This window comes from Oenanthe melanoleuca, chromosome 5 (assembly GCF_029582105.1).
Source record: "Oenanthe melanoleuca isolate GR-GAL-2019-014 chromosome 5, OMel1.0, whole genome shotgun sequence".
In the NCBI taxonomy this organism is placed as follows: domain Eukaryota; kingdom Metazoa; phylum Chordata; class Aves; order Passeriformes; family Muscicapidae; genus Oenanthe; species Oenanthe melanoleuca.
Genome location: NC_079339.1, coordinates 22,649,802 through 22,758,138, shown reverse-complemented (window position 1 = coordinate 22,758,138; position 108,337 = coordinate 22,649,802). Strand labels below are relative to the sequence as shown.

Below are 108,337 nucleotides of genomic sequence, written 5' to 3'. Positions count from 1 at the left end.
ATTGACTTTAGCTCTTGGGAAAAATACATTGCTCCTAATAAATGTCTAAATTTGATAGAAAGAGATCACTAACTGTTAAATTGCTTGGCAAGTTGAGCTGGAAAGTATTTGGGTAGAGCCAAATCTGTGATCCCAGGTCTAGAGACCAATATTGTAGATTGCACTTGTGGATTAGGGACAATGGTTTTGAATAACACAATCAGTAGAAGGGATGTGGAGGAGGTGATATTAACTCTATTAACTATACTATATTAATGGGCTGTGGTGAGTGTATAATGGCTAGTTTGGGTTTCCTAGGATTAGTCAGAAATAGTCTTCAGAGGTTTGGAAGAGAGCTGTAAAAATGCAGGTTCTGGGATAGTGGATCTCATTTTAGAGATTTAAGAAGCTTATTCTGTTGAAGTGTTACTTGAAAAGTTTTGAAGATTTGAACTTTAATCCTATATGAAAAGGCATTGGTGAGAGCTGAAAACAGACATTTGATAACTAAGTAGTTGAACAATTTATCTGGGAATCATTTGTTCTCTCTCATTCTCTCTTTTAATGTCTTTGAATCTCATGGATGATTTTAGTAGAATGTGTGTCTTTTCTTGAAGAACATGTGTGGTACTGATGCAAGAAATAGGAGCAAGTGTGTGATCATTGGATCACAAAGCAAAGATGGTAGTCATGATGTATTAGAGTGCAGCAAGACAGTATAGCAGAATATGCACTTTAGATGGAAAGAAAGCAAGGATTGCCACTGGCTTGCAGATGGAGCTGAGACCTCATGTTGTGGCTCAGGAAACAAAGATATTACAGACTACTGTGGAGGAATCCCATTCAAATTCCCTGTGCCATATTCTCCTTGGGGGAAGGTTTTTAATATACCCTTACCCAAGTTAGCATGTTACTGGTAACATTTTTGTCACAACTACTATGTAAAACACAATGTGTCACAGTACCAGGAATATAAATCTGTGAAATCCATCCTTGTCTCAAGGCATTACCAGCTCCTTTTCTGCCAGCCAAATGCATTTTCAAGCATCATGTTGCATCATCTTATGCAGCAGTTGTATTACTCCTTCATGTGTCTTGTGGAGAATGGCTGAATGAAAACTGGTTCGATGAGCCGCATGTATTTCATAAAGGGGACACTAAAAAGCCACTAATGAAGTTGTGGGAAGTGGACTCTTGAGTCCTCATAATTTCCTGAATGCTGTGATTAGCATCCCACAGAGCATTGCAGAACAGTTCATTAATCATAGTCAGTGATAAAGAAGGCTCTGGAATGTCAGTTGTATTGTGCACCTTCCTGTGGTTGCAAGATCTTGTGAACAGGGGCTGAAAACAAGTGTGCTGTGATGGTCTGCTCTTAGCAGCAGTATGGCAGTACTTTCTGGAATAAAGAATAAATGGAATAAAACTTCTTCTAGTGTAGCAATACTATTAGAGTAGATTCTTAGTTATTTTCCTAAAAATATTTTATGATGTTTGCATTATTCTGCTACTAAACCATTTCTATTTTAAATGAACATACATATTAAAAATGCTTGCACTAATTTTGTCCCACTGGTTCAATTCAAACAATTAATCTAGTTGTTTTTGGTTTGCTGATCTGCATGTTTTCTTATTATTTTATAACATTTTATCCTAGTGTTCCATATATTCCTGAAAACTAATTTACATATACTTGGAATCTCTGTTTTTCAATTCATGGTTGTTGCTGTTAACTAATATGTATATCTTAAAATGTGTTCTTATGGAAAGTGATCTGTATGATGAATCAGAGTTACTAAGCCCCACTGGGTGGGAAAAATTAATGTGGATATTTTTGGAAGTTATTTTGCAAAAACTGAAAATGGATCATCCATTCTACATCAGTGCTACACAGTTTATTTGAAATGGTATATTTCTGAAAAGTATTACTATTCTAAAGCAAACACTTGAAGTTAAAAGTCAGTAAATCAGAAATATTCCACTGATCCCTAGATTTTTCAGCTAGCAGCTTATATTTAGTTTTGCCCCTTTAGTCCAATAGCAGTATTCCAGAGAGTGTTGTTAGGATGTGTCCAGTGAAAAATAATCTCTGAGTTTGGGAGAATTTTACAGCAACATATATTAGAGTGGGCTAATGTTTTGGTGTCTCACTAGAGCAGGGAGCATAGCTTGAAGCAAGGTCAAGAAAAAGGAAAACCTGAGCTCTGTTCAGCAAATTAGTGGAATGTAGTTCATGCATTCTGAAGACTTCAGAGAATATCTTGATAACATCAGTGTTCTACCTCTTATTCAGCTTTTCTTCCACATGCCTTTTTGGAGCATTGATCTTTCAGTCTTGAACTCTGTAAATCCCTTCAATTTGGGAGAATTTGAGGGTTTTTCAATTTGTCTTCTGTCAAAGGATTGCTTACCACCTGTTTTAATTCCTTTGCATCAACTTTTGAATAATTTAGTAACTGTTACAGTTGTAAACGTGTCCTCTAGAGATGAAGTGGATGGCAGAGAGAATGGGGTCTTTTCCTACAGCATGCCAAATATAATGAGAACTTTTTGTGTGCTTTCCTAAATAATCTATGGATGTTCTCCAGATCTCTGTGCAGTGAGACTCAAATCTCTTCTGCAAAGAAGCATGAGAAAAATTAACTGGTAGCTTGATACAGAAGATAATCAGAACTTTAATGCAATTCTGTACTCCTGTGCATGTATGTAGTTGCTCACTAAGTCATGGCCAACCACTTCTGTTGCTATTTTGTATTTCAACAGTATTTTAATCTGTGCCATTTCTTTAGAGATGTTAGGAGCATGTATCCATATGCACACAGAAAATAATAAAAAAAAAATAAATTAATTTATGCTCTTTTTAGCAGTCAGTATGAAGTGCTTTTTTCTGTTTTCTGTTTTGTTCACATCTACAGTATTTTTTCCTCATACTCTGCTTAAGAATGTAACTTTTTTTGGTCTAATTCCTGGCCTGTTATGATGAGTAATCAAGTGTTTCTTTCATCTAGTAAGATTGTTGTGTTTATGAACTGTTTATCTTTCTTCAGCTGCTAAATTTCTCAATTCTGTTTCTCAGAGTGTTCAGTGTTCTTCAAGGCAAGAAGAATTTTACCTTTTTTTTTTCCTCTGTACCTCTGGCCCAGTGCATGCAGTCAAATTGTTGAGAGGGTTCTAGATTTTTTTGCCATGTAAGCATGTTTTTTATCTTTCTCCACCTGTCATTTAATTAGATAAGATTAAAGAATGAAATATAAAAATGCATTTTTCCTAAGCAAACAGGGAAGACAAATTATTTCATAACAAGCTAGCAACCAGATAATTAATAAAATCTTGTGGTTTTTTTTTTTTTTTTTTTTAATGCCAAGTATATTAATTTGGGGATGATTTGGATGAACTGGTTAAAAGGTGTTTGAAGTAACATAATGTTTTTCTTTATTTATTGTCAGAATTGATTCCTATTCCCCTGTATTCTTGTTAATAAGTCTCCTCAAACATTTAAAAATAATGATCCTCATTTCTGGAAATGTCAGAACTGTACATTAAGAATGTTTTGGCAGTGAGTGATTATAATGATATGTCCAATTTCATGCCTTTTTATTGGTATCTCAACAATTCAGTATGTTTGATCTGTATTTTTTTAGTTAAGCAGAGAAAATCTGAGAGAATGGGGCAGGAGAGAAGAGTCAGCTCAACACTTAAAATTTCCCAAGCCAACAAACAATCAAACTAACAAAAGAGAAAAAAAGGAAAACAAAAAAATAAAAACCTTAGCCAAACTGTTCCAAAAGTCTGTATTGCGTGTGAGAAACCTTTCTCAACACCACTGCAAAATGATGGCCCACATTGCTCCCTGTAAATGTGACTTTCTCATGGGTTATACCTAAATCTAGTTGACTATGCTTCTGCACTAGGATCAGATCCTGTTAATTGTGTATGTAGAACTGACTTCCTCATGTAACTGTTGCTTATGTTGGTTCAATATCAGTAGAGGTGGTGTATTTAATGAATCTTATTTTACAAGAATTCCAAAGATGGTCTTTGAGTTGAGTTAGATCTCTAAGTTTCACTCCTGTTAAACACAACCATGAAAAAAGTTATTTGATATGTGTTCAAGTATGGTATGTTGAAGAAGAGCCAATGCAGAGATGACCTGATCAATAAACTATAATTAAATTGCCTGGTTTTGGCAAGGCTTTTCAACAATTGCTTTTAGAAAAATGAAATTTTGGGGAGAAAAGAGAGTTTTTTTTTTGTGAATTTGTAACCCCATAATGGAATAGAAAAAAACCAAAATATATGGTTATTTTTCATAATGGTAACAGTGTAATGCAAGGTTTCATCTTACCCTGCTCAAGGGCCTGTGCTGGGTCATGGGTACTTCATCATAAGAATAAATTGTCTAGGAAATTGAGTCTCTTGAGCTTTTCTGGATAGAACCTACATAGGAAACTTCAGCATTATATTTACGACCAAATAATCTTGGCATAATGTTTTCATTTTAACTTTTTTTTGTCTGTGTGTGCTTCTCTAATAAAGATAGGGAGAGAAGGAATTAGAAGTGAGTACATATTGCTATTTGGGAAGAGGTCTTCCTGTGTTCAGGTAATGAATGAAAAATTCAGAATGTTACTAAATGAACCTGTGCATGTAGCATTCCATGAAGATATGAGCATATGATGTGTGTTTCTCAGTACAGTATGTGTAGCATTGGATCCATTGAAAGCAAATCAAAATTGTGTGTTTTTTTTTAAAGTACCAGTATTGAATTTTTTATCACCTAATGCTATCTTAGATTTTCATCTGCCATCATTGCTGTAAAAAACAAGGTATACTACTAGTATATTTAAAATACATATTTCATTGCATGCGTGTTTTTAAAAAGCTTAATTTAACTTCTTGTGTATGATTGAAATGAATAATGATCTCTAGGTTCAACTTTGGATCTAAATTATTTATTTATCTCTGGAACCAGCTGGGTAAATCACAGTGAGATAAACACAGTGTATGAAATTTATCTTCCATCAATTGCATCGAGAGTTTTTCTTAGGGAAGTCTTAAGAAATCAATTAAGAAATATTTAGACCATTTATAAGTGATAAAAGTAGGTAGTGGTTGTTTTTATATGTCATTAGGAAACCTTCTTGTAATGTTATATATTTCTGTAAAATAATGAGTAAATGTTTACAACCATAAATTGTATGCCCATCACTCCATTGTTTTTCAAAAGAAAACAAAAATATTTTGCTACATGTCTGGTATTTGAAAATAAATTTCTGAAAATTAGCTAATTTAGCTAATGAACACACCTTGAGCTAGTACAGTAGTAGGATGTTGTGATATTTTTAATAAGTGTTTGTTTACTCTTGACTGTCTTTCCCTCAATATTGCTGTCTTTAATATTGATTTGAAATGTATTTAGTAAGTAGATAGCAAAATTAATCCTGCTGTCATATTCTGGTAGCTATTGTTTGTTTTTTTTTCATCTGCTTAAGAAAGCTTACATCAGTTTTAACCTCCCGGTATAAGGAAATTGATCTCCATCACCACTATGCTTTGGAAAAGTGATGTTTATATTGTGAAATAGAATGTCTTGCCACCAGACCTGTAAATATTTTAAATTGCTAAAGAATTATTCTAACCATAGCAAAAGACTTACCATTCACTTGTGTTGAGCAAATACTTTGGTATTGAGAGGCAAGATAACAATGACAGAAGTAATTAGTGGTGCTGCTCTAGGTGAAAATAAAAAGCACAGCATTCTTGTTTAACCCTGGTGTTATAGTTTATTGAAGGAATTTATCTTTGTTTTGTTCTAAAGTTAAAAAGGAGAAATGTTATTGCAGAATTATTACAGAACTTGTGAAAGAAATTCAACATGAACGTTCCTTCTGCCATACAAGCTATTTGACTTCATAAAGGAAAAGGCTAAGATTTTACTCCAAATAAATGTAGTGGCAGCTTCCAACAGTCTTGAAGTTGTTTGTAGGGAGTTATTCAACACCTGAAAAGGTGGCTGAACAGACCATAAAACTGTTTTTCAGAGGAACCAGTTATCATAACATTTTCAGCCTCAGGTGTTGTTATTGTTATTGCTCAGCATCTCAAAAAATGGACACCAATGTGTTCATATTAGTGTTATATTTCAAATTGGCACCTTTATGAAAAGTCTGAAAACAGCAGATATATGTGGTACAAGATTATTTAGGTTTATATCAAATTTAAATTAACTGTGAGTAGAGGAGACAGAATTAGAATTACATCTGAGATACTGTAATGATATTTTGATTCTTATGTCTTTGTGAACAAGCCAATTTTTAGAGGTTGAGAAAAAGAAGATTGTAAAATACAGGTTTTATTGCATGCAGATTTTAAATATGTAAAATACAGATTGATTTTTGCAGATTTAAAATTTGTAATTGTTTGCAATTGTAAAATGCAGTCAGAATTTTTGTGTCTGTTTGATTCAGTGTCTGTGAAAGCATATGTATATACAGCAGACCAAAGCTGCTGGAGAGCTGTATATCTGAAAAGTTCAATTGAGCATAAGGATTCTGTTCTGAAGAGAGAACTCCAGTGCTTATGTTGGTAGTATTGTGTGGCGATGGATGGAATATAGGGAGAAAATCAGTTACCACTTTGTCAGTGTTATTTGTCCAATTTTCAGTTCATGCTTCCCCGTATACTGCACTTCTGGGATATCTGAATAGCTTAGAATTTCAAACATACAGTATTCCCTGAACCTTGAAAACAAGTTTTAATATTATCTAAATGTACTTTTTTTTCCCCCCTCTAACTGACTTGAAATGTAATGCTTTATGATTATGTATATTTTAAATGAAGCCTCTGGGTTTTGATGTTTTCACAATCTCATTCTTTTCCTCTATATAATATGGTTAGAAAATGGGTCAGGCACTCTGGTGCTGAGAATGCAGCGCTGGTATTCCATGGGCTTTTCCCCTCCAACAAGTTTATTTAGTAAATAGTTAATTTTTTTTGACATCAGTTGCAGAAAGGCATGTAAATTAAAAAAGGAAAAAGGAATAGTTTTCCTCCAAGTTGATGATTGGATATCATTCTGAAAAGAGTAGAAATAATGCAGACCAGTTTTCAGGAAATGAAAACGTGTGAAATCACATAGGCAGTGTGGGGTTCTGTGTTGTTTCTGAGAATTCTCCTGTTAATTGATGGCAGCTGACACTTTGGATGGGTATGGATGCTCCTGTGAATGCTGGTTGCAGGATCAAGGTCTAAGTTGGGGTGCAAAGCAGGAACAGTAAGTCCTTTGAATACAGAAGGATTTAATTATACCAGCAGCAGCATGTGACACCCTGTGAGCACTTTTATTTATTACACTGTTCTGAAAAGTGCAGTCTGCCTCGGTTTTGAGTAGTTCATATACAGATGAAATGGTGAGGTTCCTAAATTAAAACACGAACACAAGCTGTTCATATGCACAGATTTCATTAGGATATTAAAATCACATACAATTACAAAATTTCTTTGATCTTGTTTTCCTAATAGACTGCTTTTTGGAGCCTTTTACTGTATTTGTCCTAATAATGCTCTGTTAGTTTGTAGAAGAACATAGTCATTACTGCATTTCTGAAACTTATTATTGGGATTTTTAAATCAATTTGTTATGAGGGATGTTCTGATTAGAACAAAGTTACAGACAGAATGTAATAGGTTTGTTTCCTCTAAACTCTAATACTGATTATTTTATAAACTACAGGTGAAAAGTTGTGTTTCGTGTTTACCATCCAAGCATCTTTCATAACATTTCTTCTGTAGAAATACTTGTGTTATCTCATCTTTCTCTGTTTTCCCATAACTGGTCACACATTGTGACTTCTTTCTACGGTTTACTGCTGCTTTTCATAAAAAGAAGAGTGTGAGAGGAAGTATTCTTAAAAGTGGAATTTATTTTCTCTATTATATATTTAATCTGTATTAACATTGACATGGTAAGGCTTAGTTTTGAAAAAGTTTTCCTTAAATTCTCCAGCAGTATGGGTTTGTTGTGTATCTGCACAATTCAACTCTTGCTGCCTACTTCCAAATGCATACACGTGCACTATACTGTTCCAGCTAACTCCCAAATAACTGCTTTTGAAATTCTTTCTCACTAACTCTGATGCTTCAGAAGTTCAAGTTTATTATATTAGGTATCTTGAAGACTCTTAAGAATAGTATCAAAGCTCTCTCGGAATGTGCTGAGTTCTGTGGCACTGTTTGTTTGCTATATTTTGTTGCAATTTTTTTCACTTTTTTCCTTCTCTTACTGAATAGGTTTTCAGCAATGACCATGCCTACATAAGATCCAGTCAGAAAAAGTCAGTTTTAAAATTAATGTGATCTGAACTTTCTTCTGTAAAGGCTCCCTGTGCTACTCAAATGTCAGTAGCAGTTATCTGTAGAAGTGGAAGCAAGCATCTATGACCCTTCTTACTTTCTGAGCTTCCAGGACTTGGGTTGTTCTAAGACAGATGCAGTATAATATCCCTGGATGGATTATTGTAGAAAGGATATATAAATCTGCTTTCTTTAACACATCAAATTCTTTAAACTCAAACATTTTAATTACAGTGAATTTCACAATCTAGTAATGCCTTCTGAGAATCCTAATATTCGATATCAACCAGGTTTCCCTAATACCATGCTAATTTAGTTTATAAAACTTAGTCACCTTCTGAGGCATGACATCCCTCACAAAAACAATGTTCTTTATTTCCCAGTATCTGGTATTAATTGATGTTCCTGTTGTTTCTGATGAGTATTGTAGTTTCCTAGCTGCAAGAATTCTTCTGTCATCTTCTTTGTGAATAAACATTTCGATGTAGGCATCAATTTAAGTTCCGTCTAGTAACTGTTAATGCATTTATTTCATTTAACTTTCCTGCTGTGGTCCTGTATTTAATGAGCTGTAATAATCAGTTCAAACATCATTTGCACTTATGGAATCTGTGTCAGTCTCAGTTCCATTTTGCTTTAAAATTATTTGATATAGCTTTTATGCATGTAAGAATTGGCTTCTCAAAACCTCTGTAGGCTGTCAATTTAGTATCTACCAATTAAACTTCATCACCACCTCTCTGCTTGGTTTATGTGTGTCATAGGCAGCAAAATTTGGTCACTGACATTTTATAAAGCAGCTTAAATTGTATTCCAGAGACTTCTCTTCTGCTGCTTCTGGTGTTGTTACTGGAGGTGATTGTGGACTTGAAGTCACTAGCTCCTTCCCAACATTTTCTAAAAGGCCATCTAGTTTTCTTGTAAAATGCTATTGTTATACTCAGCGGTCATTTCGCCACAGAGCATTCACTAGTGTTAAACAGCTTATTAACTTATACATGTGATACTTTATACCTTGCTGTATAACCTGCCTTTTATCCTTTAGAATCCTTGTTAGTCTCTGCATTAGAGGGATGTTATTATCATCTACTTACGGGACCATTTATTTTTCTTAATTTTCTTGAGGCTCCCTTAACTTGAGAATCCAGAGTGCTGAAAGTATTAAAAAAATATGTTTGGTGTACTTCTGTGTAGATGTGGCGCTTTGTGACATGGTTTACTGGTGGACTTGGCAATGCTGGCTTAATGGTTGGACTACATCATCCTAGATATCTTTTCCAACTTAAAAACTTTTATGATTGTATGAGTCTACTTTTCTGTCTAGAATATTTTGATTTTAGCAAAACCAACTTCAAAAACCAGTGTTTCACTTCTTAAGTTCCTCACCTACCTCAATGCAAATAATCGTGTATAGTGCAGCATGATGGGTTAGCTCCTGCCCTCTACTCTTCTGCTGCCATTTGTTATAATCTTCATTTGCAAATTTCAAGTTGGGTAGCAGACTAATTTTCCTGTTTCATTGTTGCTTTTTGATTTTGTGAGTAACTTAAGGGCTAGAGATGTTAATCTTTTATGCCCCCCTTCCTTGTGGAACTGAACTCTAAATGCCATCCAGACTCTCCTTTAAATTACTAGGAGATTCTGTTCTAAGACTCAATTTGCTAAAGCAAAGTTGTTTGCTTTCAAAAGAATGCAAAGATTTATAAACCAAAAGCCTAGTGTCTGTGTTTGGGCCTTAGCCAGACTCTTGAGTAAAAAAAGAGTTTGTGGAGCGTGTGTGACTGGCAGCAGGTAGCTCAGAACCATGGAGAGTTCTTTTGAATTCCAGTATGGGGAATAATGGGCATCCTTGATTTTTTTCTTGTTATTGTTGCTAAAATTAGCCTGAGCTATTTAGAAATGAAAGAAGCTGAAGGGCTAGAAAAAGCCTACACTGAAAGTAGGAACAAGAATATAATACCTGTTATAAAAGAGAAGGTGGAAAAAGCCTCACTTGCAAGTTAAGGAATTGTGAGATACTACTAGAGAACAGCTAAACATAGGAGCTGCTGGCTATGATAGTCACATGTTTATTATAATGTGTTCACCACAAAGGAAAATACTGCTTTTCTCACAAATAATGAGTTTATACACAATTATTCTATGAAGTAAATGGCTGTGTGGCTATGTAGGTTTGCTTAGGAAGCAGTAAGAATAATACGAATTTAGGTTTTTCCTACAAGAGCTTGACTTCCACATTGATTCAAATGGTGATTTAAAATCCTGCTTTTGTTACTTATTATCAGTTTGAAATACTTGAATGGGATTTCACTAGAATTACCTTTGAGAACATATGCAAATTTAGCTTTTATGTCTTTTGTTACTGTAAACTATTAATATTTCTTTAATAATTACATTCTTTATATAAAATCTTTATAAAATCTTATTTTTAGAATGATTAGGTTATAAAATAAAGTATTCCTTGGTAAAAAACATCAAGCTTGCTTTAGTTGCTGTAGAAAAAGTTAGGTATATGTGGGCACACAGGCACAAAAATCCCATCTTATATATAAAAGACAATAGCTGATTCATTAGATCTGATAGTTGCTAACACTCGCCATGGTTTGACAGCAAATTTATGAGTTAGTGATAGTGGCTATAAATAAAAATGGGTATTATGATTAACAGTGTAAACTAAAGTGTTAAGTTTAAAAGGACATAAAAGGAGCTAAGCAAGAAGCTAATACTTTCAAAGGTGTTTTAAAGTCAGTAAGTTTTAAACTCACCTGTCATTTTTCCTTAATAATGTGTCACACCAATTTTAGGAGGAAAAGGCATTGGCAGCATTATGTGAAGTTTTGACTTGCAACTTCACAGCTCTGTTTTATTCATAGCCTTACTATTGTAAAAAGTGCTTTGAGTTGTTAATTTCCTTCACTTTTAAATAAATGAAGAGATCTTAGATCAGTGGTACACTTGAGCCATCACATGCAGAAAGCAATCAGCTTTTCGTGGCATGGAGCTCTACAAAACTGTAAACCAGTGTAAATTAGACAGCATGAACTTATATGCTAATGCAAGAAATTGCTTCCCATACTTGAGTTAGCTCATTAGGTGCCTTTTTTGGTGCTTTTTATTGTGTAAAGTTCTGTAGCCGAAGTAAAACAAATCTGGAGTGCCAAGGGAAATTTTTACAGGCTAGGAATCACATATTTTGGCACAGTGGAAGTGAAATGAAAGCAGATACTTCTTTATGTGGCAATATTACTATTTGCAATCCCCAGTAAAATTTGTCTGATAAAAGTACTGCATAAAACATGGTTCAATTTGAACTAGAAAACGGTGGTACAAAGCAAGTCTGATTATTTAGTTAATGATCCCATTTGACATTGTTTTCCTTATGTGCCCACTCAAAATTGCATTCCGTCACTTCTGTCAAATCACCTAGTCTCCAAGCCTGCCATATATAAGAAGAAAGTCTTTTAGCTCAGCTCTGTGACTTTTTTTTTTTTTTCCTCCTTAGCATCTGAATACCATATAGCCTTCACTATGCTTTGATTTTGCAAAACCTCCTGGTTGCAAATATCACTTCAGTTTTCTTATGGCTGCCAAGTGTCATGCATTTTTGCATAACTATTACAAACTCAGCAGCTCTCTCATCTGCCTGTTTTTCATCTTGATTTATAAACATCCAGCTGAGTTGTGAACAGAATGATGTTAAGTTTCCTGGTTATTAGATTTTTGCATGTTGCTTTGATGCCAGCCAAAAGAGAAAAGATCTTACCTCTGATCTTGCTTCTGATGTTTGCAGCCATTAAGGAATGACAGGGGGAAGCAAGTGGAAAAGGAAAGAAAGTTTAGTGGAGTGCTTCAGCAGAAACAAGAATGTAAAAGTCAAATATTACCTTAAGGTTATCCATTGTTTTTTTGTTTGTTTTTTTTTTTTTTTTTTCCTCCTTCTCTGTTCCTTTCCCAAGGTATCCAGATTATTCTACTGATAGGGAGCTGCATTTTCCCCAAGAAAAGGCTGCTGTAGTTTGATTCCTGATGAGGACTGAAACAGGAGGCAAACGTTCTGTTAAGAAAGGAATGCACCATTTCTGTTTGGTAACTCTCGAATGACTAATAGGGCAGAAAGCCCTATTTTGTTCAGCTTCTTGATTTAACTACTGTTTATTTTTGAGGGCATTTTTGGTGCCTCATTTAAATGGGGAGTGAGCAATTGGGAATCTGTTACTTAATGAAATCATCTGTTTCAGTGTCAGTGGCTGTTTCCTTTATCTGTTTTGCACTTAGATGTTTAGGAGCTACTTTCTCCTACCTCAGAGCCAAATTTATCCAGGCGGAACTCCTAATGCCCAGATTTTGTTATGTATTTATTTGTGAGTGTAAGAAACAATTCATGTCACATTTTTTTTTTTAAATAACACGTAAGTTGTATCCTTCTAACTTCCATACTCTGTTCTTTTATTTCATTGCTTCCAAGCATTCCCTTCCTGTTTTGTTTTTTTTAAAGTTTTTTAGAATGAGGCTTCTGCAAGGATTATCAGTAGGTTATTAATTTACTACTGTGGAGGAAGATCATGCTTGATGTTAGAGATTTGAATTTTTATTATTCATCAACTGTGGTTATATTAGAATAGGCTTGTATGGAGTCAATACAGTAAGTAAACAAGAAAAAATAAACCTATACTATCATGTGATTGTCCTGTTCATTTTCTGAGGTAATTTTTGTCTTACAAAGGCGTTTCAGTAGTTCAGATTAAATGAAGGTAACTTCTCACTTCACTGTGTTTCTGGTTAATGTATTATCTTAGTAGTTAAAAAGAGCTGTAAAAGTGAAGACTTCTTTATCCATTGCTTATTAAAATGAGTCCAAATATATAATTTCCTTGGAGGAGTGCATTGTTTCAGCAATTCACTCTTTTATCTTTCTAAAAGAAGCATCACTAATAAGTTTTTATCTGTTTGACAGAAAATCATATATATATTTGACTAGTATGCTGCTCTTTTTTTCAAGGTACAATTCTCTCTTTTGTTCAAAATAGAACCAGTTAAAAAAAAAAAAAGAAATTAATGGATCTTTTTTAAAGCTTTCAAATGTAATATGTTACAAGAATTATGAGTGCATAGTTATTACTGTATCTAATATGAAGGACTGCTTTTTGTTTTCAAACTTTATTTGTTACTTTTGATGTACTGTTGATTCTTTTGTTTAGTTTAGAAAAGTAATTACTTCTGATTAGATTTTTAACTCCTTATGAACTCTTTCAAGGTTGGTGTTCTATGTATAGCTTTAGCTTTAAAGTCCCCAAGTGCTGTGGATATGGACTTCTCTGAGCCACTGCTGTTGTGATAACTGAACATTTAGGTGCTCAAAAAGCATCATTTTGGGGAATACTTGGTCTCTGATACTAAAAGTACCTAACTTGGTGTTTTGTTTGCTTTTTATCTTTGACCAGAAGCTATGTAGTTGAAGTAGGACTAGTACTTAGCTTTGTTGTGTTTTTTGCTATTGTGTGTGTGCTTTGGGTTTTTTTTTCTTCCAGTAGAAATTTAGTAACTACAGGGCCATAGGACCCTGAGTTGGCCATAATTTTTATGTGGCTCACCTTAGGCATTCTCTGTGTAATTAGCTCCTCAAAGGAAACCAAATGGTTTTTTAATTGAAAAAGTGCCAAGTTTTATTAGAATGACAGTTAGGATAATTAACACTTTAAGTATTGCAAACTCAGTGAATAGGGAAGAAAGAAGTAAGGGGAAAACATTTTTACAAGATTTTCTCTGCCCACATTGTCATTGTGAGTGTACTGTTGCTTCTACTTGCTCACAGTGAATTCAGTGCCTTTAAGCATTGAACTGCATGAAGAAAGCTTATGTTTCTTTGGAAGATACCAGGAATTTCTTTGAAATTTTGGAAGTTGTATTCTTTTGCTATGGAATACTTTTAAGGAGCTGTTTGACTTATTTGTGTTTTGTTTTCTCCAAATCTCCAGATCTGTGATTTCTCCAGTGATTTTTCTAATGACTTTTACAATTTTGGTTAAAAGAAAATTCTTTCCAAGGTTTCCTTAACGTATTCATATTTTTTATAAATGATAAAAATACATACATGATAAAAGATGTGAAAGAATATATGAATACTCTTCTACTAATTTTATTAAATTTAAGGTTAAATATTCTATCTTGGATTTTATTTTTAATTTTTTTATATTTCAAAGGTTTGCCTGGTATTTTGAACAGGGAGTCATGGTTAGAGATGGGGAAACAATTATTTGACAAAACTGCTAAATGGCTGAACTGCTTTAATTGATTATGCAGATTTATGTCTTTCATTCAACACGTATAACATCTTTCAGCTGCAAATTTGATGGTATCTGTAAATATTAATAAATCAACTTCAAACATAATTTTGAAGTTGGCAAATATTAACAAGGGAAATTGGGTCCTGGTGAGACTGACTTGTAAAATTTACTCATTAAATCAATACAGAGCCTGAAATATTCTTTGATTTAATTCTTTAGTTGCTAGTTCACATTGTATCTAATCTAGATCTAATGAAAGATGGTAGTTAATAATACTCTGATTGAGTGATTGATCTTCGTGGATAATCCGTGATTAGCTAAATAACAAGTAGAAAATGTGATATTTTAAAAGAAAACATCAGATTCCTTCTCACTGTCATGATAAAGAGTAAATCAAGAGGAAGTTGTTCCTACAGAATGTGAAATTAAAGGGAATTTTTTTTTTTATTTTTTTCTTTCAATCAGTTACTGATTTCACTGACTGCTGGAATAGTGGGATTACAGGTTAACCTCCAACCTCCATGATGCAGTTGTGTTTACTTCCTGCTGTCACAGAGAGGGTAAGCTGTTCTTCATATGTATTACAGAGTTAGGATTTTTTAAAATGTACCCCTGTTTATGTGACCCATAAAATGCATTGTACATTTGCATGTTATGCCTTTTATAATAATTTTTTACACACCAAAAGATGTAAAAGTTCTTTTATTTCATGGAATCACATCATAGCTGGCTTTGGAAAGTTTCTTTGGGGATCTTCTAGTCCAACACTATTGATCAAAGTAGGGTTGGTTGGATTGCATTGCTTGGGTCTTTGCCCAGCCTCCAGGGATGGAGATCCACTGACACTTTTTGCTGCATTTTCACCAGTGTGACTGTGTGATGTACTAAATACAAGGAATTTAATCCAGTGTAACATATTGTATAAAGTAAGCTATCATGGGAACTTTTAATAATGAACTGTTTTTTTTGATAATGAAGAATAAATAACTAGCAATTGTCCTGCAGTTTTATTTTTCTGTATATATTGAATGAAAGTTTTCTGCTTTCTACTATTTCAAAAATTTTGCATCAAACATTTGCATTTATTATAACCACTTTTTTTTTTTTTTTTTTCCTGAGGAATCATTTTCATTAACATCTGATTGATTGATTGATGTGAAACTTCCTAAATATGTGGGTTTTGGTTTTGTGTTTTTTTGTTTTTGTTGGTTTAGGCTTAATTTTTGTTTTGTATTTGCTTTTGTCTTAATGGTGGATATTTAGACTTGTGGAGGATAAAAATCCAGAAATCACCTGAGTAATTTGTACCATTTTGAACAGCAAGGAGATAATATAAAGGAACATAATAAAATATAAGTAATATTAGAAATTCTTTTGGGTTGAAAGAACTAAGACCTTGTTCAGTGCTTCAAAGATTATTATTCTTGATAAGAGCTCAGGTATTTGTGGTAGTTAGGGATTGCTGATTGAGGAGGAGGAAGCTTATAGGAAATAATTGCATACATTCCTTAAGTACTTTCCTACATGATTGAACTTAGACTTGTGGGGGAAATTGCACTTATTATTCTCTCAGCTTCAGTTTTTCCTGCTACACACCACCTTATGGACTTGAAAAAAGCAGTAGCCACCTTGGTTTGGTGATTTCTGTCATCTTCACTGATTGTCAGTCATTTTGGGGAATTTATTGATGCTACTTTGGTTGCAAATGCAGCAACTCGAGCTTTTGACCATCTCTCAATTTGTATTCTACCTGTGCTCATCCTGTTGATTTATTTTGGTTGCATCAGTAAATACCGACTTCCTAAAACAAAAATGAATTTGGCACAAGATTACTAATTGGTCATTTTGAGTATTTGTCTATTTATTTCACTGCCTTCTGTTTTGAAGATTTTTTAATTTCAAATTTTTGCAAAGTTTTTTTCAGGTATAAAATGCTATGCAGTTAAATTGAAAATAGTTTCTGTGCTGCTCAGCTGAGCATTTATATCAAATACACGCTGTAAGCTTCAAAATAATACCAGAATCTTCCCCTACATTCCCTGCTTTGAATGTTTTTTTTTTTTTTTTTTTTTGTATTACAATGTGTATTCTGCTAAAGCTTCCAAATGAATCTTCAGATGACTCTTCTCAAGTTGATCTTGCTTTAATACTTGCAGTTTTAATTCCTCAAGTCCTAGCAATTTACCTTCTTCATAATCTCTGTAAGTCTGAAAAATCATCAGCCTTCTTCACTCAGTGACAGAACCTCTTCAGTGAAATTTCAGGAGGGATAAATCACATTGTGTCTTTCTCCAAAGCTTGTTCTGGCTGGTTAAGGTTTTGTTTTCTGACCAAATATGTGGGCCTGTAGCTTTCACACAGTTAAGGAAGTCCCTCAATATCATCTCTTCCTTCTCAAATGTTTAATTTGAGAATAATCTGCAGATTGTATCAGATGCATGGACTGTATTTATTTGTGTGCAATTATGAAGGACTGTATGAAGAGAATATCACCCAAATTGCTCAGTGTAGTTATAAAATTAGAGTTTTACAGAAAGAAACAGTAGTAAAGGAGTTGTGAATGTACGAGTAAACAGCGAGCAAGTCTAATGATTGTGCCTACTTATGGCCTCTGATACATGTGAATAGAAGTTAAGAAAAAAGAAATAAATTTCTACAATAATTAAGTATATATGTGGAATACTGTGAACTTCATGTTCTTATTCCAGAAAAAAAGGGGAACTAGATAGTTTTTATGGGGGAAAAAAAATATAACTAAAACAGTGAGCTTGACTAGGAAACTAAATGAACTTCATTTTGGATACTTTTAGAACACAAACATTAATACATGCTCTGTGAATGGGTTTCTGTTCTCTGGTAGAAGAAAACAATAGATATAATTTGTATGTTAATAAAGGTAATTAAAAAGTTATAGATGAATGAAATGCTTTCCAAATTTTTTCCAATCACGATTCTAAAAATGTTTGCAACTAAATGGGAAAAGGTCTCCTGGGACTGATATATGTGAATGGCAGAATTAGAAATAATTACCAGTCCTGGCTTGATCAGAGTAGTGTGCAAAGCATGGGGACAAATTCCAAAGAAATGATGGTTAACGAAGTAGAAGTGGATAAAAATGGGAAACTAGATAAATTTCAACCTCAACATAGGTTTGTTATCAAAGATTTTTTGATCCATATTATTCTGGGTTTACTTACTAACTGTTTCAATTAAGTCAATTTTCCAATGAAACACAGTTGGGGAGATAATGTGTGTATATCCCCTTCAGCATTTCTTGGCACATGGAAAGTTCTATATTGAGTGAGAGAAATTGTGGATGAAAAATAGGATAATTTGTTGGAAAAGGAAGTTGCTGAAGGGATGAAGTGACAGGGACTTGTGCTGCAAGGAAGAGTATCAGCCTGGAGGAGAGACCCCATTAGTGCAGTGGATTACATGTGTTATTCATCTTGGCTGTTTTCAGTAGTGACAATGTCACAAAAATATAATAGTTTATAATGAAATATAGGTCATAAAACAGAGGAGGGTTCCTGTGGTGTCAGCAAAACGTACAGGAATTTTTTACTTGGGACACTGCAGTGGTCGAATGGGACAAATGTAATAAATAGTTAAAAGGATGAAAAATAAGAATTTCTGTATATAAAATAGGAACTTATAAATTTGAAGAGAGATAGTTGCAAAAAGGCTTGAGTGTATTATGTCCTTGTAAAATACTTGTGGACTGCCAGAGCAATGTGGCCATGAAAGGAGAATTCCTGTTTTGGGATACATCACTGTAGGCAGGTCCAAGAGAGAAAAGCAAGTATTCTATAACACAGCAATGCCTTGTGTTACATGCAGAATTCTGATCCAATTAATGTGTAAGTCTTCATAACGAATGCATTGCATACACCGTGAATAATATTTGTAAGGTTTGCTTATTTTTATCAAACACTACAGAAGGATTTACTTGTTACTTTTGTCCTTTGATCCTTAGTTTTATTTTAATATCCTAAAAGGATTATTTCCTTAGGCTCTAATCCTTTGTCAGAGGCTGTGCCATCACATTGTACTTAAATAGGAACTGGAATCAGAAAGTTGGTTTTAATTTTCATTTTTATGAGAGCACAACAGGCTAACATTATTTAGAGTAGAATGCCTTCCTAAGAAGATAATTTTTGTTAGTAAAATCTTAAAAATACAAAATCTTAAAAATACTAATTTAAATTTACTTTTTAGTGAAACTAACAGTGTTGTGAGATTTCAGTCTAAGTTGTATATCTGGTGTAACATGCTTTTTGAGTGTTTCACATTTAGTGGTAAGTAATTGTGATAACTCTTGGAGTGGAATGAATTTCATGTTTCGTACATTGTACAATTTCAGGTGATGTACATGCCTTAAATATAGTGCTGTATATGTTAGATATATTGATGTGTGTGCTTTACTTCATGAGTATTTTTTTCTTTTTCAACTTACACAAGGTACACTTTGTTTGACTGAATCTAGGCCAGTAGGTAGTTGAGCCAAAAGTAGACTTGCTTAGTTTGCTTTGAATTTAATCTAAAATAACTTGAAACTGTACATTGCCAAGAAAAATCATAATGCTATTCTGGGGCTGTAATTCTGTAGGAAGCAAAAATACACAAGGAGAAAATATACACTGCGTCATTGAATTTACTGTTGAAAGCATGTTTGATATACTGCATTAAAAAGAACCTTATTTAAGTCATAGAAGATGTCCTTCAATTTGAAATTATGTAGTATTGGGCTATTAAATTTTCTAATTCTTAAGTACCTTTTAAAGCTTTCAAATAACTTGAAGGTTTTATGGGAGTAAGATGAAGAAAGGTAGTACTTCTTTTTGGTTTTGATTAATCATTTTTCCTATAGCATAATAACTTTGACATGGATGCACATTATTTCTCATTAAGATATTGGTGCTGTACTTCAGTCTCTTTTTTTACTTATCATTTTAATCAAGTCTCTTTAGTATTTAATTTAGTCATCTTCACTTAGTCATTCAGTGCATTCCATTGCATTGAAGCAATATTATTTTTTAACCAAATTTTTCCTGTTAATTTGGCAATGAAACATTTTCACATTCTTAGTCAGCTGTGGCTTACATGTGTAGTATGCACAATTTGATTTCCTAATTAAGGCTTGAAGTAGACCCTTATTTTTAGGTAAATATTCTATCTCCTTTTCATGGACTCTAAATTAAAGTTTGTGACAATAACTGCATTTTCTGTGCTATGAACTTACAATAAATAAATTTTAACTTGAGTTCCTTTCTCACAGTGTTATTTTTCATTCAGCTGATGCATTGAACATTATGTATTCTCAATGATTTATGGTAGCCACTACTTACAAGACCTATTTTATTTCATTAGATAATGCTGCACATTTTGTAGTGATATTTTATAATAGACCTACAAGATTAAATTAAACTTGAAAAATAGCTTACTGTACGTGATACTTTCAACTTAGCATTTGCTTTTAATGTTACTTCATTCTTATTCTACAAAACTTTTTCCTGATATTGGTTTGATGTCTTTAGTAACTGAAGTAACAAATCAATTTGTAAAGAGTGGTAGAGAACTTCTACTTTTAAAAACAAAAAGCATTAATTTTAATCAACATCAATGTGCTGTTTGTTTCTCATTATGTTGAGAAAATTTTATAGATATCTGTAGTCTGTTCATCTTCTCTCTTAGGGAGCCAGGAGATCTTTTAAATTTGTGTGTGGAAGGTCTTGGAATGTTAATGTGATACCAAATTTCTTTATTTCATGGCAGCTAAAAGTTATATCTTTACAAGCATACATTCAGGAATGACTGAAGGGTGCCAATTTCACTCTGGCATCTGCAGTCCCACACTGATACTGGAATTGAAGCTGGCTTTGATTTACTATACTGATGTAAGCTGCTTCTTGTACTAAGCTTTGCCTTTCCATCATGCCTTGCACCTGTGACTGGGCTTTCTGTGGTTGGTAGCTGGGCTCTTATAAATGGGAGATGATTTACCTGGGGGATCAGGTGGAAAAACCCTCTTAGCTGTGTGCAGCGATGAAATTTGTTAAGAAAATTAGCTGGAAAGATTGCTCTAGAACTGCTGGGGAGAATAGAGGAATACCTTCTTTTTCATTCCATATGTCTAGGGTAAACCTTTTCAAAGAGATAAGAGTTTTTTTTAACATTATTTTAGAGAGTAGCATTCTAAGAATGTAGTCAACCGTTCTCAGGAACCCCTAGAAAGGAAACAAGAACTAATCTAAAATTGAAGGGAAAAAAATAGCTAATTGCCAATATACTGTGTTTTGATGTGCTTATGCCCTGGAAAATACAAGGGTGTGGGTAAATCTAATCAAATGTAAGACAAGAAATCATGGTAAATCTCAGGGGATAACTAACTACTAAATTAAAACTCATGGCTTTCTCTGGTAAAATGAAAGTAACATAATATTCTTAGATAAAGGACCTCCACTATATAATCATAACATAAATTTATAATAATACTAATGACTGCTATTTAGATATTTTTCTGTCTTCTCCTTAATAAAATATATTTATTGCTACTGACTGCTCTGCCCCACCTTTTAGATTTGGTAGATTCTTATTTAGACATTCAGTGTCAGATGGTATTAATAACTATGTTATGATCCATGACAGGTTTGAATTGCTGCATTTGTGGGCTGCTGCTGAGGTTTGTTTTTTTTTCCTACTCAAGGCTCATACTTTCAGTCTTGAACTTAGTTTACAGTATGAAACCTCATAAACAGCTGTAGAAAATTTAAAAAGTATAAATATTGACTTATATATTACATCTTGGCTTTCTGTCAGGCAGATAGCTGTGGCATGTGTCTGCATGTGGAGATCTTTCAGAAACCTGAGACAAGCTATAAAAGTTGAACAGTTTTTAAAATGTGATGATTTTTCCTTTAATTTGATTTATGTAAAGATCTTGTGTGAACTTTGAAATAATGCATCACAGAATGATAGAATGGTTTGGTTGGAAGGAACCTTAAAGATCATCTAGTTCCAGCTCTCCTGCTATGAGCAGGGATGCCACTCCCTAGATCAGGTAGCTCAAAAACCCATTCAGCCAGGTTTTGAACTCTTCCAGGGATGGGGCATCCAGGCATACTAGATGTCTCATCCCTGGAATGTCAAGTACTTTGACAAAATGTCAAATACATTGACATTTTGCACTCCCAGAGGAGTATAAAATAAAAGAATTAATGTGAAAGCCGCATGACAGTACAAAGTGGATAGTCAAGTGTTGTTGGAACTCCTGTATAATTAGATAAACCACTTTTGAGATACAAGCTGCTTAATGTTTTTTTCAGAATGTTCTTCTTATTTGTTCAGCTGGTTTGGCATCTGCATTTTATATTTGACTCTACTGTGACCTAACTTATGAAAAGAACAATGACATCTTCAGATACTGATAGAAATCTGATAAAACCTGTGTAGACTTTGCTGTGTTTAGCCCAATGCTGAGCTGATATTTTGTAGAATTACTAATCAGAGCTAAAGCCCAATCCTAATGGGCCTCAAAGGTCATCTCCACACTGATGAACTGATTTTTTCCCCCCATTTTTTATTTTTTCCTCATTAAACATCTTGATGACCTCCAGTTCATTGCTATCAGAGTTTTTCACCTCATTTTTCACCTTGTTTTTCAAACACAAATATATCAAGCTGCATGAAGTGTCATGGATGCAGAGAGGTCCCTGGTGACTCTTTCCACTTAAACTGATTGCCTGATTTTACTGTACATTTCTTCTCTTCCATTGAGGTGAAGACTCACATGATGATCTTTCTTCTTCCATTCAGCTTAGGTTTTTTGGAAAACTTTGGGGACCCTGTTGAACGCCATTTGAAAATCTGCATTGACTAAATCAGTTATGTGACAATTAGAACGGGTTCTGTCTTGCCTGTGTGTTTGTTTACATCTTCAGAAGAACTTTAATAAATTTATGGGGCACAATTTGTCTTTCTAAAAGTATTGTTAGTACTTTTTTACTTTGATTACTTTCATCCTCGTGTCTGCAGTTTTATTTCATCTTATTATTTCTGCCAATATATTTTTTTTTTCCTGGCCTGTAATTGCAGGGTTCCCTGCTGTAGCCCTTAGAAATAATTCTGTTTACTTTTTAAATTTTGAATTCCTTTGCTACAGAGTTGTAATAAGTAGGAGGTTGCACAGCTCTGTTAATAATTATTGCGTTCTTTAACTTCTTTAGACCTGTTGGAAGAATAACCTCTGTTCCTGATGACTTGTCATAACAATTTTGTGGATTTTTGATTGTCTGATCTACTAACACTGCTGTTTGAGACAGACCAACGCTGCCTCTGATAAAGGAGACACCTGATTTGTGAGTCTGCTTAAGCTCATATTTTATGAAAAAGAGATTGGAAAAATAAAGTCAATATTTTGCTTGCAAAATGTTTTATAAACAATTGTGTCCCATCTTACTAGTCATAAGTGGATTGCCTCTTTTAAACATACCTCTCTTCTCAAAATAACTAGGGAAATTTTTCAGCATTTTCAGAGCTGTTGAAAACGCTAAGCATTTTCAAGGTTAGAGTTACTGTACCTGGAAGTGTGTGCTCCAGGCATATTTCCATAACTGGGTGAGTTGGGAAGTTATTGCAATTTGGGAAGATTTTGCTCTAGGCTTAAATGAGTTGTAACAGAATAAAATAACGAAATGAAATTAAAAAGGAGTTGAGGTGAAAGAAGGATCAAACAAAAGAATAATTTGGGAGAAGGTAGATATGGATGGTATGTCAGTGGATTTAGAGATTTGAAAAATTCAAGAAATGTGTTACTTTGAAAAGTGAATCAGAATGGCATATATATGCCCTTTAAAACAGGTGGAAATGTTGCATTGCTGGGAAAGAGGAAGAGAGGGGAGAAGTAGTTAAAGAAGACTCTGGACATGCTGTCAGTTAAAATTTGATCTAGATAGATGAGGAAATTTTTCCCCAATCAAATGATATTTTGCCAAGTAGAAAACGAGTTGATTTTGCGTTTTTTACAAATGACATGGTGGTTTTTTTTAATGAGAGAAGGTATTCTCTTTGGAGCATTTTTTTGCCTTTTTTTAAATAGTTTTAATAATAACTTGTCAAAATGGGTTTGATAGTTTTGAAATAGCAGAGAAGTGTTTCTAAAGTCATGCCTGATTTTTAAATACTTGCAAGTAGCAGAATATACTGTTAAAATACCCATAACTCATTTTTAGAGTGGCAGTCATGATAAAAAATGGAGAAGAAAGTTAATAAAAGTGAAAAAAATGCAGATGAATTTGTAATTAAATAAAAGCTATTTGTTGATAGTAAAGGAAAATGTTAAGCTTATCACAGAGTGACTTTTAAACTATTTTAATGTCTAAAATGACACATGAAATGGTAAATATTTCTCTTATAAAAAGCAATATTTCTTCTGGCCATTTCAAAACCAGGATTAATTGCATAATCTTTGTCATTCATTTGTGAATTCAGCATTATGTTCTGTGGAAAGTTAAAAGCTTTTTTCTTTGTGACAGAAAGTAATAACATTGTCTATTGTCGTTCTTGAATGTTAATGACAATACATTTAGCTTATTGCAGTCCACTATATTTTTACATATCAGAATTATAATTTCAGATTTATTTTTGTTTATTTCCACAGAATATAAATGAATAATGATGCAATATTAATGCTTTCCATGTACAGCCTTATAAGAATCTTCTTTAAGGAGTTGCAGTAAGACAAATACTGAAAAGAATTTTTCTCTGGTACAATGTGTTGAAGCAGAGGAACTGGAATTATCCACTTTTGTATAAGCTAAGAAAATGTTTGCTGTTTTGTGAGTGGAGGCAGCTCTGGAGTGAATTGAACTTCTGAAAATGCGGCCATGGACTGGTTCCTGGCGTTGGATTATGCTCATCCTCTTTGCTTGGGGAACTTTACTCTTTTATATTGGTGGGCACCTGGTACGAGACAGCGAGCACCCAGATCACTCCAGTCGGGAATTATCCAAGATCCTTGCTAAGCTTGAACGGTTAAAGCAGCAAAATGAAGACTTAAGGCGCATGGCAGAATCTCTCAGGTAGGATCTCAAAGTACTTAAAAGTGTTCAGAAAATGTTGGAAATATGAAATATCAGGGTTTAAGTTGTAAGGGTTGTTTGTGGGAGTTTTTGCAAAATTATATTTCACATTTAGATTTAGATACAAGTGTTTTAATCTCTGCTATAAGTAGCTGAAAAAATATTGCAAAACTTTTAAATAAATAATGTATATTTAGTTGTGGTCTAATGTAATCATTACTTAAGCATTGTTTAATGGTGTGGAAGTGTTACTGTCACAATAACTGAGTTCTCTAGGTGATTCACCCCCAATGCCAACTTCAAACAAGTGCAGTTATTATGACATTCATACAAATTAGAACATCTAGTTCTTTATGCTTCTGCATGCAGTAATTGGAAGAGCTCATTTTAAAATTGCTGAAAACATTTGTACAGCTTGTAGAAGATAAATGCTGACTCGCTGAAGATGATCTGCAATAGATTGCTGCATTATACAAATTCTTTTATCTAAGTTTTCTTCCTTGCCTTGCTGCTAAACTTGTAGAAATACTTGTAAAACAGTAGGATCATCTCCTTTTTTACAATTACAGTCATTGAAATATAACCCATTCAAATTACACAGTGACTAGAAGAGAGTAAATGATTTTACTGGTGGCAGGGTACTGTTTGCCTCTCGAGAAGGAGGCAGTAGAGACACAAGATGCTAAGTAGGGGCTAAACTGTATTTTAGGCAGTGATGATTTTTCTAAATTCCTTTCTATATTTCATTAACCTTATCTATATTCAGATACATATTACATTTTTGGTGGGCAGGTTTTAAATAGTAGCTCACACTGTTGATAATTTCCCATGATTTATAAAATTAAAACCATCAGTGTATATCTACTCTAAATATGCTACAGTATTTCAACAATCCTTCTCTGTGATTCTATTAATGCTGGAGTTAGATGCAAAACTGTTGACTGGACTCTGTTCAGCTTTTTTGTAAATATGTTGTTTAACAATATTTCTGAGACTTTTCCTCAGAGTGTTTGTCTATCATAACCACAGGAGAATCTGAAATTTTAGCATGAGGAAGCCTAAATGACTTTAAATACCAGTTCAAAAGCCACACATGTCCAGGTTCAGTAGTCAGGGCTCTCCAGGAGAGAGCCAGCTTGAGACTGGAAGATCATCAGGCATAGTTTTTTGCTGGAAGCAGTCTGAGATTAGTGAAGTACTGGATTTTGAGGGAAATTATGCATGACAATATAGGGCCTTCCCATTATTTTTCCTGTGCCAAATCCATGATACTGTTTACATAGAAACATCACAAATAGGTTTTAGATATATCCTAATCAACCTGTGTTTAAGTATGAAATCATAATGTGGGACAGAATTTCAGAATCTCATTTCTTTGTTTGCCATATAGAAAATAAAAATGTGTTGAAAATAGCTGGTAGCTTTAAAACTGCCCCATTTATAGTTTTGTAGCATTTTGTAAAATGAGGCATTTACCAGCAGTCCATGGATTGAGTATCTGTGTCCTGGAAGAGATCACTGCTACTGTGAGCATGCATTATAGAAACAAAATACCTCTTAACTTCAGAAATCCAATTAGATGGAAAAGATTACTTTTGCTCCAGTTTACATCTTAAAGTAACGACGAAATTTATTTTAGGCTTTACTGATCAATGACAGAAAGATTGAAACTATTATTTGAAAATTATTTAATTGCTAGAATTTTTTGTTTTTTACTGAAAACTCTAATTACTGATAGTGGCAGTTAAATCAGAGTGGATAAGACAACACTCTCTACATCAGTACAGCTCATAAAGGGCCTGAAGTAAAAACTCGGTTTTGCTGCCCTTTTCCACTAAGATTTTATATCTAGAGAACAAAGCAGCACATTTTGTGGTTAAAACAGTATGCAACAGGGCTAAAATAATGCCTGAAATTAGGAATATTCCAAATCAGAACTTAGTTATTTCTGGACGAGTTTATGCAAGAAATGAGAGTGCCTACCTGTAAAATTGGAACAATAAACAAACATTTCATTAACTAAACTAGTTAACTGTAGTAGTTAAAATACTTCGGCACTATTAAATAAAACTTTTGCATGAAAAAAACTCCAGGTTAACAGAATTTACCTTAGTGAGCAAAGAAGTTTCATGAATGTTAGAAAATTATCATAATGAATAATTATCCTATTAATAATAGCTAGTTAGGGCAGGCAGGAAGGGGCAGAAGGCAGGTATGGTTACAAGAATTAATAATTTAATAAAAGTGTAAATTGTTTTTTAATTTCCATTTTGAAGTTAGAGAAAATTTGTATTTCATCTTTAACTGTTAGCTAAAGTGGTAAAATGCATTTCAGTACATTTCAATTGTCTGGCCTTTCCTATTATGATGGGTTTCTGTGACTTCTCTGACTTCCCTATCACCTGATAAAAGTGTCAGTCTTCTGGGATGGTTGAAAACAGGAGCTGGACTGTGCTGTTTCCATCCATCTCTCTATAAATGCCAACATACAATGACAAGAAATGATCTTTCCACCCCGAGATTTGAATCCTTTGCTGCCAATTCATGTAGCAGTTCCTCATCCCCAAAGACAACAACAAAAAAGAAAATGTGCCTTATGAAACATACCTTAAGTGCATGCAAAACCAGCCATTCAAAACTTGACAAAGATCACATCTGTGAGAAAGCTTTATAAAATCTTGCTTAACCCTTTTTTGCTCTGTGATACTTAAATAATATCTGATTTTATAATTTTCTCCTCCTTGCTTCTTTTCACACAAAACTTGTCAGGAGTAGAATTAAGGTTTTAGGGCAGGGATAGATATTTTTTGGGGTTATTCTGGTTTATGTCCCACCCACTGCAAATATTTGTATGTTTTATTTAAAAACTATATTATGTTCTTATGAATTTATGATTTTTAAAATATTTTTAATTTGTTATCCATACTGGTTAAGAGTAGTTCATATTTTTGCAAGGATTTTTGGTGAGCACATTTTATGATACTTATTTTCTAAGATGTACCTTTGTAAGAATGCAAGTTGGAACAGTCCCATCTTTTTCAAAATGGCCTGAAATAAAAATAAATTCCTTTAGTAACTGAGTACACTTTTGTGGTGTACTTCTGATTGCTTGAAATTACATCAGGTACCACATAGTTTTTATGGTGTATTTAAAAAGCCTGAGGTGAGAAGTTGCTGTAGTTTTTCTTTTGCCAATATGATGCTTTGTAAAATCCTTGCTTGTGGGCTAGAAAGAGGCACAGCTGTATATTAATGATGAAGATGATAAATGGAATTAAAGGTGTTTTATGTTGTCTTAGTTTTAGAAATTTTGTGCATGGCTGTTGCAGTATAGTAAGTTTGGAGAGTTACTGTAGTCTGTATATGATTAGAAACAATATTGTGTGAGCAGATCTGGGTTGATTTTAGAAGTGGTCTAGATTTCATTAGTGCAAAATAGTAATACATCTGAGTTTTTTATAGGTTCATGTTTTATATTCTACATCCAGTATACCTGTAGAGCCCTTTCAAGGACAGTTATTACAGGTGTAGTAGGTGTCACAGCAAAACTGGAAATCTTTACTACAATTTTTGTAGTTACTTAAGGGAAACTTGAGAGGGAGTTAATAATCAAATCAAACTATTACATAATGTTGTTTCCTAAAACCAATAGTTTTGCCTAAAAGTTTAGCTTTCTAATAGGATTATGATATGACTGCTAAAGACTCCCTGTTGCATAAAGATGATACAAGGCTTTTAAAAATAGGAGAGCTTAAAATTATAACCTTAATAATGTGCCTTTTTCTTGGATGGAAGCTGTGTATGCCTTCATCCTTCTCCTAGGCTTTCTTTATTTTTGCAATACATGATTGCTTCATATTATTTGTATGCTTCTTTGTGTATTGCTGGGTGGTATAGTCAAATTTTATCTTTTAGGGTATTTTGATGGGAGATAAACCTGGCAGTTTAGGAACCAGTCATTTCAGAGTTCTCCTCAGGGAAGTGGAGAATCTTGTTAAATGGATTCATACTGTGTTCATGTTATGAATACATCACATCTGGACTATATTTGCTTCCTAGGGTCTTTTAAATATTGCATTTTGTAGAACCTGCAATTTTTTTGATAAATATGATAACCTGTTTCTTACTCTGAGTTAGGAGCGTGTGTTATAAAGCAGAACAGAGGTGGAAAAGGGCAAAATGACATCAAACACATAAAACCAAATACCAGTGTCTCTACACATTATTCGTAGAGCTCAGATTTTAATTTTGAAGCATCACTAGAGTTGCTTTAATGTAGCTTGTGCTGAGGCTGTTGGAGAATCCAAACTCAAGATCAATTAATCATAAGCAACTCTATTAAAGTATTTCTTTCAATTACTCTGGGTAGCTTTTGTGTCTGTTAAACCTGTAGGAAGCATTAAAGGGGCTTGGATAGAAAAATAGTTTTGAGTTTATAAAGATTTAAATACTAAGGTACAGTTTTCTACTTCATGTATTTAAAATATCTCAAGTTGAAGCTGAGGGTATTGCACAGGCCAGTGTGGGAAGAATGAAGATAATTGAACTAAATGGTGGCACCTCTGCTCTTTTCACTGTTTTTTTGTGCAATTCTGAGTTAAGGGTAGGAAGATGTGCAGTGGATATAAATCAGTACTGATCAGGGCTGTGATGATCTAAATTGATAAGGGATGCTTGCTCTTTATTTGCAGATAACATTGACTCTTTCAATTTTATTTACTGAGGAGGTTTTATCTGATAAGGATGAAGTGACAACCTGTATTCTTTTTGTTTGTGTGTCCTAGTGGTCATTAATAATTGAACATGGTTTGCTTCTTGAGGAAGAGAAAAAAGTGAAAGATGAAAAGGCAATCATAATGTGACTTTAGTTATAAACCTTCTAGCTTCATACAAAGAACTTGAATATAAATGAAAGAACAAGAAAGTATTTGAGTGTGAACTTGTGAAATCTTACTTTTTTTCTTTTGCTGATAAATTAGTGTAACCTTTTAGATATCTTGGAAATAGGAAAAGGTTAGAATGGTTTTTTATAATTTATGGGTTTTTAAAAACTATTTTTACAATTATTTTACACAGTATGGCAGTTCTTCTAGCTAAATTGAATGTCACTATGATTAATTTTTAAGGGATTCTTTTTGCCTTCAGAGATCCAGGCTAGAGATCATTGCTTTGTCATTGCCTCTGTCACCTGAAGGTGATGAGAAAGTGGCCTCAGTCATATGGATTATGTACACAGCATTATTTTTTAAAAATCTGAATTACTAACAAGGGACAAAGCAGAAACAGGTTGTCTCTACAATGTAATCTTTTTGATGTTTAAAGTTATACAGTAATATCTTTATTTGATGAGTTGATTATGGAAGAGATAATTTATATTTGCTATCAGATTGCAAACATCACACTTTGTAACTCTTGAGAATTGAAATAAACCTTGGTTTATTCGCTTGACTGACCATTTAAATGGATTATAATGGTGTTTATTTTGTGTTCATAACTTAATTTACAGTTTTACCATAGTAATAAGTGAAGGATAGTCTGTACTAGATGCTTACTGACATGTTTTTTTGTTACTGCTTAGAATCATCTACTTTAAACTCATTTCTCATATTTTAAGGATTAAAATAGTTGTCAGGACTTTAGTAAGAATTTTTTTTTGGTAAGAATTCCTAATAATTCTATTTGTAAATCATGCAATTTCTTTGTTTTCTGTATCCTAGGATTCCAGATGGTCCAAATGATCAGGGGCCAGCTGCAGGAAAGGTACATGCTTTAGAGGAGCAACTTCTAAAGGCCAAAGAACAGATAGAAAACTATAAGAAGCGGACAGGAGATGGTTGGTAGATAAGTTTTTTTTTTTTTACTTCTAAAACAAGTTTTGGTATTTCATATCACAGATGTATTGGCTTCTTAACAAGTAATTCAGCTACAAGTACTGATACTTTTATGCTTTTTTTTTACAGTAGAAGGCCTTGGAAAAGACCATGAAATACTGAGAAGGAGAATTGAAAATGGGGCTAAGGAACTTTGGTTTTTCCTCCAGAGTGAACTGAAGAAGTTGAAAACTCTAGAAGGAAGTGAATTGCAGACACGCATTGATGAATTTCTGTCTGATTTGGGTCATCAGGAAAGGTACTTGCAATAGTTGGTTCTGACCTTTAATTTAACTGTCATTATGTTCTGCAAAGATGTGTGGCAAGTATATTTTTCATTGTTGTCAATCATCAGGCCTTCTTATTGTTGGAGTTCCTTTTGTATTATATTAAAATATTCTGTATGAGTTTTGTTCATGCTGAGCAAAATTAATCCAGAAACTGTTAAAAATTCAGTGACATCTGTTTTTAAGCATATTATAACTCTGTTCCCACCAGGATTGCAATGACAGTTTGTGTCTTATCAGTAAACAGTTATACAAAAATAGTTGCATTAACTAAATATACTACCTTAAATCAATGCCCTGAAAAAAGCTGTTATCTCCATGTGTGAACATTAGTAATAAAGCAAGAGTCTTTGAAAAGAATAACATAGTAAAGGGAAAAAAATAATAAGAATTTTCAATTCCTGAGAAATAATGCAAACACTATTTAAAACATAAAGACAATATGAATTTGATTATTAATATGGGCAAATAGTATAGTCCATTAAATTTTGTAATTTAATATTCCACAATTCCAAAATCCATTTTGTCACAGATTGATTAAGCTGAAAGTGAGAAGGGACTGTTCAATTATTGAGAGTTATTATTTTTATGAAAGACATGATTAAATTTCATCCAATTAGTTCTCTGCCAAGTGGAGTTTTACATATTTGACTGAAATACAAGTAGTGCTTGGCTGAAGCAGAATTTTCCAAAAGGCTAGAGATCTTCACTTGAACAGTGAACCGACAGAGAAGCTGCCACTTCCCTGGACAGTTTGTTTCAATAACTATCTCCTCTCACAAATATTCCTTCTCCATAGAAGTTATTTCTGTCTGGGCTTCTTGAACTTTAGGTCATGGATTTTTATGTACCTTTTAAACTATCTCTGTTAAAAACTGGAGCAAGTAGTCAAATATCAGACTTTCTGACATCTGTCATGGTAACAAAGTCACTTGTGTGCATGTTATTGCTCTGTTTATAAAGCCAGGATGAGGCAGTCACCACAGTGAAACCTTGAATAATGTTGTGTGTGTTTGATGCCAGAAGGTTTTTGTGTTGCTGCCTCCCAGGATGAGTCCTTTTCCATAGTCCTTTCTGTTCTACACCAATGGTTATTAATTCAATAAGTCTTAATTTGCAAATTTCTGCATTTCTGACACCATTATGTGTCAGAAATATATCTCTCTATACTTCAGGATGAGGTGAAACCCATTCTGAGGTGCATAAACTCCTGGTGCATTGAATTATAAATTGAATTATAAAACTGCCTGTAGACCTCTGGAATTTATGGGATGAATCTCACTGTGGTACTGAAAGAAGTTTGTATATGATGCGAGCAATCACAACTGCTCTTTTTTTTTCCTCTGAGAATTTTTGTGTTGTATACAAGCATTCTTTCATTTGTCATGGTGGTAAATATAAAATAATCTGAAGTCTGTTTAGTCTTAGTAATAGATCTGTGTAGACCTTCCTGTCTGGTGAAGTCCTCAAAGAAGACTAAGGTCATTTAAGCTAAAATCAAACAGCCATAAACTAGTTTTTATTAAACTGAGTCTAGACAATGTGTTTACAGTATAGAAATTCAAAGGAAATTCATTAGAAAAAAACAGATACAAAAATGTTTCTATGATATTCAGCCTGTGTTCCTGGTGCATTTGCAATGTTGCCTTCAAGCAGTAGAATTATCTTGTGTTGCAGAATGAACTTCTTGGTTGCCTCTGGTCCTGAGGAAGTTTTTTTCCTGCACCTTTGAGGTCAAGCTGTCTCCTTCTTTTCCTTTAATCTTTCAGTCCTGTTGTGTGAATTGCAGGGAAATTCCCATTTCTTTGTGTGCACATCCTTTGGCATCTGATGCACTGCTGTCTCTGGGTGTTCTTTTCCCTCACAATGCACAGGGGCTCCCCAGTGAAGGAGCCACTCATCTTCCCTCCACACTGTCCATCTGGTCACTTCTCTGAAAGGAACAGAGCATAAGTTTGCAGTGAGCAAATCAGATGTTCTCATTCACACTGAGAAGCACAGGTTTTGTTGGTTTTTTTTTTTTTTTTTTTTTTTTTTTTAGTTTTTTTTAGGTTTTTGATTGTTTTATTTTTACTTATTGCCTGTTTTGTTTGTTGGTTTGGTTTTTTTTTTTTTTTAATATACCTGGATTTTTTGAATTCTTTAAAAGGGATTAAACTGTTGCCAAATGCTCTTTTGTTTACTTTACTGTCTTATGAAGTTACATTTTAGCTAAATGAAACACTGAAAGTGCAGCTGGTATTACTTACTTTATAAATGTGTACATGCACATAAATATACATGAAGATATCTCAGAAGTTTTAATATATATTATAATCTAATGTTTGGTTAGAAAGATTAGTATTTAGTGTTGATATAAGTACTTAAAGAAGTTTTTCTTGCTGTCCTTATGTGGGAAAACAAAGAGGTGGGTATAAAATGCTATAGCTATGTAAGGAAAGAGGCTAATATTTATTTTGTTTTGTTTGTGAGGAAAGCCTGCTGGGTCATAGATGAAGATTTGCTTTCTAAGAGATGATAAATTTTAGTTTCTGTAGTTTTGTAGTATTAGAGTTCTTTGTTAATCTTAAGCAAATTTTTACTACTCGTATCATATTACTTCTTGTTGGGTGCCTTAGTAACTGTTTGTTGGCTATGCCCTAGGAGCTGTGTGGATTTTCTCTTGGAGAGTGCTGGTCCTGCATATGTTTTTGTCAAGTATTTCAGTGCTGATTCTGTTTGAGAAACAGTGTTGCCCAACACGAGAGTTTCCTTGAGAATTACATCATTGTATTCTCAAAGTTGCTATAGGGAAGAGGGCTGTTGAGAGTAAATTCATCTTAATATTAGAAAGACTATTTGATACTGAGTTATTAAAAAAGAGCAAATTAGTCCTCTAGTTGTCATAGTTGTTTCCTGTGTTGACAAAAGTTGCTTGCAAGGTGGCTGTTACTGGGTTAGTTTCATTCCTTTTCCCAAGGAATAGCTGTCATCAGGGATTTTGTGATAACTGGCCAACATTTCATGCATAATGTTTGGACAAATTTTCACATTATTTCCTTTGAATTACATATTTTCCTTTGAGTTTTTATTTGTTGATATAAAATTTTTAGGAGGTTTAAATTTTTTCATATGACTGGAATAAATGTCTAGACTGACTGTTAAAAACACCCACCCTTCCCTCTTTATTTTGGCAGTCAAATACCGATGAAACAAGCCAGACTTTTTCCTCCGTTCTGCTTTCCAGGAGAAAAATGCTTTTAAGTGCAGCTCCAAGATTTATTTTATGATATGAAGCAACAACAGCAACAAGTTGATATTGTTGGTTAGTAACCCAGTGAAAGACCAAGTTTGATGCAGTAAAATCTGCAGTGGCACTGTGTGAAGTTTCCTGCCATTTTAGCACCTGCAGCAGCCTCTGGTAACCCTGTGCAGGCTCATCCTTTGTCTGCACTGAGCTATCTTGGGCTCAGGGATCACCACTCCCTGTGCTTTTACCCCTCTCTGCAAGGAGCATGACCATGCAGAGAGTTAAAAATACCATGGTCTTTGATATTTGTGTCTCTTCTAAATCTGTATTAATAAGTTATCACAGTGATCTGTCACACTCAAAAAACCCTAGCAGATGTAGCTAGAAAATGCACATTTCTGAGCAGAGACAATCAAAGAAAGGTCTCTGTGACTGTCTTAGAACAGCTCTACCTTATAATAATTTCTGTGTGATAACACCTGTGAATTTTTCACTTCCTGGTTTACTTCAGGGTTTTATATATATTTTTTAAGAAGATTATGGATACTCTCTGAAAACTCTTTCATTAATTCATAACATTTCCTGCAAATCATTTGATGCTTTTTATGGTTTCTACTGAGCAAAGCTGCCTTTACCTAATGTGGTGAGTCACTGGGGCTGTGTAAGGACACTCTCACCGTTCCTCTTACTTCAAAAATTATCAAAGTAATTCTGTTTCATCCATAAGTTTGATTTATTAAAACTAGGCTACTGCCTTTTCTTTGTTATGATCACCATGGCCATTAATATAAAAAAATAAAATTTAGGCAACACTTTTTTTCTGTAGAAATAGGAAAAATTACTGAAGAGCTGACAGAATCTTTTTTTTATATAATTGGTAAACTTTTTGTTTTCAGTTATTTTTTCAATGTTTAATGGAAATATATTTCTATAAAGTATAAGGAGAGTACACTGATTACTTATATCACAGGTACAGAAAAGACTTTAAGGCTAATGAAAGACCATTTGAAAATGGTTTAAAAATGTGGCTATGCCATGTGGTTTCACAGCTGCTTTTAATGATAGAGGAATTTTTTTTCCATTTTTTAATGTTTTAACCTTAACTTCATATTTTTTCTTTAAACACCTGACCTGGTTACATCCTGACTGGGAGGAAAAATATATTTAAACTCCCAAAAAAATGCATTGGTTTCCTTATCCAGTATGCCTACTAGCCTATGTGTATTCTATAAATAGGGAAACTGTCTGAAGAGGAGCATACTTTATCTGTTTAACTGAACTTTATCTGTTCAGTTATCTGTATATAATCCATTGTATTAGAACTAGTCCATCGTTAATTCTGTTCTAATTCTCTTTAAACTCTGTATGCATGTTACTGTATTATGTGTCTTTAATAGTTACTGATTTAAAACTAGTTACCTGGTGATGCTTTAAATTAATTTTTATGCAAAGCTACAATAGAGTGCTTCAAGCTCAATTACCTCGTAGAATAAAATCCAGTTTATATAGTTCCAGTTTAGAATGTAGATAAGGTTCTTCCAGTTGATTGACAGAAGGTAAGGATTGCTCTTGCTGAATAATTTGGGAAAAATATTTTATACAACAATAGTAGATGCTACAGTCAGTGTCTCTGTTACCTTGTGTAGAGGCATGGGGATAAAGACCAAAATGAGTGTATGAGAATAAAACTACAGATATGTAAATCCAGTTATTAAATTAGCAAGAAAATTAAATTAAAATAAAAGTTTGTCTGATAACTCTGCTGATAAAGATAGGGCTGCCCTAATTTGATTTATCTCAATGCTTACTGTTTAAATATTGTGTCATTGGAAATAATTTCCTAGTAGGGATATGCAGCCTGCTCCTCTCACTTATGTACAAGGGCTCTCTTATGTAGCCTTGGCTAATTGGGTTTGTGCTTCCAGTGCTAACAAGTGCTGCCAACAGCTTGACAAGACCACTTCAGATGTTGTTAGGCAATGTATTTGTCTTTCCCTCGCACTGTTTTTTGGTCACCTCCCAAATTTCTCTGCCTTTGTTCTGTTGCTTCTCTTTCTAGTGATCAAACTTGTGGTTTATCAACAATTTCAGGCAAGAAATAGCAGCATCTGAAGATCAGACAAAATAAATGTGGTTCAAACTTACAGCTTTAGCACTGTTTTATGGAAAAATGTTTAGCAATGTTAAATATTCTCAATCTATGAAACCAGCTCTGAAATAACTGGCTCTGAATTGGACCACCTTTTACTTTTGGAATAACCATTAACATTTCTAGAAACACTTTGAATAGTTTGTCTCTAGTTTTCTATTTCTTTCCAAAAGCCACAGAGATGAAAAAAAAAAATAATTTCCAGGGTGGTACTGTTTGGACAAAATCAGTAATTCTAATCTGCAAATCTTAACAAATAAATATAATATAGCATTTTTATTTTCATGATGATGAATTCTTTATTCTCTTATTTAGCCAATGAAATGTTACAACCCTATGAAGAGAATCTTTAATGTATTAGATAATCTCAATTTAGTATTTGATAGTTCCTCAAAATCCATGTTTTTTAGTATGGACTTGCATGGCCACGAGTCTGTTTAGAATAGTTAATTTTGAATTGCTAATGGATACGGAACATTTGTTAAATGAAGGACACAGTCTGTCTTAGCTGCTGTTTGGATTGTGCAGTAGGAGGTGGCATGAAGAAACTGATTTTGGAGCTACAATTGAAATATCTCTTTAATTTGTCTTTGATTTAATTTTTTCCTCCAATTTAGCAGCGCTAAGATTGTTTTCCATTGTTGTTTACAGGTCAATAATGACCGACTTGTACTACCTCAGTCAAACAGATGGAGCTGGAGACTGGCGAGAAAAAGAGGCCAAAGATCTAACAGATTTGGTACAGAGAAGAATAACTTATTTACAGGTAAGAGGATAGAGATTTTGAATCAAGGTAAACATTATTTTCTTCTTATATAAATAGCATTTAACTAAAAACTTGCAATAAAATAATTACATCACAGTTTAAAATGAATGTTGATATATGAACGAATTATATAGAAAAAAAATTACTACATTTGTTTCAAACATTATTGTATATGTATATGGAAGGTAGTATTTCAAGGCAATCATTGGGGTTTGCATTTTTGTTGGTTATTTTGGTTTATTTGTTTCTATGTTTGTGAGATTTTTTTTTTGGATCCATGGTTTTTACTGGGCTGTGCTTACCTGTTTGTATTCTTCACTTGTAAAAGATGATTCTCTGGTTGATTTTTAAATTTTTTTCTTTAGAGTATCAAAATGCACAAATATGTTTGCATAATCTTAGAAAAAAAAAATACAGAAGTCCTTGTATCAAATTTCTGAACTAGCAGCCCATTTTTAAAAACCTGAGGAAGCAGAACTGAAGTGCTGGTACAGTGTTATTGTCTAGTCCTATATTGTTTCAATGTTTAAGACTTCTGTAGATGCTCATTTTTTTGAGTGTATTAGGCCTTTTTAATATATGTGCTTGTGTGAATAAAATTTAAATAAAACTTCATCTGAAGGTGTTGGGACTTTTTTTTATGACTGAATGCATATAGCTATTTATGTAGTGATCAAAAAGTTAATGTAGTCTGTTTCAATTGTACTTGATTTATTTTTTGGCATGTGTGCAGCTGTTTTGTACGGTCCCTCCTAATGCCTGATCTTTTCTCTTCTGTAAACAGCTGAATTTGTTTCTCAGATTTTCATTATTTCACAGTTCAGCTGTTGGAACCTTCTCTTCTGTGACCAAGCTATGTGTATTTGATGCTTGTTACATAAAAAAAGACACCCTTCAGAGGAAAAAAAAATCTCTCTAAGTTGTGCAGGAGTCATCACTTTATTGTACTTCTTCAATTCCTTTCTGAGAACTGTTCCTTATTTTTTCATACCACTGTTTGGCAATAGTATACTGTAACTGTTTTTCATGCTGATAAATATATCTTTATATATATTTTTATACCTCTCTATATACCTTTATATATAATATACCTCTCTATTTCCTTGTCTTTTGCTATCCATTTGTTGTCCCATTTAGTAATATAACTGTGCAAGTCATCAAAAAGAACACAAAGTTATTTGCTTTAACAAATATGCACCAATGTAAAGCAGTCAAATAGTTCCAAATGATACATATTTATATACCTCTATTAATAATAAAACTGTATTAAAAATAAAGTAAAAAGTTCAACAACCCTTGCCACTCAAATTGACACCAAAAAGAATTATATGGGACATATTTGTAATTATTTTTTTAGTTAAGTATGAAAGTACTGCATAGCTTTTTTTCTGGTACATGTTGAACAGTGACAGCTGCATTATTTTGGGACATCTCCCTGGGAAGTCATTTAGCTGAATGATTGTGAACAGTGATGACTGCTACTTCATTTGGATGACATTACCATAAATTTGATTTAATGAGGCTACACATAACTAGTTCCCTATAGTTGGAGCAGCATTTAAAAAGCTAGGACTTTAAGGAAAAGGCTTATTTTCAGAGATGTTTGTATCAAACAGTTGAAGAGAATGTGCAAGAGAAGTCAGATAAGAGCACCTGTAATACTGCAATCAAGTGAGTAAATGATTATGAAGGCAGCAGTTTTCTGTCCCTTCTCTTTTGTGCTTGTTTTTGTTCTGTTTATTTTAGGAAGTTTGTGATTCAGCATGCAGTCTCACAATAGCAGAATATTTTTGCCTCTGATTTAAAAAAAAACAAAACTTTTTGTTCAGCTTTGAAGGTTAAAAATAAAATCAGGTGAGAAAGGTTACTAAGTGCTCAGCAACACATCGATTATATTAGTCATAGTTTGCCATATTCTAGAAATATTCTGCCATACTCTTTAGTTGGGGCTTTATATGTATGCAAAGAAAAGAAAGTTGTCACAAGATTTTTTCTGAGCTTTCTGGACTTTGCAGTATTTTTGGTGATTGAATGTGTCACTTAGATTTTTCTGTCTTAAAGTGCATTAAATCCTCCCCTTACACTAAAATTCCTTATTCATATTTTTAATGAAAGTGCTGATGCTAAACTGACAACTAAAAAAAATGGCTCTGGGCACTTTGTGTACATGCAAAGGGATGCACCCCGTACAACTGTAATCAATAAAATCAAAATTATATGGTTTTAGTATAACAACCACCTAAGAAAGTGTGATTACTGCTGATATCTGTGTGAGGTCTTTTCTAAGATTGAGGAACACAGTGTGTTAAATAAGTCTATCTACATGCTGGGATGTTTTACTGAAACTTGTGTGTCATAGGAGGGTAGGTACAAACTGGAGGAATTAATATTTGAGGAAGGTTTGAGATCTGTCTCTCAAATCAAATACCTACTATTTCAGACTAGGGAGAGAAGAACATTTTCTTCCATCAGCTGGAATAAACTTCTGGTGGTTTGTTTGGTTTGTTTATTTCTTTGTTTGGATTTTTTCTGCCTCCAAAGCCTTGAGGGGAGCTGGTAGGAAAAGGAAGGATTGCAAATGATATCACAAAAGAAGGGGACTAGAAGATGGTATGAATTATATTTCTGATAACTAGGATGAGAAACGCCCTTTTGGACATACTGCTCTAAAAAAAAATGGAATTTTCCAAAGCATTTGGTGGGACTCTCTTCTCCAACAGACTGTGTAGCATCAAAGAATAAAATATTTTTTGAAAATATAAAAAAAGAACAACTTTGTTAATGAGCATTATACTGTGTTTGAGGTTACTTAGTAAATGGTAGCAGAGTGCCTTCCCACTAATCTGCTCTAATCGGTTGTGGTTCATTGTAGTAACTACATTTCTCTGAACTGTCTTAAATTCATTAACAACACAGTCATTTCTCATATAGTAAAATATGTTAAGGAGCAGGGTTTACTTTTGCCAGCTTGTGGTGTGTTTTGATGGTTGAGTACACACTTGAAAGCACTGGAAGATGGTGAGGCATTGAGGCAGCACTTGGGACATTATTCCCATCTGAGCCTACTTTCTGTGAATAGGCCAGTCAAGAGCCCTGGAAGAAGAATACAGTGGGAACCCTGAATTTTGTGGGAGCAGCAATGTATGTTCATATTCTTCATGATGAAAGACCATTATATCCATCTTGCCACTTGTAAAAATCTACTTTTATTTTAGATGGTATTCTCTTCCACAGAAATGTGTAATTCTAACCATTTTGCTATTCTGAAAATTTGTTATTTTTTTTCAGTTGCATTGTTCATAGAAGTTATTCAGAGGAAGATAAAAGGTGTAAACTCTGGAATGGCTTGATGATCTAATCTTCTATATATTGAAGTATGTTTTGTGTGATTGGTCAGCTGTAGGTTTATTGTTTGGGATTTTGTGTGGGTTTGTTTAATTTTTGTTTGGATTTTTTCTTATTTGTTTTTATTGCAGTTGTATGGCAGCTACATTTTGGGACTTGACATTCATGGAGGTTCCTTTCATCCCTCTCTTGATTATGTAGATCATTAAACTGGAGATAGGAGTGTGATGAGCAGTGTCATTAGGGTTGAGAACAGAATGCACTACCCATTCAAATCAGAGATTTATAATCCTTTTCTGTGATTTTGTGCCAGGAAGAAAACTTTTTTGTCAGTCCTAATTGGTTTTGAAATTGACTGTTAACCTTTATCAGCTCAATACTTGTACTGTGCTTGCTTTGGTTGGCAGTTTTGGTTATGAACACCCAAGCTATTCTGATGCCTGAAATGTAACTTTTCTTATCAATGGGTAATATTCCCATCTTTTCCTGGAAACACCAGTTGAAACTGCAATATATCCAAGTATCTCTACTTCACTTTTTCTTTTAAAATTCTCAAAAGACACTTGAAGCTCAAATACTGCTTTGTCTTTTTGCTACATGAGTACAGCAATTAGAAAAAAAACCCACGGTCTTAAAAACATTAGTTAAATAGCTTCCTTTTAAAGTCACATACTAATACATATAGTTTTTAGTTGAGTCTGCAAATAATGATAAAACCCAAGTAATATATTAATATTATATTAATATTGGTAATATTAATATTAATATTAATATTGGTATTATTAATATATTGGTAATTTTTATTGGTAATATTGCATTATATTAATATTGGTAAGCCGTCACACTATCAAATATGTTTAACTGTGTGATTACTACTTGATTTCCATAATACTGTTCATAAGCTATTATATGAAGCTTGCATTTGCATGAGAGAAAGTAAGAAGGGCACACCTTGACAATACTTCCAATATACCATCAATTAAACGTTTTCATTTTAGAGGACACAAGCATTTGGATGCAGTGGCAAATGTAGAAAGCATAATCTAAGGGCTTTTTCTAAAAATTCACAGAGATTATCCTTTTCAAAAAGAATAGCGTTGTGGCTTTACCCAAGCTGGCAAGAAGAACCCCCAGACACTCACTCCTCCTCCTCACTATAGGACAGGGAGGAGAATCAGTGGGAAAAAATCCCCAAAACTCCCCCTAAAGAAACCCCATTGTGGGTTGAGATAAGAGCAGTTTAATAACTGAAATTAAGCAAAATATGATAATATTATTGACAACCTTAATATAAATAAAATATAATACTGCTGATTATAATAATATGAGGAGATATTTTTTTCATGAAGCTCTTTCTATGTGAACTTGTACAGAGTACTAGAAAGGCCCTCTTTCTCTTTTGAAAGACTGTGGGAAATACATTTCTTACAATTTTGAAAGATACCTGTTAGGTTTAGTCTCAAGTTGTCCATTAAATTTGTGATGGTCTGAGGAACAAAAATTGGGAATGGAAATTTTATTTCATTTATTGTTTTCATACTTAGTTATGCTTTGAATCAGGTATATTTAAAATGAAAAAGAAATGCTAAAGGTATATCACATGTTTTGGGTTTGTTCTGGATGTTTTATTTTTCCCTCTTCCCCCACCCCCCTCCCAGTCTGAATTGTTGTCCCCTCCTTTTAACTGAATGTACAAATTAATTTTATTTAGAAGTATTTTAGGACTCAGAATACTCAGGTTATCTTTAAGATCACTTGAAGGAGGGATCTCAGTTCTCCAGACAGGGGTCGTTGTTTTTTGAGGATTTGATTTGATTGTTGTAAATTTAAAGAAAACTTTATTTAAAGTTGTTTAGATGTGAAAGAAGCAGAATTTATATTGATGCTCAAATATCAGTATTCTTGCACCTTATATGAAACTTTCATCCTAGAGATTTTGTGGAAGACCTTTCTGGAATTTAGAAGTACGTCTGGAGCCATCCAAATATGAATATGTACAAAAAAAAGTAGTTTCTTTTACATAAAGAAAAAATTCTGTTGATTATGATGTTGTGTTGTCCACATACCTAAAAATTCCACATACCTGAAAATACTTATTAGTTTTTGCTTTTAAACATAACATTCATACAATGTAGACATTTGCCTCCTATCCTGTGGTTTCCTGGTTTGTGGACGTGAAGTATGTTATTTTATGGAAAGTGTATGCAGATTAAAATTCTGTCCTTTATCAGTCTGCTCAGGTCTGTGTTTTACATTCTGTATTTTACATTCTGTATTTAGTATGTGGTCAGTTAGCCTGGGAAGCAGTCCTTTAATAAGCATTTGTTTTATTCTGTATGCTGTAGACAGGTGGAAATTTTCTTTTATTTGATGACATGCATGCTTATTGAAAGAGAACTAACAAAGCTGAGAAAATGCCAAATGAGAAGCATTCCAACACTGAGAATCATGTTGATGAAATGTGAACTCGGAGTCCAAATGTTGGCTTATTCTGACAGATTTACAAATGAGAAAGTAATTTAAAATCTTGAGTGTATTCTATTTTACATTGGGATAGTGAAGTATGTTCAATAGCTGTTCACGTTCACAGTGAAGAATTCACATAAAATTTTCATGGAGCTGGAGCTTACTCATCCATTTGAATAGGAGATGTATTATAGCTGGCTTCTGTGATTTATGACATTTGCCAGTTTCTCAGAAAAACACAATCCTTTGGCGCATCTTCTCTTGAGCTCCACTTTTTCGCCCATCCTTACAGAACCCGAAGGATTGCAGCAAAGCTAAGAAACTGGTGTGCAACATCAACAAGGGCTGTGGCTACGGGTGCCAGCTCCACCACGTGGTGTACTGCTTCATGATCGCGTACGGCACGCAGCGCACGCTCATCCTGGAGTCGCAGAACTGGCGCTACGCCACGGGCGGCTGGGAGACCGTGTTCCGCCCCGTCAGCGAGACCTGCACCGACAGAGCGGGCTCCAGCACCGGCCACTGGTCAGGTAAGCCTTCCCCTCCAGCCCTGCCTCCTGGCTCACTGCCAGGGAGCTCATCTGGTGCCTCCTTCATGTTGTGTGGAGCGCGACACCTGCAACTGCAGCTGGGGGTGTGAGCACCTTTTGCGTCTCACTTGCCCGTTGTGTTGAAAAAAAAATTCTTTGCTAAGATAGCTCTGCATTGGCAGAGTTTTTAATACAAATTTTTGTTTTTGAGATTTAAATTATTTAAATTTAAATTATTTTTCCCATTTTTCCCCCATTTTATCCCAAATTTTCCCCACGTTTTTTCCATTATTTCCGCCATTTCCTCCCCCTTATTTTCCCTTTTTTTCCCATTTTTTTCCCACTTTTTTCCCATTTTTCCCACTTTTTTCCCATTTTTCCCACTTTTTTCCCATTTTTCCCCCACTTTTTTCCCCACATTTTTCCCCACTTCTCCCATTTTTTCCCCGCTTATTTACCACTTTTTTCCCATTTTTTACCTTTTTTTTCCCAATTTTTTCCCACTTTTTCCTGCTGTGATCTCTGCTAGATATTAATCTTATTTTCATGAGAAGAGAGTATTACATAGAGGCTATTAATAAACTTTTTTAAAAATAAGGGATGTTGCCAATATTAAGCAATAGAGCTATAAAAGAAATGGTATTCGATAGTCATTCACACCTCAACAAAATAAAGAAATAGTTGAAACAATTCCTAATGCCAGCTGAACAGATCCAAAATTCATATTGTAGAAACAATGGCAGTGTTAAATGTGAGTTTTATTTGTGCATCAACAGTTGGTCCATTCTTATATCATGCTGAACAATTGGCCTAGATTAAGTAGGTGGGCACTGATGTTTGGAGGATAAGGAGGATTTGTTTGTGTCAAGGTAAATGATGTTTGTTTTAAATGACATCTTTCTTCATGTGGTTGATAGCCGAAACATATCAACATCTTCACTCTTTTCACTAGGGCACTGCATACCCAGTGCATATGGAAACTTAAAGTAACTATTAAAGTTTTACAGGTCTGAAATTAACTTAATCAGATTTACAAAATCCAGTTTACAGATTGCGTATAAACTTGAGTGTTTGCACATTGAAACAGCATTTGCACAGTGAAATAGCATCTGTTCTCCAGAGCTTCAAGATGCTGCAACGCTTAGCTGTGAGAATTCTGATGGGTTTTCCAAATGAGATTTTTTTTTTTTTGGGCAAAAAATGTTTCTTAGGAATGGTTGGATGTTTTATAAAAACAACTATAAATGGACAACAGATATTGAGAACTCCAGCTGAAGTTTTATTTGTGTTTGGTGAAGTTAGTAAGTGAAACTACCATGTGAACGTGGCTCTCAGTGGACTCCTCTATGTGACTCCAGAATTTAGATTTGCAGTTGCAAATTGTTGTTGCAGTTTTGTAAGCAACTTTCGAGCACAGTGAGCTGGAAAGCAGTGCACTCATGCACACATGGCTTCAAAAGATTAGATACTTTCATGAAAATCTATTTAAATAGATGATGATTTCCTGAAATATAGGCTATTGGAGATGAAAATACAAATAATGCTTCATTTTAGGTCCCTACAGTTTGTGTTAGTTTATTTTTTTTCTTCTTTTTTTTTTTTTTTTTTTTTTTTTCCAATTAGTTTCTACATCCAGATGAATAGTTTGAAGGCAGAGAGCACTGATGCAATAAATTATTTTTTAAATAATGAGTGACACTAATTTGAGTTTTGGTATTCTAGATCTAGAGGACATATGCTTCTTATCTCTCCCTAAATCTATATAGATTTTAATTTACTTGTATATTTATTTATTCCCTGTTTTTTTTCAGGGACAAATAAGTCTGAAATTCTTAGCTCTGGTTAGGAGCAGTTTGTTTGCAGTACTTTACCTTTAATTGTTATTCTCCCTACAAATTCTGAAATCAGCATGAGATTTTCTAGATTTTCAAAATAAATGTATTAAAATGCATTGACATTTATAAATTTTCATTTTTTATAAATGAATAATTTCTCCTATGTAGTGTAGGGTTTTAAAAGTTTTTTAAAATTATGTTTCAAAAATATTCAAGTGAATCATTTTAGCAAGTGTTCAATGTAAATTATGGAAATAGGCCAACGATTCAGAAAAATATATCCTCTAAGAGAAATGTTTTCATGTAATTTGCAGACCTGAATAGATAATAACTTAGTAAAATATGCTTCATGACAAAATTGTTTAAATTTATGCATCTATCTTTTTACTTTTTCATTTAATTGCTGGTGCTTGACAATTTTTAGTTTCTGAACTTTATCTTCAGTGAAACAATTTAGATCGTAATACCTTCTCCAAAGAATTAAGAGGCTTATATAAGCTGAGAATACATATAATTCTGGAATTTTGTTTGTCCAGTCCTCTCCTAACTAGGTATAAAAGCTAAGCTTCTTTTTGGAGTTTGGGAAGTAGAGTGAATTTTAATGAGCAAGCTGATATTTGTGAGATAGCAAAAGATTACTAAAATGTTTTCAGCTGTGAAGATTTAAGGGCCAGCTCAGCCCATGCCATGTCTTGCAGGAGTTGTTCTTTGTGTTTAACATGGTAGTTCTGGAATCAAGTTCAGGTTTTCTGTCTTAAATCTTAGATGACTGAGAATTATATTGCAGATTTCTGTAAAAACAACAGTTATTTTACACTGTCTATAAGTTTTTCTTGTCCTTTTCATTCATACTGTCATTCTAGAGAAAACAATTGAAAGAGATGGTTCTATATACGCTCTTTTTAGTTCTAAAATGATATCTTGCCTGCAATTGCATCTTTCTTGTCATTCGTTTTTCCTTTGATATCTATGGTCAAACTGTTTATGAATAATTTAGGTAGGAATTTTTATAAGAAGCATGAATGATTTGCTAGTAATAAGAGCCAAAACATAGAGAGCTTGTGAAGACATGTTTATCATGAAATTTTTGATTAACTTTCTTTAAATTAATTAGTTAACTAGGTCATAATGTTCCGTTATCATTGCTGCATGCTAAAATGGATATAATAATTTTTTACTTGATGATTTATGATGTTATGGTGACATTCCCCAATAATAAATTGAAAGAGGTCTATAAAATAACTAGACAAAAAAAAAATCATAAAATAAATGAAAAAGAAAACAGATTAATAGGAAGGACAGGTTTTAGAAATCATATCTGCATTTTAAACTGGAGAATGAAGGAATGTGGAGATAAAGAAGCCATCTACATGCTTTAAATAACAGTATGTGCTCCTTTCCATAAAGCCTAAAAACCAGAAAGATGAAAGGTAACTTGAAAAAGGAAACCTGAAATAAAGTTTCCTACAGTTATCCTTGAATATTGATTTTGCTGCCTCTAACTATGATTTGAATTAATGCTTTTGAGGAAGGGATACCCAGGGGGGAGAAAATGGCAGAGCTCTTCATTTGTTGGTAGTGCCAGCTTTTAAGTATTAATCGAACTACAATCTTAAAATATGAATTAACTAATATGTTTGTATGTATAATTCAGGAACGAGGATACTGTGGGTACACAAAATGAATGTTTAATTTATTAAAGCCTATCTGGCAACAGTAATCAAAAAGACTAAATAAAATTTGCAAAATCAAAACATAAAAAGTTGTACAGAATTAATTGCAATAAATTAAAAACTTTCACTCCATGAACTAGATATTCCTTGACAGTAGTTTTTCTTTATGGAAATCAGCTGAATATTTAGTATTGGCCTAAAAAAAATTTTAACTTGCATACAATTGTAGAGAATTATGTTTTGCTCCCACGTCCCACTCTTATTTATAAAATTTGCAGAAAATACGGGTTCATTTCTAGTTCTAATTCTTAACAGTGTTTTTATATAGTGACTTTCATTATTTACACTTTAATTCAAACAAGTTCAATTTCTGTGAAGCAAACTGGAGAACAATGGTGTGAGAGAACAGTGTAACAGCAGCCTCTCTGAATTTTACCTTTTTTTCAATTGTTAATCTTGATTTCAAGTTACTGATATTGTGTAGATTTTTTGTCCTCAAGGTGCCTTGTAAGATACTCTAGATAAAGACATTTGTTTGTGTAAACACATAAATATATTAGGAAGTGGTTACTCTTAAAAGAACTTTGGAATTCTAATGTGGTAGGTCTGAGTTTTCAGAGCAATGCAGTAGCCTAAAAGAGCTAAGTGTGATCCTTACTCATTTCTAAGTGGAGGGTTATTGAATAATAGCAAGAAGAGCAAAGACAGGCTGCAGGACACTCTACTTCTGTTATTTGGCTTTCAAAATAAATATTGATAAATATGAAAGGATTCTGAGAAAGACCTACACTGATTCAAGGACATAAAAATCTTCTTTACAGTAGGAGATTAAAAACCGTAATTCAGTTCTAAAATAAAGCAAGTTTTAAAAGCTTGTCCTGCCACATTTTATAGGTATTTCTATATGGGAAGTACTTCTACTTTTAGACAAAGATGTGGCTGAAAAATTTTGATTAGAGATGAGGTCTGCTTTTTAACAACAACTCGCTGCTGTTGTTGATCGCCATTATGGCAGCTGGTCCAGAAGCAGAAAAGCAAAAAAATTGCACTATCTGAAATTGGAATTACAGGAGATGCCATTTTTTCTTTTAACTAGTTTTATTTCTTTTGGGGATTTTTAACACAGAAGAATGTTTGCCTTTGGTTTTGGAGTGGGTAAGGGTTTTTAAAAATTTGTTTGTTTTGTAGTGATACTTTAATATTGTCTTACAACCTGAGTCACAAAATTCACTTGCGCAGTCCCAAATCTGCCATACTAAATTAAATTAATTCGTATTTTAAGGAGATTTTCATAAAATACATCTGTGTGTTCTTTCATGCTATAATCAATCAAGCCAAATTGATCCTAATTAAGCCATTTATATGGCCTAAATGTACCACTGGTTCTCATCTAATTATATGAGGAATTACATGAAATCTATTATTGGTAAAAGAATAGTGTTGAAGTTGTTCTGCATGTCAGTAGCATCTTTTAACAGGTTAGGAGATAAATGGGAAATACTTTCATTTAAAACAGCCATTGTCTAGTAAATTTTGTGATAGCAGAAGAATGTCTACATATCTTTAAATGTTGATGTATATAATTGTGCTACCTATCAAAAAATGTTTAAGAAGCAAAGATGTTGGGATTGTATACAGTGAATTCTCCTTGTCATTGCCAATTTAGGTTAAGATTTGATGTCTGTATAAAATACAACTGAGTGTTTGATAATAGTTCCTTGCATGGGCAGGACCATAAGCAGATTAGCAAACATGTTCCATGAGAATTCTTCAACTGTGTTGAAATGAAGGAAAGTAACCTAGATGTGCCCACTGAAATAATTACTTTCTAAATAGCAAGGGCTTCTTTCCCTACATTTCTTGATAAGGGGAAGCTGAAGCTGAAGACTTGGAAATTCAAAGAGTGCAGAGAGGCAGGGAAGAGGATTCTTGGCTTAGTTCTGTTCAGTGGTGGAAATAATCGATCACATATTTGATCACAGATCTCATGCTGTTCATATGAAATATTACACTTGGAAGCATGACTTTCCCTTTTTCCTAACAGATTGATGTTGCCCCCCCCACAAATGTAGTAGCAAAAATAGTACCTGTAGGTTAGTGGTGAATTTCAGACTTTCCTCATGAGCATTAAACCATGGAAGACAAATTGCAGATTGGTAAACAGTGTCCTTTACAAACTGTGAAAAAAGGATTTTGCTTATAAAAATTGTTTAATAAGGAAAAAAAGCGATAAATTGTCTTACTATTAGAATTTATTTGATTTAAGGTAACCATTCTTGAAAAGTTGTACTGCAACATGCACAGTAGGGAAAAATAGTGTGTTTTGTACTCAAATGAAAAAAATCAGCTTGGTTTTTTTTTTATTATGAAGAGATGGCATGAGGTAAACTAAGTATGTTAGGTCTCAAACAAACTGCAAAGTTTGAAATGTTAATCTGGGTTGTTTGGCTGCATAAATTTCTATCCAAACTGAAGCATTGATAGTTTTTTGGGGAATTATAACCTGCATTCAAGTTCTGAATAACTTTCTAATGTATTACACTGATCATTACAATGTTCTAGTTAAGTAGTATTACCCATTTTTAAGTAATCTTTAAGCAAGAGTAACGTGAACTGGCAGCTGTGGGGTTGAATTCAAGTCATCCAAACCCTTCCTACATGTTGAAAATGACTACTGCCAATTCCAGGTGGGAGACATCCCAGAGCACTGTGGGTTATGGCTCTGATGGTGGGGAATTCATCAGTTACTATGGTGGCCATTCTTTCTCGTCATGCAGCTACTCTCAGTTCTTTACAGTAGCACAAGGCTGGGTGTTTCATTCATTTCTGTGTAACTTCATCAATCCTAAAAGTCTTTTTTCCTTTTGTCTTATTTTCATTTGAGTAATGAATTAAAAGAGCACCTTAAAATGGCAGCTAGTTCTCGAGATATATCTCCTGTCTAGATTTAGAATGTCGTATTGAAAAACTGCCTATAGGCAAATGGTTCTGAATAAAGTTTTTCCACCATGTGAAATAACTGAAAGTTATACTAAGATTTCTAAGGCAGAAATAATTTCTTGCATTTTATATTTTTGTTTCTCAATCATTAGGCTTTCAGCCCATTGATTTCTTTCTAGTGTTGTTCTAGTGTTGAAAAGCTGTTTTTTATTGCACTGATCGCCTACCCATATTTGAAGAACACACATTAATTTTAACATTTAATTTAATATAGCGTTCAAATGAAACAACAATCTCAAATAGAAGGTTTATTCTCTCCTGTTTTATTTATGGGTAACTAAAATGTCCTTTTGTCTACAAATACCTTGAGACCTGTCTTCCATCTGGGCTTGCATATGGAGGTACTTCTAGTCATTCATTGAAAGAGGAGTTGTCCACATGTTCAGATTAGAACAGTACAAGATTGGGAATTATAAAAAGACATTAAATGTCTTGTCTAAACTGGGAGTGCTTCTCCACTAGATTTCTGGACAGGCAGCTGCAAATTTAAGCTCCATTGTTGGAAACTTCTAGGTCATGAGATATGAAATATTGTCTTGTTTTTTACATGCTCATACATGCCTGTTGCTGGCTCGAGTGTATGTCCAGTTAGCATATGCATGTGAGAGATAAGTCCCTGAAGCTGTTAAAGGATTATTATAAAAATAAGCTATTTTCCATTCCAGAAAAGGTAAAAGATAACCTAATATTCAAAGCAAGTATTTGGAACTATTTTCAAATATATATAATAATTAATTTTAGACTTAATTAGAATTAGTATTAATTAGAATTAATAGTTTAGAATTAGTATTAATTAGAATCAATAGTTAATTAGAATTAATGTTTCAAATAGATAATAATTAATGTTAGACTGAAATAGAGAATAAGCTTCAGTGGAACTGTTTGAAATCAAATCCAAAATTGCTTTTTCATCAATACAGCTGTAACAATCTTTTTAATGTGTTTCTCAGTTATTTCAACTATCCTTATGTACGTATGATCTTACTTTCAAAACATCAATTCTGTTTACTGTTTACTTGAAATAACTAGACTTTGGTAATGTGGCAAAACCCCTTTGCATTTATAAAAGTGTATTTGCCTTTGCAAATACATTTCATTATAGTTTCTGTCAGCCAGGGAATTGGAGCTCCTCTTTAACACGTACCCCTTTCATATCAGTGTTTAGATGAAATGGGGCATTGTTCAAAAGCAGTTTGAATATATAAAGATAAAAGGAAGAATAAATTGCTAGTAAGCTTCTTGATTTCTACCTAGTTTGATGGTCTTCTGACTGTTCGATGAAGTCCATTTGTGCAGTCTCTTCATCTGTAAACTTTCCAGCTGACATGCTAGGTATCTAAACAATTGAAGTTGGGAAAAATCTTTACTTTTTAATGTTCTCTCAAAGTGCTGTGACAGTTGCCACATAAAGCTTCTAGTGAGCAACGAGAAGTTTTCAGGAGAGTGAAACAGAAATATAGGTCTTTATAATGCAGCTCACCTGAGCTGCCCAAAAGGGAATGGAGGCTCTAAAGGCTTTTGTTTTGTGAGAGACAGAGCTATTGCAAATGCAGAAATTGTTGCACTCAGTTGAGGCCTCCATCAGGTCAAAAGGGAAAACATTCACTGGAATCTCATCACTTGTTAGGGCATTAAGAGCACTGTTCGTCTTTATGCTGTGGTTTTGATTATGGGTAGGATTATCAAAGAACTGGAATAACATGGGAAAATAAATATTATTGCAAGGCTGTCACTTGTATTACAATGACAGTTGGTAGCTCAGTAGCTCTGAAAGTTAGAGTTTTTGCAGGAGCAGAAAAACTATCATTAAAATGTTACTTTTTGGGAGGGAGATGATAAAATAGTATCTTTACAGATTTATTTTAGACAAGTTTCTTGTGAGAGCAAAAGTTTTGTCACTGTGCTTTACCTTTCTATCTGCTCTCTTTCTTCTTAAGCCTAACTTAGTTTAAGCTTTGGATATTGGATGAATTTTGGCCAAATTTGACTAAAATAGTTCTTGTTAAGGTCTTCTAGAAGTCCTCAAAATAGATAAAATGGGTGTGTGTGCAGAGCCACTGAAATCATCATTCAGGCCTGGGAGGAAGTGAGAGGCAGTGACTGATCACAGATGCCACTTTTCAACACACAGACAGAACCCAAAGAGATAAGGGATGTGAGAGCAAGTGAGGGGAGTTGCAAGAGTTGTGCAGAGGATGGGAAAGAATGCAGGAAAAAAGCCTTGGAAGTGTTGGATTGAGAAAAGTAATGGAAGGCATGTTGGCATGTTTGAAAACATTCTGGTTCACTCACTCCTGAAGGTAGAGATTCAGCCACTTGGGATGGCAAATGGGACAACAGTATCCATATGGCATGTGAAACCCGGGAAAAAAAGGACTGTGTTTTCAGTTTCTTTAAAACAGAATTGCACCAAATTTATTCAACACCTGTCTGCCTTAAAAGGCTTGGTTACATAAAGGGTGATTTAAAAATTAGTAAGTGGAACACTAGTGAGAAATAATTCAGAAATCAAGTTCAAAAATTCTGTATTGAAATTGTACAAAGCAAAACCTTAGAGAGAAAAAAAAGCCATTTAGATATATGAATTGTATTTTACATTGACTACTTTAAAAGAAAAATAAGATTTTTCACCTCATGTCAATTTCATTTTATAATTCAACTATGGCATAAAACTCTTATGAGGTAACTTTATTTAAGCTTGCAAATGCCCAGAAGATAGTTGTAGGAGGTCTAGTCTGCATCACAAAACAGATAAAAGCATACTTTTACTTTCTTCTGAACTGGTTGACCATTCATAAAGAGCACAACACACCATAACTTTACACAGTTTTCATTTTTTACTGTGTGTGAAAAGAAAAGCACTGAAATACCATTGATGAGCCCTGAACCTGCTGTCCTTTGCAATATGTAACAGGAGCCAGCAGGACAATGAGGAGCCTTGAGAGAATTCAGCACAGTCCCCTCACCATACCCTGTGCTAATCAAACAGCTTTCCCAGCACTCTGACTTATCTCCTGTGGTTTGAATTTAGAGTTGTTCACTTGGGTAGGGTTCCAGATTGGCAGTCAGTCTTTCATGCTGTAGAGCCTGGTTAAGTAGATCTCTGATAAGTCTCTGCAAGTTGATATCAGCTTAATTAACTATAGTATAGAAACAGAAAAACAAGGAAGCTATTCCATTTTTACATCAGTTTATTCAGTTCTGTTTCTAGCAAGACAAACTGAAATTAAATTGAAATTTTCAGTTACAAGACAGGAATGTCCTTAGCATGGTATTCTTTGGCATACTTTTAAACACTTGTTAAAAAATTGAAATTAGCTGGTGAATTTTGAAATAATAGGAGAATGAATGAAAAAGATGAAAAATAGCAAATAGCAAAAGTTTTTAAATGGGCTTTAAATTAGAGTAAATTTGAGAAGTAGAGTAAGTTGAGTAGTAAGGTTTTGCCAAATCTCAAAAATTATATAAATCCTGAGAGCTATAAAGTGCTTAAGGCACATTGGGATACTGCAGCAAAGCAAAGTTATGCTTTTTATAACACATAGAGCTCATTTCAGTATCTAAAAGGTATTCAGTAGGTCTTCTGGAAATTGAAACTGTGTTACTGATTTATTAGTGATGAACATATCCAAAAACTGGTAATAAATAAGAACTAGATGATGCAAATGGCATAGGTCATTTGAATTAAAATCAGTTTCAATCCAGGACCTTCCTCCAGAGCATGTTGTTATGGTAAGAGTGAGTGTTTTCAATATTACAGTACTTTATGACTCTGGCAAAAACACTCAATCTTTGGTTACTCAGTGAAGTGAAATCCAAAGCAGGGTTTAGTTGTAGAACTCTGGAAGACAATTACTTAGGTCATTCCGAACTGAAAAATGGCACCTGGAATCGTATGAAAGTTAAGCTATAAATAGAATTATAGTGACAAATTTTGACAACTGTAAAATCACACCAGTAGTAACTTGAAGTATTGCTGAAATGTAAGTTATGTATAACAACTCTAAGAGGTATCTTCTAGCCTAAATAATTAAGGTATCTTCCACGTAAATAATTCTGTGATTCTGTGATCAAATGTCAGAATTATACCACCGAGTAGAGAATTGGACCTGATTGACATGATGATGCTGTGATTTAAACTGCCAACACGAGAAAAATACATAAACATTAGTATGGATTATTACCTTTTATGGCTTATCTTTTACTTAACAAATTACATCTGTGAAGTAGAAAAAACTCAATTACTTGACAAATTAGAGAACATGTAGCTAACAACTGAAATGTGCTTTAAAAATTCATTATGTATTTTGATTTGGTTTCATTATCTTCAGTTGAAAATTCATGTGAATGATCGATGTGACTTATTGTTTTCTAATGTATGTGCTTGTCTATTGATCTGACTGAGTTTTGGTTATCTCCTGTATAATTGATTTTGATTGCAGTGTATTTCTGAGTAAAATGAAACAATATCCTGCTGTTTGAAAAAAGGATAACAGTTTTTTTAAACTATGCCTGTTGAAAATAGGACAAGCTCATTGCCTATCAGGAATCTTTTCATGAATACTGAAAAAAAAAAGTGATCAGTAGGGTCTCTTGCCTGTATGGCTGTTACAGAGTTGTTTACTCCTTCAGGGTTGCTAAAGAGTTACTTTACACTGGATTTGTCCAGTGCAAAAGCAAACAGTGGCTGTAAGTTTTCCTTTCACTGCATCTGCTCTTTGTACTTTTAAAAATGAAAGAAGACTAATAGGGAGTTTTTCCTTAATTCAGATATAATATGGGTAATACAATCTAGAGAGTTGCCATAAGGTGTTTTGGAATTGTACACATATCTATGTGTTAGATTATGCAGGTGATATTTTTATGTAAGCAGTGAACATACTATAGCATTATTGAAATAGCCATGACCATATTTATGATTTGATTTGTAATTTTTTTAAAAGATAACACTCGACCTAGGTGTTAATTTTGAACAATCAAATTGTTTTTCCTGGATGAAACACATTTAGTTTGTTTCTGATTTTGATTTGCAGCATGTCTTGCAACTTCATTACTATTCAAACAACATATCATAGAGTTGAAAGCTGAAATCTGATTCCTTTTTCACAATCTTCTTTGATATTCAGTGATTTTGGTATACTTTTCATATAGTTTGCTATATATGATGAGAGTTTTCTTAGTTATTTCTGGCCAATCTCATTTTTTTTTCAAAACCTTAAGGCAGCTTTTGGAAATTTTTAGAAGCACACATTCTTTTAGTAGGATAGAACAATGTATTGTGTGCTGTTCAGGGTAGGAATGTCAAATAGAAGTCAGATTGCTCAATCAGCTTTATCAATAGCAAGGTTATGCAAATGACTGTCCTTACAGACCAACAGATTTATTCAGTCACAGAAAAAAGTTTAAAAGCTTGTCAGTGATGCTGTACTTAATAAAAAAATCACCTTTTATATGCAGCTTTGCACCACCTGATTTTTCCCCTCAAAAGGTTTGCAGCAGATTTTCTTCTCTAATTTAAGATTGAAGTATTTTCTTTTTCTCTTGGCAAAGACTGCTATTCTTTTATTTGCCACCCTGTTTCTTTTCCCATTCTCAGTTGAGGGGAAAAAGGTAAAAAGGATGGAACCTCAAGCATTCTGTCATACCATTCCCAAGCTAAACATTTCTTGTCTAAACTTTTGCTGATACTTCACATCTGCACCAGATTTAGCACTTCCCTGGCTTCATGCTGCTCTTCTTTATTGCAGCTTTCTGAAGTCATACTAATAAAGTATTATCCATCATATTATAAGAAGATTTAAATGCTCAATATTTTTGCTGAATTTATGAACTTTTATTAAATCTCTGCCAGTGAATGTGATATAATAGATGGTAAAAATATGAACTGGCTTCTTGAATTAAAAAGAATCATCCATACCTGTAGTATGGGAAATTCTTCTAAAGAATCCCTTACAGTGATGATATACAGTGCAGTGATGAAATAATGACATATAGATACATCTTGGAAGATAGATTTCCAAATCTGGTAAAAATGAATTGAAAATATACCTGAGAATAACAAACATTCCTTATTTAAATAACCATATTTCAGAGTGTTACTGCAGAATTTTGACTAGTCTTGTAAAAGTGTTCTTACCTTTGGAATCTTTAACTGTTCTTAAACTCATTTTTCCTTCCCTGAATTGATTTTTTTCAGCATTAAGATTTATAAGTTATATGAGTTTGATTTGCTTATATTTAAAGCAGTTTTTTCCTGGCTGGTGAGCACTAACCATCTTTGCCAGTAACTACTGCAGACAATGGAAACATTATTTTGGAGGAAATGAGCACACTAGAAATATTAGCTGAGATGTTCAATGCTTTAAAAATGTAATGCTTTGTTTTATGTTGTCATGTATTGTAATTTATTTCAGTATATGAACTTAGCTTTGAACTATCAGTTATGTAGACAGTTGTGGTTGTGTAATTTGTAGAAACTCTTAAAAGATGTTTGGTGGCTATTAAGCCTTGAATTAAAATCCCATCTAAACCATCTGAATATTCTACTAGAGTTAATATTTAAAACATAACGAATTCTTACCTGTATGTATATCACATGCTTATACAGTGCTTGTGTTTTCCATGGTCTGTTTAATTTGCTACTTCATAGTTTAAGTTCTTGAAGACAGGAATTGTCTTCCTCCTCTTCTAGCAACAGATTCAGTGGTTATAATGATGTCTGAAAGGCTGAAATTTACTGCAATAAAATGTGGTCAAAAGAGCAGAAGAGCTGTAGTTATTTTTTAAACGATTTCTTATGCCTTAAAATATTTCTTTGTTTAATTTTTAAACAAGTAACTGAATTCTAGATATTTTAGATAACCAGTCTGTCCAGATAAGCCTTTGCACACAGTAACGGTATAGTTGAATATAAGAAGGTGTCAATATATAAACAGGAATGCATTTTATATTTTATTAATAATTCAAGACCCTTCAATTTTGTTCTACTTGAGTGGATTGTTAGATACAACTCAAATATAAATCTAGTCTAAAACTATGATTTTTATTAGATTTGTTTATGCTGTTTTTGATAAAGTAGAGCAAGGGTTAGGTAGCCTTTTTGAAATTGAAGATACGGATGAGTTGATATGTTTGGGATATTATTTGCCAATGGTAAAGCTTATTAATAAAGTAAACTACTTGACTCATCTTAGTATGTGTTTTGAAACAGGTGAGGCTAATGATAAGGATGTTCAGGTGGTGGAACTTCCCATTGTTGACAGCTTGCACCCACGGCCACCCTATTTGCCCTTGGCTGTCCCTGAAGACTTGGCTGATAGACTAATTCGTGTACATGGGGATCCTGCAGTGTGGTGGGTCTCACAGTTTGTGAAATACTTGATTCGTCCACAGCCTTGGCTAGAAAAAGAAATAGAGGAAGCCACAAGGAAACTTGGTTTCAAACATCCAGTGATCGGGTGGGTACTTAGTTTTCTTTTTAACTGTCTGTGCTTTAATACGTGTATGTAGTGATTCCTGTACAGGAAAAAATGCTTTACAATGACAATCAGAGTCCTGAAGTATTTTGTGGGGCGTGAGGGTGATATCTAGATGAAACTCTTGTTTTTTAACTGTGCATAATACAAGTTGGTTACAAGTACTTGGCTACCTGTAGTTGGACAGATATATAAAAGGCAGCTCAATAGAAAGTTTTTTAACATGTCCTTCCACATCTGGTAATACAGAATTTCATTAATGTAATTGCCTTAGAGCTTGTATTCCAGGCACTTTATGTCTTCTTTCCAGTGCCTGTAGCTTTTAAATTTGAGGAAAAAAGGCTAAGCCTACATTTTACATGCCACAATTCGCAACTAATTTTATCACTGACGACATATGAACATGATATGTGCCTTTCCCTTCCCTACTGGTGTTTTTGCCAGAGTTGTTTCTCAGCAATAATGATGAATTGGAAGGGTCTGTGTGGGGAAATAAAGGGAGAAGGAAGAAAAGCAATAAAAAGCAACTTGTGGGAGAAAGGTTTTTCCACCATGTGGTGTGAAAAATGTTGCTGCTGCTGTGCTAGTTCTTCCTTTGCCAGAATTTCCTTCAGTCCTTACGCTTTCTTTTTCTAGGGGTTCACAGCAGGTTGTCCAAATGTTAGCTGGCTTTTGACCTTGAGCTGGTAGGGCTCTTCACTGCTGCTGCATCTGAAGACTTGTTAAGTTTCAAGGAGGTCAAATAAATGCATTTGTAACTACCTTAATGTAAACTATACATTATATGCTGCAAATATTCCTATTTTCCTTTTGACCTGTATTGATCAAGCATTATCTATCTGTAGTAGATAACTTAACCTTGTGCACAGAAGGAATGCTACCTTATATGCTATAAGTCAATGGCCTTCATTCCTTTCTTTCAGTTACCCTTTGCCTCCCTTGTCAGATTATTATATTGCTTTTGAGAACAGACTAACTTCATATTCTCAGTGTGTCTTGATGCACATGGAGGAGTTTTAATCCCTCCTCATTTTATGCAGGGACTGAATATAACATTTTATTTGGTGAAGTTGGTACAGTGTTTCTAGATGTAATTGCTGGTGTGTCCCTCTGTGCAGTGTTCACGTCCGCAGGACAGACAAGGTGGGGACGGAGGCAGCGTTCCACCCCATTGAGGAGTACATGGTGCACGTGGAGGAGCGCTTCGAGCTGCTCGCCCGCAGGATGCGCGTCGATAAAAAAAGAGTCTATTTGGCCACTGACGACCCCTCGCTGCTGCAGGAGGCAAAATCCAAGTAAGACAAATCATATTTGTATTGCAGTTCCTTCCTTCTGGTTAGCTCCACAATTTCTGACTATTGTGCGCCACAAGTTTTAGTATGGTTTTTTTTAATCCTTTATTCATTTAATTTTCCAGTGATTTTGATTTTTTTTCTCTCAGATATGCTGTGGGAGCCCAGAGTATTCCTCTGGCTTCCCTGGAAGGTTCAAGACCCCCCTAGCAGGGTCCCCAAAGACCCTCAAATGAGTCCCAAGTGTCTCAGGGGCTGAATTTAGCTCCTTGGAACAATTTACCAACATTGACAGAAGAAATGCAAGCTGCAAAAATAAGTAGAGTGTAAATTAGATTGTTAGAATGTAGAATAAGTAGATTTCCAGAATGTTTATATTAACGGGCTCGTGGTCAAGATGGAGGATTTGGGGCGTGGTATGCTTCTTCCTCCTTCTTCCCCATACCATCCATCTTGAAGTGCCACCTTGGCATCCTTTAACTGATGAGGCCAAAACTAGACATTACAATAAGATTGTGGTGTATTGGGAAATAATTGTAAATATCAAATACGTAATTTAGAGTATAAAAGATAAGTCCTGCCTCTGCTGGGAAGATTCTGCCCTGGACGTCTGGCTGGACAGATCACTGTTAGCTGGACAAAGAATTCCTGAGATAATAAACAATAAACAACCTTGAAAACCTCAGAAACCAGCCTCCTGCAGTCTTTCATCAGCAAGTGTTGGGGAAAACCTGAATTTTAGACCACCTTCATGTCCTCCTGAGGTGATCTCAAGCATAAAGAGACACCTTGGGCAGTGACAATATGCTTTTCTGGGGATTCTTTTTCTCCCAAGCATGCTTTTGAAAGCTTAATGTTAAAAATGTAGAGTTGAGCAGGATACTTGTGACTATGTAAAAACAAATCAATGCTGTAGAAGGGAGGTAAATAAAAATAATATACATATAAAAAATGAACACACAAAACTTCTTGTTGAACATACATATTAAAAAGAAACTAGTTAGAAATATTGCAAAACGGGGTTAATATATTAAGAAGTATATAAAACCTGTCCAAAAAATACTTCTCTGTGAACACTTGCCAGAGGAATTTTTATAAGTGGGTTGAAAAGCTTAGGATGAAACTCTTCCCTCTTTCAGAAGGACTTCTGTAGTGATAACATAGAAGACTTTCATCCTACATGTGGCATAATTTTGTCCTTAAATATAAGTGGGATTCTCAACTTTTTACAGTGTCTTTGAGCCTTTTTTTGATCTGTATCCTCTTCTGGTTTTCTAGAATGTGGATACACAGTAAACATTCATTAACTCCTACATGGCCTATATTTCCTTGTAAATTAATAAATCTAATTAATTAATTAATACTTTCTAAAATCAAAGCAACTCGGTAGTGGCAAATTTTTGAACTGTTCTATCCTTGGTGACATTCTTGGAAAAATATATAAGATAACATAGTACTTAACAGATTTTCTTTGGCATATTCAAAGTAAGCAGAAAATACTATTTTTTAGTAGAAGAAAAGCATTGAAAACCTGTCTATTTCAACTGTGTTGTTTCTGTTTTTCTTTCATATCTATGAAAGGGTGCTCTTTAAAATATGGTGTTTTGTAAAAACTAAATGAACCAACTCAGCTCCAGATGATGGCAACCTAATCCTTCCTTTATTGTGTGTGTAGAGGCAAGAACAAAGGCAGAAACAATTATAGCATTTAAAGTGCAAATCTAACCAATGAAAAGACAGGTAATACAAAGTTGAAGGTATAATATTTAATTCACTATATTGTCCTGAATAACTTTAATAACTGTTTATAACGTAGCAGAATTCAATATTGATGTAACAATCTTAGTTATTAATTTTTTTTGTTTAACTTTCAAATCATAGCATTCTTTGTGAATAATAATGAGTTGCTCTACCTATGTAAACATATCAACCTGAGTTTTTAATGGCAACAAAAACGAACTACAGAATTTCAACTTATTCAATAAAACAATACTGAATTTTATCAAGAATTATAGCTCAAATCCATTCCCAATCACAATTTTACTTTAATATGGTAAGATACAGCTCTGCCATACAGCATTAATTTTGTTTTCTTCATAAAAGGCATAGAATGTGTAAGTATTGAGGAATTTTTTGTGTGTTACTGATGTGTTTTCAGCTCACAGTTTACACTGAAACATAATTTCCTATGTTGCTTGCAGCTTCAGAAGCTTGAGTAGAAGGCATTTGAAACTTCCTGTGATTTCACAGAAGGGAGAATGCAATTGATGTTTGGGCACTTAATAGCATCTGAAGGCAGGTTAAGGTCATGTTTTGGCAGAAAAGAAGCTTTTCTTCCTCTTCTTGTGAAATCAACTATAAATTGGTGTATGCTTCTGACAAAAACCTTCTAGTCACATCGAGCTACCAAGCTTTGATAGAAACAGCTGTCACATTGCAGTAGCTTATGTTGCATTCATTATTTGGTGCAATAATATTAGTAAGTACTAGGTACTGTATCTCTCTACAAGAGAGTGACTGGCTGTCAAACAGTGTTGGCATTTAAGCAAAGAAAATTTAGCCAACATTCACACGAATAGGCATGTTGTTTCTAGCAAGAGAGGTATTTTAAGCTATTCATAGTCATGAAAACAGAAATGTTTTGACTTAAGTTTCAGAAACTTCCCGTGCAGTCAGACGTCTACCAACTGCAAGTACAGTAATAAAGATAGTGCAGTCACTACCACCAGTTTGTAGAGTGTTTGTGTTCTATTTCCAAAAGAAGGAAAGAAGTGATTTATTTTCAGAATTAGGATCATGTAGAACAATTTTAGTGGAGAGTAACAGGGTTGAGAGTTCAACAGCTGTAATGATCAGGGGATTAAAGCATTTGACAGCTGCTGGTAAGCAGAGGTTGTACTATTTATCTTGGATAAGTGATGTGTTAGGGATGGTGTAAATTGCTTTTTCTTTGGCCGATTTTATAGTTTTGACAAGCAAATTTTTGAATGTCTAGTACATCTGTTTCTAGTCTATAATACTACTTGCAGTATCTTCACTCTTTAAGGTATTCAAAATAATACAGATGATATAAACATAAGTTCTTAATACACCATATTTAATATATTTCAGGATTGTATATGAACCTATTTAAGTGTCTTTCTTTGTACATGAGCACAAAAATTGAACAAATCACATTTTTCCTTCTAGAATGTTTACCTGTAAAGTCATCTGTATTTTCCTTTTTCTCCTTTTTTTACTGTTTATTTACTTCCACAATAGCAGGTTAATGTCCTTCCTCCCTTCTGCTATCTGTAGTTTGGCCAACCCTCCCCGTCCCCCCAAGTCAGAGTATGCCTGATATATAAAATTCAGCAGTGCTTCAGGATGCTAGAATCTGATGGACAGCTCTTATATTCAACAATTTTTTTTAGAGCAAGACCTGAGAAAACATTATTTCTCCCTCAGTCTGTTTACATGTATACTCACAATCTTCTTTCAGAGGGAAGAAAATTTTCAGTGCCTGTTGTGGACACTTCCACAGGCCTAGCAATTGAGAACAGGAGCCTGGACCCCACCTTGCTTTGCACCTGCAGTGATAAGCTGTAGTTACACGTGGAGCTTATCAGCTGCTGAAACCAATAGAAACTTGAAACACTCCCATTACTGTGCTTGATTTGTATCCTTATCTGAGGCTTTTAGGTGCAGCAAGGAAAGATTTTTAACTCTTACCTCCCCACCTTCTTTTGATTTTTCATAAGAGGGAATAAGTTTCAAGAATCTGTTAGATAGCTTTAGAAGAACTGGGTGTTATTTTTAGATATGTGAAAGAGATACACTACATATATGTAATCCAATGCAAAGAAGACAGAGTTGTGCCAGTTTCCATTATTTAATTTTATCTTTGAGCAGACTGCCCAAGGAAGTGTAATATCACTGTCTCTGGAGGTATTTAAAAGCCATGTAGATATGGCACTTTTGGGACATGGTTTAGTGGTGGAATTGGCAGTGCTGGGTTTATAGTTGGACTCAATGGTCTTAAAGGTCTTTTCCAATTTAAGAGATCCCACGATTCACAATTTGGCCCTTTCCTGTTTCAGACAAGAAACTATGTGAGTAAAGCTGGAAGGCATCCTACACAACATTGTGTTTTGGTTTTTCTGTCAATAAAAATATGACAATATATTATGTATGAATAATTTTCTACACTTTCAGGAATTATAGTAATAGGATTGTGCCTAAGTTCTACTTAAAAAAAGAAAAATAATTCCCCAAAAACTTAAAATGTAAGCCTTACATTAATCATAATATAAATACAGATGGAAAAGGGAATGGAAGGATGCAAGAGCTGACTATAGAACTTTGGTAGTTTCATTTCCTTTATTCTTTGCAGTCCTTGTGGCAAGAATAGCTTCAAATAGAATCTCAAGCACTGTAATGAGTGGGAAGGAGAATTAAACCTCACCAGGAACTCAGTGGGCCACATACAGCTTGAGAGGAGTGTGCACATGGCCTTTTCCTGTATTTTTCTTTATGCTCTGCTTTCAGCCTGTGTTGGAGACAGGATAGTGGACCAGAAGATCCTTTGGTCACACTGAGTATGGCTGCTATTTCACTCACATTTTAAAAGAAAGCTCTTTTCCCAAGCATTGTGTGTGGGAGACAACATAAAAGTGCTTGTTTGAAAACTTAAACGTGTGAGTGGATAAATTACAAGCTTTGATGATTGTTTTGAAGAGTGGGCTCTGAAACCGTTGGTTAAATGAATTTGAATCAACTTTATAAAATAAAATTGAAGACCAGATCTAAAAGCATCTCAATGACAGTTTCCAGAATAAAATAAAGAAGGATAACATTTTAAATGTGTGCATTAAAAAAATGTGTAAATAATTCTCACCTTTTGTTTTTTACCAGATCAAATCTGACACCTTTATTCCTTGTGCTTCATTCCTTAAAGTTACTAGAGTGATCTTTGGCTAGTAAGAAATCAGATTCTTCAGAAAAAGTTCTTTTCAGCATATGGATTCTGATTTTTGAGGTCTGAAGGAATTGATTATTTTTAGTGATATTCTTGATACCAAGAACTTTGAAAGGAGTGTGCAAATATCTTTACTGTGTTTGTTGTCCCTAGAAATGCCATCTTCTGTTAAGTGTTCTTTGTGTTGCTCCACCCACAGTTGTTTACTGAGAGATAAGACTGATGCTTATCTCTGTTTCTCAGCCAGTTCTCAGAGTAGAGTATGATGTGTTTCTATTTGGTCTGTACTTTTTTCTTCCTTAAAAAAAATACGAATATGATTAACACAATGGAAATTATAACAGAATATGTGGCAAATGTTGTGGTGTCATCCATCCGTTGTGTTTTGAGAGCTGGTTAAATACTGACAAAAAATGTTAGACACAAAAAGATCAGAGATAAAATTGTGGAAGAGTTCTTACTGAAAAAAGTATTTTTAGCTTCATGTAGGCTTCTGTAATTCCTCAGAAGGGGTATAATCAGTTATTCTAATACTATTTCTACCTTCTCTTCCTTTTTTCTGTTGGTTTTCTTTTGTTTTATTTTTTATTGTTTGCAATGTTTCCCTGACTTTGATAATCAGATACACCCTTTAAAGCTGTCCCATACATTCCACATCAAAAGTGGACATTTTGCATACAGTGTTTTGATTTGCTCTTGAGAGAAATTTGCTGATTTGGTAGTCACAAAAGGCAGCTGTATTGTTCCATTTCACTTTCCAATACAGTTTCTCCTTACTTTTAATGTTAAAATGGAATAAGTTAGGCATGTTCATATAAATATTATATTAGCTCTCTTGCTTTCTTATATAATGTATTGAGTTATGCTTGCAATGAAGTTACAAATTAAAAAAAAAAAAGCTTTTATATGTGTAGTTTTATTTTATAATAAACTGCATAATTGAAATTCTGTGCTAGTCATGTGAATTGCACTTCATGATTGAAATATAACTGCTGTGTAACAGCACCATAGTTACCACCTTTGTTACATCTGTAAAAATTGTCTATGGTAGGAGGCTGACTGAAAATTTAATTAATTTGTGTTCCTTTTCACAGTTCCTTTCAGCTTTCAGTTCCCCAGTACAGAAGTGTAAATTTTTTGAGAAAGACCATTATTTTTAATAGCATTTTTAGGATTTATAAAATTTTTAAAGTTATTGTTACATATTAAAAATCTTTTATTTTACTATAATATAAGCTAAAGTTTCATATTTAAAAAAAGATATATTTTGACTTGCATTAGTACTAATTTTTTTTTTTTAATAAGTCAAGAAAAGTTTATTGGCATGGAGTTTTACATTTATTTCCTTTTGACCAGTGAATTGCAAAATTGTTTCTCCATATGACCTTAAAAACTTTGAAAGACTTTTTTTCCTTCTTTTCATTAGTTTACATGCATTAATTTAACATGTCCCTTTTACAGGTGGCTGGTTTTTTTGCAGTGTCCTAATTGGTATCTAATAGTGTGGTAATACATGTAGCCTAGTAAAGTCAGAATCCCATATCCTATTTAGCAGTAGAGAAAACTTTGTGGTCAGAGTATATTTCATCTAAAATCAGCATTATTTCTAGAATGTGGTATATACTTCCTGATATTTCTTTCACTTCTACTTTGTTATGTATCAGACAGATTTACAGGATCTTTTTTATTTAATTATTTTTTTCTAGATAAAGAGAGAGGATGTTTGGAGGCAGCAGTGACTTTCTAGAGGGTTCAGCAAAATTGTAATTAATTTCCTGTAAAGCAGAAACTCCCTTAAAACAAATTAACAACCTTATCTTGCAGCAGAGGTAATGCTTCTTAAAAAACATAAACAGAACAGTGCTATTAACTGTGTATTGTATGTTCACAGGTATCCAAATTATGAATTTATCAGTGATAACTCCATATCCTGGTCAGCAGGACTCCATAACCGATACACTGAAAATTCCCTAAGAGGTGTCATTCTGGATATTCACTTTCTGTCTCAGGCAGACTTCCTGGTCTGTACATTTTCATCCCAGGTAAAGTGCAATGCAGAGACAATTTTGATTATATATACCAGTTTTAAATCTTAGTTTTCTTCATGCTTCTGTTTATAAAAACCTGTTTTAAGATTAAAGGCACATCAAAAAGTCACCAAGCAGTATTTTATGGCTAATATGCTGATCCACATAATTCACATATGGCAAGATATGATTTCTATCAGACTGAATGTTTTTAACTTGCCCTTGTTGTTATTCTCTTAGGTGACACAATCACACATGATTGTACTGTTAGATGGAAGTGGACATGAGACCCAAAAGTTAAAATTCACATAAAAACTAAATGCTTTTCACAGCATCAAATGTAAATTTTCTGCTCTACTGTAATGACAAATAGGTAACACAATATTAATATAAATAGATGGTCAATTCAGTGATATATTGACATTGACAGGCAGAATTCTTAATAAAATTGCAGTAGCAAGAAGACAGCAAAACTACAAAAAGTATAGAAAAGTCTCTTATCCCTCAATCATGCTTGTGCATACACTTTATTTACCATTCACCACATCCTGTAGAGGGAATAACATTTTATAGCATATTTAGAAGGTTATTAATCCAGGCTGTTTCAGACCAAATGCCTGAGTAAAATCCAAAGTAAAAATCCTCACTGAGAAGAGCTGTGAGGAGCCATCCACTTCAATAATAATGTTTGATTTAGGGGGAGCACATCCACTGAATGTGGATGTGAAAGAAACAAAACCTTCAGCTGTATGTCTTAAATGCCACACCTGCACTGGTGTAGAGACAGTTCAGAGTGTGAAGGAAGAATTGTGTAGTCTTGGATAAAATCTTAATGAAAAACCTGTAATATTTTCTGCTATTACTGTTTTCAGATAGCTGTGTTTAAAATGATAAATATTGGCTTTAAATAAAGCCCTGGTTATAAACATAGTTTAAATATAGTTGCAGATGGCTTGGCCAGAATGTATTGTAATTGAATTTTAAGTGTTGGAGTAATTTTGAAAGAATGTGTTTAAAATACATCAACAGAGTAAAGGTGATACAGTTTAATCAGGAGCTCTGGAGGGCATCTGGTACAATCCCCTTTGAGGGTACCTTTGAGCTCAACTCTCATTTTCTTTCACCGTGCATTTCACAGTAGACTTGTTTATTGGATAACATATTTGGTTTTCCAGAGCTGCAGAAAATTCTACTGAAGTATAGGACATCCTGTATTCAAGTGTTACTGTCAATAGCTGGACTATGAATTTGGTGCAGTAATTTACTTAATTTATTCTAGACAATTTATCGTGCTTTAATAATTCAAACTCCTCAAAAATAATTTAATACAAATTTTTCTGTGCATGCAACAATGTGAATCTATACAGAATGTTCATATATTTTTTCTAAGGCTTTTCTCTATTTCTATTTTTCTATATTATTATTTTTCTACTTTTCTATATTATTATTTTTCTATTTTTTTCTATTTATCTTTTTCTTTTTTTTTTTTTCCTAAGGTCTGTTGCAAGGTTTCCCACTATTCATAAAGTTTCCCTTCAAGGGATTTAAAATTTGATTCTCTTATCTCTAGCATTTGAATTGATATGCCTGTCCTTTCATCAATTAAATAAACTGATAGTTACTTTGGCATTGAGAGTAAGCAAAATAAGGCAGTTAATGCCCACCTTTTGTCCAATAAGTATGAAGAGAAAATAAGGTTAAAAATGTATTCTTCCTTTTTGTTGTATTTTTGTACTTTCTCATTAATCAATTCTATGCTGACTTTTTTTTCCCGTTTATCCAAAAAGACTCTAAACTTCATTACAGAGGTATTAAGAGAGAATGAGGCTATATGTGAATAGAATCAGGAATTCCCATGTATTAATTGGGTTTATGGTGCCAAAACTAAAAGAACACTGGTAGAAGTTGAAGAATAGCTATTTCCTTAAAATACTGTTGTTAAGGAATTAGTCTTGTCATGTAATGGAGAGTCAGAGGAAACAACCTACCTTGGCACTATCTTTCAGCAAGGTCACATTAATTGAATGGATTAATTTATTCTATTTAGATAGACTAACTAATGGATTAAATTATTCTATTTTTATAGAAAAGCCACATAGTAGTTAAGAGAATTAAGATTACACGTGAGAACAAACGTTTTTCTTGTCTCTTCAGTCTTCATTTAGTTGAAGTCATAGCTCCCTCTGACTGACATAACTTCATTTCCTTGCAGAATTTATTACTCTTTGTATTTTTCATAGCACAGGTAGGTATACAGGCTGCAGAACAAGTGATCTGGAGATAAAAAACGGGAGGCTGGCTTTAGGTATATTTCTTCCTGTGGATGTTTTGCCTGCTGTCCTCAACAGTTTACAGTTTAGTCACCCGGGTCTGGTGCTAAAAAGAAAACAATTGCTGAGAGGAGATATTGACTGTTTTGTGTCAGACACTTGCTGAAAGCATTTCTATGGAAAAGATTTAAAACCTTTATAGTGTTTATTATGTCTGCTTCCTGGGGTACACACACATGCAGAGAACAAAACAAAAACAGTCACAGAAGCTATAAAATAAATACCCTTTTGCAAGGATATGGGTAATCAAATTTGTTTCTATATTATGGTGTGTAACAGGTACTTCAAAATAATTAACTTCAGCCTGATCTTCTGAAAGGTACTTCTGAAAAGTTATTTTCAAGTTCAGATGCAAAGGGATAAAAGGAAATCTATTACATTTTTAAAGCAAATGCCTCTCTCAAAGGAGCTGAGAAAGTACAAATACGTCTCGTATGACTGATCAAAGTTCTATTCACTGTGTCTTCAAAGGAAGAAAATAAAAGTAAAATCAAGCTTTACTATATTAACATAGGCTGACAATTATGAAAAAGCTCAAATGCTTCTTCCTATTGAAGAAATCTGTTGTATTGTTAATCAGCCTTTATCAAACTTATGCAAAATTAGAGAAAGGTGCAGTAATGGAAGTCTGAAGTCAGAAAACCTGCAGTACCCAAGTCAGACAGAGAAGAGCTTTCTAGACAGTTGTTGAAAAATCTTTTTTTAATATAGTGGTAGGCTTTTTGTGTTTCTGGCAACTCTGAGAAATATAACATAATTCTGATGTGGGAACATGTGTTCAGTCTGAAGAAAATTCCCTTCATAAAATGACAAGTAAAAATGCATCTTCCTTCTCACCAACATAATTATTATCTTGATGGAATTCAGTTTCATTTATTTGTCTTCTAAGTTGCCAGCAGTCACAATTTTATCACTGTTCTAATATAAACAGCCTTTTATAGCCTTGGACTTACGGAACTGTTTAGTTGTGAAAATTTGAACTTCCTTTGGAAAAGTAAATGCAAGGCCTCATCATTGAAGGATAAATTTGAAAATATAAATTTATAAATTTTTTCAAAGGGAAGTAAAATACAATTTTTAGTAGTAGTAGAAAAAAAAATTGTTTGCTTTTACATTTGATTGGCTACAAATCATTAATTTTAAAAAGCAGAATTGCTAGTGTTCATATAGATGTTTTCCTTTTATGAAGAGCAGACTGTACTAATTATTTATCTATCTATTTATTAATTTATTTGTTTGTCTACCAAATCTGATCACCAGAGGCCTAATTAAGATTCTGTGAAATTTTATGCTTTTTAGTAACAAACATTCAGGGATCTGTGGGGGTTTTTTGGTGGGTTTTTTGGTTTGGTTTTGCTTGGTTTTTTTAACCCAGACCCTGATGTTCTTGTATATTACTATATATTGTTGATTTCTGTGGTATATTTTAGTCACACACAATATTAATGATTTCTATTTTTATTTCTAAGGTGTGTCGAGTTGCCTATGAAATTATGCAGACGTTGCATCCAGATGCTTCGGCTTATTTCCATTCTTTGGATGATATCTACTACTTTGGGGGACAGAATGCTCACAACCAGATTGCTATTTATGCTCATCATCCACGAACTGCTGAGGAAATTCCTATGGAACCTGGAGATATAATTGGAGTAGCTGGAAACCACTGGGATGGTTATTCAAAAGGCATCAATAGGAAATTAGGAAGAACAGGCCTGTACCCATCCTATAAAGTTAAGGAGAAAATTGAGACAGTCAAGTATCCTACATACCCAGAGGCTGACAAGTAGATTAAAAGGAAGACATTCAGCAGTTATTATAAAAAAACCTTGATTTTGATTGGTTCAGACCAGTCAACAACTCACCAACTATTGGTTTCTATTGGATTCGAATTTGCATTTTATCATGCAGTTAAAATCAAAGCCTTTGCAATGAAACTGGAGAAGAAGCTGAGAACAAGTGGATGGGCTATTGTCTGAACTTACTCTTAAACATTTTTGTTATATGCACTCTCACACATGCACACACCAACCCACGTACAACAGGAAAACTGTTGTTTTATACTTCTTGTCTCTTTTCAGGAGTTGTCCCCGTCATTAGTCTTACGTGAGCTTTGGGCTCTTTTCTCCGCCATTAATTGACAATAATGTTCAGACTTATAACACTGCCACATTGTGTAATTTGAGTGACATGAACATATTTTGTATGTGCAAAATTTGAAACATGGTGCCTATATTTGAAAAGTTTGTGACCTTTTTAGAAGAGCCATGCCTGTTTCACAATGGGCAAGAGTCCACTTTCATCTGGTGTTACCGTGACCACTGAACTTGCTTCAAACAACAGATTCAGATTTCAGACTAGATTTCTTTACAAGTTTGGGGTTTTTTTAGCATTCCATTGATTACTTCTCATCATTAATAAAATAAAGGTTACATTCAACAATAAAGTAGTCACTGTCTCTTAGGAGCTTTTGTAAACAATGCCATGAACAGATTTTTAGTACTGGTAATTTCTGGACATTGTCTTTGATTGAAAAAAAACCAACAGCACAAAATCCACAAAAGAAGGAGAAGGTAGCTGGAGTTTCAGTGGAGTTTAAAACAATTATGTTGTGCAACAATTGCATAGTGCACAGTGCTGCTCAGCTTTGTGGACAGCAGGTAACAGCAGGATTACTTCAGTGGCTAAATTGCTTACATTTACCCTCTGGCACTATTTTCTTACCTTTTCTGTTTCTCTTCTGAAAATAATGCGGGGTTTAGGGTATTATGGATGGCCACTTAGCATTTTGGCAATCAACATAATTTTAATTAAAATATTTCAGGTTATCCCATTTATAGAACCTGTCAGTCTGGACTACTTAAAAAAATCTAACAGCTTGCCCAAAAATAGTAGGTTACAAGAAAATATACAAGGATGAATTTTTATGCATGTCATAAGATTGTTAGTAATTCTTAGTGTTTTGAAATCTCTTGCCAGTCAGCTCTCATTAAGAAAAGAGATAATTTACAAAATAATTTTACAAATAAATTAATAATTTTTATGGTTGTATATATAGACACATATAATATGTAAGATGACAAAGAGACTGTTTCCAAATAAAAATAATATTTAATAGCATTTGATACCTTCTAGTGCAATCCAGTTTGGATTACTGGAAGTGCAGAAAATGTTTACTGTGCAGAGACTGAGGAAATGCCACGTGAGTAAAGGTTAAAACAGCATGGCAAGTTGACCTTAGCAAAGCAGAAATATATTTAATTATGTTTATGAATAGACCAAGTACAGTGTTAACATAATGAATGGATGCACTTGACCATGAATAAATTTTAGGCTGAAAACTAAAAGGAAATTTCTGGCAATTTGCAGTTCAGCAACAAGCTTCCAATTGAAATAGTGGTGAGATGGAACTGGATTGGTATGTGAAGGAATTACAAAGTAGTACTTTCTGACATTACTTGCAGAACTGATCCTGTAGATTCCCTCCAGTAATGTATCCCTCAACTGAAAAACTATTCTGTGTCTTGAAAAAGAATAACAAAATAAAAGTTGAAAAACTCTGGGGGAAAAAAAGATGCATTTACCATAATGTTAAATAGGCGTATCAGTGAAAATGAGCTTAGATATGAGCTCATTGAATGAGATTTAAAGACTGATTGAACAATAATGGAAAATTAATAAGAGCAGCCAGGAAGTGCTAAAGATGATTTTTTTGCCACAAAAGATGCCTAGAATCAACTGGTGTTTCTGTATTTTGGAGCTGCTAAGGAAGCAGCTTTATCTTAGTTTCCTGTCTAAATGATGCTGATAAATTTTTCCACTAATTCAGGCAAATGTGGTATTTCAGAGGTACAAATGTAGGCACTTTATTTTTCTTTATTTTGAATTTTACATATAAGGCTACTACTACTTTCCTTTTCAAATTGAAAAAAAATATCCAAACTCATGCACATTTTTTCCTCAGCAATTAAGTGAATGCATTTTAATTTTGGGATAAGTTAAATTGTTTTTCCACAAATACTACATTAGCTAATTGATATAGGTTTATATATTTTGAAAATGTTTTATTTTTTAAGCTGTTTACTTATAGCTTCAGAGCCCGTCATTTCTAGCTCATTTTTTAGAGTGTGATTCAGAAATAGTATTCATAAATAAATCCTTAACATTTTTCTGTAGTTGGGTAACTCAGTTAAAAATATAAAGAAAGAAAATAAATAACAGAATAGCTGAGGTGAGCCTAAAGGCAAAAGCAGGTCTTCTGGTGTAGTAATGAGAGAATTGAAAACAGCTGCTACAACTGATGTTGTATATATACTATATAATGTGGCAATTCCTCAGCAGACTGTATCTGATAAAACATTGGCAAGGTACACATGCCTCCTTACATATTCTAAGTACCTAATGAATAATTAGGTCATCGTCTTTGAGAAAATGATCATGAAATGGTACAAAATTATAGCATTACTGTTCATAATTCAGAGATGTATTAATGTAGATGCTATGATCTTATTCCCCAAGGTCATATGATCCTCTAGTGCTTAAAATTCAGTTCTTCTCAGAGGAAGAAATCTAGCAATACCCTGCTTGCTAGATGCATGTTTCTAGAGATTTGTTTCAAATTAGTTATATTTTGGGATCCTGGGGCATTGGTACATTAAAACTGGTTTTGTTTTATATTAAACAAAATGAATATTCGAGACTTTATTCTCGGTGTACAGTGGGATCTAGGTACTATAGAAGGATCCATGGGTACATGGAAAAGAGACCCCCCGGATTTTTATTGTAGCTCACTGAAAAGTGAAATAATAGGAAATAAAACTTCTGTCTTGAACACCTGGGAGAAAGCTGAATCTTTTGAAGGCTATGAACTCATTAAGTTACTCCCCAGAATGCTTGTGAGGATACAAGCATACGTCGTGTTTCTTCTGTTTACCTTGTAGCTCTGCAGCAGTCTAGTCCTGTAATTTTCCCCTTATACCAAACCACCTTCTCTGATATCCATAAGCCTTCATACCCCCTTAAACAACTGCTGTTTAATTAAATTTTCCCTCTTAAGAAACCTTGGTGCGTGTGTGTGCATATGCATGTTACAGACATAAAACCCAATATGAAGAGCACTCTTGTGTTCTTTGCTGTTTTACATTATCACTCTCATAATTTTTTGTAAAAACTTACTTGCCAGGTAAATGTAATCTTTGGGAACTTCATATTCTACATGCTGCTTGGAAGCTAAGAAATTTATTCTGAGTGATTCAGTTAACTGGTCTTCTGTGACACTGATGTACCACCAACCTGAGTTCTTGATTTGCACGCCAGCCCACAGTCAAATGCGTGGGATTTACAGGATTCCTCTACCAAATTCCTGCCCATGTAAACTGCTGAGTATTAAGGATTTGTTCATGAAGGATATGGTTTATTTCAAAGTTTTTACATATTTTTAAATGTTTGCCTTCAGATAAGTTTTTTGTTTAACCCTTCTGTCACTGAATTTTAACAAAACTTTACGGAAAACAAAGTTTTTTCTCCTTTACTAATTTTCTGAAAGGAGATCTGATGATAATATTTTTTACAGAGAGGTGTTCACAATGTAAATGTTTCCTTCATAATGGGTTTTATATTTCTTTGGCTTTCAATTATAAAATAAGGGTCTATAATTTATAAATTATAAAATAAGAGTCTTCTGAGCTAGGAACATAATAGAAAATAAGTGGAAAATTTTCATGACAAATTCTTGATAAGGTGGGGGAGATTTTTCTTCATGCCATCTACCATTTGGAACCTTTTCATAACAGTGAATTGAACTTGGTTATTCCAGGTCATTAGTTTCTTCACAATGTAATCTCTGATGTGACTGAGGAACCCAGGTAAAAATAACTTGCTTAGTTTGGGAAATGGGAAGGAGAGAGAGTCTGATAAGACATGACATTGTGCTTTTAATATGAGTTGCTATATCATCTTATAAATCTACAAATAAAAATTTCTGTACTGGGTTAAGGACCTCTTCTAGTGAAATCATACATAGAATTTGCAACCCTCCTTTTGATTTTGCCTGATACCAGTCTGAGTCATATATAAATATCATGGTCATATTCTGATTCTTGGTTGTTTTATACTACAGTTTCATTCCTATTTTGATGGCATGGGAGCAGGTTGTCAAGGGGCTCAAAAGGTTATTTGGTTTTCTTACAGTATGGAATTAAAATTGCATTTAAAGCTAAATTCTACTTCCCTAAGGTGCCCCTGGAATTGTAATCTCCAGATTTTTGTCAAGGTTCTCTCTATCTACCCACAAGCTTACCAGGAACAAGACTGAAGCAAAGAAAATTATTTATACATATGAACTGCATACAGGCTGTGTTTGACTTTGTAGTATCGTGTTCATTTCTAAAAAGCATGAAACGTGGCACTGCATGATACAAATAAGAGGATAGTATAAAATTCCCAAGTCTGCAGAAAAGAATTGCTTGTCTGTTTGCCTGCATCACTGGATGCATTTACTGTGTACAAGATTATTTAGGAATCTAGTGCATAAGGGAGAGAGGTCTTTCTGCATTACTACTGAATCCCTTCCCCTGATGCTTGCTGGTCTTTAGCCCTTTTTGGTACTGTGCACAGACAATGCTGGTGATATTTGCTGATATTCAGTGGAATCCCTTTATTTTTTATGCTTGTTTCCTTTGACTCAGCTTGTCAGCACAATCCTATTGCCACTGCAATTCAAACAAGTTTGGATTAATGCAAAGGCATGTCAGTTGTTTGCACAAAAATGTCTCTGCCATTGCTCAGAATTATCATCACACTCAGGCTGGCTCCTTGGGAGGAGCCATCTCCACTGCTCTAAGCTGTACATGTTTTATAACTTCTGGCAGTACATGTGCTCATTTTACTTTCAGTATTGAATGACTTTTCCACTTTATCCAAACCCAAGGTATTGTTTTACTTTTAGTATATTTATAAAGGGTTTTCTGGAGGATGGTGAGATGAAGTCCCAGATATCCTACATTTTCTTCAAGAAATATTACAGACCTCATCTCATTTCCTCTTAACCATCTTAAATGCATACTTCAGTTGCACCATTTGAGTAGAAGCAGCTAGATTGATGTTTCCTGAAGACTGTGACATTCTTTTGCTCTTCCATTATCCCTAGCACCTACTTGTATCTGATCCTGATTGACTATGGTTGTATGAACCTTCTTCACACCTTTCTGCTTCACATATTTTGATTTCCTTACCCAGTGGTCATTACTTGACCAGGATTCCAAGGGTCGAGTCTGTATCTGGTGTTTCATAATAACATGTGAAATTATATTTCTGGCATGTTTGCATTTTGTTTTTATTTTTTAGAAAGGTGTTTTTGTGTTGTCCCTCATTAGTACAGTTAAGGGCTCAAAGAGGCAACACTATAATCTGATGTGCCTGATAAGTGTTTAGGAGGCTTACAATGCATAGAAATGCCTTTAATAATAAGATTTACAGCTCATACCACGACAAGTATCTTGACCAGATGAAGGATGTGTTTTCATAGCATTCCCTATCAACTTTTGGCTAGTGCTTATTGTACACTGATGTCTGCAGCTTAATTTGCAAGAGACACAATGTGGATGCAGTCTTTTTACAGGACCATGCAGATAATTTGCTACTCTTCAGCCTTGGAATCCTCTTTTTAAACTTAGTTTTAATGTTCCTCTCTGGCAGGTTGGGGGTTTTGTATAATACAGCTGCACTGTGTTCAGTCAATTAGTCTACTGCAAGCAGAGCCATGAGGATATTGCTGTGATCAGCTGTGAGAAGCCACTGAATGCAGAGATTGCTGTCCAATTTGGCTGTCTAAAGAAGATTCAACTCTTAAAGGAGCCAAGTAGATTTGCTGACACCTTTCCAAGCAGTAGCAACCTGGAAGAATGGAAAGAGACCAAAAAGCAGGACATCCTACTCGCTGCTTTGTGAATGGGAAGGAATTGGGCCTCTGTTATGTTGGTGGGAGCAGTTTGCTTCAGTACTTCAGCTTATTGCTGGAGAATGACCTGTGATGATGAGTTTATAATTCTAAATCTCTGGTCAGTTTGTGAAATCTATAAAATTTTGTTTTCACTTGAGAATAAAATTGTTATATACAAGAAGGTCAGACTTGTGGAATTAGATAGTTTCATTCTTGCCTCAGATGGTGTGTTAGTTTTTCTTAAAATGATAGTTGCTTATGAATAAGATTCAGCAAAGATAAAATCTTGTTAGGCTGGCTTGACCATTTTTTAACCTGACCATCAATAGAGTTTATGCAGGGGCTAGAGAATCTTTATGTAATAGTTTTAGGATTGATAGATTCATTCCCTTAAATGTTCCTTTTGTTTATGAACAACAGAAAAATTGTTTTGTTCATATTAAAAACTTACAGTTGCAGTGTATCTCCCTGCTCAAAATATATTTCTCCGGGCCTGGTGATGTGCTATGGATGCTTTTTATTACACTGATTCATATAGCTTGTTTGTATGTTTCTGAATGCCTTGTCATTGTTTTTGTCCAGTGTTTGGACTATAAGATTATGACCCAGGAGTTGCCTTTTTTGTGTTTCCACCTCTTTGTCCCAGTGGGATTCTTCATTCAGTAGGAATTCCCTAGACAGTGCAGTAATATGAATAATTGTAGCCATAAAATGTAATGCTAAATTCAATATGATCTTTAGTGCTTGCTTTTATATATGTAACATTAATATTTTGTTTAGTTATATATATTGCTTATTTGCCATTATGTGTGCATGAAAAAAATTACTTAACCCTCAAGGAATCCAAGTATCAGAAGTCAGATTCAGTAATTTATTTTAGATATCTCCTACATGCCAATGACCTTTGTCATTGATAGCCTGTTTACATCCTTGGTTCTGAAACAGCACAGTGATTTAAGAAATTATCTTGTGTACTTTTTGTGCTGTCATTCCTTAATAGCTTAAATAAGTTAATAACTGACCATGTGTATGCTAAATCTGTTTAACTGTGAATTGAAACAGGTTCATTTCTGTGCTGATTGGTCTGGTATATATTGGTCAATGATAATATTGGCAGTAAGCATGAGTGTATATCTTCATTTTTGTGCTTTTAAAATTGAGTAGGAGAATAAGTGAAGGGGCCATTGGAATAACAGGCTTTTCTCACCTTTTGGTGAAATGTCTGTAGATTACTCATGCCCTTTTTTATTCTTATGGTACACACATAGACAGTTATGTATCTTATTCAAAGGAATAAAATCTGTTGAATCATCAGAAGAAGCCTCAAGAAGATGCAACCAAGGTAATGTTTGGCTTGATACAAAGGTGTGCCAGTCTTGTAATTAACTGGTGGTCATGTTGTTCTTTTCCTGGGCTGCCCCTTCAGGATTCATTTAACAGACAGACATTATTTTGTGCTTCATGCTGGATGGACACTGGTTCTAAAAAGTCCTGTTCCTTTCTGATAAGATGCATCATGTTAATACAGGTGCTCTGCTGTACTGCCTCTGCAGTGAGGCAGTCTGGGTTTTCTCAGTGCAGGGTTGATGTTTCTCCCTCTTTGTAGTTTCTCTTGAAGGGTTTGCTTTTGGTAAAGCCACACACAGTGGTTGAAAAAAGAAAATAATATCATTCTTCAGCTGATAAGAGTCTGGTACTTTATTTCTGAAGTAGCTGTAATTGGTCTTGCTGGCATACAAATCCACAATGTAGATTTTCTCTCCTGTAGCAAGTAGCTTACTACTGTTAGCTGTTGACAATTTGGTAATGAAAGTAAGCTTTAAGTCTGAAAATACTTCTATCTCTTTATTACTGTCTGAGAAAGAATGTTGACTCCTCCTGGCAGCAGACATATGGAGTCCACAAGAACTAGTTAGAGCTAATTCTATGTGAGTTTTTCTCTCAACATTGTCACTTGTTTGCCTAAGTCTCTTTTATCCAGTATGAATTAATTTTAGACTTTAAAAACAAGGCAATAGTGTTGTCTGATAGAAAGGAAGTAGTAAATAAGTTTTCTAAGCATGCTGCTCATGCAAGGCACAATAGTGTCCATTACTCCCTTCATTTATGCAATAACATCTCCAGCAAGTTCTCTACAGCTGTTGCCAACTTCTGTTTCCAACTGGTTGCCTCCTTGTCTCTGCTTATACATGGAATGGTCTTCTACTCTGTGCCTTTATATCTCAAAAAACCCCTGCATATGTACAAAAACTGAAAACAGAAAACTAAACTCAAAGATATTATCAACACATCTGATTTTTTCATCAAATTTTCTATATATCACATTTTTAAATGTTAAGTTCTCGGAAGCAAAAAAAAAAAAAAGCCTTTTTGTTTAGAATTCTTAATCCCAAAACAATAGACAAAAAGGTTTCTAGGAAGAATAAAGCTTTTCCAGAAACAGTAGATCATTTAGCCCTAGCACAAACAATGAAAAATAGAAAGCTTATTGAATTCCCCAGAGTAGAACTGCATGAAAGAGTACTGAGAGTGCCAGAGTGGAAATACACAGGATTATAATTTGGTTTTCCCCTGTTGGTTTCACAGCTCATCTAAATTGCTGCTTATCTGTGAGGAATCAGCATTAATTTGCATCAGTGGAACTGGACAGACTCTAGTGTGCAGGCTGCCTGTCAGAACAGCTATATGAAATTTAGTCTCAAGACTTTTTAAATTTTACTTAAAAATTACCTTGATGTTCTCTCAGAGTATTTAGTATTTTTGCATCTTGAGGTTTTCAGATACCCACTTGTGAGGGGTGTATGACATGAATGATAGAACTTTAAGTATATCCATCTGGAAAGTGTAGGAACAGCTGTTTATGCATAAGGCAATACATTGATGTGTCTTGTTAATTAATCATTTTCAAGTCATAGGAAGTACCAAGTGTATCAGTGTTTACTGCACAGCAGTATGGCTAGCAAATGATTTGTGAAATCACTGTCCAGTCTAACTGGGATGTTTTAATCAAAGGACAGTATCTATGATACAACAGTTTTAGTTTGAAGTCTGCCACTTGTTTATCATGGCACACACTCAGTGACTGAGTAATCGAGAATGTGAACTACATTTTACTATTGGAAACAGATTCAAAGAGTAGTTGAGCCTCACAAATCACTTTAGAACATGTTATTGGACAAAAATGCTCATATTGATTTCAGTGAAAACTCTCTGATCTGGAGTTTTCAGATTCTATCTGAGGAGGATTCAGTTTTCCAAGTGTGTATCAGAACAGAGCAGTGTACTCATAATTTGTTATTATTTTTACTTTTCTGAGGAATTTTATGTTGCTGATGTAATGCTTTCTCAGAATTCCTCACACAGGTCAAGCTTCTATTTGTGTATGACAACACCGTAATATATACACAAGCAGACAAGGATGTTCCAAATTCCATAAATCCCTTTTCCTTCTGTATACATTATTAGTGCTCTGGAATGGATGCCTGGGAGCATCATCAGATTGTCATGTCAATACTGACGTTAAGTATCTCTAGCATGCTTGCAATTAGAGAAAATGTTTTTCCAGGAATCACAATTGAAAATTGCTTAGATGAGTGATCATTATTTTCAGCTGTAGAACCATTTAGTGATGTATCTGTTTGCAGTGGAAGGCAACAAGCCTTTTATCAGGGACTGATGGAATCCGTGTTTTCCTGAGGGTGTTTTCAATTGCAGGGAGGTGTGCTGATGGAAGTGTTCCTTACAATTCTCTTGCTACTGAGACGTCTCAAAAATTTAGCTTTTTATTCTGGCAATTTCTTCAAAGACAAGAAAAACTTAGTCTACAGGGTAGTTCAAATCATCTGAGAGCTTTGTGGGAAAATGGTGATTCCTGACTGATGACAAAGTATTTGTTTCATGCTGTAACAGTTTTCAGCAGCATGTGGGAAGATTGTTCTTGTATGCATTTCTGGTCTATACAGACTACATTCAAGAAAAGGTTAATCTGAATACCAGGAAAAATAACTACAAAAAAATTAGATATGGAAATAAAGTTGTTTGTTTAACTGCAGGTTATGATGATAATGAGTGTAGTTTTCTTAATAGTTTTCTTTGCAAGTTTTGGACCACTCCAAGGATTTGCTTTCTGCGAGCAATTTTGTCAGTTAAAAGTCAGTATCCTCTGTCTTATACTCTATTAATGAATTATTCTTCTTGGCATGTTTTTTTATTTAATAATTTCTTCCATCGGTTCTGAAAAAGGACTGATTTCTTACCTCATTCATTGACTGCTTGGAATAAAATATCAACTGAATAGCAATAAACAGGTCAAGAAAGAGAAAAGTTAATTGCCTCTAACAGATTTATGTTTGTAATGTGCTGTTCCCTAATGTATTCCAGTTTTCCCAACTTTCCACTTGCTTTGTATTTCTTTATACCTCATGAACTCCATAATGAAAAAGAAATAGGCATAGAGTGTTTCCTTTAGACTGTGCTGAAGTGCACTTAGGATTTGAAGAGCCTCAGTTTTCTTGACCTAGGTGCAGGAATGCCTGCCCAGCCCCAGTGGAGTGCAATTATAGCAAGATATCAGGAAAAAATAAAGTACTTTACTGATATGTAGTTTTTAATTATTAGGGTTTTAATATTGAGATAGTTGTGCATCTGCTCTTTTCTCAATAGTTGTGTTGTCTTATATATTTATTCTGCTCTTTAGTATGATGTGTCATGGGTGTTTAGTTGCCATCCACTAAACTCTTGGGCTGTAATAGCTCTTTCTGAGGGTTTAGGGCAAGAAACCCAGATCAGTTCTCTGTCAGTTCTTTCTTTTACAGTCTTATTAATAGATAAAATAATTAGCAATGCTTTTCCTCAAACACATAATACCCAAATTCATAGTGACAGTTTTCTGGTTTAGCCATCATTGACTTAAGATTATTTATGATATATTTATATTATGTCCATGTTCTAGAACGTGTGTGTATTTCATTCTGTCCATGTTATTTTTAGACTTTTTACTTGCAGAGAATATTGTTAGGGCAAACTGAGTCCTTTTATGAGAAAATTTAAGTTAGTAATTTTAGGATTTTTCCCTTATTGTCAGTTATTTAGAAACAATGGTGACCACTCTAAATGTGCAGATAGCAGTGTGAATAATTAATATTTTTCAGCCATTTAGCCCCAATTATTTTGGTTCCAAGATCCCCATAGTTTTATATTTTGATCTTACCAGAACTGGAGCCTGCTCAATTATTTTGAAACCAGTGTAAGTTTTTCTTCTTCATTAAATTAGATATAATGCTAGAATGAGGCCCTACGGAGACCTGAACTGCAGGTTTCAAAATTTTGCACTAGATACAAAATTTAGCTTAGGATAATTGCATTGATTCTATCATTCCTGCAAAGCCTTGTCTCCATTAGCACCAGCCACATGCTATCTGTAGCTATTACTGCAGTGTGGTAATAGAGCTGAGAAAAGTTACAAAAGTCCTTTGCTGGCTCAGCAGAATTAAGGGATGCCAATTAGTGCAACCCAGACAGTTATCCCTTGGAGAATTTCGTTTCTTGGAGGTCAAAATTAGTTTAACCTTCACCCAAGTTTAGGGGACAGGTACTAAACAGAGCTCAGCTAGCAGTTTGTCTTGTTGTACAATAAAACCCTCACATCCAGCACTGTTCCATGTACTCTTGTGGTTAGAGAAGAAATCCCAGAAATTTGTTTTCCAAATGGTTGTATCAATAGCCTGTGCATACATAATGCTGGAATTGTGGTCTCTTGATGGAGACTGCACTTAGACACTATGGTATCTGAAATGGTAGTTGAAATCTAGCAGTGTTTAATGAGGGCCTTGGATTTTTGCATGTATGGAGAGGTTTACATTAAAAATCTGGTGTTGAGTAGTCTCACTCCAGAAAGGGAGTAAAGGAATGGGACCTGAGCTGTCCTTGTAAGTATGCTTGTAACCATCTACTGCAGCTTGCTAATTTCTTGATTGAAGTTATAACAATCTCTCATATTCAGGTTGATATCCTACTTTTCCATTATCATTTAGTCAACTGCATTGCCATTTATGCATACTATGGTTTTCTCTTTATTTCCCTATTTTTCAGGAGCCATGTTGGTTTCCAGAAGGCTGTAATGGCTGGGAAACGTGCTTAATTTGAGCACATATATTCTGAACAATGCTAATGGTCCTAAGTATTACTCATAAAAATGTGACCAGGTGGTGAGCTCTGCTTGCAGCTGCCCTGACATCATTTAGATTAGGCCAGTGGCAGGACTAACTCAACTTTCAGCTACTAGTGTGTAATACAAGCCTTAAAATATGCGAAACATAAGAACCTCATATTTGAGTTCATACTGTGTCACCATTTATTAACAGTAATCATTTAGTAAGTTTTTTGTTAAGGAAAATATTCCACTTTTCTAAGTGTGGTCATGTACATTTTATCTATTTTCAATCCAAGTAATTGACAATTTCTTGTAAAAACAAGGCAGAATTTATATATGAGGAATGAGAATTGGAAATGTAGATTGAACTGCATGGGCCAAGTAAAAGCAGAAGCACTTAAACTACTCTAATATGCTTGGATCCTGATTTTATAGGAAATGAAATGTGTCAAAGACAAAGAGGAGGAGGAATTCTGAGCCCTGAAAATTAATGGTAGTACACTCTCTCTCAGATACTAAACCCCTCATAATTGGTTTTGATCCTTATTTTGAAATAGTTTCAAGTGGTTCAACTCAGTTTGAAAGAACTTAAATTTATGTTTCAGCTTCCAAGAGGTGTTAGAGGATTTTGGTGTTATTACATTTTTCCTTGTTAATTAAAAGCACAGATACTCATTCCCATTTCAGCACATACTAAACCCCTGTTGGATTATGATTCCCCACAGCATCACAGCTCAGTGAAGCAGGTGTTTGACTAATGTTCAGTGAGGATGAAAACATTTCATGACAGATGTTCAGAGAAAAAGAAAACATAATCATTATTGCTGGGTAATTATAAATTAATTGAATTTTGCTTTAACAGTGCCTTAGTCCATAGCTGCTGGAAGATGGTAAAGATGTAGGAAAAGCCCTGTTCATCATATACATCCATTTCTCAGTGGTCTGTTGCCAGTACTACAGTGGATTGTAGTCAGACATACTTCAGCTACTTTTAACACACCAGGGAGGGAAACAGCATCTAACCACAGCAAAGTGAAAGTCTTCATAGCCTGATTACATCTCCATTCAGTGTAACTCTAGATTAAACACACCTACACAACACTGAAGTCCTAATTGTAGACGCACTTGAAAAAAATTACTGTTAAGATGGCCAGCAGGAACTTGCTAGTTGCTCTTTTGAGAATATATCTTGAAGACCAAGTTTAATGTAAGATGCTCTTTTTAAACTCCTAATGGCTATCAAGCCTAATAAAAGCAGTTTGAACCATCCAAATATGGCTACCAAGTAGTGCTTAAATACTAATTAAAGATACTTATCATCTGGAATGGGGAACATTATTGAAGTCGGTTCACAATTTCTGCTGACAAGCTATTATATTCTAGAAATGATAGGTTAATTAACATATCATAGCCATGGGGGAGGTACTGTTTGCTTTGTTTGTCCTTGAAAGAAAAATGACATCTTAGCAGATGAACTTAGCAAGTGTTGTGTCCTGTGAAGAGATCTGAAGTCAATGTGCTCTTTGAAAAATGGAGTTTCTCAAGTCTGTTTACTTGTAACAACTGTCTCTCTAGGAAATAAATTCTAAGGGACGACTCAAGGATTTTTAATGAATGTTATATTTTTAATCAAATAGAATCTTTCTTTATGTTTGTACTTCATTTTTCTATTACTCTTCCAAGGTTAAGGTAGTTCAGATAAGAAGTTTCCTTTTTGTTTGCTACCTGTCATTTATGACCTGTTATGCCTTGATGGTGGATCCTTGTTAAGACAAAACTTTTCAGCATGCTCCGTTATCCCTGTTTCTAATTGTTTGAATGCTCACTATTTGAATAATGTTGTGATTATTCTGAGAGAATGAAAAAAAGTTCTGCTGCAAACTAGAAAAACCTATAGAAGGAATAATTTTGAGTGGGTTTTTTCCCCTTAGGCAAAATCTGTTTTCCACTTTGCCACAGAAGGGTCCTGAGATCTGTCATGCTCTTTATTTTCCCCAAGTTTTTAATTACTTATTTAATTTTTATTTAAGTCATATAACTGTTCTGCAAAGCACTGCTATGTTACATTCCTGACAAAGACAAGATTCTTCTTTTAGTGATACTCCTTTCTCTAGCATAAGTGGGGAGCCCACTGAGGTAATGTAATTTCAGCAAGATAATTCTCTCTGCACTATTAAACATTGAGGGTTTAATTCCTGGTCATAACCTCAGTCCAGAAGAAATGAAACTGCTAATCAGTTTTCCTCCTTAGTCTCATGCACTCAAATGGTATTGCAGTGAGTGTATTCCAGAAGATTCTCTGAGGCTGTGCTGCAGTTTCTGATCATTGTATTCATCATTCAGATTGATCTGGCATAATGCAGGATTAGCAAAGTCCCCATCCAAGGTTAATTCAGCCACCTACTGTGAGTAGTGGTATCTTCAGTGATCTTTGACAGGATCAACACAGCCACATCTACTTGCACTGAAAATGGAAATGTGTTGAGTGGGACTGGTATCTCTCACTGGCCTCTCAGACCAGTGTGAAAGTTTGGGGCAGAAGGACTTACCTTGGTAAAGGACAGTCGGTTTAGGGAAGATTTAAACAGACTGGACATATACAAGTCCATGAGCAGACCTGACAGCAAGTGCTGATGGAATTGGCTGATGTCATTGCAAGGTCACTCTTAATTGGTTTTGAGCAGTCATTGTGTTTGGGGGAGATTCCTAAGAGCTGGAAAAAGGCAAATGTCGTTCTTATCCCCGAGGAAGAGGATCTTGGGAACTACAAACTGGCCAGCCTTGCTTCAGGGGGAGGGAATCCATGGGGCTGATAATTAGGAAAGCAATTTCTAAACATATTAAAGACAGAAGGTGATTTGGAGCTGGCATTCAATTACGAAAGGACTTTCTTGTCAATCAACCTGACAGCCTGCAAGGCTGACTGGCTCAGAAGATGAGAGGAGAGCTGTGAAGGCTGTTTATCTTGATCTGAGCTCTTGGCAGAGTCTGAAATGCATCCTCAAGTCAAACTCACAAAGAAAGTTATAACTAGAGAAGTGGACAGTGGGGGAAGTGAAAGTTAGCTGAGCTACTGGTTTAAAGGTTTTTCATGTCCAGCAGGAGTCCAGTCACAGAGCCGTAGGACCAATTCTGTTTAGCATCTTCATGGAAGACTTGGATGATGGGGGCAGACTGCACCTCAGTTTTACAGCCTGATATTCTAAGGGACCCCAACAGCCCAGAAAACGGTCTACCAGGAATCTGGGAAGTGCCAAGGTCTGCACCTGGGGAGGAACAACCCCACACACTACAGCAGTACTGGAAACCAAGTGGCTGAAAAAGAGCTTGGCAAAAAAAGACCTGGGGGTCCTGCTGGATGATAAGCTGAAGGAATCAGCAACAAATATTAGCATTTGTCTTAGGCTGCATCAGGGAATTATTCCCAGCAGGTCAGGAAAAGTGATTATTCCCCTCTACTCAGCACTGGTTGAGGGCACATCTGAAATGCTGTATTCAGTTCTGGGCTCAACAGTACAAGAAAAAATGTGGACTTGGAATGAATCCAGGGAAAGGCCATGAAGAAGATTAAGGGATTGAAAAATCAGCCATGCTGAATCAGCTGGGATTGTTCATCCTGGGGAAGATTTGGAGGGAAGGAAACCTATCAGATATTTTAAAACAAAAAGAGTATCCTCCTTAATCAAGGACACACACTGAGGCCTGCCTGTGCACGTCTAAGCAAGACCTTAACTACCTGAAATATCTTTCAAAAATAGGCTGGAAAAGTTGCTTAATCATCATAGCACATTTGTTGAAAACAATGTTAGTGGTGGCTTCTCCTTCTCTGTAACTCAGCAGCTTGTTGTAAGCCCTTGTGCTTCAGAAAAAAGGTCATTTAGGAGATCTACCTTGCTTTTAAAGCTCTTTTTGATGGCAGCCAGCCTAGAAGAAATTGTTACTGATGGAGACTTGCATAACACAGTGCCCAGTATAGTCCTGGAAAGTAGGCAGGTAGTAAAAATTATGGTCTGTATCCATGGTCTTGGAAAGGCATAAGCCAACCAAAGACATGGGATATAGCCAGATGGGTTTTACAATGTGTGTAGCTTGATCACACATTAACTGTAGATACTTCCACATTGGATTGCTTTAGAGTTTAGCTGAATGATGCAGCTGATGAGCATGCTTGGGGGTGTACGGTGTTTTTTGTGCTTACTGATACTCCTGACCACAGGGGTGTTGCCCTAAATTTCCTTGTGTACTGAACGTAATGCATCGGAGAGAAGAGATTTAAACTGCCCTGACATTCCTCGTTGCATATTTTTTTGCTTCCCTGAGCCAGAAATGCTAAATTCTTGGATCATTATCTAAAGCTACTGTCTACATAGACTCATGGAGCTGCTTCTTTCCTTCCACTTCACAAATTTTTCGTCTTCAGTAGTATTAACATACGCACTCATCTCGCTATTTGAGTCAGAGTCAATGTTCCAGCACTAACTATCTTCTTCCTGTCTGCTCCCAGCTAAAACTTAAACTGATCATGTAAAAAGGAAGAAACACAGAGCTCTTTAGCATGCATTTCAGAATTTAAGGAATTTTCTTTAAACTACCATTTGGAATTTAATTTTAAAAGTTTCCAGTGTACTTGTTTGTTTCTGTAATGGGAGCCAGAGCAATTGCTCTGATCTGTAGATCAGATGCCATTGCAATAGATAGATGCAATTGCTATTGCATGTATTTTTGAAGAATAACTAAAGAAACAATGTATTAATGGAAAAATGGTGATAATGGCATTTTGTGAGATTACTGAAGGGAAAAGGGAAGACTTTGTGTGATATCCGTGTTTGTTCAAAGAACTAGCCAAGTATATGTTCTTAAAAGTTTATTTTGCTCTTATAGAAGCACCTAGAAACTTGGCTTAGGGTTTTGGGAACTGTATGTGCATGCAACAATAATATAGAAGTGCTTTAAAGGATTTTAGCTCACTCAAAGAAGTCTCAAATAAGCTTCATCAGTAAGTATAAAATAACAGTTTCAGAATAAAGATAATTTTGTTGGACAGTCATAAGGACCAAAAGCTTATTTTTCACACTACATTGAAATTCTGACTTCTTTTTACCTCTACTGGAAGCTTGTATGTATGCTAGAAGTTGAAAAGGTACATATTTTGATAAGACTATTAAAGGACTTTCAATTTTTTGGCTGCAAGGGAAGAATAGACCTCATTAGGCAGAAAGTAAAAGTGAACAGTGGACTACTAATTTAGTTAAGAAAGAAACAAAATAAGAAACGTGGAATAATTATTAGGAACACTGATAATGAACCATCTCCTTAAATTGCCTAACATTTTCCATTATGTTAGATTTTTGTAGTATGTTAGGGTTTTTTCCTCAAAACTTCTTACCTTATTGTTTTCACCAACCTTTAAAGTTTTCCAGGCTCAAAGACCTGCAGCAGGAGACAGGTTTTTTGTAAATACTTCAAAATTCTCATTGAATTATAAAATGTGACAAATTACTACTTCCCTTACTTAATTAGCATTTCAGAAAGAGATTTTTGTAGGTTACTGAATATAAAGGCTACAAGTCCATGCTGCTGCTGTGATATGATAATAAACTATTATTACAAACTTCTGCAAGTAAATAGATTTAAAAAAATCAGGATCTTAAATTTAGTCAGTGTAAATAATAACTGCCATTTTTGGAAATTTTTAAAGAAGTAAACACAGCTATATATATGGCAATAATTTTATGCTTCTTATTTTAAAGTGTGTTCAATGAGATACTTGCATGAAAAAAGTTTGTTTTTTTTTTTTTCCTGTTAACCCACAGCTACAAAAAATAGAAGACTGAGACCCTGACTGCTAAAGGTGGAGAATTCTCAGAAGATAGGTGTTGTCACTGATGCTGTCTGCCAGTCTAATCTTCAGTTCTATTGTTGATATTAGCATCTATGAAATAGAAAATACAAGCAAAGCAGTGGGCAAAGCCACTTAGGATTCCCATATTTACTTACTGGATGATATTTGGCACCCTAGTAAAGAAAGATACTGGTGAAATGCACGATAAAGTCTTAGCAGAGAAAACATACATATGGAGAGGCTTGCTGTAATACTCTGCACTAATTAAGGCAAATTTACATTTACCTCTAATTTTGACACAGATGCTGTGAAGGCTGAATTATTGATGCATAAATTCGTTCTGTTATGCAGCTCAGAATGTGAATGATAAACAATTTATGGCAGTGACCTGAAACTTTATTACTACATTGTCTTATTTAGCCTTCAGTTTCTATTGTGAACTTTGAAGGAAATATCACCCTAAAAATAGACAATGTTTGAGAGGAAGAACATGGGGGTATTTTAAGTTTTGTTAATAATGCATGATGTAAATAACAGCAAGTTATGAAAAAATGCATACTGTGCTGACACTGATTGGGTAATCATTTGGAATGCACTTTGGTGAGAAGCAAAATCACAAGCTGCAGAAATGCCAGTGATGCAGATTTTCCTCCATTTCTGGGGACTGTATGTTTTGTGAGTTTATTCTGAAATGTATAGAAGGTATGGAATGATTACATTTGCAAGTAGGTAAATGGAATAAACCCTCTTCCAGATGCAGTTTGTAATTTAAAGTGGAAGGTTGTCAGTTTAGTCAAGGAGATGTGCAATGAGGCCTTGCACATGCTGGACTCGGCTGCAGTTCCCCTGGCTGGGTTTGCTCTGCTCTCTGCAGCTTGGCCAGGCACAACATCCAACTGGGCAGGACAGGAGAGCAGCTGGCAACAGGGGCTGCAGATGCAAAGAATGCAGAGTACACTAATGACCCAAGAGTTTGCAGAGATCCTTAAGTGGGATTTTAGGCATATAATTTATATCAGAAGTATTTTTTTTTATCCTCAGCGATAGCAAGGGCAGTTGTTTCAGAGTATTATTTGTTCTCGTTTGTTAATGCACTGATGTTAATGCAGAGAACTTGATGATTAACTTCCCTGTCTCTGAGAATCATCAAGCCATTTGTTACAGCTGACTCCCAAGTTCTGTAATAACCCTGTTACTTGGATATTAGTGTGCCATGGAGTAAAGCTGTGTGTAGCTTTCAGATGAAGAAAGTAGGATACGTTTCTCATCCTCTATGTCCATTTTCAGAGTGTCTCAGAAAATTATCTATAAATTTGAGTCAGAACACAAGCATATGCATTACTAGGGCTGCACAGATATGAAGTTCAAGAGGAATAAACACATGGACTATAGTAGCTTTGTAGCTCAAAATGTATTTATGTGATATAAAGGTTCCAGAGGTTGCTTGATTCTAGCTAGCCCTGTCACATAATTAAATTTTCTACGTCTGTTCTTTCCAGAAAAGTAATCTATTTGCATTGCTCATGTTGAAAAACAAACCCAAACAAACCCAATGAACCAACCAACCAAAAAAAACCCCTGAGAACCAATCCTGCTAATTTTAAACATATTATATTTACTTTCTAAATTAAATCAAAGGTACGGATTATATTTCTATATAAAAATGCTTGGCATGAGCTCTGGCCTTAGAGGATACAATAATTGAGTATGTAAGATTGTTTATAAAGAAGCAATTGTTAAGGTAGCATCCCTGATGTCAGTTTATATACTGCTTCTGATACAGCAGTGATGTGTATAGTTCAAATTAAACTCAGTTTAAGACAATTTCTTTTTTCACAGCCCAAATGGATCCAGTCAGTGTAATTGTAGTGGCAGTGTGCTAGTGATAGGGATACAATGCCCAGATTTACTTCTCTGGAAAAAATAAATTTTAAATAGGAATTGAAGAAAGAATTTTTTAATAGAATCCATTTAATAGTCTACTTGTTGGTCATCCTCACTGGTTTAAAATAGAATCAGTTTTTGTATTAGCATATATTGTAACAATATTATGCACAATATATACATAATCAGCAAATATATACATATTCACTGTGTTAGCAGAATTCTGCTCTGTGTTTCTTGGTATCTTCCACTTGAGCATATCAGACACTCATAAATATCAGAGGAAAGTAGCCTAGCTAGAATCTTCAGAACTTGTAATTTATACATGAAAGTCCCATTCTGCACACAGAATTTCCTATCACCTCATATGGCAAACAAGACATTCCTGGGCATGGTCATATGCAGATACTGTATTTTCTGATGTATGAATGGGTAAAAACCTGGCTTCATTAATTCAGCAGGAATGTCCTGGGTGAAGCCAGGTTTTTATTGAAGTTCTTTTTCTGGATGTCTTTTCAACTGCTTTTTCTTTTTTTTTTGGGATACTAATAGGGATTTTTTTTTGCTGTATATTTCACTTAAAGTGTCAAAGATGCTTGCAAGGTTGCTTCTGTTGTGAAATGAAGATAAAGCTTTCCAGGTAAATACCTCTAAGTAAAAGTAAATATATTTTGCTTCTTCTATGCTAGGAATATAAAAGATTATGCCTGGATGGGAGCTAAAATTATAAACACAGTTCTTCTTTCAGTCTCTGTATATAGGACAGTCCCAGCATTTTTTCTCAGTTTTATGGACAGACCCTTTTTAACCCTAAGCTAAAGAATGGGAATTCTTCATGCATCACAGTGATGTGATAAGAAATGTTTGGTAATCTTCTGATTTTAGTTTTTCTTGGATGCCTTTTAATGTGCCATTTTTGAGATTGGGCATTTTCATATTAACCTTTTGTCTTTTAATCCCCCATATTTTAGCATTCATAACATAATAAATAGCTGGCCTCTGAGCAAATGTCACTTTCATCTATGTTATTTAGACTGCAACAGCTTTGTTTTCAGATTTTGGAGGATATAAAGGATCTGTAGTAACTGCAAAGCAGAGGCCAGTTTATTTTGCCCATGTCTGAATTGATCCTCTTCCATCTGAGACAACATAAATGTAAAAATTTAATAAGTGCAGAAAGACCAGCAGTACTATAAATGCCATTACCTGCATATACCTGATGCATTTTCTCTGTTCTTGTTACAAAATTGTTTATTTCTGAAGTAGCCTAGAAAATTTTAGTGAGTGAATTGAAGAAAAGTCAGAAAGTAGAAATGTTGATTTCAACAGCCTGGATTGCAGACAAAGGCTCTGTTAAGTGACTACAATAGTGGGGTAGTGCCAAAGTATTTCTGACCTTTCCAAGTTAATTGTTTTGAAAGTCACTGGTATTCTGTTTTTATTAGTAAAGCTTTTCCCTTGCAGTGTTCATAATTTAAATGTTTTCTGAGTCATATATGGTTTAAAAAGTTAGAAATTGCACAATGTAGTAAAATAAAAGGAACCTTGATATGAAAAAAGGAAGGATTAGGTAATGTCAGGTTACTTTCTTTTCTTGTGACTGACTGCTTTTTTTTCTATTACCTCTCTTCTTAAAAAAGGTAAGTAATAGGTTGTCCTACCAGAGCTGTGACATTAAGTAAATAACAGATACATCTGAAAAAGTAGGGAAAAACTGTCTGTCCACCAGGAAACTCAGATCCTTCTCTGCAAAGCTCTTTTCCAGCTGCAAAATCTGTGCTGGTGCACGGGGTTATTCCACCTCCAGGCAGGACTGGACACTTTCCTCTGTTGTCTCTGTCTCCATCATATTCCTGTCGGCCATTCCCTGGCCTGTTGAGATCCCTCTGAACAGCAGCACAATCCTCTGGCTCATCCCAGTTTGTGTCATCAGCAAATTTGCTGAGAGTGCACTCTACCCCATCATCCAGATCATTAATGAAAATACTGAACAGTTTTGGAGCCCAGACTTATTTGCTACACTTATTGCCACTTGGACACTAGTGAAAGACTTCTCTGGGCTCAGCATCCTGAGCACTTTGGCTTTTCTGACTGCCTCTGCATGATTGGGCCAGTGCCTGTATTCCTGCCAGGTTACCTGTCCCTGACTTCACCTTCTGTACACTTCCTTCTAGTCCAGGGCTGTGATCTTGCCTCTCTCCAGTCTCTCCTCTCAGGATCCTGAATTTAATATTTATCAGTTACATATACACCTAAAGTTACATTTTATGTCAAATCAACTAATTACAGGATTTTAAAAATGCTTCTTACTTCCAAACCAAATTTCTCCTGAGTGGTTGATTGAACGTTACTTAGCTCAAATGTCTCTTCCACAAACAAATCCTTTCAGGTTTTGGAAGCCTTCCAGTTTTGTTTTTTCTAAGGGCTGCTTGCTTAGATCTATCAACCAGTATTGTCTGCTTTACAGGACTGGATGGGATTGAGAGATTAGTACCAGTAATGGGAAAATAGGAATTGGGAAGTGGCTATCTAATAGGACTTCTTTTTGCTATATAGAGGAATGGAAGTCAGAATAAAAAAATGTTTACCAGATTCAGTTTTCAGCTATAATAATAATAATAATAATAATAATAATAATAATAATAGTTAATTGATTTCACGTTCCCCACGCTCCACTGGGAAAAAGTAGAAAGATGTAGAAATTTGCACAGAAACTAATTCTTCAAAGTTTTCATCATAAAGGATGTGGAAAGGCAGAAGGGGATTCCATTGTGATGATTTCTATGAAAGGCCATCAGGATGGGGAGGGTATGTAGTGTTTCATTTAGGTGTTGTGAAGTTAAAATTACACAGTTCTGCACAATAAACTTTCTGACAGCTTGGTCTACCCTGACATGCTTCTGTTGAGTAAGCACAAAACACATTCAGGGTTTTGTTTATGAAGAATAACAAAACGTATTTGAGAGAGGCAGCAAAGACTCAGATGTATCTGTATAGTTCCTTACAATCTACAAAGCAAGCAGAGGAGAATTTCTGGTGTGCTTGATTTATTGATTTTAATCTACAGTGAATTGACAGAACATTTCTGTCCTGCAGTGCACCTCTTAAAAAAATATAATTGCAGCGAAATATATGAAATAGATCATGGAAATGTTTCCTTCTGGCTTTTCTTCTTGGCAGATGTGCTAAATGGTTATTCCTTCCATCATATGGTTCTCACACTGTAAAATATAACCTGCTTTTTCTCTACTGCATAAGTCAGGCAAACTGCCCATGCACTAGCAGAAAAAAAAAAATAGATGACCTTTCTGAAACTTGAAATTTTTCAGGGCTTTTTAACTGGCATTTCATTTGTGTGTGCTGCAGTCACTTGAATTGGCACACTTTTTGTGACTTCACATTTCTCCTTTCTCCACATCAAATATAATTAATTTTGAAAATGAGCAGTGACATTTTATACTGAGGCTTTATTAATCTTTGAAGTTATAAGATCCAGTCCTCCTTCAAGTGGAACATTTATAAACAATATCATCAGAATTCTTCTAACAGGTCCCAATTAATGATATGGAAAAAAACTAAAAAAAGATTATGTTAGACTTGTGAGAGTCCAAATCTGGGCTAAAAATAGCAAACACACCCACATGGATGTGCTGAGGACAGTCCTCTCCCTGTCTCCTCCATCTCTGATATTTTACTGGTTTGAGATACTGATATAACTGTTTCATAAAGAAGTGGCATGGAAATTGAAAAAAAAATTGCCTTGACTATAATCTTCAGAGTTTCGATTGAGGGAGTTATCTTTTTGTATCTAATTAAACTATTTTATTTGTTCATTAATAGTTTGGAAATTGCAGATGAATGAACATAGGCATAATAAGTTAGGAGGGTTCTTTCATTTAAATGAATACGTAAGATTGTATGTGTTGTGTATGTTGTATGTGTCCTCTAAAGGACATGAGTCTGAGTGATGACAAAATATTACTCTTTCATTATTGAAGCCAGATATTATTTTAAAAATATTCAAGGAAAAAAATAATTAGCCCGTGTCTTGGGACTGCCACATGAATGTCCTTCAGTGCAAAATTATTTATGTATTCAATATTTCTTGAATGGTTTTAATAAAGCATATAAAGCATATTAAAACAAAATTCTCTCAGAGCACTGACACGTGCCAGAGGGCAGATTAATGAGATCTGGATAGCCAAGCCACCTGCCTGATTTCTGTATTGACAATTCTCTGGAGTTTTAAGAAATTACTAAACAGGTCTGTAATTTTTCATTGCCAGAAGTAGTGTCTAAGACTTTCCTTGGGTTCCTGATCAATATCAAGGGTACCAAGAGAAAAGCAGTCTTGGCTGCAGGGGCATTTGTTCCAGTTCTGGCTGTATTATCAATATAGCTGCCACATTTTGCCACATGGCAATTATGTGTTTCTGAAAAAGGAGGCACTTGGTTTGTTGTAGAGTATTGAAGCTCTATATTCACAGATGCTTAGCCAGCCAGATTATTATAGAAAGTTCCAATTACTTACAAAATTGACACATGGCATATCACAATCAAAACTGATGTATCTCTTACTAATTTTCTGAGCTCTTAAATAGTTAATAAAACTGTTTTGCTACTGCAAACTTTTTTATTTTTTTTTAAAGAGTAGTAGAAGATCCTGATGCCCACAGTTGTTGAAAAAGCTTTGATTCACATGGAGATACCCAGATTGTTTGCAAAGGACAGGTCCCATGCATAAATCAGACAGATAATAGGAGTTGCCATCCCTTTGTAATTCAGTTCTACACTATGAAATCTTGGTATGCCCCCCTTCAAAAGGGGGAATTTCTGTCTACAAACTGATTTAAGCTCATACAGCCTTAGATACAGAGAATACAATAGAATTTAATTAGAATATTTGGCCAACTAGAATTTGAAAGCAATTAAACTCAAGTAGGCCCACAGGCTAGAATAGAGTGTGCCAAAGGCATGGTCTTCTGATTTTAAGAACAGTTTAGGTGTATCCCAGCTACAATTTTCCATAAAAGAACTGGCTTCCTTATCCAAACTCTCCAGAAAAGTTAGCATCATTCACCCCTTAGGCACAGGAAATTCATAACAGGCTTTTTGCCCAGGGCTGCAAGTTTGGCTCCTAAATCTGGAGGACTGTTTTTACTTTCTTTTCAGGATTTTCTGTGATTTGGTGCAGCTCTGCTTTCTTCCCCTCATTTTGCTACCTCTACTGAATTAATCACTTGATGGGGAGCAGTTGGAACAGAATAAGAAATAAGGGATTCAAACTGAACTGGAGCACACACAGTGGATGTGTGCCTGTTGCAGGATCAAGCACCATCGTCTCCATCGTGTGAACATTGAGGAATGCACTGATATTTTTTGTGTAATTGTGGCATAACTTCACCTGTGTAGAGGGGGTGGGGAGATCTGGCCCCAGCTGCTTCCATCAAAGCCTATGGGACTTGCTTGGGCCAAAAATAATTCACCCCATTGTAGAATTGAAGGTCTGCAGAAAATGTGTTGTTGTGTATACTGCGAGATTTGAAGGAAGTTGCTTAGAGAAAGGAAATTTGTCTGCTCCTCTCAGCTCAGCCAGAGATTGCACATAGTTCAGCTCTTGCCTACAGAGCCTGTCTCAGGTCAGTGCCTACACTAATGAAGTTCCTGCCTGTGGCAGATGGTGTGTGTTTGGTGTTTGTATGTTCTCAGTTGTGTGCTGGGTCCCCACATGGAGCAACTGCAGAAGGAGAGCCACTGGAAAGGACAGCAGGGAATGGGTGTTTTTTGGGGAGAAGGTTCCTGGCCTGGGGAGGACAGCCATCCAGCCTGGGAGGCTGCAGCTCATTGTGACAGAGACCACCCTGAGGAGCACAAGCAGGACCAGAGACAGCCAAAGGAACCTCCTTGGGATCAGAGGAGACTGGCAAAGTTTGTGCAATCCAGAAAGCCAGGGAGCTCTCCAAAGGGATTCCTACAAGCAAGGATCTCTCTCCAAGGTCACAATGAAGAGAGGAGAGATTTTTTTGGAGAACTGTTTCATTCACTAGAATTGTTGGTCACTTGGAATTTTTTGCAGCTTCAAAGCTGGGTTATTTATGTTTGTTTCATATAACCTATCCTTCTTCAGTTTGAAAGCCTTTTGTCTTCTTACATCATCTTCCTATAGAATGAGATCTAGGTAGATCCACATAATACAATTGCTGCCTTTCTGTAAATCAGTAATTTCTGGGCATTTAGTATTTTTATAGTTCCTTGGCTTTGGTGTGATAATAGAACTGACAATAACTTCCTGCAGATGAAACCTTTGCTTTGCAGCTTTTGCTGTTTGCGTGCAGCCTTCTGCACCAACACTATGTCTGGTTCAATGGTTTTGACAGAAATGTGTATCTTTTTCTTTTCAGGCCTCTGTTTTTTTCTTAGCTACTCTTCTGCTTGTGTGCTTAGGTCTGTAAAGCTTTTGATGACTCAGCTTGTTTTGAAATGTGCAGTTCCTTGTGGTGCAAGTAGGAAGAGACTAAAGTAACTGTGGCTGTGACAGATTGTAGGCAAGCAGGGCTCTTCCTGTGCCTCATAAAATCAGCTAGGATGCGTGGATTGTGAGAGGAAATGGTGTCTGGTGTCTTCTCACCATGTATGGGACTGGAGAAGTATTTATATTGCCATGTAGGGCTAAGATGGATTTATTGCCAGTTCATTCAGTCCTTGCATCTCAGCTCTGTTTTATTCACACTTACTCATGGCGTTCACACACTTGCATAATCACACACAAGTTTGACAATCTGCATGAAAAATTAATGGTGGATTTGAAGATCACGATGTTATTTAGTGCTTTAGGGAACGTGGTACAGCGAATTTGTCATGCAGGAAGTGCATCTTATCAAGCAGGTGCCCTGCCATGCTCAGCAAATGATACTTTTACCTTGTCCCTGGCAGGTGGTCTTAGAGCTGCAAGTGTTCGGTGCATCTGGCCCTAGTGCTGGGGACTGCATCAGCATAAAAACTGCCATTTCCAATTATTTCCAAACCAGAAAGTGCAGTGGGAGGATCTTTCTAGTCCTGACTTCTCCCAAGCCACGTGCTAGTCCTGAGCTGTAGCAGTGTGTAATTAGCTGGTGTGTGTTTGTTGTTCTCTGCAAGAGTCATTTCATGGACCTTTCAGAAAAGTGTCTGCCTCATCTCCAAGTGTTCTTGCTGGATTATTCTCATATGGTAGGAAGAAGGCATTAGAGCTCTAAAACACCCAGATAAGAAGACAAAAAGATAGGAAGTAAATCATCAGACAGGTAGAACAATATGAAAAGAGAGTGCTTCACAGTCATTATCATTCTTAATGCTGAAAGTCCTTCAGCCAAAGGTATAAATGGCACATCCAAATACTTGGCATATCCAAATAATCTCTAGTGTAAGAAGTCCTTAGAAGACATTTTCAGGTCTTGAGAACCACTGTCCTTGTTCAGCATGGCCAGGCTACTTAGTGCTTGTGAATATATGGGTATGAAAGAATGACTGTGAAAGAATGAATGAGCTAAAACCATGACAGAAGGACAGTGACCGAGCAAAATTAATTTTGACTGAAATAAAATTCCCTTTCTTTTCTTTATGGTCTCTCACCGAGTTTAGTCACAATACTTGTGTAACACTGGTGCCATCAGTTAAATTCAGAAATACATAACCAATTTTACATTGTCTTAGTGATATTATAACATTTAGACAAGGTAGGTGAAGAGGCTTATAATATTTTGATATTGAGTATATGTAATTCAGAACTCAAGAGTGAAGAAGCAGGGGGACAGCATTATTGTTCCTTTCCTTGACATGTGTGTAGGTAGGTAAGGAGGCCTTGCCACTACTAATTCAATATTAAAAATGTATATTCTGTTGAGAAGTGTCTGATTTTATTGACAGCAAGTAGAATTGCCAATTTTTCAGGGGAAGAAATGTTGCTACTGGCACTGAATGTATTCCTCAGCATTTCCAAAAGTGCACTGTTACATACATTGTTTGTGTAGCATTTATTCCCATTGTTTGCTATGTTTCTCGAAGTGATTATAGTGTTAGACTGGTCTGTTGACTGCAGAGTTCTCAGTTTGCTTTTGGGTAAGATGCTGGTGTCAAGTACATCATTTAGCCAGAGCCACAGAGCGCTGCTCAGCATTTGTTGAGGCTCTGAGTTTGGGTTATCTGTGGGAAGAAAAGGACACATTCCTGCATTCACACACTGAAGCAATAAATGGGAAATGGGATCATGAACTGGGAAACACAAGGGTTTTGTATCTAAACCACTGTCTGGATGCCTTTCCCTTGGGGAAATTGCTTGGGGGAAATGCTGATGCTGGTGCATTTCCCCTAAGCACAGTGGGAAGGACACTGCTGTGCTGCTCAGCACTGCCTTTATGCAGTGCCATGTGCTCTTTACAATGTCACAGACCCCTCTGTGCCACTGGGAATTTCTCCTGCTATGAGCCATTAATACTGAAGTCACCATCTGCTTCTTTCTGCTTCTGGGTGCAGGCAAGGACTCTCTCTCTCTCTCTCTCTCTCTCTCTTTTTGGTTTTTTTTTTTTTTTTTTTTTTCACATGGTCTGCAGCCAATGTTTGGGTTTTAATATCTTTAGTAAAGGAAGAGAAAGAAGTGCATCAAATGAATAATAATCCTAGAGGCTTTTTGTGCATTAGTTACACAGGAAAAGCTGTCAGACTGCAATTGTGAAATCCAGAGTGGTTTATAGTATTTGAAAAGATGGCAGCCCAGACTCCTTTTCTGTATTATGACTCTGCTGATGTGGTTTTACACCTAAAGTATTGCTCTCAAAATTTTAGTCCTGGCACTTATGCAGTACCTTCTACAAAATAAGACCTAATGCTGCTTTATGCTATAAAAATATTTTTCTTTGTATGGTCATTTGCACTCTTCTTGCAGAGTTTAAAACACAACCATTTTTATTTTCTAATGTTGCATCTTATTTGTGCAGGAGCACTGATTACAAAGATGCAGAGCAGTAGAGGATCTGAGTCAAAATGTCAGTGATGGTCATCAGCTTGGAGAAACATGCAGTCTCCATTAAAGTATCATTAACCTTTGGGTGAATCCAGGACCAAAAGCTCTCAAATGGATATTAACAGGGAGTTTGCAAAATGAAATGCTGGAAAGATGAGTAAAGGACCAATGAAGTGCATTGATCAAGCTAATTTTCAGGGCATTTAGTAGAGCTATATTGTAAGGGAATTATGGGCACTTTTATTTGTAAACTGAGCACTTTTAGTATAGCTAATGAGACACAGTAAACATGCAGGTTCCTCATACAGATTTTCTTGCCACTTTTCAGACTTAGTTGGCAGCATAACATTTTTCTTCTATATTGTAATACAATGTTTAATTTAAATTTGAGCACTGCTTTGAGATACATTTTGCATGAAAGATCTCTCACCGAATAACATTGCTGTATTTTTGCACTGTCAGATACAAGAAGGAAATGGAGACACAGGAGATATATCACAGAGGTTGTTTGAGGTGAGAGCTGAATAAGGTACAGAGCAAATCCAGTATTCAGTCACTTGAATGAAAAGAACACTTGAATGCCTGGGACAAAAACTGTGGAAGTGTGCTTTTGTTTGAGCGCTGTGAGTTTCTGTTTGTTTAAAGAACTGCCTAGTTGAAGTTTTAATGTGTCCCCTACTCCTTTTCAGATGAATGTTTATTGACTCATTACAGGAATTTTACAAGTAAAAGCAATGTTGGGGATTATTTGCTTTTTTTCATCATGTTATAAAACTGCCTAAGTGATCAACAAAGAAATTTTGATACTTCAGCTGACATTTAGCTTTTGAATACTGAATCATGAAACAACCAAAAATTTCCTCTAATGACTTGTCTGGGAATCCCATTTAAATAAAGCTTCAGTGTAGTCTGTCTGCTTATTTGTTTAGACAGATAAAACTGAGGAGTTTAAACAACGTGCCAAGGGTCCCCCAAATCTGACTATTTTTGTTGTCTTCCAGATGCCACTTTCATAAGTTCAGTGCCTGTTCATTGCAGGCTGAGGTCAAGAGAGGGGATTTTCTGTGGTATCAGACAAAGCTGCAGTATGCCTTTTGTGGCAACAGAAATTCAGTGCAAGATGAATGCAGCACAGAATACTAAAGCTCAGTGTGCCCCAGTTTTGTGGCTGACTGGGAAGCAAGGCTGTTCCAAACTGAAGGTAGAGTTTGTGTAAAAGTTGGATTTTTGTTTGTCTGCCAAGTCCCAACCATTCCCAGGAAGTGGAGCACCCTTAGAGACTTACAAGTCATCAGTATTGAAACACCTCTACATTGTACTATATTCTTTCAAATGTAGGAGCTAACATGCAGATGATGGAAAAATGAACCCTCTGTTGCATATCCTTACTTGATGTCTTTGAGGAGTTAAGGGTTAGCTTTTCACTCACTGCCATCTTCTATGCTAATTCTGGTAGGAGTAGTAGTAATATTGGGACTGAAGTTTTTATATTTTTTAGAATCACAGAATGGTGATTTTAGGAGGGACCTCTGAAATTATCTGATCCAACCCCCTACTCAAGCAGATTCACCTAGAGGCAGCTGTTCAGGGAAAGTTCCAGGAGGCTTTTGAATGTGTCTGAGGATGGTGACTCCACAGCCTCTGAGTAACCTGTGCCAGTGTGCAGTCACCCTCACAGGAAAAAACTATTTTTTTCTGAAAAACGAGGCAGAATCTCCTGTGTCTCAGTTTGTGCCCATTGCCCCCTGTGCTGTCAAGGTGCTGGAAGATGCCAGGCTGTTTAGCCCCAGCTCTGACCACTGGGGTGCATCACTGGCTACTGGCCTCAAACCCAGCTTGGTGCCACTGGCCACCCCTCTGGGCACTGCCACCCAGCCAGCTTTCAATCCATGTCACCTCAACTTGCTTCAGATTTTCTTCGTACTGAGGATAGTTTATCACTCAAATCTAAGTGGAGCTGAAGCAATTATATATCAAGAGAAACAGTTTGGTCTTAATATATTTAATTTGAGATTGTAGTGGTTTGGTAATGCAAATGAATGTTCAGATCTGTCACTATCATTTTGTCCAAAATCTTGGCAGAGTTTTCTTTTAGATAACTGCTGGTAGGATATAAAATACTGTTGCTTCATATTTGGTTTTCTTCCTTCACCTGACTGTTTCACTACAGCATAGTGTTATATTTAATTACCTTTTCTGTTTGCTGCAGGAATAGAGCAACCACCAAATTGATATTTGCATTACCACCTGTAGAGATGAGAAAGCTTCAGCTACTCATGTTGTTCTTGGCTTCCCTAGCAGTACATGTTAGGTAGGGACAGCTGAATACTTTGAGGTGTTCCCAAATCTCTGAATTTTAACCATTTAGCAGTTCAGAAAACAGTTCTCTTCAGTGATACCTTGTGTTCAGAATAGTGTTCTCTTGCTACCTCCAGAAGTATTGGACTAACTCCTGTAATTGTTGGTGGATTGTGTGTCTTTCATCTGAACTTTCAACTTTCTGCATCAGCTGTCTTGTAATAGGGAAGTGTGACTACAAACTTTTTCACACAAAATCTGAAACCCCCAGTGTCTTGTACTTATGCTTTTCAAATTATCAGCGATTTCTGATGATGGAATTCTAGTCAGGTAATTTTCAGTCTGCTAAAATGAAGTTTTTAAATTGACATAAGGCAACTCTAAAATAAGAATGTTATTTGGTTTTTGGAGGAGATTAAATAATAGTTGTGTAGTTTTATTCTGCTCCTAAACTTTTCATTTTTAGTGTCCCTTTTATCTGTGTCTTGATGTGACAGATATTGTCAAATACTGAGAGAGTTTGACACCTTTTTTCCTGAGAAGTTGCTTTTATTTTTATTTGTTTCCCTTACCCTCAGTATTTCTGGCCAGAGCACAGAAGATCTTGCTTGGCATCGCAAGTCACAAAATTTCAAGATTCATAAACATATCAAAGTTTCTTGGTGCAGCATCAGCCCTTTAAATCCTTTGAATTTTGTCTACAATTTATAATATATCTCAATCACTAGACTGTGCAGGGTGTGTTCTTAAGCCTTTTAATGTTGGACAATCAATGGAAATACCACAATTAACATGACATTACTTCTTTTTAAACTAATGTTTTGTCAAGAAAAAATCCCTTTGAGCTGCTCATTTAACTTGTTGGTTGTCATGCTTCTTGTCCCAGGGGAAACCATCCCTGGCTGGTTGTGTTGTGTTGTGACATTGACAGCTTTTTGCTGCAGGGAATCTTCACATATTTTCCCCAGGTAAAGAGACAGCATTATGATGTAATTTTAGCTGTTTTGGGGAGCAGTCACAGTAAGAAAGGCAAACACAAAAAAAGCACAGCTGTGGGGCTCACAGGACTAACAAGTAGCTGTGAGGCACCTGTGTTCTATTCCTGGCTCTGTCATTGTCTGCAGCTATTGTGAACTAGTAAATTAACCTTGTTCTGTGACTGCAGCACCATTTATTAAGTGGGAATGATAATGCTTAGCACCACAACGGGGCAGTGTAATTCTTTGCTAATTAATATTTATTAAGTGCCAGATTCTCCATAACTCTGCACCTTTGCAGTCATTTATATCTCTGCAAAATGAAGACAAAGAGGCTGAAAAGTGCTGCTGTATTGTATATTTACTCCTTGCCAGTGAGAAGGGTAGTACCAAGATTGCAGCAATGGAGGATCTGTCTCAAATAATTATTGAGTTACTTTTGCCTGTAGGCTTAGACCTACTAATTCAAGAGTGGAAGCACCCCTGGCACATATATCCACAGTTCCCCTTCTTAGAATATGGCACAGAGCAAAGTTACTGTGATTTTAGTTAAGGTACAAACTTCACAGTTTGCTGCTTATGTGCATATCCTTAGATCCTAAGGTAGCTTATTAGTGAGAAAGGATTAAAGTATGTTATTTACTGTGGCAGTGTAAAAATTAATACTCCAGCTGAACCTTGCAATAACTCTTTCACACCTTCAGGTATTTTGATAAGCTTAGTAATAATAAATTTTTTATTTTTGCTGCAATATTGTAGCAAGTGTTTTAAATATGATAAGGAACACAGGAATTCAGAAGAAACAAAAGAATTTAAAGCTTTTGGGTCTTAGTCCTTTGCCTGCTTTCTTTATATATGAAAGAAGGTTTTGGATGTGAGCTTATTTTCCTTCTTTCCTTCAGGAATATTTTCCTTCTGGAGATCTTTCAGTTGTCCCCAGCAGGTGAATAGAATCATTGCTCTGTCACAGTTCTTGGTTAGGCTGCCCAGAAGACTGCAGGACAAACTGCCACCTTAATTAATTGATGAAAATGAACAAAGAAAACAGGTAACAGAAAAACTATCACAGAAGATGAAGGTAAGGGAGAGATGTTTTCATTTGGCAAGATCTTTGCAGAATCTTTTTGGCAGGCTGATACTAATCAATGTCTGTTTGTCATGCCTGGCCCAGCTTTTCTTTCAGCTAAATATAAAGTTTCTTTTGAAATCTGACTGCATGACTTATTCTAGGCTATGAGAAAATGAACAAGGGGTGCCAGTAGTTTTGGAATTAAGAAAAGAAAATATGTTACTTTCTAGATTTTGCATTTACTGTTTTCTGGCTGAAGGCAGAGGGTTATTGCAGATTTATTCCTGCTCAGTTCAGGTTTCATTTGAAAAATTTTGGAAATAAGACATTTTGTTCATTTTCTGTCCACTAGTCCTCAACACTTTGCTTTGCATAGAGCAGTGGCCAGAATCATGTATATGTTAATCACAAAATTGCTTTAGTGCACATTCTTATTGCTTCTTTGATTATGGGCTTGTCACCAAGAGCTGAGCTGCTCAGAATACTTCCTGATTAATCATGTTCTCATCAAACACTTCACTTGCAGAGTATCAGATAATGATCCTCCTCACAGAGAGTTAAAGGTTTTCCAATAAATAGAAACTGTGGCTGTTGAGAGTTCCAGACAGTGTGCTATCCAATAATTAAAGTGATGGGAAACTATTCTGTCTGTGCTTGTCTCTAGAAGATTAGCACATTAAAATATTCACTTTTATGATTCCAAGCAAAAACTAGGGTAAGAGAAACACCAGATGAGGTGATATGAAGTAAGCATGAGCATGATCAGCAAGTATGAATCTATATTAAATGAATGCCCTACCTTGCAGGCTCCATGACAATCCTCCATCTGCTGTTATTGCACAAACAGAAATGTGTTTTGTTTTGGCATCTGTTTGTGTTTGTGTTTGCTCATAGAGAGTATCATGTAGCTGAAATAGTCCAACTCATCCTGTCATAAATATGAGGACAGGGAGACCTTTATCCTGTTCAGTCTGTCTGCCCTTGCCTCTGTAATGTGTGCTCTAGCTCCTTGTCCAGTCTGTAGCTCAAGAAACAGGATTTTCCCTGGAGAGTCCTCCACAGTCTGACACTGTGGGTAATAGGTATTTTATATTACACATTGAAATGGACCAGCTAGAAAACAGCTCTCCATATTCTTCAATACAGAAAGTAAAACAGATTGCAGAAAGCAAAATTGAATGAATTAGAGAGGCAGGAGGGGAAATCTGCTTTCATGCCTTGTCTGCTACATGAATATTTTGAAGATTCAAATATTTTTGTTGTATATCCTCCTTGATTTTTACCCTCTGCAAAGCTGCAAGATGAAGGGACATAAAGGACCTGAGGCTGCCCATTTCCATGATGTGATGATGAATTCAGGACATGTTATATATTTATTACACTTTATACTTACAATATGTACATTATAAATGCATATTATGCTTTGGAAAAACATCAGAGCAGTGATTAAAATAGTGACCATTTACAGATAAGTCACTAATCAGTAAATATGAGTAATGTCAGTAGTTTGTTAAGGATTTTTAGGTCTTGAGCAGAGTGAGCATACCTCATTAAAAGATAGGGTTTATCAGGTAACTAAGTTACCAAGAAAGTGGTTTACCAAGCTACCACATCCTGCCAGATTTCAGTACTATTTATGGGTTTGCTCTAAGCCCATGGCAATCATAAGGTGAATTTGATTTAGTTTAATCAGCACTGAAGGAATCTTAAACTGGATCAGATTCCTCATATTGAGGGCAGAATAAGGGTAGATACACAGTGTGGTTCAGATGAGCCCTGGTAACCTGGCAGACCCCAGGAAGGTGGCTGTTTGCCTTATTCCTTTTTCTGTTCCATGCTGCAGACCACAAAGGGAACAGAGAAGTGGTTTAATACAACAGCTGATGTAAAGATCCTGAATGTCAGGAAACCTTCATTTAGCCTCTGCTTTTCCACTGACTTGAAACATGACACTGAAAAAAATCTTTACAGACCCCACACCTGAGCTCCCCCAGATTCTGGTAGTGCATAATAATTCTCATCTGCTCTTGTAAGACATTTTTATATCCTCTGATTAAAGGTTGAATAAAAAGTGTACACTTCCATAAAGACAAATTAAGTCAGGCTTTGTTATGTATTAGATTTTTATGAATAGGTCCCTTAACAGAGAAAAATTCTCTATGTTATCAAACAACTGACTAAATGTAAAATGCTTTTTAATTGTGGCTTAAGGGCAACTAACACCAGATACCCCTTTAATCAAATGAGTGAAAACCATTAATGAGGGTACAACTGAGCCCTACATGTCCAGGCTGTGTGAGACTTCCACACTGACTTAATTCTGTAGGGATTTAATCTTTTGCAGCACAGTGATTTCCTGAAAGGATGGTGAATCATTCCCTGCATGTTTCCTTGGCCAGACTGAGAAACCCAGGGTTGGTAACCTGTTCTGCTCCAGGCATGGTGTTAGCACTCCAGTCAGAGCTGATATCCCTCCACCTTCATCTGGGAAATGGCACAAATGCTCCTCTCTAATCCTTTCTGGGGGAGGTAGAAACCATGCCTGATTTGTTCCTGTTCTCACAGGGCAGGCACAGGGAAATCTGGCCTGTTTCTTTAAATGTACATCCTCCAATATGTTTTCCTGAGGGAAGGAAGGCTGCAGATCTGTGCCTGGCAGTCTGAGCAGAAAATGGCAGTTCTGTGACAAGTGGGTTTCCTGTTCTTTGGGCAGTGGTTGCAGTGTCCTAGGATGATTGCTAAGGCCCTGAGATTTCTGCACTGCTGAAATGAAGTGAGCTCTTGTGCTGTGGACTGTGGATTTTCTCTGGTACAGTTAGCACAGTCCCTGACCTCACTGGGAGGGACAGAGACTTGGAATAAGGCCCAGTGTAGAGCGAGGAAAGAGAGGGATCAGATGCACTGGTGGGATAACATTGTCATCTGGAAAGGAATAACAGAAGGGGCAACAACGTGAGAACTCAGAGGCAAATGTTCAATTCACAAATCATCATTGGAAGGAGCATTAATTGAAACAAGTCATATGTTTTCTCTTAAATGTTCCCAAATTTCAATCCAGTAGTTGTAATTTGGAATTTAGCATTTAAATTTTACTAACACATTTTAATCCATTTTGTGACAATTTAAGTCTTTATATGTACAGTTGCAACTAAGTTTAATCTGAAGCTCAGCAAAATCATGACTTAGCAAGTTTTTGCAGCCTGTCATTTTGTAGAAATGAGGAAAATATTATTTCAGCTGCTACCATTGAGGCAGGAATGGGCTGAGCAAGTTTCCCAAACTTTAAGAAATAAAGAGAATTAAGAATGGAGGTAGAACTAGATTAGTTCCTGCAAGCCTCATTAGCTCCTAGCAGCCTCATTCAGCTCGTTACTGAGTCTCTCAGTATTCTACAATGAGCTGCTTCAGGGAGTTAAACTCATTAGGAAAAATCAGAGAGTTCAGATTTCCTCTTCAGAATATAACTATTTTACAAACAGAGGATTGAGTGATCAGTGCTTGCAAGTGGGAGAGAACATGAGTGAGGGTGGAGGAGAACCAGCTCCTCTGAGCTGCCACATTAAATTTGGGTTCCTCAGTCAAATCATAAAACCACCAAATGAAGTTATTGCAATTTTATTCAAGGCAAAGTTAGAAGTATTTCGAGCCAAATGCACACTAGTGCATGAAATAATTTTGAAGTGTTATTTCCTTTGATGAGTTTTCTAGATAAGAATTACACTTGTGCCAAAATATTGTAATCAAGTCTTTGTTTTAATTTACCTTTGAATTGAATCGTTATGGCATAGAATTCTGTGTTCGTGGTTCAGCTTTTCCACTGATTTTTTTTTCATACATTGTAAAAAAAAATGTATTATTAGAAACATTCTAGTGAAAGACAACATTTAGTAAAAAAGCTGCTTCGGGATAAAATGAGGTTTGAAGGGATGCAGTGTTGCAGTGGCATGGTAGTGTATATGTTTGATAGAGAGAAGAACAGGTAGTTCCAAATTTTTAAAACCAAATAAGATGGAAGGGGTTGGTTGATTTATTAATAATATGTATTTAAAGGACAATTTATGTGAAATACCTAATGAGAATAATTTGAACTGTACATTCAGAAGCTGTATCAGTAGTACAACACACTATCAGGCATTTTAGGTGTTAATGAGCATCTGCCAATGCCTCCATACTCTTCTTTAGCCATTCCTGAATGTTCTGACAGCACCTGCACATCCCTGAGGTGTCTGGGAGCACATGTGATGCTGTTGCCAATGAGTGTTCAGGGTCTCTCAGGCTCTGAAATCTCGGTATAACCCCAGGGGTGGGAGGTGGTTGCACCTCCACAGCTTCTGGGAACAGCCCAGTGCCCCTCTTTGGGCTGAGTGGCTTTCCCTACACACTCACCCCTCCTGCTGGACCCACCTCTTGTGATGTCCACACTTGAGAAAACACCTCTGAGTTCATGTACCTAGAACCCACATGGGAATTTCATACTCACAATTTATACAGAAATCATTAGAGGAAAAATTGACCCATCAGAAGGGGCAGTCTGACAGAATCTTTCCACATCTCAACAAAAATGCAAACCATCACCCAAAGTTCTAGAAATATTAAATAATTTAATGTATTCAATATTTTCATATTATAATTAATTTTATATTTATACATTGGTAATTTGTTCTTGAAAGTATGGTATGTTTCCTATGTGGTTATGGAAATGATATCCTCATTGATAACAGCAGTTGTATAAACCATATTCTACCTGATGATTCAGAATTGTTATTCTAACTCATGGAAGGAAAATGCTCATGAAAGGTTATTGCTGTACCTTAATTTTAAACCAAAAAGTCTAGGGAGCTCTACAGATTAGTACTTCATTCTAGGAGAGAGCTTTGAGATAGTCTATTTGGGACTCAAAAGGTGGTTAAAATCTTGCCGTTTCCTTTAAAGAAGAATTATAATAATAGTAAATATCCTTTGCTATCACATTATGCATTTCTCCAGAAGCATAAATGCAGCATAAAAATCAGTAAACATTGTATTTAAAATGAACTTTCTTGTGTGTATTCCTTTAGGCATCTGCTTCAAGATTTTCATCTGCACCTGACCATGAAGTTCTGGTTTTTCTGTGGTACCTGGTTTTCCTTGGTGGCAGATTGTTCACATTTCCTCTTGTAAAAATGCTTCAGAAGAATAATAGTCCTAAAAGTGGTACTGGGCCTTTCAAGCTTAATGTTCCATCTCAGGGGAGATGAAGAAATCATGTGGTGCTGTG

General features: G+C 35.0%; 1 protein-coding gene across 2 annotated transcripts; it reads left to right on the top strand.

Moving 5' to 3' along the window:
• Positions 1-15,080: 15,080 nt before the first annotated feature.
• Positions 15,081-72,753, top strand: FUT8 (fucosyltransferase 8). Of its 2 annotated transcripts, XM_056493144.1 has the most exons (11): positions 15,081-15,175; positions 22,841-22,972; positions 24,274-24,694; positions 30,412-30,527; positions 30,655-30,823; positions 36,881-36,995; positions 43,099-43,336; positions 57,055-57,301; positions 58,438-58,614; positions 65,460-65,610; positions 69,395-72,753. In XM_056493144.1, the coding sequence occupies exons 3-11, from the start codon at positions 24,492-24,494 to the stop codon at positions 69,710-69,712; spliced, it is 1,734 nt and encodes a 577-aa protein (XP_056349119.1). In that variant the 5' UTR covers positions 15,081-15,175; positions 22,841-22,972; positions 24,274-24,491; the 3' UTR covers positions 69,713-72,753. The 2 variants fall into 2 exon arrangements, with proteins under 2 accessions (XP_056349119.1, XP_056349120.1); XM_056493145.1 differs by lacking the exon at positions 15,081-15,175 and having other exon boundaries at positions 22,846-22,972; positions 30,658-30,823.
• Positions 72,754-108,337: the final 35,584 nt, after the last annotated feature.

Coding starts and splice junctions, on each gene's coding strand:
- FUT8 (XM_056493144.1), top strand. CDS start 24,492: ATGCGGCCATGGACTGGTTCCTGGCGTTGGATTATGCTCATCCTCTTT. Junction 36,996..43,098: donor GAAGAATAACTTATTTACAG/GTAAGAGGATAG, acceptor CCATCCTTACAG/AACCCGAAGGATTGCAGCAA. Junction 57,302..58,437: donor TTCAAACATCCAGTGATCGG/GTGGGTACTTAG, acceptor CCCTCTGTGCAG/TGTTCACGTCCGCAGGACAG.